This window comes from Myxocyprinus asiaticus, chromosome 29, assembly GCF_019703515.2.
Source record: "Myxocyprinus asiaticus isolate MX2 ecotype Aquarium Trade chromosome 29, UBuf_Myxa_2, whole genome shotgun sequence".
In the NCBI taxonomy this organism is placed as follows: domain Eukaryota; kingdom Metazoa; phylum Chordata; class Actinopteri; order Cypriniformes; family Catostomidae; genus Myxocyprinus; species Myxocyprinus asiaticus.
Genome location: NC_059372.1, coordinates 44,728,999 through 44,873,177, shown reverse-complemented (window position 1 = coordinate 44,873,177; position 144,179 = coordinate 44,728,999). Strand labels below are relative to the sequence as shown.

The window sequence follows — 144,179 nt, the reverse complement described above, 5'->3', positions numbered from 1 at the left end:
TGGTCTCCCTTCGAAGTGCGCTGTGAAGGCATAATTTAAGCCGTTTGAAACGCAGAACATGTCTTCTCGATGAAACAACCCGTCGTGCACAATAAATGATGAAAAAACACATAAACTGTTATGTGACTGACTGTTCAGACTGAGACGCATTAAGAAAAATCTGATTTTTATCGGATTCCAAACCACCTATGAATGTAATAGAGAGTAATATATACAGATGTGCTCAAGGAATCAAAAGTCACAAGCCAGTACATTTTCAGTTATTGCAAAACTCTTATTAAGAACCAGTGCCATGAACTTTGGCAAATCTGACAACTATTTATTTTCATAAGCACCTATTTTAGCCTATTTACATCCTGCTATCTTCTAAACTCCATCTAATATTCTCCTTAATAACTTTGTCTGATTACAACATCATTTCACTCCCTTTTGCCGCATCCCGCTGGACATTTCACTGGGAAACTGCAGCCAAACGTGTTATTATGGACGTAATTTTGGTTTGCAAAAATGTCTTGTACATTTTATGAGATCAGGCTGCTTAAAACACCCAACGTATCAATAATGGACCTTCAGAGTAGCACCAACGGGGCTGTGACTTACAGTCTATATAACCTTAAATGTCGTGTTTCCAGTGTGAGTACGCTGTGCGCATTTTGGCTACCGCTTCACTCCGGAGCTGTTTGTTTGTCTTTAGTTTTGTTCCGTCTTGTTGTATTTGCCTAATTGTACATTTTTCCCTTTCGTTTCACACACACCCATAAATGGACATTTTTGGATTTAATAACCAAAGGACTTTCACCAGTTTTCGTGGTTCCCGCTGGTGTGTGGGGGTGGGCTGCGCTGCTTCACTGGCCTGGTATGGTGGCTTACACAGCCAACCTGATTTCACCGGCCTGCCTACCTAGCGGCATTTGCAGCGCGGTTGTTGTGGATGGTGCAGAGGGATTTTGCGGCGTGGTACCTGTCGTAATCGTGTGTTCCTGTTCGGCATTTGGTGTCCTGGAGTTTGTACTCGTCTTGGCTCTGTGGTGTGAGAGATACTGGTTGGCGCGGGTTGCTTGGTGCCACCCACTCCACGAGGGACAACTCTGATCATGTCATTTTCCCCCCTCTGCTCATTTTTTTGAACTGTTGGATCAGACTTTTGCACATCCACATTTTCACTTTGGACAATACATTTTACTCCTGGATTGTAGTGTTGTGCTTTTGTGGACTGTATTGTTTTAGTGATTTGTGTTTGTGTGGACTATTGTTTTTGTGTTTGTTTTGATGTATTTATGTTTATTGTTGCATGGAAAGCACTTTAAGCTCGGGAAAAGCTCTATATAAATGAAATGTATTATTATTATTATTATTATTATTGTTGTTGTCTCTTCAATGGGTTGTACAGTTGTTTAAAGTGTTCTGGATCGTTCTGCTGATCAAACATTGAAAACAAAAACCATCTTTCTAAGAAATTTCTGTAGATGATAATCACCACAAAACATGAGTTGTGGAAAATTAGATGTGATCTAGGAGCTTTATTCAGTCTATCCCTCTCAGCCTCGATTGCATTCACGTCAAAAATCAAACATGGTGCTGTGGCACTTTTACACACTTCTGACTATGCAGGTCATACAGTGTAAGTGTGAATGTATGTCCATGTGGTCTCGTGCTCCTGCTCCATCAGTCTGTTTGAATGTGGGATTAAAGGAAGAGTAGCTCTAGGCACTTCATCTCTGTGCACAGCCACTGTACCATGCAATCGTCACTCACAGAGCATGCACTCTTGCTGCCGCTCCGGCTCGCAGTTATAATGCTGCACTGGACCTAAAATGAGAGCGCAGCCACATTATTACCTACAGCCTGAAGCACCTCCACCCGGGGGCACAACTCTTCCAGTCCAGCGCATTACAGTCTACCCACCCCCCCACCCATTAGCCATCTTCAGGCCCAGATGGAATCTGCAGACATTGGTTGTATTTTCTGCAATGGTTTTGAGAGAAAATCTGTAGAATTCACTAAAATTAACTAAAATGTGTTAAATACATACCCAAATTAGCCAAAAAAAAGGGTTAGGGGATGCTGAACTGTTGTGAATGACAGAGGTTGCAATTTGGCGGAAATCTTATTATATTTGTTATACTGTCCTTATACTGTCACTTTGGAAAAATTGTCTGCTAAATGAATACATGTAAATGGAAACAAGCCATCAGAAGCCAGAATATATGTATAACTTTTCATATTTCTAAAAGAATCATGTGGTTAATAATAGACTTATCACATCCATTAATACCTAACAAAATAACTCTAAATGTGCTTTTGTTGAAATTAAATACTTTCACTGTTTCTAAAGTTGTATTTATCAAATGTTTAAGATCTTTTCTGGGAAAATGCTGAATTTATCTTTGTCCATTAACTTATGTTCAAGCCTGTTATCCAATAATGATCTGATCATAATTTTCTTTTGGTTCAAACCGTTCAAACAAATAAGTTCCTCTTATGGTCTTTTATGTTTACATTTATATTGGCTCCCAAAATTAGCATGTAAGAGGGTAGAATGGTTGTTGTGCAAAATATGCTTTGAAAGAGAAATGCCAGAAGTTATTTATTTTTTAGATACAATATGATTTTTGACAAGGCACACCAAAACTGTGAGATAAAACACAAATTCATGCAGTTATCAATTTAAATTATAAGTACAATTCAAAACTTACAAGGTTGAAATAATGTATTACTTTAGGGTTAGGGATGATTAAAACTATTGCTTCTTTACAATATTTTAGGATTGAAGGTCATAGTTATGTATCAGCCATTGAAAAGCCCATATTTGTAGACCACAAATATGCACAAACTGCACCATTTCCTGAGAATGACCCTAAATCAAAAATTAAATATTTCAAAATATATATAATAAAGCATTATCATGTAACTCAAATGAAAAGTTCTTGAATGTTCATTAGAGTAAATCAGAGTGTTTTATGTCATTGTCAGGAATGTGTGTGTGTGTGTGTGTGTGTGTGGGCAGTTTTAAGTGGTTTACTAGGACATATTTTTAGGTTACAAACTGGTCATTACAAGAGTATTATGCTATGTATGTGGTTTATGAGGACATTTCTAGTGTCCCCATAATTTAAATTGGTTAAAAAAAATACTTAATGTTTTATTGAAAATGTAAAAATGCAGAAAGTTTTTTGTGAGGGTTAGGTTTAGGGGTAGGGTTAGGGGATAGAATCTATAGATTGTACAGTATAAAAATCCTTATGTCTATGGAGAGTCCTCATAATGATAGCTGCACCAACATGTGTGTGTGTGTGTGTGTGTGTGTGTGTGTGTGTGTGTGAGAGAGAGAGAGAGAGAGAGAGAGAGAGAGAGAGAGAGAGCTTTTCGTTGCATCATCACTCGATTCCTTTATGTCAGCACTGCATGTATGGCTCATGATAAAAAAAAAATATTTTTGTATAAATGTGGGTTTTGTGTCTCATTCTCCAGGACTGTCACTCACTCGACGTTGTGTCGATGTAGTGACACTAGGGGTCCCTATACGAAATGGCACAACTAGCTGAACTGTGTTACGTGGACTGGCGGTGCGAGATGGGAAAAACATTGCGTGCCTCGTAGCCAGCGCACCTGGCCGTCACGTAACCTCCCCCAATGCTCCTATGAGCATCGTACGGTCCCCCGCACCTCGGGGACAAGTCGACTGCCCAAAATGGGGACAGGCCGCCCCAACCTGGCCTCTTCTCTTCATTTTCTCCCCCAAAAATAATGGAAATCGTTCAGCTGGGGGCCATAAATGTCCGCGTTGGGGGGGTGTTCATTCCCAAGAGGAAGACACCACGGAAACCACATCCTGCCCGAAGGGGAGGCAATTGTGTGGAAATACGTCACATGATCTTACCGAGTCTTGTGGCAGTGTCGCATCTGGAGAAGTCCCCATGGTAGGTCCTACCCAGAGGGGATGGAGCTCTACAAACACAGTGACCGGTGGCAGAGGGAAACTCTGCCCAAGGAAGACGAGGGTTTACCAACAGGGAAACCATCTCATAGAAGATACATCACACAGGGTTACAAACAGGCAACCAGTGCATGTGGAGCACCTACCCCAGTACAGGGCCTAATAGCACACGTATTGGGCCAGCATCGAGATTCTCAGCGAACTCGCCTGGCACAGGGCCAAGGAGGAAGGACATCCAGGGTCCACGACCTCGTGAACACGGCTGGGAGGTAACAAGCACACGTCTCCCCCTCCAGGAGGGGAAAGGTGCTATACACTAGTGGTACACCCAGCCAGTTGTCCCGCCAACTTACCTGTTTGTACCTGACAACACACGGGATGAACTGGCTCAACCCGGAGATTGAGGAACCTCACGAATGTATTGGGTGTTGCCCAGCCCACTGCTCTACCAATGTCTGCCAAAGAGGCACGATTGGTCGGGGCCCAGGAGGCCGCTTCACTCCTGGTGGAGTGTGCCCAAAGCCCCAAGGGGGGTGGCACATCCTGGGCGTGGTATGCCAAAGCGATGGCGTCAATGACTCAGTGGGCGATCCTCTGTTTGGAGGCAGCGCCCCCATTCCACCATCCTCTGAAGTAGACAAAGAGCTGCTCAGAGCCTCTAAAGCTCTGCGTGCAATCCAAGTAGATGCGCAAAACACGCACCAGACACAGCAAGAAAAAGGCTGGGTCTGCCTCCTCCTGGGGCAGCTTCGCTTGCAGGTTCACCACCTGATCCCTAAACGGGGTTGTGGGAACCTTGGGCATATAGCTCGGTTGGGGCCTCAGGACCATATGAGAGTATTCCAGACCGAACTCCAGGCACATGTCGCTGATAGAGAACGCCTGCAGGTCCCCTACCCTCTTGATGGATGTGAGCTCAGTCAGGAGGGCAGTCTTCAAGAGACTGCCTTTAGCTCAACTGACTCCAGGGCTCAAACGGGGCTCCCCGCAGGACCACGGAGAGATCCCATGAGGGAATGAGGTGCGGTCTGGGAGGATTCAACCTCCTCGCGCCTCTAAGGAACCTGATGATCAGGTCATACTTCCCTAAATACTTACCGTCAACTGCATTGTGGTGTGCCGCCATAGCGGCCACGTACACCCTCAAGATGGGGGTACAGCCGCCCCACCAGCCTTTCCTGCAGGAAGGAAAGCACTGACCCGACTGCGCATCTCTGGGGATCTTCGCGTCGGGAACAACACCACTTAGCGAACAGATGCCACTGCAAGGCATACAGGTGCCTCGTAGAGGGAGCCCTAGCCTGAGTGATCGTGTCTTCCGCCGTGGGTGGTAGGCCACTTAGGTTTTCCGCGTCCCGTCCAAGGGCCAGACATGAACATTCCAGAGGTCTGGTCGCAGGTGCCAGATGGTGCCCCGTCCCTGAGAGAGAACTCTCCTCAGGGGAATTCGCCAGGGAGGAGCTGTTGCGAGGAGTGTGAGGTCCGAGGCCCAAATCTGGGTGGGCTAGTAGGGTGCGACTAGGATGACCTGCTCCTCGTCCTCCCTGACCTTGCACAGGGTCTGTACAAGTAGGCTCACTGGGGGAAACGCATACTAGTGCAACCCCCGTGGCCAGCTGTGTGCCAGCGCATCTGTGCTGAGGGAAGCCTCAGTCAGGACGTACCAGAGCAGGCAGTGGGAGGATTCACGGGAAGCGAACAGGCTTACCTTCAACTCCAAACCAGCTGGACCACCTGGGGGTGGAGTCTCCACTCTCCCCTGAGTGTGACCTGTCGACGCGCTGTCGAGGTCACGTGGGATGTGAGTGGTTCACAACGACTTGAATTGCTGCTGACTCCAGAGGAGGAGGCGGCAGGCGAGTTGCAACATGCGACGCGAGCGCAAGCCACCTTGGCGGTTACTGTACGTTACCATTGCCATGTTGTCCATCTGGCCAATGCAGTTGTGGCCCTGTCCCAGAGCCCGCGGCTGCGTGCCCATTGCACACGCACCCCAGCCACACTCGGATGCGTCTGTCGTAACCACGACGCACCTGGGGTACTTGCACTAAGGGGACTCCTGCCCGCAGGAATGCAAGGCCCGTCCAAGGGCTGAACAGGTAGCGGCAGATCGGCGTAATGACCAATGACCATGCCCACCTCGTTACTTGAGTCTGACGCCAGTGCTGAAGCCGTCTCATAAGCATCGACCCGAGCAGCGTGACTGCCGTCTAGGACCCCATATGCCCTAGGAGCCTCTGAAAATGCTTCAGTGGGACCGCCGTGCTCCGCCTGAACAACTTCAGGCAGTTCAGTACTGACTGCGTGTGCTCACTCATGAGGCATGCCATCACAGAGACTGAGTCTAACTCCAACCCGAGAAAAGAGATGCTCTTTCCCCAGAGACCTGAAGCCCCAACCGGCTGAGGCGCCTGAGCACCAGGTCCCTATGCATACACAACAAGTCTCGAGAGTGAGCTAGAGCCAGCCAGTCGTCGAGACAGTTGAGGATGCAGACGCCCACTTCCCTTAGCGGGGCAAGGGCTACCTCTGTGACTTCCGTGAAGAAACGAGGCAACAGGGACCGACCGAAGGGGAGAACTTTGTACTGGTGCGCCCGGCCCTCGAAGGTGAACCGAAGAAGGGGCCTGTGCCGAGGAGAAACCAAGACACGTTGAAGTATGCGTCCTTCAGGTCTACAGCCGCGAACCAATCCTGATGCCGGACGCTGATTTAAATCATCAGATTGTTATTAGTCTTAAATTGCCCCATCTCAACTTTTTGGGAGTGTGTTGCTATCATCTGATTTTTTTTCTTTTTATTTCTCCCCTTTTCTCCCCAATTTGGAATGCCCAATTTCCATTGCGCAGTCCTCATGGTGGAGTAGTGACTCGCCTCAATCCGGGTGGCGGAGGACGAATCTCAGTTGCCTCCACGTCTGAGAACGTCAATCTCCACATCTTATCACATGGCTTGTTGAGCGCGTTACCGAGGAGACATAGCGTGTGTGGACGCTACACGCTATTTTCCACGGCATCCACGCACAACTCACCATGCGCCCCACCGAGAGCGAGAACCGCACATTATAGGGACCACGAGGAGGTTACCCATGTGACTCTACCCTCCCTAGCAACCGGGCCAATTGGTTGCTTAGTAGACCTGGCTGGATTCACTCAGCATGCCCTGGCTTCGAACTCGCCACTCCAGGGGTGGTAGTTAGCATCTTTACTCGCTGAGCAACTCAGGTCCCCAACACAATCATCTGATTTGAAATTACTGAAAAGAAAAAAGAAATCACAAGGTAAAACATCATATAATGTAGTTGTAGTGTTTTCAATTTAGCAAAGGGTGAATATAATTTACAAATCACTCCTTTTTGTTTTATTAGCATTTTTCATACTGTCCCAACTTTTTTGGAATTGGGGTTGTATCATAACTGTATAACACTATATGTCAAATCTTCTTAAGTTATACAATAGGTTTGTATGAGGAACAGACCCAAACTTCAGTTATATTATCATAATCTTGTCCATATTTCTCAAATGTCAAATGTCTTAAACACTGGGTGTCAAGATATGTTGCTTTAGTTTTGACGTCAATGATGCTAAACACTATTATTTCTTGTTTCTCGAAACCAAATGCAGTGCAGCAAGTATGAATACACTGTAAGCAAATATTTATTTCAGATAAAAATAAATTGAGATTTCAGAGCTATGGTGTAGGGGGAAATTATCAGTGAAAAAGACTGACATTTCAGTCTATTGTATAAAAAAAACTATTGTATAGCTTCAAAAGACTTCAAATATAATGTGTCTTTTATGATACTTTTATGGTGTTTGTTGTCCTTTTTGGAGCTTAACAGCCTCTGGTCACTTTTGTTGTATGGAAAAGAGCAGCATGAACATTCTTAAAAATACCCGTTCCAGGGGGCCTGGGTAGCTCAGTGGTAAAGACGCTGGCTACCACCCCTGGAGTTCACTAGTTTGCTAGTTCGAATCCCAGGGTGTGCTGAGTGACTCCAGGTCTCCTAAACAACCAAATTGGCCCGGTTGCTAGGGAGGGTAGAGTCACATGGGTAACCTCCTCATGGTTGCTATAATGTGGTTCGTTCTCAGTGTGGCGCGTGGTGAGTTGAGTGTGGATGCCGCGGTGGATGGCGTGAAGCCTCCACACATGCTATATCTCCGTGGCAATGCGCTCAACAAGCCATGTGATAAGATGCGCGATTTGATGGTCTCAGACGTGGAGGCAGCTGGGATTCGTCCTCCGCCACCCAGATGGAGGCGAATCACTACGCAACCACAAGGACTGAAAAGCGCATTGGGAATTGGAAGATAGAAAGTCATATGGGTTTGGAACGGCATGAAGGTAAGTAAAAGATGACAGAATTATTTTAATGTCTGGGTGAACTATTCCTTTTATAATGGCAGCACTTCTCACAGTTGGTCATGTCTTCTGGTCATGCTTCATGCATCTCTTTGTTGTGCATGCTTCATGCACATATGATCATGACTGTCCAATAGAATTTCATCTCCGCATTAAAAGATGGTTCTTCAAGTGAACAGCAATGCATCCCATTACCCCAATCATCAATGCAAAATAGCTGGTATTTGATGGGATTATGGCTTTCTGATATCTATGTTCTCAATTATCTGTGCATCATATCCCTTACACTGCAACAATATCACTTTTCAAGCGGCAATATTTAACTTTACAAGAGTACTCGGTTCTCACCGATCATGTTAGGTGATCATGTGTTCCGCCAGTGTGGCAGCCTAGTCATGCAGGTAACTGAGCCCTGAGCATTCTCCCATTGGGAAGTCAGGTTCCAATATTCATGCTCGTCATTATGCACAAGTACTACAATGGATGGGGTCTGATTACATCCATTAAGATGATGCTTCTCGCGTTCTGTTGGTGGTCCTATCGCATGTTAAATCTCGGAGTGTATCATCTGTTGCTGTGTGCCTCTGACACCTAGTGGAAGTCATTACTCATACATTCCTATTTCTTTAACACGACAATGCATTTGCTGCTCTAATACAAGAAATAATCAAATCAAAACAAAGAGATACTAATTCCAGTATACAGTTATGTTACATGTTCTGTTTTATTAGAGTAATTCTGGCATCTTACAGTATAGAGATTTGCAATATTATGGATTACTGTAAACTTTTAATTATTTTTATTAGTGATAGGACTTGAAGCTTCCTAACAATGGGTCATACAGTTTCCACATACAGTTAAATTTTCGGCATCTGCTGTTCAAAACATAAACTCTCATTAATGCTCTACTACTTTAGGTTAAAAACATTACTTTTAATTTTAAATTACCAGTGCAATTTGTTCATTTTGCTCTGTTCACTGTATATATGTCGGGCAGAAACATTTAGTAGCAGGTAAGTGTTTGCATTAATTTATTGGGATAAAACCTGTGCTGGATTAATGCTTTTTTAAAAGCAGATACCAAATACAGTATTCAGTCAATTGAAGGTTCACACCTCATGGATTATCAAATCAAATCAAATCACTTTTATTATCACACAACCATATACACAAGTGCAATAGTGGGTGAAAGTCTTGGGTGCAGTTCTGAGCAACATAGCAGTCATGACAGTGATGAGACATACACCAATTTACAATAAACATCAGATTTACACATCACAATTTACATATCTAATATACACATAATTACAACACAATATACAAATAATAATATACAATGTACAGTATACAATACACACAATATAGAATACACATTATACAATAAAAATAGTATATATAGTATATATAAAATATAAAGTAGTTGTATTGTACTGTATTGACATTAAGGCTGTCGGTTGATAGTCAGTTGCCAGTGTGTTGTTAAGAGAGAATATAATTTATGACAGTCCAGTGTGAGATAATAAGATTAATAAAGTGCAGTGCTGATGTATATTGATCGTGAGAGATCAAGAGTTCAAAAGTCTGATTGCTTGGGGGAAGAAGCTGTCATGAAGTCGGCTGGTGCGGGTCCTGATGCTGCGATACCACCTACCTGATAGTAGCAGTGAGAGCAGCCCATGGCTTGGGTGGCTGGAGTCTCTGATGATCCTCTGAGCTTTTTTCACACACCGCCTGGTATATACTGTATGTCCTGGAGGGAGGGAAGCTCACCTCCAATGATGTGTCTGGCAGTTCTCACCACCCTTTGCAGGGCTTTGCAGTTGTGGGTGGTGCTATTGCCGTACCAGGCAGTGATGCAGCCAGTCAGGATTCTCTCTACAGTGCTGGTGTAGAACTGTGTGAGGATGTGGCGGTTCATTCCAAACTTCCTCAGCCGTCTCAGGAAGAAGAGGTGCTGATGAGCCTTCTTCACCACGGCCTCAGTGTGGACAGACCATGTGAGTTCCTCAATGATCTGGACACCGAGTAACTTGAAGCTGCTGACTCTCTCCACCGGTGCTCCATTGATGGTGATGGGACTGTGTTCTCTGTCTTTTCTCCTGAAGTCCACCACAAGCTCCTTTGTCTTGCTGACGTTGAGGGAGAGGTTGTACTCCTGACACCAGCATGTCAGAGTGTGCACCTCCTCTCTGTAGGCTGTTTCATCATTGTCAGTGATCAGAGCTACCACCGTCGTATCATCAGCAAACTTAATGATGGCACTGGAGCTGTGTGTTGCCACACAGTCATGTGTGTAAAGGGAATACAGGAGTGGGCTGAGAACACAGCCCTGCGGGGCTCCAGTGTTGAGGGTCAGTGATGAGGAGATGTTGCTGCCCATTCTAACCACCTGGCGTCTGCTTGACAGGAAGTCCAGGATCCAGCTGCACAGCGAGCTGTTTAAGCTCAGAGCCCAGAGTTTCACATAAACCTTGGAGGGCACTATGGTGCTGAATTCTGAGCTATAGTCTACAAACAGCATTCTCACATAAGTGTTCCTTTTTTCCAGGTGGGAGAGAGCAGTGTGTATTGTAGATGCAATGGCATCATCAGTGGAGCGGTTGCTGCGGTAAGCAAACTGCAGTGGGTCCAGTGAGGGAGGCAGCACAGAGCAGATGTTATCTCTGATTAGTCTCTCAAAACATTTGCTGATGATGGGGGTCAGAGCAACAGGACGCCAGTCATTTAAGTGAAGTGATTTTGGATTGCTTTGGTACAGGCACAATGGTGGACGTTTTAAAGCATGTGGGGACCACAGACAAGGAGAGGGAAAGGTTGAAAATGTCAGTAAAAACACCAGCCAGTTGGTTCGTGCATGCGCTGATGACACGGCCCGGAATGCCGTCTGGACCCGCGGCTTTATGTATATTCACCCGTCGGAAGGATCAGGTTACATCCGCTACAGAGACAGAGAGTGAACTAACCTTTGTAGCTTCAGCCACGAGAGCTCTCTCCGTGAGGGTGGTGCTATTTCCCTCGAAACGAGCATAAAAATATTTAGCTCATCTGGGAGAGAGGCAGCAGTGTTCACAGCGGAGTTTTTATTCCCTTTGAAGTCTGTGATGATATTAATTCCCTGCCACATGCTTCTAGAGTTGGCGGTGTTAAACTGTCCTTCAATCTTGTCCCTTTACTGGTGTTTGGCTGCTCTGATAGTTTTGCGGAGGGCATAACTGGCTTGTTTATGCTCCTCTGCATTCCCGGAATTAAAAGCGGAGGTCCGCGCATCAAGTGCCGTGCGAACATCGCTATTTATCCATGGCTTCTGGTTGGGGTAGATCAGTATTGTTTTGGTCGGAACAACATCCTCTACGCAATTTCTGATGAAACACGTTACGCTATCAGCGTAAATCTTGATGTCGTCATCAGAGGCGGACCGGAACATCTCCCAGTCTGCGTGATCATAACAGTCTTGTAGTGTGGAATCTGATTGGTCCGACCAGCACTGGATCGTTCTGAGGGTGGGTGCTTCCTGTTTCAGTTTCTGCCTGTAAGCGGGCAGAAGCAGAATGGAAGATTGGTCCGATCTGCCAAATGGTGGGTGGGGGAGGGATTTGTAGCCATCCCGGAAGGGAGAGTAGCAATGGTCCAAAACCCGGTCCCCTCATGTGTTGAAACTGATGTGTTGGTGGTATTTTGGTGCAATTGATTTAAAATCGGCTTTGTTAAAGTCCCCGGTCACAATGAACGCGGCCTCAGGATGCACGGTTTCCTGCTCACTTATACTCCCATACAGTTCCTTGAGTGCCCGGTCTGTGTCACCTTGTGGTAGGATGTACACAGCTGTGATAATGACTGCTGTGAATTCCCTCGGTAGCCAGAATGGTCGACACAGAAGCATGAGAAATTTATATTCATATGTGTTGTTTATTTTATGCAGGCTTCAACAGAAGTCTCGGTGTCTAACATCACATCATTATTTTAATTTACATATTTGCCTTTTGCTCTGCATCTTATGGCATTTGCCAGGATCTGACGGTTCGAGCAAGTATCAGGGCTTACATCAAATTATCTAAATATCTCTACATTCGTATTAATTCCAATCATCCAGAGTCTTTCCTGATAGAAATGGAAGCATATGCGGTAGTTCTAGCAGGAAGACTCATGATCTTTATGCTTTCATTCAATCAGGCATCACATCCAATCACAATCCAGCCTCTGCTTTATAAGCTCACACAGCTGCCATCATCGCTCGTAATCCCTCATTGTTTTAACCCCCCACCAACCCATCACCACCAGTTTAGGTCCCGTCCTGCCATAGAGGTTAGCTCCTCTCCCCTGCCATCTTCGCCTTCTGGCAGGATCTGATGGTTCAAGCAAGTATCTGAGCTCTGAAACGTAGGACGTGCATGGCTTATACCAAATTATCTAAATATCTCTACATTCGTATTAATTCTAGTCATCCCGAGTCTTTCCTGATAGAAACACGGGACTTTGTGTGGAAAAACAAGCCAAAATAAGCGATTACATTTTTTCACACGTGGGGGAATTATTAGCATAGAAATCATAACAAGCATAGTGTACAGTAGTTTATATAAAATAACGTCTTTTCAATGAATGTATTCTTAATAATAAATATATCCCCAAAATATTTTAAATATACATCTGGCCATCTAAAATCAATTAATAGCCTTAATGTTTCTCCCATGCACGCACAATGTGCGTTTGGACATATCGTCACCTTATGCGGGCCAAATCATTTTTTTTTAAACCTTGGTGTATATACAGAGAACACATGCACAGACCATGTTCTTCTGGTGCTAATAAAGTCCTGAATCAATTTTAGACTGATTTAATGACTGACTCTGTGGTAAAACAGAAGGGGCACACACTCATTACTCTTGACTTTTAGCTGTAATAAGACATATGGAAGCGAACGTTATCACAAAGTAAGGCCAAAATAAAAAATAAACTTTATGGATAATTACCTTTTAATAACAGATTTGTTTCTCAGTCAAAAGCATCAAATCTGAATTAAGGCATAATGTCTAAAAATTATTCAGTTAAGACTTGAAAATAACTGAGAAATGTACTTTTAACCTCTAATATTTTTCCTTGTATCTGGATTAACCGTGCATGTATACAGGTGCATCTCAATAAATTAGAATGTCGTGGAAAAGTTCATTTATTTCAGTAATTCAACTCAAATTGTGAAACTCATGTATTAAATAAATTCAATGCACACAGACTGAAGTAGTTTAAGTCTTTGGTTCTTTTAATTGTGATGATTTTGGCTCACATTTAACAAAAACCCACCAATTCACTGTCTCAAAAAATTAGAATACATCATAAGAGCAATAAAAAAAAACATTTTTAGTGAATTGTTGGCCTTCTGGAAAGTGTTCATTTACTGTATATGTACTCAATACTTGGTAGGGGCTCCTTTTGATTTAATTACTGCCTCAATTCAGCATGGCATGGAGGTGATCAGTTTGTGGCACTGCTGAGGTGGTATGGAAGCCCAGGTTTCTTTGACAGTGGCCTTCAGCTCATCTGCATTTTTTGGTCTCTTGTTTCTCATTTTCCTCTTGACAATACCCAGACAGGTCTGGTGAGTTTGCTGGCCAGTCAAGCACACCAACACCATGGTCATTTAACCAACTTTTGGTGCTTTTGGCAGTGTGGGCAAGTGCCAAATCCTGCTGGAAAATGAAATCAGCATCTTTAAAAAGCTGGTCAGCAGAAGGAAGCATGAAGTGCTCCAAAATTTCTTGGTAAACGGGTGCAGTGACTTTAGTTTTTCAAAAAACACAATGGACCAACACCAGCAGATGACATTGCACCCCAAATCATCACAGACTGTGGAAACTTAACACTGGACTTCAAGCAACTTGGGCTATGAGCTTCTCCACCCTTCCTCCAGACTCTAGGACCTTGGTTTCCAAATGAAATACAAAACTTGCTCTCATCTGAAAAGAGGACTTTGGACCACTGGGCAACAGTCCAGTTCTTCTTCTCCTTAGCCCAGGTAAGACGCCTCTGACGTTGTCTGTGGTTCAGGAGTGGCTTAACAAGAGGAATACGACAACTGTAGCCAAATTCCTTGACACGTCTGTGTGTGGTGGCTCTTGATGCCTTGACCCCAGCCTCAGTCCATTCCTTGTGAAGTTCACCCAAATTCTTGAATCGATTTTGCTTGACAATCCTCATAATGCTGCGGTTCTCTCGGTTGGTTGTGCATCTTTTTCTTCCACACTTTTTTCCTTCCACTCATCTTTCTGTTAACATGCTTGGATACAGCACTCTGTGAACAGCCAGCTTCTTTGGCAATGAATGTTTGTGGCTTACCCTCCTTGTGAAGGGTGTCAATGATTGTCTTCTGGACAACTGTCAGATCAGCAGTCTTCCCCATGATTGTGTAGCCTAGTGAACCAAACTGAGAGACCATTTTGAAGGCTCAGGAAACCTTTGCAGGTGTTTTGAGTTGATTAGCTGATTGGCATGTCACCATATTCTAATTTTTTGAGATAGTGAATTGGTGGGTTTTTGTTAAATGTGAGCCAAAATCATCACAATTAAAAGAACCAAAGACTTAAACTACTTCAGTCTGTGTGCATTGAATTTATTTAATACACGGGTTTCACAATTTGAGTTGAATTACTGAAATAAATGAACTTTTCCATGACATTCTAATTTATTGAGATGCACCTGTATGTATAGTTGTTAAAAAGTTCTTTAACATGTCACAGAAGGCTACAGCTACAGAACAAAGTGCAATTAGGAAAATAAATGTGTGATACAGCAATTTCCTTCAGGATCAAATCACACTCTTCTGTTCTACTAAAAAGAAAGAAGCCACATTTTTTTCGGTTAACAGGAAGTGGAAGTGGTGTAATTCCAACAGTGGCGATTTCTCAGGGCCAGCAAAGCCTTCTAAATAAATATTTTTTCATCCTTTCTTTCTCATCGACCTTTTTGCCTATGTATTTTCAATCGCTTTCCACTCCTAATTAATCTACAAACGAATAGCAAAAAACAAAAAATGTATCCAATCAGAATTTATTCCTCGATGCTTACAAGCAAAGAGTGACAACTGTTTCACAAATCACATGCCCGAAGCCATGCTCCTTGTGAGTCTGAGCTCCACCCCGTCAGGCCTTCAGAATTTCCACAGAATCCCTCAACAGTGCAAAAGAATGGCATCTAAAGTCAGATTCATCAGCCAATCAGATTGATTTATTTGTTCTTGGTGGATGTGGTCTTTAAGATATGTCCCAGTCCAGGCTTTCTAGCTGGGCTTGAGTGACGCAATCATGCTTTAAAGGAATAGTTCACCCAAAAATGAAAATTTGTTGATAATTTACTCACCCTCAGGCCATCCAAGATGTATCTGAGTTTCTTTCTTCATCAAAACAGAATTTAAGATTTTTAGGATTTTATTTCAAGCCTCCTCCTTTTAAACAATGCAAGTGAATGTACTCCATTTTTTGATGGTCCAAAATGCATATTTAAGGTGCATCAAAATAGTCCACATGACTCCAGTCAACAAATAAAGTTCTTCTGAACCCAAACGATTGATTATTTTGAGAAACAAAACAATACTTATATACTTTTTAACTACAAATGTTTGCTTCTGTACATCTCTGTGACGTGCGCTCATGAGAGGTATGACGTAAGCTCATTGGTAAGGTCACGCGTCACGTGGAGGAGGAGTCAGGAAGCGTGTCATTGTTTACAATAGAAACTTGTACAGACCAAACGCTGTTCACAAACTAAAACAATTTCAAAACAATATAAAATAAAAAATTATTTCCAAATAATAATAAAAAAAACATTACTGCAGTAAATAACCATCCTTTATGTCGGAGCAATGCCATTGCGTTATCTACTTGTGCTTTTTCTTTAGCAGAAATATATAGGCTATATGACTGTCAGGAATTCAAGCCACACAAGTTGTAGTTAGTGAAACCAAGTGCGAGAGCGTTTACTGAGATTCACAGGATTTACAAAGTGAAATCAATGGTACAGGTGATATCACACAGAAGAGAAGCTTCACAAACTGAAGCGAGGGAATTGAGTGCAGGTGCGGTGAATTAGAAATCGGGTGATGAGGAGCGGAGTGCTGAGGGAGGAGCAGAGTCCGAGGGAGGAGTGACAATGACAAAGTATTCACACATACCTGAGTTCGCTGGAAAAACAGCACGGGCACAGCTGATGAATTCAGATATCGACCCTTTGTTTCTTTCGATGGTCTGAAATCCTCAGGGGTAAAATGTTCAATGCACACCCTCCAATATTTGAGAGAATGTAGGTGTGTACTGATATCCAGGTTCAGCGTGATAAGCCAGAGCTTCAATCGCTCATGATCATGTATAGGCAGTCCATGAAAAGTTAATATTTTTCCCGGCGTGCATTTTCTTTGGGGTTTCTAAAGGTTGAAGCATCCAGGATACACACGGCAAATTACCATTTTGAACAATACACTTATACAAATACAAATCTACAGCAAAGACAATTAAACTTTTGTACAGCGCTCCTCTTGTAAACAATGACACGCTTCCTGCCTCCACCTCAACGTGATGCATGACCTTACCAACGAGCTTACGTCATCCCTCTCATGAGCGCGCATCACAGAGATGTACGGAAGCGAACATTTGTAGTTAAAAATTATATAAGTATTGTTTTTTTTTTCTTCTAAAAATAATCAATCGTTTGGGTTCAGAAGAACTTTATTTGTCGACTGGAGTCATGTGAATTATTTTGATGTACCCTAAATATGCATTTTGGACCGACAAAAAAACATTCACTTGCATTGTTTAAAGGAGGAGGCCTGAAATGAAATCCTAAAAATCTTAAATTCTGTTTTGATGACGAAAGAAACTCAGATGCATCTTGGATTGCCTGAGGGTGGGTAAATTATCAGCAAATTTTCATTTCTGGGTGAACTATTCCTTTAAGTGATGTACGTAATTTGAAAACAAAGAGCGCAAGATGCTGACGAGTCGGCTGTCATCACTGCTGTTATTGCCATTGAGAAAGAGATACTTATGGATTTAAAAACCTGAGATGTTCTGCATGATCATACGACTGATTAATTAAACAGGAAAGGAGAGCTGATTTTCACTTCAAGCAACTTGGTAAGTGCTTTTTGTATTGTTATAGCAACATCAGGATTTTTCCACGTGTAAATTAGGCTGCTTGAGCATTCAGTGTCGGATCAAGTTTTGAAAAGTATCCGTGTACCCTGACGAAACAAAATGTATTGCAAGCAACATTTAAATCGCAATTATTAGATAGATTTTTCTTCGTATTAGACCTCCTTGGTTCTGGCTTTCGTGTGTGGACATGTTTTTAAAATGTCAGTTGGTATTATTAGTTGACTGCCACGTAATGTATGATAGGCATATGGTGTCTTATTCATTGTGAAACTGTGTTTTCTTACTGGCATGAATCACACTGAAGACCTAGACTTAAAATGCACTGGCCGCCACTGAATTCCAAAAATGTACTGTGATAAACCCTTTGGTCTTTGGTTTCATTAAATGAAAATTAACCAGTTACCAGCATTTAAAAATAAAGTTTTCACTCTGGAACAAGTGAAATGGACTTTGTTCCTGTTTTCGATTACATTCTGCAAAATTCATTTTTCGATATTCGAGTTTTAAACCAACCAATCATATACGCTGCCCTGTCTAATTCCAGAAATTGATATTTTCTTTCTTTTGTGGTACACAAAAGTTATTTTCCTATTAAAACCATGGTTAGGTTTAGGTTTGGGGTTTGGGTTAGGGGCTAAAAAAATTGTAAGAATGCTAATTTAAAACCCAAATGTTTCTCTTTTTTCTGTGGTGCACAAAAGTTAATTTTCTATTAAAATCTTGTTTACATTTATGGTTTGGGTAAGGGGGTAGACTTTACTGTAATGTTTAGGTTTAATTTAGGGGTTAAACATAGGAAAAATCGTAATAACATTGTTCATTGGTTCATTTATTTTTCTCTATGAAAGTAAAAGTTGTATGTTTTTGTGTGAGGCAATTTTGCCATCTTGTATTATTTTCATGACTTGTCATGAGATGGTGCTGGATGTTTTTATGGTGTTTGTGTCCTTTTTGGAACTTGACAGCCCCTGATCACCATCCACTTTCATTGTGTGGAGGAAAGCAGCCTGGACATTCTGCTAAACTTCTCCTTTTGTGTCACTGATTTGGAAGGAAAGTAAATGATGACAGACTTTTGTTGAATGGTTGGTTTTGTGTGTGTGTGTGTGAACGATTCCTTTACTTTCCAGACCCTCCAATAATCCTCAAACATAAGTTTCATGTCTAAAAATAGCTGCCAGCATGCTGCAGAAGTCTGTGTTTGTAGCTTGCTAGCCTGCTTAGCATCGCTTATTCTTGCTTATTCAAGTTCATCATTTTATCCTTTGCCATTTTACTGCGTGCTTTGGGTTTTTTCACTTTTCTACTGTTTCAACTGTGTGTATTTTACTGCGCGCACCCGTTTCTCTCGTTTTTCTTTTCTTTTTTCTGCTTGTCTACATCTCGCATCTCGACTGCATGCATTTGTTTTCTCCACTGTGTTTTACATGGATTATTGCATCAGTCTCAAACATCTGCTGAATAGGAACCACATCGAACCATATCGATCTCAAACCCTCGCCGCTCAAGAACAACCATAACAACAATAACAAACAATTGCGGTAAGTCATGGCATCTGCTGATTTTATTGCTTCCTGCATGCATGCCACATGTTTACTATAGCTTCTTCTGTCAGTAGTGAGGGGTTCACATGTGATAAATGTAAGGAATTAGTCAGAATGATGGAGAAGGTTAATGAGTTAGAGACACGTGTCTGAATGCTAGTAGAGCCCCCACATCAGAGCATTAGGATGACGTCTCGTCAGCATACTCGCTCAGCAAAGCGACACCACTCTCCTGTTCCTGTTATGGTTTCCAATCGATTCTCCCCACTCAGTGATGCACCCACTGAGAATCATGTTGAAAGAGTCCTGGTTATTAGAGATTCTATTTTAAGGAACATGGAAATAAAGTCTCCAGCTACTATTTTTAAATGCATTTTGGAGGCTCGGGCATCTGACATCAGATCAAATTTACAAGTGCTGGCTAATGCTAAACATATATTTTCTAAAATTGTTATTCATGTCGGTACTAACGATGTCCGGCTTCGCCAGTCAGAGATCACTAAAGATAATGTTAAAGAGGTGTATGAAGGGAGTTACGTGACGCCATGCATGGTTCGGATGTGTGAATGGAGAGCTCTGCGCACTTTGCTAGTTTTGATACTTTCTGTGTCATAAACCGGTGAGATTCGATACAACCTGATCCATAACTGTTCTAGGAAGACAATATATCAAAGAATTCAAAATCCTCAGGCTCTGGAGACATTAAAAAACACTTACATAATCAAGCTGACACCCCTCCGGAGGCCTCGAGCCAGGGAGTCGATTTGGCCAGAGAGGTGAAAGAAATTCGGCAAGAATTGCTGAACGTATCGGCATTGCTGATGAAGGTCATCGCTGACTTGGAGGATCTTGTTGCAATACATAGAGCGATCACGGCCATGGAGATGAAATTCACTGAGGTGGTTACAAGAGTGGGGGATGACGAGAGACGGATTAATTATCTGGAGTCATCAGGGAGGGAATTAGCTGTTAATCCGCTATTGACCAAGGTGGATTTGGAGCACGTCTGGGAGAAGCTGGAGAATATTGAGAATCGTAACCGGCGGAATACCGTCCGAATTGTTGGAATTCCTGAGGGAGCAGAGGGTCAGAATATGGTGGAATTCATGGACGGGCTCTTTCCGAATCTGCTTGACATAACAGGCCATAAGCTGGAAATCGAGCGAGCTCACAGGGTCCTGGCTTGGCGATCTGCTGAGGGAGACAGGTACCAAAAAATTCTGGCCAAATTTCTGAGATCATCCGATAAAGATCTCGTGTTACACGAGGCGAGGTGTAAAGGAAACCTTTCTTGAAAGAACCACAGCATTTTCTTTTTCCCAGACTTTGCGAATTCGACAAGAGAAAAACATGATCGATTCAAGGAATGCAAGAAACTCTTACATCAACGGAAGGTCGCTTTTGCACTGATGTTCCCGGCCAAATTGAGATACTAAGGATGGCCGTAAAGTATTTACATGTCCCCAGCAAGCAATGTCCCTCATGAAGTCAATGACTGAGTACGTTATTTTGTGGTTCTCATGTTTTTATTATTATTATTATTTTTTTTGTGCTGGTTCCACTAGAGGCTGGAGTTTGTTTTGTGGAGGAACATACCTTCGGGACAGTTATGTGGATGAATCTACACGTTCTTTGTGTTTATCCCGCCTACTGGCTGGAGTTTGTTTTATAGTTTATCTTCTGTTGTTTAATTCTGTCTTACAAAATTTGTATAGAAACACCGGACTTGAGCAATCTGACAGCAAAGTTGTCGCGGGGGCTCTCGTACGCGTACATGGACTGTTTGAGGATAGATGCCGGTTGGTGATGTCGTGCGTGGGGTTAATGCGCACGTTTTTCTTTTTATGTTTGTTTGGTTCGGGGTTTGATTGTTGCAATAATGTGGAATGTGGTCTTTATAATTTTATTTTTGACACACAATCTATTTTTTCTAATATGTCAAAATGTCAGATGTTAGTATGAGTGGATTATCTCTCCATGTGGAATGTGAATGGGTTTGAGCACCCCATAAAAAGAAGTTATTTCTCTTCTTAAACATAAGAAATATGATATAGTGTTTCTTCAAGAAACGCATCTTTCCCAGCAGGAAGCTGAAAAATTTGGGAAGATATGGGGTGGACATGTTTTCTTTAGTGCTGGCTCAAGTAAGAGCAGGGGAGTCATTACACTGATAAGTAAGCATCTACAATTCAAATGTCTCAAATAGATTAAAGATAAATTAGGAAGAGTCATTATTGTTTTAGCAGAAATTCATATTTTTGGCTAATATTTATACACCTAACACTGATGATCAGGGCTTTTTTATAGATCTTGAAGGGATGTTGCAAGCCGCTGGCACCCCTCATGATAAAATATTGGGAGGAGACTTTAATCTATTGATGGACTCAGTCCTTGATCATAGTGAAGCAAACGTGTGTAAGCCCCCTAGAGCAACACTGACGCTTCACAGGATGTATAAAAATCTTAGTCTTACAGATATTTGGAGACTTTTGAACCCATCTGGTTATGGACTATACATTTTATTCATCAGTCCATAAGATTTATTCTAGAATAGATTTTTTTTTAAATATATATCTAAGTCTCTCATTTCATCTGTTGTTGATTGATCAATTGGAAACTTATTAGTCTCAGATCACGCCCTGGTGAGTTTAGAGGTGTTGCCACATACGGAGAAAAATAAATCATATAGTTTTGCAAAATCCTGAATTCCAACAAATGTTAAAGGCTGAAATCAGTGTTTATATGGAGACCAACTGGTCCTCAGTAACCTCTGTGGGCGTGGCTTGGGAGGCACTTAAGGTGGTTCTTAGGGGTCGGATCATACAGTATACCTCATTCATCAAAAAATCCAAAGCACGAGAACTTATGGAGTTGGAAGGGAATATTAAAAGTGCCGATGCAGAGCTGAAACGCTGAATGTCGTCTGATGGCCTCAGAGAATTGACTTGATTGAAATACAGATATAACACTATTTTGTCACGGAAGGTGGAGTTTTGGCTATTCAGGGCAAGACAGTCATACTTTGAATCGGGGGACAAGCTTTTGACTAGATATATAAAGCAGAGAGAATCTTTTTCTACCATTCCCTCAGTGAAATCTGCTGGTGGTGAAATTTTTACCTTGGCCATTGAGATATTAATAATGCTTTTAAAGAATTCTATCTTGATCTCTATAGCTCCATGTCTTCGTCTACTGTTGAAGACATTAGAAATTTTGTGGAACCATAATAACTCCCTAAACTGACAGCTGAGCAAAACAATTCTCTTGATTTTGAGTTAATCTTGGAGGAGCTTGGAGAGGTAATTAAAGCCTTGCCTACAAGCAAGGCTCTGGGGCCAGATGGCTTTGCCACTGAATTATTTAGATCTTATGCTACAGAACTGGCTCCACTTATGTTAGAAGTTTATATGGAATCATTAAAGAATGGAAAGCTTCCGCCAATCATGACACAAGCCTGGATCAGTCTGATTCTTAAAAAGGACAAAGATCCAAGCGAGTGTAAGAGTTACCGTCAAATTTTCCTGATCCAGTTAGATGTAAAAACTTTGGTCAAAAATTTGGCTAACCGATTAAGTAAAGTTATGACTTTGTGACAGTGTATTTTTATTGTATATAGTCTTCTTATTTTGTGTATATTGTATATTATTATTATTATTATTATTGTATACAGTCTTATTTTGTGTATACTGTATATTGTATATTATTAGGTCTATATTGTGTTGTGTAACAGATGTGTAAACTGTGTTATGTGTAAATCATATGTTTATTGTAATTGTCATACTGCTATGTTGCTTGGAACCACACCCAAGACTGTTGCACTCGTGTATATGGTTGAGTGACAACAAAGGGATTTTGATATATACATATTTTTTATATATCAGGTGGGGTTTATTCGGGGCCGTAGCTCTTCTGTTAACATTAGGCATATCATAAATATTATGTGGTCAGTGGCGAATGATCAGACTCCGGTCGCTGCCATCTCATTTAATGCCGAAAAGGCATTTGATATGGTAGAATGGGATTATCTTTTTAAGATTTTGGAAATAAGACACCCGGTAGCGGTGGTACAAACAAATGGATTAATTTCAGATTATTTTACTCTGGATAGGGGCACCCGGCAGGGTTGCCCTCTTTCCCCATTATTGTTCTGTCTTGCCCTGGTACCATTAGCAGCTGCGATAAGAAAGGAAGATGATTTTCCAGGGGTGGTGGCGGGAGGTATGGCGCATAAGCTTTTGCTTTATGCAGATGATATTTTATTATTTGTCTCCGAACACACAAGATCTATGCCTTGCCTCCACAGAATTATTCATTCCTTTTCTTAGTTCTCAGGATACAGAGACATTTGGTCTAAATCCGAAGCTTTGGCTCTGACAGCATACTGCCCAGTAACTGCTTTTCAACTGGGCGCCTTTCAGTGGCCCAAACAGGGCATTGAGTATTTGGGCATTTTATTCTGATGTTTTACAGACATTTTCAACCTTTCCCTCTCCTTGTCTGTGGTCCCCACATGCTTTAAAACATCCACCATTGTGCCTGTACCAAAGTAATCCAAAATAACTTGTTGACCCTCAACACTAGAGCCCTCCAGGGCTGTGTTCTCAGCCTACTCCTGTATTCCCTGTACACACATAACTGTGTGGCAACACACAGCTCCAATGCCATCAAGTTTGCTGATGATACGACGGTGGTAGGTCTGATCACTGACAATGATGAAACAGCCTACAGAGGTGAAACGCTGGTTTCAGGAGCACAACCTCTCTCTCAATGTCAGTAAGACCAAGAAGCTTGTGGTGGACTTCAGGAGAAAAGACAGAGAACACAGCCCCATCACCATCAATGGAGCACCGGTGGAGAGAGTCAGCAGCTTCAAGTTCCTCGGTGTCCACATCACAGAGGAACTCACATGGTCCGTCCACACTGAGGCTGCGGTGAAGAAGGCTCACCAGTAGCCTCTTCTTCCTGAGATGGCTGAGGAAGTTTCGAATGAACCACCACATCCTCACACGGTTCTACACCAGCACTGAAGAGAGCATCCTGACTGGCTGCATCACTGCCTGGTACGGCAACAGCACCGCCCTCAATAGCAAAGCCCTGCAAAGGGTGGTGCGAACTGCCAGACACATCATCGGAGGTGAGCTTCCCTCCCTCCAGGACATGTATACCAGGCGGTGTGTGAAAAAAGCTCAGAGGATCATCAGAGACTCCAGCCACCCAAGCCATGGGCTGCTCTCACTGCTACCATCAGGCAGGCGGTATCGCAGCATCAGCAACCGCACCAGCCGACTTCATGACAGCTTTTTCCCCCAAGCAATCAGACTTTTGAACTCTTGATCTCTCACGATCAATATACATCAGCACTGCACTTTATTAATCTTATTATCTCACACTGGACTGTCATAAATTATATTCTCTCTTGACAACACACTGGCAACTGACTATCAGCCGACAGCCTGAATGTCAATACAGCACAATACATCCTACTGTATATTTTATATATACTATTTTTATTGTGTGTGTATTCTATATTGTGTATATTGTATACTGTACATTGTATATTATTATTTGTAAATTGTGTTGTGTAAATCTGATGTTTATTGTAAATTGGTACAATCACTGTCATGACTGCTATGTTGCGCGGAACTGCACCCAAGACTTTCACCCACTGTTGCACTTGTGTATATGGTTGAGTGACAATAAAGTGATTTGAATTTGATTTGATTATTCCCAGCAAATTTGTGCGATTTAGTTAGAGTTAATATTGACCCCTTAATAAAAAGGTTTTTGAGTGATGTGGGCAGGTGGGCTTCATTACATTTATCTATGATTGGGAAGGTTAATGTTATTAAAATGATTAAAATGATAAAATTCCAAAATTCAACTACCTGCTACAGTCTCTCCCTGTAGATGCCCCCCTCTCTTATTTCAATCAATTTTATAGCATAGCAGAGTCCTTCATTTGGAATGGTAAGAATCCCAGATTACATTTCAATAAGTTACATAGGCTGACTGACAAAGGTGGGCTAGGCCTACCCAAGATTTTGTTTTATTATTATGCATTCAGTCTCAGACATTTGGCTCACTGGTCGCTTCCACCTGAGAGAGCCCCTCCCTGGTTTTGTATTGAACAGGAAGTTCTTGCCCCTATTTTGCCATTGCAAAGCCTTTCTATTAAACTAACCGGAGAAGTTAAGTTACACCCCATTATCTCGCATTTGCACGCGGTATGGACAAAAGTGTCCAGAGGGTTTAATTCGGACATTTATTTAAATGTTGCCTCGAGCATATGGCTGAACCCAAAATTATGTATTAATAAGTCCCCTTTCTGCTGGTCAGAGTGGATTGTGAGGGAGGTTAATACGCTCGGTGACCTATATGAGAGTGGAGTGTTGAGATCCTTTGAAAATATGGTTCAACATTTTAGGATTCCCAGATCTCAGTTCTTTAGGTATTTATAGCTATCCGGTAACGTTCGGGTGGAGGGGTTCAATGAATATAATTGAGTCCATATTTTATATTGTGTTTATTTGTATTATGAATGGAATCAATAAAAATTGTTAATAACAAAGAGGTGTATGAACTTGCAAAAACTATGTCAGACACTGTAATATGCTCTGGCCACCTCCCTGCTCATTGTGGTGATGAGGTTTATGGTAGATTTGTGTCACTGAATGGCTGGATGTCTGAGTGGTGTCCGGAGAATAACATCGGATTTATAGACAGTTGGAAGAGTTTTTGGGGAAGACCTGACCTGCTAAAGAAATACGGACTCCATCCCCCCAGGGAAGCTGCCGCTCTCCTCTCTAGTAATTTGTCTCATAGTCTTAATAGTGATGGTATTTGACTAACTGGGGCCCAGGACAGGAAGCAGACAAACTGGTTAATCCGAACGTCTGCTAGCTGTCTTGAGACGTCACACAGGTCACATAAACTACAACACATAGAGACTGTATCACCTAGATATCATATAGAGACTGTGTCTGTTACCTAAACTACCTCACTAAATCATTTAGAAAAATTTGATTAAGGTCAAACTTGAAAAAAAACGAGAAAAAAATTAAGATTAACATCATATAAAGATAGGGCTACTAAACATTAGATCTCTTTCTAACAAAGCACTAATTGTAAAGGAAATTATTACAGATCATAGTTTGGATACGCTCTGTTTGACTGAAACCTGGCTTAAACCGGATGAATATATTAGTTTAAATGAATCTACTCCCACAGGTTATTGTTATAAAAATGAGCCTCGTCTGAAGTTTTTGGTGTTACTCAGAGGACAGGATATAAGTTTAAGTCTTTTGAACTAATAATGCTTAATGTGACACCATCAGATATAAATCAAAAATCTCTGTCGTCATTTGCCCTTGCTACAGTATGTAGATCACCTGGGCCGTACTCTGGCTTCCTTGGTGAATTTGCAAATTTTCTATCAGATCTAATGTAGATGTAGTTTATGTAGATGGGGCATTAATTGTTGGTGACTTCAACATTCACATAGATAATGAAAATGACACATTGGGATTAGCATTTATCGATATTCTCAACTCTCTTGGAGTCAGACAAAATGTGACATTCGAGTCGATGTTGATACTATAGAAATTCTACCGCAGAGCGATGACATCTCAGACCATTACCTCGTCTCTTCTTTGCTGCGATCAGCTAATGTCACTCAATCTACACCATGCTATCGTTCAGGTAGAACTATTCTTTCGACCACTAAAGATAGCTTCACTAATAAACTTCCAGAATTGCCTCACATACTCAGTAAGCCAAAAGTCTAGAAGAACTTGATGTAATAACATAAAATTGAAATACAGTCTTCTCTAGCACTCTTGATAGTGTCGCCCCCTTCGATTAAAGAAAATTAAAGAAAAAAGCCCTGCACCATGGTACAATGATCATGCTCTCAAGAGAACAGCTCAGAAAATGAAGCACAAGTGGAAGGCTACAAAATTAGAGGTATTTCGCGGTGCATGGAAGGATAGTATCTGTAGCTACAGACAGGCACTTAAAACTGCCAGGTCAGCATATTTTAGCAAACTCATAGAAAATAACCACAACAATCCTAGGTGTTTATTCAGAACTGTGGCTAAATTGGTTAGGAATAGCATCGACTGAACCAGATATTCCGTCGCAGCACAATAATAATGACTTAATGAATTTCTTTACTGATAAAATTGAAATAATCAGAAATAAAATTGGAACTATGCAATCAACTGTCACAGCACCTCAGAAAACAATGTCTCATAAATTTCATCACAAGCAACTTCAAACCTTCGCTGTCAGAGTTCATGAAGAGCTAACAAAACTTATCAAAAAATCAAAAGCCACATTATGTATGTTAGATCCAATACCAGCTAAGCTCTTAAAAAAGGTATTCCCTATAATCTCAGAACCTCTTCTTAATATTATTAACTCCTCGCTATCCTTAGGACATGTTCCAAGAAACTTTAAAATGGCAGTTATCAAACCGCTTATTTTTTGTAGAACAGCATTCTTCCACCTCAGAAATATTGCTAAGTTACAACACATGCTCTCTGTTGCTGATGCTGAAAAACTAATTCATGTGTTCATGACCTCAAGACTAGATTATTGTAATGATTACTGGGAAGATGTCCAGCAAGTTCAAGAAATAAACTTCAATTTGTTCAAATTGCAGCTGCCAGAGTGCTGACTACAACCAAGAAATAAGATCATATTCCAATTTTATTGTCACTACATTAGCTACCTATTAAATTTCACATTTATTTTAAAATTCTGTCAACTGCTTACAAAGCTTTGAATGGTCTAGCACCGCAGTACTTAAGTGACCTTCTGACATGCTATATTCCATCATGTTCATTATGATCACAAAATTCTGGCTTGTTAATAATTCCATGAATATCAAAATCCACAAAAGGAGGTAGTTCCTTTTCATATTTGGCTCCTAAACTATGGAATATTCTCCCTAACACTGTTCGGGATGCAGACACACTCACTCAGTTTAAGTCTAGACTAAAGACTCATCTATTTAGCCAGGCATACACCTAATTTATCCATCAACTCACATTTAGGCTGCTTTAGTTAGGTCTGCTGGAACCAGAAACATCTATCATGATCTATAAATCTGCATAAAATTGAATGGCATCTACGCTAATATTATTCTATTTGTTTCCATGTCTCAAACTCAGGATTGAGGTTACCAGAGCTGTCCAGATCCAGCTCCGTTCCTGCTTGGTGTAGGACTCCACTGCTATGTGTTGCTGAGTGATGATGACAAACTACAGCCGGTGCTAGCCAGACATCACTTCAGTCTTTTGACTTCAGAGGATGAACTGATGCCAACTCCAACTGTAAGACATCGGATACTTCATATGCCACTGCCTGAACCTTGGATTTAGGATGGACCCCACCGAACCTCACCGAAATAACCTGCCGGTTGAAATGCGATGCACCTTATTGATCTCTGCCTGCATCACCTTTGTCTATTCATGGACTACACCCTTATAATGGAATACAAAGACTATCATTTAATTGCCAACAAAAGCCTTCATCAGCCAACTAACAAAGGACAATGCATCTATGTGAATTTCTGCATTTAATCCAGGATGGACTTCAAAGACATTAGTCATTAATCTTAAAGTTAAAAAATATATATTTTCCTTTTTTTTTAAACACTGGACCTTAACGCTTCCTTAATTTACACATTTTAAACCTTGACTTGCACTGCAAACAAATAACTAATATTGGCATTATATTAATGTTGTTTAAACAGAGGGGAACTGGCCCCCACAGTGAGTCTGGTTTCTCCCAAGGTTATTTTTCTCCATTAATCAACAACTTATGGAGTTTTGTGTTCCTTGCCACAGTCGCCTTCAGCTTGCTCACAGGGGTTCTAAATACAATTATTATTTAATTATTTAATTTTTATACACAGTTTACTATCATATTTAATCAAATTACACAATGATAACTCTAAGATTTTATAAATATTACAGTTTCATTTGTTTTTTTTTTTTTTATGCATGATTTCCTGTAAAGCTGCTTTAAAACGATGTGTGTTGTGAAAAGAGCTATACAAATAAAAATGACTTGACTTGATTTTACTTTCACAGGCCGTTTTGACATAAGCTCGATGGCTTGAGCTCTGTTTGTGTCTAAGATGCCAGAGGAGAAACGCAGCCCAGGCAGCGATGCACCTCCGGCAGCTGCGAGCGCAATGATTAGTGCATTGACTGAAACGGCTGATAGACATCTGGCAGAATTCCAGCCCTATAATGCAGAAGAATCCCTAATTAAGCATCATGTGATGTTGGAAAGTGCTGCTGGCCCCTTTGTGGGCACAGATTCTTCTCATCAGCCTAATTCAAATGCGAGGCACGCTCGTGGCGATTTTATGAAAAGATCCAGGGTGACAGCAACATGCACAGAGATAGAGAGAGAAAGACATAGAGAGAGAGACAGAGATTTTTTTCTTCAGATTTAGGATGTCTGCTTCCCTTGTGCTTTTACGCCACAAATCACAGTGCTGTCATAATGCATGCATGCCATTTTAGAACCAATCAGGATGATTTATTTGCAATCTGCATTTGTCATCAGTAGTAACAACATTTTGTTGCATTACACTGCAATCTTGAACCAAGAACACACACATAACAATGCTGTTTCCTTTGTGCACACTCCAGAGATAACGACACTGTTGTATAACATGCACACTGCATCTCTGACTGTCTTGATTAACTGTCTTATGCACTAAAGAGGAAGATGTTTGTTTTTTTTGTAAATAATTTTTTGGAGATGGGGTGGGTGGGGGTAGTGTGCTGGATTATAGCTGACATCATCAGCACATGTAAATTTGCCTTATGTAAAAAAAAAAAAAAAAAAAAAGGGAAAATCTGTCCCCTGAATACAGGGCTTAGCTCACAAACTTGTCTAACGGCTTGAGCGCATTCTTTCTGCAGGACTGCACGGTCTGCGTGATGCATCAGCCAGCCGCCTTTGAAGCAGATAAACCCTTTAAAAGCATGAGGAGCATTTTCATACAATTTAGCCAGAGGCAGGTGGTGAAATTAAAGGGTGTCGATGTGTTAGCTATTGTGAGCCTTTTGTCCAAACCTATATATCTTAAAAAAATAGAGATAGAGAGTCAAATTTGAGCCTGAAAGTTAAGTTAATTACATTTTTCTTTAACTGGAACACAATTACCCCCCATTCTGGCTTTTTGTGTTTTATGACTCAAACAATTCAGCCTTTAAATATGCTACACACACACTGAAGGATTTCTTATGCAATTTCTACTCACACCTTCTGTTGCTGTTTAAAATCACATGGTCAAAACTACGGTACAGAACACAAATGACTCATTATTTTACGTCCTTCACTGTAGTCAACAGACACACTGCATCAGATGTTAGCGGACAGTTGCTGACAGCATTTGCTGCATGTCTGTTTCAGTAACGGTTGTGTGGCACAAGTCAGTTTCCATAGTGATTGGGGTGAATGCAGGAGATTAGCAGCACAGTGTAGTGAAGAGACATCACAGTACAATGTGACGTGTTTATGTTACTAGTGCTGTGTTCAGCGTGCTCTCTGCATGACATGCTTGGCTGTGGATCTTGACAACAGAAGTTTATATTGCAATTGACATACATTTTACGATGTTACATCCCTTACTGTATATTATCAAACTAACCATGTTATTGCTATTAGCTATTATTTGTGTGCATAAATATCTACAGCCGGACTTCGTTGAAAAGTATTTTTCAATTTTGAAGAATAAATGATCATGCAATTTTGGTTCTGATTTTAACATTCAGACCTTTTTGTAACACGTCCGTGTTATTTCGAGGCAGAAACAATAACACGCATTGAAAACGTTATATATGCTAATGGAGGGAGACAAAATAACTTGAACATATCAATGGGAGCAAACCCCAGCAGAAACACTAATATGAGCTGGAAGGCTGAGACCATTTTGCTGTTGCCTAGCAACACCTGAACAAAATTTTAAAACGAGTTAGATGCCCTATACTGGTTTGAGGGATGTATATTTCCTATGCATTGCACCTAAAACAGGCTCCAGTGCACAAACAGGATCTCTTTTTTACTTTGATTCCTCTTTACTCCAAACTGACTACATATTCTTAATTTGTTCGATATATGAAAAGGCAGGTCAGAGACACTGAACACAAGTGTTCTCATATTGTAGTCACTAGAAAGATAGATTACTCTCAGGGCAGATGGGATTTGCATATTGCATTAGAACAATATCAAGGCAAAGTCATTATGGGGTAGAGACACATTCTCATGATTTCAAAGTAAATGCAGAATTCAGTCTGAAGTCATTTTGAACAATTCTACAACATGTAGTGCTACCTAGAGTTGAAGTCAGAAGTTTACATACAACTCAGCCAAATACATTTAAACTCAGTTTTTCATAATTCCTGACATTTAATCATAGAAAACACTGGTCATTGGTCTTAGGTCAGTTAGGATCACTACTTTATTTTAAGAATGCGAAATGTCAGAAAAATAGTAAAGAGAATGTTATATTTCAGCTTTTATTTCTTTCATCACATTCCCAGTGGGTAAGAAGTTTACACTTTGTTGTATTTGGTAGCATTGCCTTTAAATTGTTTAACTTGAGTCAAATGTTTTGGGTAGTCTTCCACAAGCTTCTCACAATAAGTTGCTGGAATTTTGGTCCATTCCTCCAGACAGAACTGGTGTAACTGAGTCAGGTTTGTAGGCCTCCTTGTTCTCACATCCTTTTTCAGTTTTGCCCACAAATTTTCTATCAGATTGAGGTCAGGGCTTTGTGATGGCCACACCAATACCTTGACTTTGTTGTCCTTAAGCCATTTTGCAACAACTTTGGAGGTATGCTTGGGGTCATTGTCCATTTGGAAGACCCATTTGTGATCGAGCTTTAACTTTCTGGCTGATGTCTTGAGATGTTGCTTCAATATATCCACATAATTTTCCTTCCTCATGATGTCCATCTATTTTGTGAAGTGCACCAGTCCCTCCTGCAGCAAAGCACCTCCAAAACATGATGCTGCCACCCCCATGCTTCACGGTTGGGATGGTGTTCTTTGGCTTGCAAGCATCACCCTTTTTCCTCCAAACATAACGATGGTCATTATGGCCATTTTGTTTCATCCGACCAGAGGACATTTCTCCAAAAAGTACGATCTTTGTCCCCATGTGCACTTGCAAACTGTAGTTAGGCTTTTTTTATGGCGTTTTGGAGCAGTGCTTCTTCCTTGCTGAGCAGCCTTTCAGGTTATGTTGATATAGGACTCGTTTTACTGTAGATATAGATACTTGTCTTCCTGTTTCCTCCAGCATCTTTACAAGGTCTTTTGCTGTTGCTCTGGGATTGATTTGCACTTTTCGCACCAAACTACGTTAATCTCTAGGAGACAGAATGCGTCTCCTTCCTGAGCAGTATGATGGCTGTGTGGTCCCGTGGTGTTTATACTTGCGTACTATTGTTTGTACAGATGAACGTGGTACCTTCAGGCATTTAGAAATTGCTCCTAAGGATAAACCAGAATTGTGGAGGTCCAAAAAAAAATTTCTGAGGTCTTGGCTGATTTCTTTTGATTTTCCCATGATGTCAAGCAAAGAGGCACTGAGTTTGAAGGTAAGCCTTAAAATACATCCACAGGTACACCTCCAATTCAGTACACCTCCTATCAGAAGCTAATTGGCTAATTGTCTAAAGGCTTGACATGATTTTCGGGAATTTTCCAAGCTGCTTAAAGGCATAGTTAACTTTGTGTGTGTAAACTTCTGACCCACTGGAATTGTGATATAGTCAATTAAAAGTGAAACAATCTGTCTGTAAACAACTGTTGGAAAAATTGCTCATGTCATGCACAAAGAAGATGTCCTAAATGACTTGCCAAAACTATAGTTTGCTAATATTAAATCTATGGAGTGGTTAAAAAATTTTTTTCATGACTTAAATCTAAGTGTATGTAAACTTCTGACTTCAACTGTATGTGGATGAGTCTGAAAAACAATCTAGGTACAGCTGCTTATTCTAAAACACTCTAACATTTTTGTGCATAGATCAGCAAAAGTAAAGGTATGGAACATATCCTAAGTGTCCAGAACAAAATGGGCACTAGTTCATGTTATTTTAGGTTTATATATAAGTTATTATACATGTTATTATTGTTAGCCAGACAATAATAACTAAATTTTTAGCTGTTAAATCATTCATCTCCACACTTCATAGAAGTTTCAGTTCAGTTCTTTGATAACTTTCATTTCACTATGATTTAAAAAAGATGAAACATTAAATAGATAAAATAATATTACTTTCAGACAATACAAATAAAACATATAGTTGGATTTAGAATCTGCATATTAAGAATATTGATTTGCACTGTAAAAATGCTTTGAAAGCTAACCTAAAATGGTTTATGTGGTAACATCTAAATTAACATGCTTTATTAAAGTAAAATATTATTATTTGATGTGACTGAAACAACCTGAATTTAGTTAACCTGGAAATAACCAATAAATATTATTTTAAGGCTCAGAACAGGTAGAAATAGCTTAATCCTTAACCCACACCAAGTTTGATGTTGTGTTAGCTATGAAATGTGTATTTTAATTTTAAAAAATTATTGTTTAATTGCTGTAAACAAACATTGCAATTCTGCTACACTGGGTCTCTGAGGGTTAAGATCTGCACAATTTTCACTTTTACAGTGAACTCTAAAGCACAAAACAACAGAATGGTATTACTATTAAAATGTTGACTTTGTATAGTTCATGGATTTTAATTATTTTGAACATCTTTTTATGGACTGTGCAATGTTTATAATCTCATACATCTCTCTAAATAAATCTTTTTCAGGCATAGCATGGGTGTCACCAGCAATCCAAAAGCACTCATGTCCACAGCAGGTGCATAAATATATCATGTTTTCACAGTCCATAACCAAAGAGATATGCAGCCAGACGGAGTGAAAATGCTAAATTTCATATAGTATCATTAGTAGGTTAGTTCAACCCTCATTGGTTCACCATCTGCTGCCAATTGAGTTCTCCACTTTGAGCCAAGCTTTGAGAGAGGAGGTGAAACCTATACTTCTATGACCCACATCCATGAACGGGCACTTTTCATTAACCATTGTTTACTGACATTTACAATTCTGTACTTTAACATTTGAGAAGAAATCAGGGTACAAAACATCTCTGAGCTCCATAACATTGACAGGCAGAAGGTTTGATTGTTTTTAAGATCTTAAGTAGTGAAAATTTGCAGTTTTTATTGTTGCTATTTCTAGCTGTTCTGACCCTTCACATGACGTTTGGTGGTGTAATCTAATGTAGTCAAGTTTAATTAGTCATATTAAATAATAATTTGAATATAATTGAGATGTTACTAAATTTTTTGGCTACGTGACAAAACAAATTTTACAGTGTATGTATTGAAAATGATTTACTCACCACACATATTTCAGAATAGGATGGAGATCCTTGACTTCAAACAGATGGCCAAAACTATGGAGAAAATGGAAAATAATGCAATCCAATCACGGTTCTCTTAACAGATATTGTCCAATGCCACTTTATTTGACTTGAGGCATCCTATATTCCTGTGAAGTGTCAACAGTTTCAATTGAGAAATGATGTTTGTGTGTCCACACCTGAGGGGGGAGGACGCAGTGTCAATAGGCTCACCTGTTCCACTGCTCATCTGCCATATTTAAGGCGATGATAAATTATGGTTCATAGTGGGCAGGGTTTGTGAAATGGAAATCTTTAGAGTGGGCAGTGGATACATGAGTTCATTTGAAAATCATGACAGCCACAGATAAATGGATAAGAGTGAGTCATACTCAATGAAACATGATTTGTATGTCAAGATTCCAAGGATTCCGATAGAATAAACAAAGAAATAGCTCACGGATGTACTCCGTATGTTGTAACATTGGAATGACAAAGAATTGTGCTCGATTTTTATTTTATTTATTTATTTTTGTAAAAGACTTAAGTGCTCTTTTGAGAGCAGGAAATGGTTTATTTCTGTCTGAATGATGTTAAAACATACACATAAAGGTAAAGGCTTGTGTTCCTGACCCGAAGCAGCGCGCACTTGTGTGTGTGTGTGTGTGGTGGTGGCGGTGGGGGGTGTTGACTTTCACATGACATTGGCGCTCTGGAGATGTTGAGTCGCTGCTGATCTCAGACTGTCGCTGTTCGGTGGATCCAGCACCACTCGCCCGTGGACAGCTCCCTCAGGACCGCTTTACATGGACACAACACTCATTTATGTGCCAAGTCATATTGGAAGTTTACTACTCGGAGAGGAATCTACGGATACCTCACTGCACGAAACACGGACACATTTCCTTTAGGAGAGAATTCAAATTCACTGTAAGTAACTATGAAAATGATTTTCAGTGATCAGTATGAAAAGGTTTGTTCGACCATGTGGTCTCTTGTGGGAGACAAAGAAAAGAGAGAGTAGCATGCTGAATGTGTCCTCACATTAACAGTGTCAATGCACTCAATTTTCATTCATTGGAATTTTTTTATTCCGTTAGAAAATTCACAAAGATTGCACTGGAGCTGAAAAATCCGCTCAACGTATACATATTCAGATATCTATATATCAAATTGCAAATAACATGTATTTATTTTAAAATGCAATTGGCAAAATGCAGAAAATAACCTATAAATATATTTGCAAAAAAAAATAAATAAAAAAAAGCAATTTATTGCAATTATGATGAGAATAAAAAAAAAAAAAAATGAAGAAAAAAAGTCACGAAATGCGTTTTGCTTATTAAAGAAACCCAACTAAAAGTTGATGTGGCTACATGGACAACGTAAATAAAATGCCACAAAATGAACGCTGTATTTTGTCTGGGGGATTTATTTGCTTGCATTTGAGGTGCCATCTCACTAATAAATATATCACACAAAGAAAAAACACAATTGAGAGGCTGACTGGTCGATCGTTCGAGAAAAAAATCAAAAAATATTTATATGACAGCCATGACAGACAATTCCGTTTCAGTTAGAAACACGGCAACGCTCCATGTAATTCAACAAGCGGGGTTTTCGGTAGGGAAAAAGTACATTTCGTTTCGGTGTTTCAGGTTAACTGACGCGCTATCTCGGGTTCGAGCGGGTGTTTGTGTGGAGCTGTGCTGCTGTCTGCGCGGACTGGTGCTGAAATCATGGCGACAAACAACACCAAAAGCACCGATGGACAAGTTGTGACGGAACTCAACGAGATCTCAACTAACGACAAACCCAAAGCAGAAGACGACAAAACCGAGAAGAAGAAGAAAGACATTCCAGCTAGAGAAACTTGGGGCGGGAAGTTTGATTTTCTGCTGTCATGTGTGGGCTACGCCATCGGACTGGGCAATGTGTGGAGATTTCCGTATCTGTGCGGGAAAAACGGCGGCGGTAAGAGCGACTTGACCTTCACGAAGTGTCTGAGATGTGTGTGTTGCATGTGAATGTGTGCTTTATGTTGTTGCGCAGAGCTCTCCATTTCGTGATTTTCATGTATTTCTATGATTTCAGGGGCTTTCTTGATCCCTTATTTTTTGACGCTCTTTTTTGCGGGAGTTCCTCTGTTTTTTCTTGAATGCGCTCTTGGACAGTACACATCCATTGGCGGCCTTGGGGTTTGGAAACTGGCTCCTATGTTCAAAGGTACATTATGATCTCCTATTCTTGCCATATTTTTATCTGCCCCATTTCTTCATGCTGAAAATTTTGCCTGTTTCTAGAAGTGCGCAATGTTGGTGATGTCTGACAACTCCAGTAAACGCAAGCTAGATGAGATTTAGATTCACCCATGGGTAGTTAGTTGTTGTTTTCTTTGTATATACTGTATGTGGATACTGATAGTTGTTGTTATTGTATCACTATGTGTTCCAAATTGACTGTACACATGTGCCAAACCAATTGATGTAATAAAAGCGCCTATAATAAGCCGGCTCTGAGCCACCTCACCCACTAGTATCAGACGCAGGTTAATTAATTGAAACACAATATGTTGCAACTGCAGGTGTTGGTCTTGCTGCTGCTGTTCTATCATTCTGGCTGAACATTTACTACATTGTTATCATTGCCTGGGCCCTGTACTACCTGTACAACTCCTTTACCACTGTAAGCATTTCTTGTCATACTGTATTTGTTTGCATGTGATTTTTACGAACATTTGAACAACATGTGTCATGTCAATGGTCAAAAATATTCGAGGATATTAATTAAATATAGAAAATGTAAAGCATTGTTCTACTCTTTCTAGGAACTGCCATGGAAATCATGTAACAATCCATGGAATACAGAAAGATGCTATACAAACTACAGCATAATAGACACCACCAATCTCACTAGTGCTGTCATGGAATTTTGGGAGTAAGATTGTGGGAAAAGTGTTTGTGCATGACCTTCCATGACCTTTGTGCATGAAGATACATAAGAAATATGTTCATCAACTGTCTTTTTGTGAAGTGTAATTGTGTCGCATGATGTGTTCATACAGACGCAATGTGCATCAAATGACCGATGGCTTAGAAAAACCTGGTGAGATTCGCGTTCCACTTGCAATAACACTGGCCATTGCTTGGGTCCTCGTCTACTTTTGTATCTGGAAAGGTGTGAGCTGGACTGGAAAGGTAAGACGTCTTTGTTGGTCTTTAAGGCTGAGTCCATAATGATTTCATTACATTAAATGTAAAGCAGAGATGGCTTTTGAATTTGTGGATTGAACCTGAAATGCACCATGAGTTTGTTTCCAATACACAGTGGGACGATATTTTATGAAGAAATCAATGTTTTTTAGGTCGTGTACTTCTCGGCCACCTACCCATACTTTATGTTGTTCATTCTGTTCATTCGTGGAGTGACACTGCCCGGGGCAAAGGAAGGAATCTTGTTCTACATCACTCCTGATTTCGAGAAGCTGAAAGAATCTGAGGTGATTAATCACTGGTTTAATCATTCAAACAGGATTCAACACACCAAAACAAGCTGCTAAATGGTGTCATTTCTCATCTCAGGTTTGGCTGGATGCAGCAACGCAGATCTTCTTCTCATATGGTTTGGGTCTGGGCTCTCTTATTGCTCTAGGCAGCTACAACCCTTTCCATAACAATGTGTACAGGTACAACCAGAACATACCAGATCAATATTCCATCACTTAGTTCTGCATAACTTGACCATGTTCCAGTGCTATAGGCCCCTGAACTTTGATTTTAACGTCAATTGATTCTCCTTTGTTGCTGAGATTATTTTTGTTTGAACGTGTAGGCAAACCTGCAGTGGAACTACGATTGTGATTTTCATGCCCATTATCAGGCTTGATATTTTAGCATATGAATAAAAAGAAGAAGCATGTTCTCAGAAGTACCATTTAATGAAACATTCGACTATGTATTTGGCTAGAGATCTCTTAAATAATCCATCCTCTCCTTAAATGCCACATTCATATGGAGCAAATCAGGTCAGTTTGTAGAATGATTGGGACAGTCATATAGTACATTTGATAACAGAATGTTTTTTTCTGTCCTGCAGGGACTCTATCATTGTATGCTGTATAAATTCCTTCACTAGTATGTTTGCTGGATTTGTGATATTCTCTATTGTGGGCTTCATGGCACATGTGACAAAGAGACCAATCGCTGATGTAGCTGCATCAGGTAATTAATTCACATTACATAACCATAACATTGCAATCATCTGTTGACATCCAACTCCCTAATGCTTCATTTGAATTTGAAGCAGTGGTATATAGAAATCTATTTACTGTAGTAAAATAAGTCTTTCACTTAGCCGAAATGATCTTTTCGTGATTTAATGGTGTGCTGTGTATTGCAGGTCCTGGTTTGGCATTCTTAGCTTATCCAGAGGCTGTGACGCAGTTACCCGTCTCACCACTGTGGGCTATTCTCTTCTTCTCCATGCTGCTGATGCTGGGAATCGACAGCCAGGTGAGAAATCACATATTTAAGATCTGACCCAGAAACAGGAGCGAGCAGGATCGAGTAGGTACTTTAGATGTGCTTGCATTGGTGGCCACTAGTGGAAACACAAGGAATATTAAACAACTCAATTAGCCTTGTGTCCAGTCACATCCTTTGATGTTGCTTTTTAATTGCTACATATATTGCGGATTTTTGCTTTTGTTTAGAGGAGTCTGATTAAACTGTCTAGACCAGTGGCTAGACCACAGGTCCCAACCCTGTTCCTGGAGGCCCCCCAGCACTGCACATTTTGTATATCTCCCTTTTCTGACACACCCAATTCAGGTCTTGGAGTCTCCACTAATGAACGGATGAGTTGAATCAGGTGTGTTTGATTAGAGAGATATCCAAAAAGTGTACTGTAGTGTTGGGGGGCCTCCAGGAACAGGGCTGGGAACCACTGGTCTAGACTGAACTGAGGTGGAACTGACTACCATTTCTGTTACATCGACCTGCTTAAAAGGCAATTTAGTAAAATTGTTATAATTTTTGTAATTATTTGATGATCAATGACTTGAGTTGTTCCCTTATTTGTTTTTATTTGTTTGTTTTTGGAAATTGTGACCACAATTGAATTTGCTATATATATATATATGCACAAAGTTGTGCACCGTAAACAGCCAACAGTTAAGCTAGTGCACAATATATTTTGATGGATATATGCTGGACTTTGTTTTATTAAAACTATTACAGTTTTTATGACTTTAAGTGTTATAATTACAATTTTATTCAAATTGGCCTAAATTAATGCAGTTATCACTGTAACGCAACACCTGAAATAAAATTTGACCCTGTTTAATTTTCCAATACACATTCCTACTCTTAATGTGCGTTATTCACCAGTGCACTTTATGTAAGGGATAATGTACCGTCAGCCGGTTGTTATCAGAAAATAAACCCCGACAGGGTGATCACTTAAAGGGGTTTATTTTGCGATAACAACTGGCTGACTGTACATTATCCCGCTTATTAAATGGTTACTACCTAAATAAATAAATACATGGATATAAAACATTGATTTGCATTGAAATTGTGTAATTTGAGTTTACCTGTCTCTACAGGTAAGCTAATAATATAATTTCAATTCAAGTCAATATTTCATGTCCATTTATTATTTGGCGAGTAGTTTTGTAATAAGCTGGATAACGAGCAGTAAGATGGTCATTGCACAGTGATCCGAGAAGTATGAAAGATCACTCGCAATACCTGGTTGACTTACTGTGTCCCTGATGTGAAGTTGTTATTCAGGAATATCAGATTGCTAGATGGCGCCATTGACCAATAAATATCTCATATTTCAGAGACCTGTGTAATAATCTAAAGTATAAAACATACTGTATCTTTATAATCTTTTATCAGAATTGAATAACATACTCCACCTCTGCATCAACTTAAACCCTTACCAATCCCTCCAAGTTATCAAAAGTACACCATCAGAAATCATATTAAACTAGACAAAAATCTAAGAAAAAATAAAATAAAAAAATAACAGCACTGTGTAGAAACATTGGCAAACTAATTTTGTGAATAGAATTGTAGCTGCATTTTCATCATGCCCCCATTAGTTCAGTTTCAGCAGAAAAAATCTTCAACCTTGATCATGTCCATTAGGATCTATTCTTTAACACTTGTAAATTTGCCATGTAAAGACGGCGTCACAATAGCAGTGTTGACACTGGTTTGCAGTTCTGTACAGTGGAGGGCTTCATCACTGCTCTGGTGGATGAGTTCCCACGGATGCTCAGGAAGAGGAGAGAGATTTTCATCGCATGTGTTTGTGTTGTGTCCTACGCCATCGGTCTATCCAATATCACACAGGTAAAGCAGTCTTCAAATACACACTGTGTGAAGAATGTATAAAGCTGAGGAGATTTTGGGTGAAAGATTGTAATATTAATATGATTGTAGATTGCAGAGTTTTACATAACATAACGATTGTGTGTTTCTTGTGTTAGGGCGGCCTCTACGTGTTCAAACTCTTTGATTATTACTCGGCCAGCGGAATGTGTCTGCTCTTTCTGGTTTTCTTTGAGTGTATCTCAATCTCCTGGTGCTACGGTAAATCCATTAAGTCTTGTTACACAATCTGCATTGTTTTTCACATGTTTTCAATGGATTATGCATTGTGCCAGTTCTTTTCACCACTCTAGCAATGGAAAAAATGTTTTGGTTGTCAGTCATCCTGCAATGGATTAAGAATGCTCTCAAAAAGTACAAAATAGCATTCACAAATTCATAACATAATTCACATTCACAAAATAAAATGTATATTTTCATAAAATTTGATTCACAAATGTGTAACTTAATTCATGTTCACAAAATATGATTCATAAATGCAAAACATGATTAATAAAAACACAGGTTGTTTTACGAATTCATTGTTGAATATGCAAATTCATTGTGTAATGAATTTGTAAATCGTCTTTTGTGAATATATTCTTTTTAAGACTCCATATCAGGCTGGAAAGTTTGAATTGATGTCCTTTGGAGACACATATTTGAAGACAAAAATTGTATAGAATTGTAATATTGTGATGATAAGGGTCTTTGAGACTTAAAGTAGAATAGAAGGTCTCCACTGTTTGCCTTGTGTTTGCATTGTGTCATTGTGAGAACAGTCTGATCACCTTCCTGCTGTGGTTTTGTCTTGCCTCATAGCTTCAGTCCCGGCTGTTTCTTAAAATAATACTTCACACAAAATGGAAAATTCTCTCATCATTTACTCCCAGATGTGTATAACTTTCTTTCTTTTTCTTTCTTTCTTTCTTTCTTTCTTTCTTCTACACAAACAAAGATTTTTAGAAGAATATTTCAGCTCTGTTGGTCCATTTTGAACTTTGAAAGTCCACAAAGCACATAAAGCCAGCATTAAAGTAATCCATATGACTCCAATGTCTTCTGAAGAAATATGATAGGTGTGAGTGAGAAACAGCTTAATATTTAAGTCCTTTTTTGCTATAAATCTCCACTTTGCCCAGCCCTTCTATGTGCGCTCACAAGAGGACAGAGTTCTTTGTTCTTAGTTTTTTTGGCGATTCGCAATCTTCGTGCATATTGCCGCATACTAGCAGGGAGATGAAAAAGAAAAAAGGGAGGAATATAGGAAAGGAGAGAATAAATTCTCATGAACGCACATAGGAGGGCTCATGAAAGTGGAGATTTATGGTAAAAAGGGACTTTAATATTAATCTGTTTCTCATCCACACCTATCATATCGCTTCTAAAGACATGGATAAACTACCGGAGTAATTTGGATTAATTTTATGCTGCCTTTATCTGCTTTTTTGGAGCTTCAAATTCTGGCCACCATTCACTTACACTGTGTGCACCTGCAGAGCTAAAAAAAAAAAAACAATTCTTCATTTGTGTATAGCAGAAGAAAGAAAGTCATACACATCTGGGATGGCATGAGGGTGAGTAAATGAGAATTGAAATTTTTGGGTGAATTATCCCTGTAAGCTCATGTGTCCTCTTGATGGTTCTGTCATCTGGGACCGCTACATCACCACTGCCTTGTTTTTGCTCTTTGACTGTGAGATTTGTAGTATGTTAGTTGGCCAGTCATTGCTTGTCTGTCTGATTCGGGAAATCCCACAGGATCTTAGGCTGCGTCAAAATATGCATACTTCCATACTATATCGTATTCCAAAAACAGTATGGCGATGGAGTAGTGTGTCTGATTAAATCATTTTTGCAGTTGTTGTTATTACATCATATGTTTGAGTCACAGGACAATGCCCACGTTCCCGGATGAAGTATGTCCAGGAATGTATTCATACTACTCACCTGCATATCTAGAAAATTACATTTTTTACTGGCCGAGAAGTACGTTGTAGTCCACCAATGTAGGTTCAATTGGAGTTTTCAGCCAGTGTTTATCTCAAATGTTTCTGTATATTATTCTTGGTGATTTGGTTGTGCATTTAGTGTACTATATGTAGGGAGATGACCATGACCAAAAATCAGAAATATGCATGTGTTTGCTAAAATAAACAGAACAGTATATGTAATAAACGATCAATAAAAAAATTCAATCAAGATGCATGATACAATAATATTTAACAAAAACTAAAATTATAGTCTATGACATTACATAGCTCTTTGGTACAGGGGTGCCATTTTACTGACTGAGACAGAGGATCAGGTTGCAGAGGAAAAGATGTATATTAGAAACTGGATGCGTTTTATTTTGCTACCTTGACCTGTACTTTATGACGCTATTATCATTCATCCCTCTGGGTCGGGTCTGTATTGGTTTTATTTGGACATCTGGTCACCCTAAGTGTATGATATTCCTGCCTGCATCTTGCATATTTGCAGGTGCTGGATAGCCTCATGGGCTTTCTTGTAAAGCCTGTACCTTGGTTATTGTTAAAGTTGTAGAGCCTGCACTATACAAATGGAAAGATACTTTAGACACAACTTAGGATTCCTGAGATTGCCACACTGGTGGATCCCTTCAGAAATCCTTAAGTCATCCATTCATTCATATTGGGCAGTTCTCTGAGAAATTTACAAGATGGAACCCATTCGGTTCTAGAAGATTTCTAATTTTTTTTCCAGATTAATCAGTTTTTTCTGACCTAATAATGTGACCCACATGAATTCTCAATAAGATGTGCATTCTGTGCATTCTCTTTAAGCACTTTTCACCCAAAAGAGTGTCATTCAGCCTTTAATGTTGAGAATGCGTGAGATGTGGGTTACTGATTTCGCCATCAGCGCTTTATTCAAGTAAGTGAAGTTTATTTTAATTAATCCAGAGAAGTAAAAGCTTATAAACTGTTGGAAATAAAACGAGTTTGAACCGTTGCCACAGTTGCTGACAGGTTAAATATTGCTAATGTTAAGCTGCAATTCAAGCGTTACAAATGTGATATTTGTAGTAAAAACATACAATTTTACTTCACATATAAAGAACTCAGTGCCAGTATATCGAACCATTTGTATGTATAATCATAAACCCCTGCAGACAGAGTCCAGACAATAGAAAATGTTAGACATGTTTTTCCCCCATTTAAATGGGTAAATAAACATGCATTTTATTTATCTACACACACTTTTGGGCCTGTTTTTATTTCAAATCCAGGGCTGATTTCTCTTCCCAGTCCGCCCCTGGTTGGCACTCCTAAGAACATGTAATATTACATTTTTATTAATTGTCATTTTCATATTAATGTGGAAATACCAGCTTGACAGTTGTAAAAAAGGCACTTACAGTACATTTAGGGGGAAAACCACACAAAACGCTTTGAAACCTGCAGACTTTGACCTCTAAGACATTGGTATATCCATCAGGCAGCATTACGGAATCAACTAAGGTTAATATTGCGATATGGCGATTGAGCTAGCAGCGCTTGGGTGGGTGTTCAGGTTGCTCGCTGTGCCACAGTCTTTGCTCTGTATATTTTCCTGCTTTTTTGTCCTTTGCCGATCACATGCCTGCATAAGGGAAATGTTTTGTGACACTTTATACTGTATATTGAAGTTCCTTGAGTAAGGCATTTGATCCACTTTCAAAGGGGCTCCTAGAGGTTCTCCAAAGGGTTTCACCAGTTTGCAATCTTAGTAACCTCATATGGAGCCTCTGTTCATCTTTACATAGTGTGTATTAATCTGGTTATAAGTGCTGGTGCTTGTGCTACCTTGTGCACTCTGTCATCATTTACAGCCAATGGTAGGATTTCACAATGTTGACAACCTTTGGTTGTAGTTCTACAGTACATGGAAAGGGCTTGTCTTCCGTTATATTTGCTGGTCATTTTGTCACTGATCCATTTTCCTAACCTGTTGCTGTCTGAGATATTGTCTTAAAAACTCATCATGGGGAGTCAGGTGTCTAGTATATTCATGGATGTTGTTTGTTTCATACAAAATGGTGGCCTTCAAGTTTTTGAATAGGCATACTGCCTCAGGACACAGGATTTGAGGTCTTATTATGGTAGGGCAGATGTTTCTTATTTCTTCATAATTGTTTCTGTGTACCCATGGGGTCTCTAATTGCTCATAACTGTCCAGGATGTGGATTATGTGGATTATTAGTTCTTTAACCTTTTCTATCATGAATATGTTTTCTCTCTTCACAACCATCCTACCACCCCACACCTCCATATACTCTTTAAAATAAAGGTCCTCAGTGGTTCATTGTAGCACATTAGGTTATTTCCCTGAACTGTTTTTAAAATGGTTTTCTAAAGCACTAGAGCGTAAATTGTTTTTTTTTTTTTTATTTATTTATTTTTTTTTTTTGTGGAACTTAAAAATGCTTTTCTGTGACATCAGGCTATAAAAACCTTTAATGAACCTTTTTATTTTTAAGAATGTTAATTTCCATTTTTCCCTCTAGATTCTCACTACTGCTGCACATAGATAGATAAATCCTATTAATCATAGGAACAGGATTTCATCAAATGTCATACAATTTCAGGTGTGAACAAGTTCTATGATAACATCCAGGAAATGATTGGGTACAAGCCATGTCTATGGTGGAAATTGTGCTGGGTTTTCTTCACCCCTCTGGTTGTTGCTGTAAGTAACCTCCTTTTTGTCTTGTTCAGAATTAAATGAGGTGTACAAGGCAATAACAGATTGAATGACTAGGGCATGCATATACTATTCTTAATCATGGCGTTTTTTTTTTTTTTTTTTTTTTTTTTTTGAGTGTGTGTGTGCATCATTGTCTGTGACCCCTGAACTCTATTGTTTTTTAAATATTACATCTCACAAATGAAATACCTGTCAGCTAGCGATGCTAACTGAGCAACTTGACAATCTAAGAGCTAAGCTAGGGAGAAAAAACTTAAGGTTGGTAAAATTACAGCCACTATCTCTTTTTGCGCTTTTATGGGTCATTCTATAACCCATTCTATGGGTTTTTATGGGTCATTCTATGAAATGGGTGCCTGTTCCATTGTGAAAAGTGATTTGGACCCAATTTATATAAGGTGTCTTTAACTGCTATGTACATATAGTACATAAAAATGGAATTAATTATAAAATGTGGAATTTCACGGAATTTGACATATTTGGGATAAAATCAATGTACAGTATAAATGCACAATGAATCAAATTAAAATCGTGATATGTCCTAGTGTGATAATTAAACCACAAAAGGCTGAGATTTAATTAAACAAATATACAGTCTGCACGAGCTGCATGGTTCAACAGTAAGTGACTGTGAGGAGCCGCTGCTTATACACTAACCGCATCATTAACATCATGCGCACTCTGTGTAATTACAAAGAGCAGATCACTTTATTCAATGTGAAGCGTGCAGCACATGCAGACTATGTATTTATAATTATTATTTTATACTTAAATCGTAGCCCTAAGCAAATTAGCACATAAAGCAAACTGCTTTTCCGGAGTCATGTCTAGAAGGGATCCCTCTCTTACGTCAAGTTCTCACACATGTGCATTCTGTTATGATGCTTTTGCCTGTGCTTTTCCTGCTCGCGTCTCAGCATATGTGATGGAGAGAATCAAAAACTTCAATAATATCAACAATGTAACATTATTATTATTATGGAGTGACTATTTGCACTAGGTGTAAAAAGCACCTGCCACACAGTGCGGCTGTTTGCACTCAAATAGTCTGGTGGAAGAAAAAATTAAAGACAAACTGCACTCTCAAATATTGCTGCAATGGCTTAGTGTGTAAAGATGGTATGGATGTGCTTTTTTTTCCATGCGGATGGCCAGGATTCAAATTTGCCATTTGACCCAGTTTTCCCCATGCTGTTTCTGTCTCCACTCCTAATATTTTTCTTTAATACTACTTACAATAATAAATAAAATTAATGTAAATGTTGGTTTGGTCAGAGAGCTGAGAGAAAGGTTTGATCTGGGTAAAATTAACCATGGTTAGTAATATTGTAGTAACCATGTTTCTTGGTAGAAGCCATAGTTACATGGTACATTTTTGTAAGGGTGTAGGGTGTCTGTGGGACTCTAAATAAACACAATAAACACACTGCAGTAATGCCCTGTATTTCGTATTAAATTAGGGGTGCAAATAGTACCTGCCACTATTTGCACTTAGTGCAAATAGCCTCTGCCCTATTATAATTATTTGTATTATTATCAAAAAATCCTGTTGTCTTCTTGAAATCTCATATAGCATCCCATGTTTCTAGGACACAGTAATATTTTGACAGAAGTTCATGTTAGGGCACATATTACTTTAAATCTTACTGAGGTGTGGATGCAATCATTGTTTTATTAAAATATAAAGTTGCATAAGGGCGGATTAGGACCCGGAGCCTATAAAATAAGATCTGTATTAGTTACCACTAGACCACCCACTCCAACTCTTGTTAACAGAACTAATTGATATACTTTTCCACTGACCAACAATATCTCATGATTGACATTTGCAGACATAGAGCTAAAGTTATAACATTTAATTTGTAAAATCTTTATTTTAGAGCTTGAACTGGTCATCAAGAATGACTATTTGTCAAAACAGGCAATTTAAAATCATCTTTTACAAGCACTCCAAATTGCTGTGTGACTTCCAGTCAACACCGTGTAAGAATCTCGTGAGATTGACATGAGAGGTATCTCTTCCAGAGGTGAGAAGTGAAGTTATCAAAAACATCCGGTTTTCTGCCAAAAGGCCAAAATAAAAGCTCCATTTAATGCGTGAAATTGAAAAAATGCGACAGAAATATATTACTTTTGTATGGTAAAATATAGTATGTAGTAGTAGTAATGATAATAATAACATATAAATAATAATTACATTATATTTAAGCAATATCTCACAAGCGAGAGTTTCATCACTGCTTTCATTAATACTGTGATGCTCTACTGTGCAGCACTGTATTTGACAAAAAAATTCAATAATTCAGTGCTGGTTTTTGGATTGTGCTGTGAGGATCAGTAAAGTAGCACTATAAAATAATGCAATGGTATGTTGAAAAGTAATTGTTCTATTCTCATTTGCTAAACATTCTATGAATTAATTTGATTAGATTTTTTATAATAAAATGTAAAAAAAACAAACAAAAAAATAAATAAATAAATAAATAAATAAAAAAACGGAATTCAAAGAAAATAAAATGGAAAAATTGGAATTTGGAAAAAAATAAAACTGAATTTGGAAAAAAATAAAACGGATTTCATAGGACTCTTTTGTTGTTATATTTAACTGCATGTAATTGCATCTGTAATCAAAACAGCAAATAAAATGAAAATAAAATAAAGTTACTGTTTTTGTTGTTGATGTTTTTAGAAAAATGCCTGTTCATAACAACACATCCTAAAAATTGGCAACAGCTATTCATTGTTAAAGTCATTATTTACTCAAAACATAATGAGGGACACAAAAGATATCTGCTTTGTAGAATGACCCTTATCCTTAATCTTAATTAAAAAAAAAAACCTACTCATTATGATACAATGGTTTATTTCTTTGTACTTTAGGAACATGTATACCAGATAAATAGTGTACCAAAAGTAAATAAAAATATGGATTACAGTTTGCCTTAATACTTAGTAGGTTTATTGTTCTTCCCATACACTCATGTTACCAAGTATCCCGTTCCTGCCTTGTATTTAAACCTGATAAAAGTTTAATTGATGTTTTCAAAGTCTGGAGTTCTTCAATATAAAGTTTCACAACAACTTACAAAGGAATTATAACAAAAAGTGTGATTATGTGAAAAAAGCAGTATTTTTAAACAAAGCCTCCCTGCAGGGTGTGTTCCTCTTCAGTGCAGTGCAAATGGTTCCTCTTAAAATGAACAACTACGTGTTCCCTACATGGGGTCAGGGGGTGGGCTGGCTCATGGCCCTGTCCTCTATGGTCCTCATTCCCGGCTATATGGTCTACATGTTCCTCACCCTGAAGGGCACTTATAAGGAGGTAACTGTTTTCAGTTTCATTCAGTAGTGCTCAAATTTAATCAGCAGACATCACTATAGTTAGTACTGTTAGTATTGTTAGTTTTCACATCACAGTTTCTCTTGTGCACTGTTGTTTTAGCTTTAAGTTTCAAAGATAAGAGTAGCCTACAGTTTAATAACTTATTATTAGATTACTATGACTATGTTTACATGCTCAAGAATATTCTGATATTAGTCGTGCAGTAACCTGATTGCAATAACCACATATAAGGAATACGGAATATACCTGTATTAATCAGATTTTGGCTGTAATTATTCATTTATCTGCGCAAAGGTAATTCTGGATGACATTTGATGCAGACAGTTGTGAAAAGTCAAGCTATTGAAGAAACACATTTTCAGAGTAAGGAGGAGACTTGACCTACATTTTTGCAATTCATTGAATTTGTTGTTTAGGGAATAGTAGGAAAAGAACGTACATGGCTTCTTTTTTCTGAATATGCTGCTCACTATGCTACACACAGTGCAACAAATTAAACAGAACGCAGATGTCTAAAGAAGCGTTTATAGAAAGTGTACGGTTTTGTTTATTTGACAGTGTCTAATAAATGGTGCGAGTAAAAAAAAATCTGCGCGAGACGATGAAAAAATTGTGAGATGTGGTGCAACGGTCAAAGCATTCGTCCAGCGCATGTTTACGTAGAAAAACAATTGTTAAACAGCGCAAACGCATGCAAAGCACGTTTAAACAGCCCATAACTCACCCTATACTTGAAAAACGGACCCAAACCTGTCAGGTTCTGGTCGGGTTGCAGACCACTATTACAAATGTAAAATAACTGAATAGTTATTTTGATATTCGAATACAGGCGTGTTGAACAGTTAATCGAATAATGACTATCTGTGCACATGTTTAATATAAGTATACCTGTGCTCACTGGTGCTGCTTGTGTCGGCTCATTTCAGCGCATCAGGATAATGCTGCAGCCTCCTGCAGTGAGACGTGCTCAGGAGAATGGGCCAGAGCAACAGCAGCTGCAGTCGCAGCCACAACAACCAGAGCAATCACCGCAGCTACAGCAATCACCCCAACAACCACAGCCACCAGACCAAGCACCACAGCAACTGCAACAGCCGCAGCAGCAGCAATCACCACAGCAACCACAACAAATGCAGCAACCACAACAACCGCTGCAACTGCAGACGCCATCTCAGCCACAGGCACAGGCTGATTATTCTTCTCCACCTTACCCTGGCAGTGATGCCAACGTGTAAAAGCAGTGTAGGTGAACCCCAGCAGAGAGCAATCAAAGATTAACAACACAGAGGACTTCCATGTTTATACAGTAATAGAATCATCTACCTCCAGGGGTCATACATAATCAACATAAAAAATAAAAAAAAGTAAAAAATAAATAAATTAATTAAAAAAAAACCACAAACACACAAAAAAAATGCTGCATTTGGAAAACTTACACCTAAATCTGTAAGTATCCCAAATGCAGAGCAAAGAGTGTCCATGTTTAAAATTACTTATATACTATGTATTATGTGAATCTGTCTCTACTAAGGTTATACTGTGAGTTAGATTTAAGGACAGTGCACTGCTTCTCAATGCATAAGCTATATCTGTGAGATGTGATAGACTGTTTCCATGTTGCACTGGGGACTAAAGCTCAGAGGGCACACAAGCATCAAAGAGAAAAAGGGCGAGATTACGTTACATTCTGGGTCATTTGGAAGAACCAAGATGTATCAAGCAAGCCCTGTGCCTGAAGCACAACAAATTTTCATCGCCCTTGGGTGACCCACTATGTGTTGTTTTATATTTTTGTTGAAAGAGACTGTTCCTATTTTTTTTTTTTCTGAGAGAAAAAAAGAGAAACAATTTGTCTGTGACTGAAATATTTTTAGAATTATTTTTAGAGTTCTTTGTACTTTAATGTTGTGACCAAGGACCAAAATCATAGACTAAAGCAAAAACGAATCTATGCCAGGCAGAGTGTAGTTTGTAAAGCACAGGGTACAAAAATACAAGAAAATAGGAAAAAGCAAAACACAGGGTGAACCTTTTTGCTGTCAAGTACAGACTTTTGATGAGTACTGTCAATTCAGAGTCCTGTTTACATGCCCCCTCAGGAATATAAAAAAATAATCAAATCTCTGGTATGTATCTGACCCAGAATGCATATCATTAAGCCTGTGATACACTGATCAATGGAGCTACAATGTTCAGCTGTATTTGCATGACCATCAGTTAATTCATGTGCCAAAATGTTGAATCAGTGCAGTGCTTAGAAGAAGAAAAAAAAAAAAAAAAACAATAGCTATAACTAGCCACTTAATAGTTTACACTACTAGATTGTGCCATACTTTCTTGGAAAAGTATACAAAACATTCTCTTGATAATTTTTTTATCAAGTTAGTAACACATACAATACAAAAAATATTTAGGGTTTTTGCCCCCCCCCCCCCCCCCCACACAAGACAAAGTACACACAGACTGCTTTGGTTGGGCAATGGTGTGGCGACAGTTTGCGTCAAAGGCAGCTACATGTGAAAAAGCATTTGGTCGTCTTAAACATGTTTACTAAAGGGAGATAAGTACCTACATAAAATGTGAAATTGCTATGCCCTGTGAATTTTGTACAAAATTACTTTACTGCAGTTTTATCTGGAACTTTATTGTAAAATTGTATTGTGTAAAACATGTAATCGTGAATGTCAGTATTCCATTATTAAGTTCTTGTCTAAATGTCAAAATATTTGAAAAACAATTGCTGTTTTCTGCAATAATATTTTGTTCTCTAATACCGAAGCACATATCTTATGGAAATAATGAGAAGTGAGTGATGATGATGATGATGATGATGATTATAAAAAGGATTAGAATTTATGTCTCGTAAGAAAAAAATATTGTTTTGTATATTTTTAACTGTTACACTGCCTAAAACAAATTATACATAAGACATGTATTTAAATGGTGTTATATCAAAAAAGCACGATTGTTATGTAAAATGTATGAATAAACATAGAAATATTCGTAGTCTACAATGTGTGCGTTGAATTTCAGTGTTCACTACAGAAGCCGTTTATTATAAATCTGTGTTACAAAGACAAGCTAATTATTCTTCAAACAGTATCCCTCTTAAATGTCCAGTGCAAATAAAGACATCAAAGAATGCACTATAACAACAAATAAGCCGTAATTAACTGGGCTGAAATAATAAACATGTTTAAGATGCGCAGATCCTAATGAATGGGCAAAGCAATGAGACAGGTCATACTCCTGCTCTTTCTGTTGTATTATTCATATTCTGCAGTTGCTCATCATACTGCAGACAGCCCCTTGAGTAATAATCAAAGAAAAGACAGGATATAAAAATACATATGTAGGTTGTCAGAAACTGGCATAGAGTGTACAAAACAGGCAACTTAAAAGGAGACAATTACAAAGAAATTAATTTTATAAAAGTAAGCACTGTGTAGTAGGTACTGTTTGCATTTTAATATCTAAGTCAATAAGATTTATGTAATGTTAATAACATATTTGTTCTGTTGAATCTATTTACAAATGTGATTCGGAAACTGTTGTTCTCATTATGTCTGACTCATTACAAAGGATTGTTGCCTTCATGTGCAATCAGAATTATTGAAATACGAGTTTCCCACTCATAATTACGACTGGGAAACGTCCTGGTTACTTGCGTAACCTCCGTTCCCTGATGGAGGGAACGAGACGTTGTGTCGATGTAGTGACACTAGGGTTTACTCTTGGGAGCCCGAGACACCTCTGGTCTTTGATAAAAGGCCAATGAAAATTGGCGAGTGGTATTTGCATACCCCGGACATACGGGTATAAAAGGGACATACTCATTCAGGTTTTGTGCTGAGGAGCCGAGACAAGGTCCCGGCCATTTCTGCGGGTAGTTCAGTGTTGTGGCAGGAGGGACACAACGTCTCTTTCCCTCCATCAGGGAACGGAGGTTACGCAAGTAACCAGGATGTTCTCTATCTGTCACACACTCAACATTGTGTCGATGTAGTGACACTATGGGTCCCTATACGAAATGCCGCAACTGGCTGAACTGTGTTACGTGAACTGGCGGTGTGTGACGGTAGACCACTGTGTGCCTCGTAGCCAGTGCACCAGGCCAACATGTAACCTCCCCCAATGCTGTTATGAGTGTCGAACGGCCCTTTGGGGACAAGTCGACTGCCCAAAAGATAGAGACAGGCTAGCCCAGTCATGGCCTCTTATCCTCTTTTTTTTTCCTCTCCCCCCCAAAAGAAGGAATTAACCGACTGGGGCCACCAGGTCTAGTCGGGGAGTGTCACTCCCAAGGGGAAGACACTGAGGAGGGGGGGGGGGTGGTATTTTGAGTGGAAATAAGTCACATTGGTCTTGCCGAGCTTTGTCGGAAGTATGTCATGTGGAGAAGTCCCATGGTAGGTCCTACCCTACGGGGGAGGAGTTTCTATGAGCATGGTGACTGGGGCAGAGGGGCCTCTGCCTAAGGAAGACGCAGTTTACCAACAGGGAAATGAATTAGCGGAAGATATTCGTTGCATGGGGTTACCTATGGGGAGCCACCACATAAGGAGCACCTACCCCAGTACAGAGCTTAGTTAGCACGTGTACTGAGCTGGCAGCGAGTTTCTCCGCAAACTCTTCTGCCACAGGGCTCGGAGGAAATCATCCAGGGAACACAGTTTGTGAACACTACTGGGAGTCAACAGTGCATGTCTTCAGCTCAGGGGAGGTGAAAGGCGCTATGCTCAAGTGATACACCCGGCCAGCTGTCCCGGACTTACCTGCTTGTGCGTGCCACTACACGGGATGAAACCAGTTCCACCCAGAGATTGTAGAACCTCGCAAAGGTGTTGGGTGTTGCCCAGCCCGCTGCTCTGCAAATGTCTGTTAGAGAGGCACCACTGGTCAATGCCCAGGAGGCTGCTACACCCCTGGTAGAATGGGCTCGTAGCCCTGCTGGGGGAGGCATGTCCTGGGCGTGATATGCCATTGTTATGGCGTCAATGAGCCAGTGGGCGATCCTCTGCTTGGAGACAGCGCTTCCTTTCCGCTGTCCACCAAAGCAGACAAAGAGCTTCTCAGAGACACTAAAGCTCTGCATGCGATCCAAATAGATGCGCAAAGCGCGCACCGGACACAGCAACGTCAGGGCTGGGTCTGCCTCCTCCTGAGGCAGCGATTGCAGGTTCACCACCTGGTCCCTTAAAGGGGTCATGGGAACCTTGGGCACATAGCCCGGCCGGGGTCTCAGGATCACGTGAGAGTAGCCCAGACCAAACTCCAGGCACATTTCGCTGATAGAGAACGCTTGCAGGTCTCCTACCCTCTTGATGGAAGTGAGCGCAGTCAGGAGGGCAGTCTTCAAAGAGATTGCCTTAAGCCTAGCTGACTGCAAGTGCTCAAAGGGGGCTCTCTGTAGACCCTGAAGAACTACAGGGAGGTCCCATGAGGGAATGAGTAAGGACTTACCATCCACTGTGTCGTGGTGTGCCGCTATAGCGGCTACATACACCTTCAAGGTGGAGGGGGACAGCTGCCTTTCCAACCTCTCGTGCAGGAAGGAAAGCACCAATCCGACTGAGCATCTCTGGGGGTCTTCACATCGGGAAGAACACCACTTAGTGAACAGACACCACTTAAAGGCATACAGGTGCCTTGTAGAGGGGGCCCTAGCCTGAGTGATCGTGTCTACCACCATGGGTGGTAGGCCGCTAAAGTCTTCCGCATCCCATCCAGGGGCCAGACATGGAGATTCCAAAGGTCTGGTCACAGGTGCCAGATGGTGCCCCGTCCCTGAGAAAGAAGGTCCTTCCACAGGGGAATTCGCCAGAGGGGGGGCTGTCACGAGGAGCGTGAGGTCCGAGAACCATGTCTGGGTGGGCCAGTAGGGTGCTACCAGGACGACCTGCTCCTTGTCCTCCCTGACCTTGCACAGGGTCTGTGCAGGTAGGCTCACTGGGGGAAATGCATATTTGCGAAGTCCAGGGGGCCAGCTGGGTGCCAGCGAGTCTATACCGAGAGGTACCTCGGTCAGGGCATACCAGAGTGGGCAGTGGGAAGATTCTTGGGAGGCGAACAGGTCTACCTGTGCCTGCCCGAATCGACTCCAAATCAGCTGGACCACCTGAGGGTGGAGTCTACACTCTCCCCTGAGGGTAACCTGCCATGACAGCGTGTCTGCTGCAGTGTTGAGGTCGCCCGGGATGTGAGTGGCTCGCAGTGACTTGAGGTGCTGCTGACTCCAGAGGAGGAGACGGCGGGCAAGTTGTGACATACAACGGGAGCATAGACCGTGTTGATGGTTGACATATGCTACCGTTGCCGTGTTGTCTGTCTGAACTAACACATGCTTGCCCTGGATCAACAGCCGAAACCTCCGCAGGGCGAGCAGAATTGCCAGCAACTCGAGGCAGTTGATGTGCCAACACAGCCGAGGGCCTGTCCATGAGCTGGCGGTTGCGTGCCCGTTGCATACAGTGCCCCAGCCCGTTTTGAAGGCATCTGTCGTAACCACGACGCGCCTGGAGACCTACTCTAGGGGAATGCCTGCCCATAGAAACGTGAGGTTGGTCCTAGGGCTGAAGAGGCGGTGACAGATCGGCGTGATGGCCAAGTGATGTGTCTCGTGGCACCGTGCCCATCTTGGGACTCGAGTCTGAAGCCAGCGCTGAAGTGGTCTCATATGCATCAACCTGAGCGGAGTGGCCACCGCTGAGGATGCCATATGCCCCAGGAGCCTCTGAAACAGTTTCAGTGGAACCACTGTCTTCTGTCTGAACGCCTTCAAACAGGTCAGCACCGACTGTGCACGCTAGTTCGTGAGGTGCACCGTCAACGAGACTGAGTCCAACTCCAAGCCGAGAAAAGAGATGCTCTGAACCGAGAGGAGCTTGCTCTTTTCCCAGTTGACCCGGATGCCTGCCAAACTGAATTGCGTAGCCGAGTCGGACGGTCCGGATCAGCCATTGTGACGGATTGGAAAGAGCAAGCCATGCATCCAAGCTCCGGGCAAGGGGGACCAAGGGGACAATCTCGTCAGATGTACCGGCGGGTGGGGCCTTGCAGCGGGGCAGAGCCTGAGGTGCCACGCCGTGTTGTGGCCGTGCTGAGTTCAGGGACATCGAAGCACTTACCTGGCTCCTTATGACCACCCCCGGAACAGCCTGGGACAGGGGAGGAAGAGGCCTGTCCCGTGGAGTCACGAGGACAGTTCACATCGGGGGCAGATTTGTGCCACAGCTGGGCGCGCAGGGGTGGGGAGACCGCCACTGGGGCGCCAAACCTGCCAAAATGGAATGGTAGACGGTGGTCGTGATGATGGCCGTGCACACTGGGTATGTGACCCAGGGAACAAGGAAACCGCTCTTTTGCTGAACTCTTGGGTACTGTAGCCACTTGGGCATGTGGTGAAATTAAATGAAAAGGCAACAAAAGATTCTCCTCCCGGCCCTCCACCGGGGGATGGCGTGGTCTGTTTACCAGCTCCAAAGCAGTGGGTTTTGTCGTCCCTGGGTCGCCCGTCTCAGGGGCTCTTCGAAGCCTTCGTGGGTTCTTGGCGGCCGGCTGTGAGACGGGCGGTGTCTGCTTCCTGCGGTAGGCTCCACGCCGGGGCCGGGCCGAAGGGGCGGGCTGCAGCAAGGTGGACATCGCCCGCCCGAGAGACCTTGCCGTGACCTTCGTTGCCCGGAGAGCGAGGTCGGTCTCCAAGCGCAGCTCCTGCATCAATCTTGGGGCAGAACTACCCTCGTGCAGTTCCTTTAGCGCCTTGGCTTGGTGGACTTGCAGGACAGCCATGGTGTGCAGGGCGGAGGCAGCTTGTCCAGCGGCACTGTAGGCTTTGGCCGTCAGAAACCTACAGGCCTTGGACGGGAGCTTTGGGCACCCGCGCCAGGTGGCGGCGCTCTGCGGGCATAGGTGCACCGCGAGCACCTTATCCACTGGGGGAATCGCCGAATAGCCCCTGGCCGCCCCACCATCGAGGGTAGTAAGGGCGGGGGAGCTGAAAGATCGGGACCGGGCAGTAAAAGGTGCCTCCCATGACCTTGTCAGCTCCTCGTGCACTTCCGGGAAGAAAGGAACTGGAGTGGGGCGAGCCCAGGAACCAATCATCGAGCTGCGAGGGTTCAGGGGAGAGCGGAGGGTTCCACTCTAGCCCGACGCTCGCAGTATGTCCATCATTTCCGCATCAGCCTGTGACTGGGCGACCGTACCTGAGGGGGGGAGCCCAGCTGAGGCTTCTGCATCTGACTGGACAAGCCCGCTCTCCGATGCTGCACTCGAGAGCTCCTCAGCTTCGCGGGCTCCGAACAAGAGGTTGAACTCGCCGTGAGATGAGCCAGCGGACTCATCCAGAAGCCCGATCGGGGCAGACGAGTGTGCTGGGGAATGGGAGGTCCGTGGGGTGTTAACCAGCGGATGTGGTCCCACTGTGGTCCCCAAATCGCCCCCAGTGCTAGCCGCGCTGGCCTCATACCCGTAGGTAGAAGGACGGCAACGTTACCATGGTCATGTTCTCGCAACGAGTACATGATCCATCCATGAACGCTGTCTCCGCGTGGGTCATGCTCAGACACGAAAGACCGCAATCGTGACCATCAGAAGTTGAGAGATAATGACCGCAACCAGGAATAACACACAAATGGAAAGGCATCTTTAAAAAGACGCGTCTTTAAAAAGACGTTCCGTGTGTGCCGCTCTTTTAGAGAAATATACTCTTTTAGAGAATATACTCTCTTATTTCTGCCGAAGTGCCCAGGGGCGTTCTCTGCAGTGCACCAGTGCAGAGGAGGAAGAAGCCGCTGAAATACGCCGTCAGATCCAGCAGAGTTGAATGAACAGTCAGCTCAGTAAATATTGACCGTTCGGCTCCGAAGAGAAAATCTGAATGAGTGGTTGCATACCAGCTCCTTTTATACCCGTATGTCCGGGGGAGTGGTATGCAAATACCACTCGCCAATTTTCATTGGCCTTTTATCAAAGACCAGAGGTATCTCGGGCTCCCAAGAGTGACCCCTAGTGTCACTACATCAACACAATGTAGAGTGAGTGACAGATAGGGAACTCTGAGATAATTTTGATACCAGAGTTTCCGAGTTGGGAAGAGACGTACACTTTCAACATGGCGGATGAGAGTACGGTTTCTGTAGTGAATGACAGCAAGTTGTATTAATTTTTCTAAATTAAGCTATTTGTTAGCGCTTGCCATTTCCATCATATACATTTCTGTATATCAGCAACCATTTGATGCATGTTGTAAATTTTCCAGCGTGAAAATAGCTTGTATTTGACCAAAATTCCATTATCGTCAGCAAGCTGACTGAGTTTGATATATTATGGTGTCAAAATAAAAGTTTCTCAAGAAATATGCATGAACGAACCTGCCGTCGTCAATGTTTCCTGTTGTTTCCAAAAACAAAGCACTTGAACGTGACTAACTCTAATTACCACTTCAGAAGTGGGAAGTAGGATAATTCCGACAGCACATGAAGGCAGCATTAATTGAGAAAACAGAAGATTGGTGGTAAAAAAATAAATAAATAAATAAATAAAAGTTACAAGAATTATGTAAGTTTGTTTGATTTATGTGGTTGTTAAAAGGTGATATCCACATTTGTGTATCAATCATCTGTTTGAGGTTCATGTCCAAAACTGTAATTGATGTGAAATGTGGCCAAGCTTAGTCACACAGTATATGAACCAGCCAAAAGATCAGAATTTGGGTATAGCAGAAGGGTATAGTAGGGTAGTAATTAAATAATATAATTTAATTGAAACCAGCGATAAATAGTATTGTTTAACTACCCATTTTTATTTATATTTTCTTCACAACAAGTGGCTGTTATTGACAAATCAATGCTGTTACCTCTGAACTGTTTTCACTTTTGTCAGACAATTGTAATGTAATGCTGTTTGAATAAGATAACCTGCGTATCTGTCTTTATCTACTATGCATAGCTATTATTCGTTTGAACACTTTTATTTTTCAAATGATGAAATGGACACCAGAGAATAATTTATTGTGAGAATGCTGCTTAAGACACGAAAGTGGTATTAACGTTTACATGCGCTGTATTAGCAGCTCACTTGGAAACTTAATGGGGGGTGAAACTAGTCTTTGAGACATGATCCTCATCCAATCTCATATGATGAGGCAGATAAATTTCCTCCACTGCCACCTCTTGTTACCTACTTGCCACCAGTTGACACATCTCAACCATGCCAAAGAGACATTCCAAGCTGAGAATACAAATCGCTTGCTGAGAAAATCTTTTTAAAGCCAAGTGGTCTTCAAATCAAGCAGCAATTATGCAATGTAGTACAGCCTGCATATTAGTAAGCAAAACATGAAGAGTCAGAGGTCAACAGAAATGAAATTTTTAAAACCGGCCTTTGGTAACAGACATATCAGCGTTAAAGTACAATATCACATTGAAGTAGAGGTCAGAAAGGAAAAAAGTTTTCTATAAACAGAGTACGTAAGTCCGAGGCAAGTGAGAAATACATTAATCGTGATTCTGAGTTACCGTACTTGAGATTCAATTCCTTTATAACATTCAATATGTTGGAAGAAATGGGTATCCAGGCTTCAACAGTTTAAGGTTGGGCATGGTTCAGTCGTGCTGTAGTGCATTTAAGATTCACTATTCAGATCCATGATGATTTCATACACATGTTTGGGGTGAACCAATTCTGTATAATTGGTTTTTGCAGATGTGAAACCAATAAAAATATTTTACTTGAAATAACTTAATTTGAAGATCAGAATCATCATTGAGAAGGCAAAGCCCTGGATTAGGAATATACACTACTTGAAGAAGTAGGTCAGACAAAACAGAGTTCACATTAGCCCAAATATGTGAAACAACTGGACATATGAAGGAGAAAGATGATAAATTAATTTGCTATATATTCTAGATACTGATGGTCAGAAATGTGATGGTGTAATCCATTTAAAAATGGGGTGAGAAGAAAGAGAAGACGTCCAGGGATCTTAGTTAAAGATTAGTGCGCTGCCTTTAGGCGCGCAGATGGCCTATATAAGGGGGTGCTCAGTCACCATTTCTTCAGAATTTTCTGACTGAGGGACAAGAGTGAGTCACTCATATTATGAAACTCTGAAGTAGTAGTGCGGTCAGCTTTGGCGATGTCTCATTCCCTTTATCTCAGTGAACAAAGGTTACACGTGAAACTGGAGACATTCCCTATCGATTCAGTTCACTCAACATTGCCGTAAGCACTATGGGGAACGGTATCCCATCACGCTGCACTATGTGACATTACACTCCCAGAGTTATAACACTAAATAGAGATGTTCATAAGGAGTCACAGGCCACAGGCTGATGACTTATACACTACCATTCAAAAGTTTAGGGTCACTTACTCATTCTTTATTTTTTTTATTTTATTTTATTTTTTCACATTTTAGAATAATAGTTAAGTCATCACAACTATGGAATAATAGAAATGGAAATATGGGAATTATGTTGTGAATAAAAAATCCTAAAATAAATCAAAACTATGTTATATTTTAGCATCTTCAAAGTGGCCACACTTTGCCTAGATTTTGCAGAAATGTACTCTTGGCATTTTCTCAACCAACTTCTTGAGGTATCACCCTAGGATGCTTTTTAAACAGTATTAAAGGAGTTCTCATCTATATGCTGGGCACTTAGTGGCTGCTTTTCTTAATTATTCGGTCCAAGTCATCCATTTCAAAAAAAAAATTTTTTTTAATAAAATTTTAGTTTTGTAATTAAATAAATTAATATGTTGGCACAATTATAATTTTGTCTACAAAACTAATTTCAAACATTTAAGCATACGCCTTCAGATCAAAAGGTTGTTAAGATCGTGAGAAACATTTCAGGCAAGTGACCCCAAACTTTTGAACGGTAGTGTAAGTCATATTAAAAATGTATATGAATAGTCCCACTTGGTGGATGCCAGATGGAAACTAATGTAGTTTGGGATGTATATGAACAATATAGATATACACAGTATGGATTATTAACCCTCTCACGACAAGGTTGGGAAAGTAGATTTTATTTCTTATGGGAGTGCTTATGACATTAAAAAAGCAGTTCAACAGCATATAATTAGGTGGCTGTGTTGATTATAGTCAGTAGCCCACCCGTAATAAGGGCTTGAGCTCACCCGCTTGAGAGTAAGAAGCGCTCTATAGAAAGAGGCCATGCCTCTGGTTGAATGCGCTTTGACACCAATAGTGCAATTCGTGCCCTGTGATTCGTAAGAGAGGGCGATCACATCAATGATCCAGCAAAAGTGCCTTTGTTTAGAGATGGGCATTCCTTTCGTGCATCCTCCATAACAAATAAAGAGCTGATCCGACAGCCTAAACTGATGGGTGCGCTCAACATATGTATGCAATGCCCTCACCAGGAACAACATATGTACAGATTGCTCTTCATCTGAATTAATGGTGGGGGAAAGAAGGCTTGTAAACAAACCACCTGAGCCCTGAAGGGCATTGATAAAACCTTAGGCACGTACCCTTTTCTAGGTTTAATGGTGGCTTTTGACAGATCTGGACCAAACTCAAGGCATGAGCTGTCAGTCAACAGTGCCAGCATGTCACACACCCATTTAAATGAGGCCAAATCCAATAGGAGTGCGGTCTTTAAGGATAGCACCAACAGCTCAACAGATTTCAGTGGCTTGAACAGGGAGTTTTTGAGTGCCTTCAGCACCAGATACAAGTCCCAAGTCAAGCACCATAGCAGGGTGAGGGGGTTTCAAATACCTCGCTCCCCTAAGGAACTTTATGACTAGATTATGCTTTTCTATCGAAGAGCCAGCCTCCAGGGCGTGGTATGCTGAGATAGTCACTACATAAACCTTGAGCATTGACCAGCATCCAGCCGCTCTTAAAGAAATGTCCAAATCTAAGCTATGGGGCATTTCACTGGGTTTTTACCATGTGAAGAGCACCAATTTGCAAACACACACCATTTAACTGCATAGAGGTGTCTCGTGGACATTGCTCTAGCCTGTAAAATGGCATTCATCATGACTAAGCCAATTGTGTTCCGTTCAGGGGCCACACATGTAGGTTCCACAGCTCTGGCTGGGGATGCCAAATCGTGCCCTGTGCCTGAGAGAGAAGGTACCCCAGCGGTATTTCTCACAGATGGCCGTCTAGTATTTCTATTATCTCCGGAAACCAGGACTGATTGGGCCATTTCGGCACAATTAACAGAACTGTTTCCATGTCCTCTCGGACTTTGCTGATAACAGAATGGAGGCACACCGAGGGAAATGCATATTTGTGTTTTTTGAGTTAGTGTGTCCACACCCAGAGGGGCTTGGGACATGGAGTACCAGAGGGGACAGTGGGCATTCTCCGCAGTGGCGAATAGGTCGACTTCTGCTTTGCCGAATTTTTCCCAAATCCTCATCACTGTTTAAGGAATGATATCTCCATTCCCCTGGTGCTACACCCTGACATGACAACAGATCTTCTCTGAAATTCAGATGGCCAGGGACATGTGTCTCATGCAATGAGAGGAGATGATGCCCGCTCCATTGGAGGAGGCGTTGTGTCATGGTCATTAATTGTGGCGATCGGAATCCGCCCTGGCGATTTATGTACACCACTACTATTGTGTTGTCCAAACGAATCAGAACAATGTGGTTCACAATGTCGAAATTAAAAGCTCTCAAAGCTAGAAAGATAGCAGGTAGTTCTATGCCAAAAGTCGGGCATCCATCGCACACCACACCCCAACCTGTGTTGGATGAATCTGTGGTCACCACTTTTCTTCTGAAAATTTGACCCAGCATAACACTCTATTGGTATTGGTAGAAGGTGTGGAATATTTTTATCAAGTTGAATATAAACTAATCAAGTATAATCAATGTAAATATAGCCATTTTATTCTACAATTATTTCTGATGGTCAAGCATGTGTCTTACTGTGTGTGTCTGTGTAGAGGCCTGTGTAGGAATAGAATGTGCTTACATATGATAAACTGAGTTTCCTGTTTTGACACCAGAGATAATATATGGTGTAGCCCCTCCACAAATGTTTTCTGTCTACTCCTTAGAGAAACAGACTGGAGTCACAAAACAAAATGATAGATAATAGTGACATGTGACATGTGCGGAATGTATTAGCCACTCCTTGGTAGATCATATATATTTAAGTGGGTGCAAACTCAGATTCTCGAGTTGCGCTGGGAGCAACTCTGCTTTTTTATCTCTGATAATAAAGTAGATCTTCTGGCATCAAAACCCCAAGACTTCAAGAGTGATGCTTCACAGAGGTGGCAGAAGCCACAACAAATTGGTGACCAACGTAGGGCTGGAAGGAGCAGAAGTGTGGAAGACCACGGCGGGCTTACTAGACAGGCAAATAGGTGGCCACTTAAAAGTAAGCATTTTTGCTTATAATTCATTTGTGGTGCTTGCCAGAGTTTGACCGTGGTGGTAAGGACACTCAAAAAGCTTCTCCAAATTTAAAGAGCAAAAAGACGAAAAGGGTTTTGATTCCAGAAGAAATAATTGCATGCAATGATTTGTTTTTACTGTTAAGAGGGCCTAGATGAATAACAGTAAATGAAAGCAGATCAACTTTAAAAAAGCCGGGTAGGCAAAAAACCTGCAGGGCACTGCTTTTCACTGTGTTGAGGAAGTGTATCAGTGAGAAGCAGAACTAACAGGGAGTGTGGATTAGGAAAAGTGTATGTGTAAAAGTCCTGCGGATATCGTTCTGTTGTGTTGAGGAAGTGAATCACAGAGGTCTGACAGGTAGGCAAAAATCCTACTAATACGCTTTTCATCGTGTCGAGGAAATAAATCGGCGAGAAGGGCTGTTTGGTAGGTCACCTAAGAGAGGTGGTAGAATAGTTTAGTTTTAGAATTTGATAGTGTTTTTTGAGAGCTCTGTGTTTATAAAGGCCTTGTGTTTGTAAAAAGTGTGAAAGTTTCTGTGTCTGTGAGAGTGTTTGTGTCTGTATTTGAAAGTGTGACTGAAGTACGATTGCGTATGGAAGTGTATGACTGAGTACAAATGTGAGCCCAGTAGAGGGATTGGAATGTATGATGCGTCCTTAAAATAAAAGGAACACAGAGTGTATGTTATATGAATCCTATAAATAAGGGGACAAGTGTGAATTTGAATGTAATATGAGCCCTAAAAATAAAAAATAAATTAAAGGGATATGATGAATGGAGTAAATGTTGTCTAATAAAGAAGGTTTGTCTTTTTTATGTTGAATGGATGTTGGGAATAAAAGCCTGTCTCTTGTGAAAATTTGGAAAGGAATTTCCTTTGTTAACACAGAGAAAACTAAAAACGTTCCGAGATATTGGCTTTGTAGGTTGTTTGGCCATTCTTCAAATTGTAGAATTTGTAATCCAGATAGAGAGACCTGGCCTTTGCTGTGTAACTAATGAGGAGTATATATGCAATTTACAGCAAAGAAAATCTATTTAGGCCTATTTTCAACCTTCCATCAATATATGAGGCAGAAGAGATCTAATGATTAGAGGCAAAGAGGACACTTAAAAATTATTCTGGTTGTATAGTAGAGTTAAAACCAATGATAAAAATCTATATATGGAAGGGTAAATATAATACAGTATAAACTGACAATAGGAAAAAGAATAAAAACGGTGAGACAACACAGCTGTAAAACAAAATGTGCATGAAAGCAAAAAGTTAACTCTTAGCTGGCACAATTTTGTCTTGGGCTGTTCTTTCCATACCATGAAGGAAGTCTGATGTAAGATTAACTAAACTGAGAAAGAGCAGCTGTTGTTGGACGTGTGCCAGCTCATAAATCCTAAACTAGACTGTAGAATATAAATTTATTTGACTTCATACAGATAACTTATACATTCAAGTGGTATAACTGTGCTTAGAGTTAAAGTTCATATCACAGTGACAAGTAAGTATATTGAAATTATAAAGAACTATAAAGTGATTGAATTCCATTTGGAAAATCACATTATCTGGACAAACAATAAAGCTTCGAGTCCAGTGAATTGCATTAAACTAAAGTCAACTAAGTAATTGGATTTTAAACAAAGGTTGTACTGAAGATAAGTTTTGTTATAGCACATAAGGTATAATTATGGCAAACACTCTAGTGGAAATACTAAAATCTAGAAATCCATTGTGTAAATAATTGATTGATAAAATCTCAAAGAAATGAGAAAGCAAAATAAATAAATAATAAAGGGACTTGTATGAACATTGTGTATTAAAAAAGTGAAGGTGAAAGAAATTAGAAAAATTGTTTCAAGATATTGGCATTGTACATTATTGTAGTAGGAAATAAATTAAAATAGTAAGATATACATTTATTCTCTAAATTTAATGATTAATCTAAATGAATGGTGATAAAATAATTTTTCATTCTTTGTATGACAAGTAAAAATAACAGTGAAAGAAATAAAGATTCAGCTAACCTAAGAAAAAGCAGCTGTTATTGTGATTTGGCACTATTTGGATGCAGAGTGATCCTAAAAGTAAATTGACAACATATAGGAAATTTGTACATGTATGTGGCATAATAATTATTAAAGTGCATGTTATAGAAAAGATTAGGGAAATTGGTTTATAAATAAATGAAAATAATTTCATTTCATTTGGAAGATCATATTATTTGAACAAATAAAAACTGTTACAAAAATTAATACATTGATAAATTTTTCCTAAAGATAGGGTTTGTTTTATTATAAGAAAAATCAAGGCAGCCACACCTGTGGACAAATTAAGGATTAAAATATCTACTGTGTAGAGAACTTATAAATAAGTTCTCAAGCAAATGGCAAAAGAGAACAAAAATATGATGACAAAATGGCCAAAGGAAGGGACATGATGTAGCGTTGTGCGAGGAAATGGAAACGTTGATAAAAAATTATAAAACTAAAGATAAGAGTAAAAAAAGTAAAAAGAGAGAAACAAAAAGGAAAGAGAGAAAAGTGCTAGCACTAAAAGGAAAAATATAAGACAGGCAAGAAAAATACTGAAGGATGCAGAAAAAGAGATAAGAAAAAAGGAGAGGTCCTTTTCAAATCACCTCCATATGTGCCCTCAGAAGGTCAGTTCCCAATACTCAAGGAAACTGTAGAAGTTTTAGGAGAAATGCAGATGGAGGGTCATGTGAAGTTAGAAAAGAAAAACAAACAAGGCTGGGGGTGAGACTGAAGAATAGATAGGATAGAACAAATCTGAGAAACAGAAAAAATTAATACGAGACACATAAATTGGTGAGAAATAGAAGTAGACTGTTGGACAGTAGGGAGAGAGAAAGTGAAGAGGAGTCATCATTTGATGGAGGAAGGTGGGCACAGGGAAAGATGAATTAAAAAGATGAAGAAGGGTAAAACTGACTAATAAGAAAATTATATTTTGTAACTTGAGTATGAAAAGTAAATCTTAAATGTGAAAACTTCACATTCATGTGTCTGTTTTACGTTCTGTCTGGTCCAGTTTATGAGAGAATAAATTTTTTCACAATATTAATTAAACTCTATAAAGTCTTGGTATCTAAATGTAAGAACCCATGATTGTTTGTTTTGTTTTTGATTTTCTATGTGTTTAAATATGTCTGGAGAACAAATTTACATGTGAGTTGCAACTTTATTAGTGTAAACTTGATCAACTAACAAAAATAAGATAGGTAAAGTTTATTATTTTTGTTAGGGACTGTCTGATGGAGAGATTGAGTGAGACACTGCTCTGTAAGCAGAGTGGGTGGGAAGGGTTACACCCCACGCTCTGTAAGGATGGCGCACAAATGATAGTCTGCAGACGTTGAATGTGAGAGCTCGTCTCTTTTGGTGTCTCCACTCAGACAGGGGCACCCCGAATTTAGAAAAGATAGGTAGCAGATTGTTTTAGTTAAGATTAGATATTTTTTCTTTTATTTTCTTGTTTTATATACACAGCGTAGGCATTGGTTGATCATGGGTACGCTGAGAGCTGCCTTTGAGACTAGAATTAAAGGAAAGAAAATTAAGAATGATTTGGATCATTTCATGTTCTCTGCTTTTTCATTTTACTGAAGTTGTGCTCTTAATACCTGTTTTCTGATCTTTATGTGTGGCAACCTTGCCAATATTGTGATGCTTTTTCTTAGGTTTGTTCTGTGACCAATCATGCCAGATAAATTTTTTTTTACAGTTTTGCTCAGATGCTCCGATATCTAACAAAATAGAAGTTTTCTTCTTTTGGAAGTACATAAAATGGAAAATGTTATTCATGCTAGAAGTTCTGATTTGAAGACTTAAGAAATATCGTGGACCTATTTGATTGTGAAAATTATTGAAAATGTTAAAGAAAAATTGGTCATTGGTAGCAGGTGAAACCCATGGAGAAACAGTAAGTTTAAACTGAACATCATAACTTCATATTCATGTGTCTATTCTGTGTGTGTGTCTTTGATACTAACTATGTTTTACCCTTTCTTTTTTCATCATTGTATGTTGTTTCACTAACATTCTGGAACCAGTCTCTCACCATTGCAGATGGCTAAGCCAGATGATTTATTGAAACTGCTAATAAAAAGGAGGAAGTCCAGAGAAAAAATACGATTTTATACGATTGGTCCTCCTGCTCTCATGACTGCTGGTAATCATTACTGATTTGACATTTCAAATGTGGATTAAAATTTCTCTGGATAAGTTGATTTCAGTCTTATATGACTAACCAGATTGCCATAAATAGGTTCAATACCCATGTCTAAATTGTTCTGAGGGTCTAAATTTAAATCCAGCATCTAACCGCTGATTTATTAATGTGAAGGTTAAATATTACAAACTTAATGGCAAAGTTAGAGTTACATATTGGATTGGTTACTCCCCAACATTTTCCAGAGAGTACCCTCACTTTAAAGAAAAAGGTTAGTGGGTGCTACAAAGAGTTGATTGAGTGTCTTTTTCTAGTAAACTATTTCTATTTTGAGATTAATCCATGAAAGTATCACTTTAGAGGCATACAGTTTCTGCACTGTGAATTTTGGTTTTGCTATTTAACTGAATCATTTGTCAAGAAATGCTGAGAAGTATAAAAGAATAATAACTATTTATAAATTATTGTTAAATGATGCTGTAACAGTAGAATATAAAAAATTAGAGACGTGTCATGTGTATTTTGTTGATTCATGTCTTTTATTTTGAAATGTTTAGTTCCTGTTTCCCTTGTCATGTGATTTCTGTTTTCCCTCCATGTTCATGTGTCATATTTTCATTGGTTTATTGTTTAATTATCTTGTTATCAGTTCTGTTTGTTCATTGGTTTATGTTCCCCCATGTCCATGTATTTAAGCCTCATGTTTTCCATTGTGTTGGGGTCAAGTATTGAATGTGAGTGTAGATGTTTATGTCAGGCCATGTTTATGTCAGGCCATGTTTATGTCAGGCCATGTTTATGTCAGGCCAAGTTTATATCAAGTTCATGTTCATGTTTATGTTTAGTTCACGTGTATAGTTAGGGCATTCACTTTTGTAAATAAACTGCACTTGGGTTCTTCATCTTCACGTCATCTTCGTCATTGCCATCATTGTCAGCACCCAGCACACGTTACAGAATACTTGACCGAACCATGAACCCAGCAGTTCGGCTTCTGCGCCTACGTCAGGGGAATCGTCCCCTGGAGGACTATGTGGAGGACTTTTGCGATCTAGCCATCCAGGTGGACTTTAATGAGGTTGCACTCAAGGACTGTTTCCGGTTTGGACTGAGTGAGCCAATCTCCATTCTGATGCCAGGCGGTAAGAGTACCCTTACCCTCGCTCAGTATATCGATCTCGCCCTGCAGATCATTGGTTCCACGTTCACTGTGGGGGAGGCGGATGCCGAGCCAGAGGTCCACGACATGGCCGCCGCCGAGCCAGAGGTCCACGACATGGCCGCCGCCGAGCCAGAGGTCCACGACATGGCCGCCGCCGAGCCAGAGGTCCACGACATGGACGCCGCCGAGCCAGAGTGCCACATCACAGCAAGGCCTCAGCCTGCTCCATGCCACGTCACAGCAAGGCCTCAGCCTGCTCCATGCCACGTCACAGCAAGGCCTCAGCCTGCTCCATGCCACGTCACAGCAAGGCCTCAGCCTGCTCCATGCCACGTCACAGCAAGGCCTCAGCCTGCTCCATGCCACGTCACAGCAAGGCCTCAGCCTGCTCCATGCCACGTCACAGCAAGGCCTCAGCCTGCTCCATGCCACGTCACAGCAAGGCCTCAGCCTGCTCCATGCCACGTCACAGCAAGGCCTCAGCCTGCTCCATGCCACGTCACAGCAAGGCCTCAGCCTGCTCCATGCCACGTCACAGCAAGGCCTCAGCCTGCTCCATGCCACGTCACCGCAAGGCCTCAGCCTGCTCCATGCCACGTCACCGCAAGGCCTCAGCCTGCTCCATGCCACGTCACCGCAAGGCCTCAGCCTGCTCCATGCCACGTCACCGCAAGGCCTCAGCCTGCTCCATGCCACGTCACCGCAAGGCCTCAGCCTGCTCCATGCCACGTCACCGCAAGGCCTCAGCCTGCTCCATGCCACGTCACCGCAAGGCCTCAGCCTGCTCCATGCCACGTCACCGCAAGGCCTCAGCCTGCTCCATGCCACGTCACCGCAAGGCCTCAGCCTGCTCCATGCCACGTCACAGCCACACCTGAGCAGTTGGACCTGGAGATGGTTCCCACCCTTATACCCACCCTTCGTTCTCCTGAGCAGACAAGGGGAACTTTCAGCCCTCCGACCCCGCCTGGACCCTCCGAGCCCTGGACTTCGCCTTGGCCTGTCAGTCCCTCGACATTGCCTCAGCTCTGCGTTCCTTCGGCTCCGCTGCGGTCCTTCAGCCTGTCGGCTTTGCCGGGGTCCCACGTCCCTCTGGCTCCTCCTTGGTCTGTTGGTCACCTGGCTCCGCTTTGGCTCTCCGATCCTCTGGCTGTGCCTCGTCCCTCCGATCTGTCAGCTCCACCAGGGACCTCCTTCCCTATGGCTCCACCTTCAAAACACAGAAGATTTGTCTGAATTTCCATTGTGCCTCTTTACTACTTTATTTTGTTTAAAACATTTTAATTACTTTTCTGTTAGTTTAAAAAGGTGATGTGTGTTGCTTTATTAGAATGAAAGTTCCTTGTCCTGAGAGAGTAAGAAAAGGAAGAAAGTAATCATAAGAGAGTTAATTGACTTAAAAAGAAAAAAAGAGGGGATTATATTGGTAATAAAGGACAGATTGTTGCATCAACTACGTTTCTCAATTTTCTTATTACAGATGCGAAGTGATTATTAAACAACGGGGATATTAGGGATATTGGTCTACATTTTCGCAAGCGAAGGTTGATGAGGTTTTTGTCCACATGTGAAGTCTGTGCTCAAAAGAATGTCAGGAAAAATAATAACACCAATAGTTCATATACCAGTGCCAGAAGGACCATTCAAGCATTTGGTTATGTATTATGTGGAAATGGTAAATAAAGTACATGGAAAGCATTATATGCTTGTGGTAATATGCAGAATTAGCAGATGGCTGGAAGCAGTACCATCAGCAGATCAGGGGGTCAGGAACACTAATACAATTAAGAGAGGTAATACCTAGATTCAGAATACTGAAAGGTTCTTCACTTTTTGATGTATGTTGTTTGAATAGATGAAAGAAAGTAGGGGATAAGAGAAGCAGATTGAAAGTTCTGAAAGAAGTTTTCTTGAAGATGGTTTAAGATGGGAAAGTTTGAAAGCAGTTAATATAATGAATTATTATAATTATCACAATTTTCACTGCTGAAGAGTAACTTAAATTAGTATGAGATTCTAAAATGAAAAAGAAGGAATAGCTGTAATGAGATTAGAAACAACGTGAGGGAGTGGAATATCTGAATTCCTCCCCCGCCCTACTATCTCTCTCACACTCCAGTTTAAGTTTGATAAGTGTCTGCTTGAGACAGAAACACAAAAGCAGATGTTGAATTGTGTGCTAAAGGCACATCTCTAAATTGTTTTATTTTCTTTTGATTTTCTTTTTATATGGAAAATGATGTGATTTGACAATAATGTTATATACAGTGATATGAAGGAGAGGTTCAAACAGCTTTCCTCATCATGATTAAAGATTTTATATATTCAGAGGGCAATTTGAAGTTGTGTTTATACAAAAGAGAAGAGATTCAGTTGAACATTCATCTGAAAGAATAAATGTAGGTTCAAAAACTATCTAGACTATTATTGAATTAAGGTGATGTTTTTAAATTAAACTTCCTAGAAGCTTGTCCCCACCACGATACATAGTTTTTTTGTGAAAGGAGCAGAAATACAACCTGAATGGAAATTCATGATCTGTAAATGAGTTCAATTGTAGCATTTAACTTTTAATAGATTGTTGAATTTTGAATAATGTTTTGTGAATTTAACCATGTTATGAACTGTCTCCATATTTAAGCAGTTGTTGATGGTTCCATTGGCTGTGACGGTTCTCAGGTGATACTCCCTGAAACAAAAGAAAATATCTGTTTAATGATACCAAATTGTTAAGGATTGGCTAATAGGACTGAGCGGTATCAGACCAGTGGCAAGAGGTGATGACCCAATGATGGGTAAGACTCTCCAATGGCAAGAAGGGTGGGCAACCTAAGGCAGGGCATCACCACCCTGGATGCCTGCCCAAGAAGGGGTGAGATGGGTTTAAGGAAGTGGATGGATGCTATTAGGTCGGAAGTATCAAAAGGGAGGTCTAGAAGAAACCTGCCCAAAAATTGTGAGTTCCATTCAACCCGGGTGCATTTTAATAACCGCTTTTTTAAAACATTTTATCACAGTGTTAAATACCAAGCATTCTGACACTGTGCCAACAGGGGATCATACCCTGTGTAGAAGATTAATTATAGATTTTGGGGGTAAAGTTTTGAGAACCATTGCAGACAAAGCAGTGTCTAACTTATTAAAGAAGTTCTAAACAAACCTGGGAATGTTTGTATGATGAAGAATTAAGAATGAAAAATTATTTATTACTTTTACTTATGCTTTTATTGAACTCATGTACATTTTAAAATTAATGAAGAATGGAAAAAGAAAACATGGTGGTGACTAAAGATTAACATTGCTTGTCTTGTTTGTTTATAAATTTAAGTAGAATTGTTTAAAAAATGGGGTGCATGATTGGCTAAAATTGGTATAATGATTAGAATAACAATCCTTGTGGGAGGAATAATATTCTGTTGTGTGTTACCATTGGTTAAATTTATTCTTGATCCAAGCAACAGTGAAGCAGATGACATTGATCAATGTGAATGGTCCAATGCAATGACAACTACCCTGGATGGAAAGAAAGACCAAATTGGGAGGAAATTGATTCCTCCAATGAATATATGTGAGGAGATGAATGATGAGCCATGCCCCGGAATGAAAGTGCTAGCCTAACCTCTCCCCGGAGGTGACCCTCTACGATGCGCAAAGTATCTGGGTTGAAGATATCTACACTACAAAAGAGAACTCTTAATATGATGATGAATATTTTGTTTTATGCTTGATATACTCTACATAACTGTGACAACCACAGGCAAGGCTGAACCAATTGCACGCTCATGCTTATAACATGTTTATATGTTTCATTTATTGAATGACGGTATAAAGAGACATAATCTTTTACTCTGTTCTTAATCAAACTTGAATGGAGATGTTTGGTTCTGAAATCTCCACCGGAGTGCAGTTGCATAATCTGGTCATTGGTAGTGAAGCTGTGTGATTTAACTTAGTCACTAGATAGCATAACTGAGGCGACTGAATTATGAAACTGCACTCTGCGTAAAGACAGTGAAGGTGGGACTTAGGTAAGCCCCAAAGGGGGGATAATGTGGAATATATTTATCAAGTTGAAAATTAATCAAGTATAATCAATGTAAATATAGCCATTTTATTCTACAATTATTTCTGATGGTCAAGCATGTGTCTTACTGTGTGTGTCTGTGTAGAGGCCTGTGTAGGAATAGAATGTGCTTACATATGATAAACTGAGTTTCCTGTTTTGACACCAGAGATAATATATGGTGTAGCCCCTCCACAAATGTTTTCTGTCTACTCCTTAGAGAAACAGACTGGAGTCACAAAACAAAATGATAGATAATAGTGACATGTGACATGTGAGGAATGTATTAGCCACTCCTTGGTAGATCATATGTATTTAAGTGGGTGCAAACTCAGATTCTCAAGTTGCGCTGGAAGCAACTCTGCTTTTTTATCTCTGATAATAAAGTCTATCTTCTGGCATCAAAACCCCAAGACTTCAAGGGTGATGCTTCACAGAGGTGGCAGAAGCCACAGCAAAGGCCGGCACTGTCCATGGAGAAGTCTCATGTATAACACACCTAATGGTATGATGGCGGATGCTACTGCCATAAAACCCAGCATTCTCTGAAATGACTTCAGTGGCAATGTTTTCCCCAGTTTAAACTGAGACAGACACCGAAGAGTTGAGACGAACCCCTAAAAAGGAGATTTACTGGCTGGGGAAAATGTGCTTTTTGCCAGTTAATATTCAGACCCAGATTTTTCAGATGGCTAAGCAGCAAGTCTCTGTGCAATAGTGCCTCTGATTGGGCTAGTAATAGCCAATCCTCAAGGTAATTCAAAATGCATACCGTTCATTTTCAATGGGGCGAGTGCTGCATCGATACACTTCGTGAACATGCGGGGAGTCAGAGACAGACTGAAAGGAAGGACTTTGAATTGATACACAGTCCCCTCGAATGCCTCAAAAACCACCTGTGATGCAGTGCAATTGGAACATGAAAGTACGCGTCCTTCAGATCTATTGATGCAAACCTGTCCTAAGGACAGATGTGCGATAAGATCTGTTTCTGAGTTATCATTTTGAATGGGCGCTTTGCGAGCACGTGATTCAAGCATCTCAGATCTAGAATGGGCCGAAGCCCACCGTCTTTCTTCGGAACGAGAAAATAATGGCTGTAAACCCCGCTGTGTGTGTTGCAGTCTGGGACAGTCTCTACTGTGTTTTTTGCTAGGAGACTTTAAATCTCTGTGTGCAGCACTAGCGCATATTGGCATATTGATTTTTTCACTGTAGGAAATAGAGCACCGCTCACCATAGGGAAGCGGTTGAGCATAGTGTGTGGGATGTATGATACGTGAAGAGGAAATGGCCCTTTTTCTGAGATTGTGTCAGCGTCCCATGTTTGTACAACAGGTGCTTTTTTCTGTTTTGTGAGAACAACCTCTGTTTGAATAATACACACAGAAGCAACATTTTGAACAATGTCCTGTTCCAGATGAACAGTAATGGGGAAAATGGGAGAAACACTGTGCACCTCGAATCGAGCCTTCTTCGGCTCTGGGCCATGAATAACGGCGAGCTCTGGGCTCCTCTTCACGGGGCTGGGCATGTAAGGAACATTTCTGCTGCCTGGCCGGGGTTTTTCCGTCTGTGCATTTTTCGTGCTGAGGCGACGGGTGCTTAAGCTTGGGCCACAGTTTGCGTGGCTTCACAGATGGCTCAACAGTAGCTTTTGGCTGTGCTGGGGCAGTGAGAGATAGATTCTTTGCCGGGTGCTGACCGTAATTAGATCGGGAGCGTGCCTGGAAAGGGAAAGTGCTACTTCTCTCTGGCAGAATGTGTTTCATTGCTTGAGACTGCTTTTGCGTTGCGATGAAGCACTCTAAAAATGCTTCCACAACGTTGCCAAAGAGACTGTCGGGCAACACCAGTGTGTCAAAGAGGGCGGCTTTCTCTGCGTTACGCATCTCCGTGAGAGTTAGCCAAATATGCCGGTCCAGAACCACCAGGCTGCTCATCGCCGATGGCCTTGCTCATTCATTTGTTTTAGGAGCTTAGCTTAAAAAACCTGGAGCACTGACATTCTGTGGAGTGCTGAACTAGCTTGGCCTGCTGCTGTATAAGCTCTTCCAGCCAGTGTGGACATCGACATTGCTTGGAGGGGTGGGCAGGGTGGGATTTCCATCCCATGGCAGTATTATGGCAGAGGTCAGCTGCGACTGCCTGTTCCACTGGTGGATACTTTGAGTAGCCTTTTTCCTCAGCATGGTCCACTTAGTGAGGACGGCAGCATCTCCGACCTGAGTGCGCGAAAAGTAGGGCACATGCCAGGTCTTTGTGAGCTCCACGTGGACCTCAGGGAAGAATGGTGTGCTCCTCCGGACCGCGGTCTTTTGATGGTGGCCGGTGTGCAAAAACTATTCATCCAGGTGAGACTTTCCTGGCTCTTCTGGAGGGAACCACTCAAGATCGAGCTCTTCAACTACTCTTTCGAGAACACGAAGAGGCGAGGTCCAGGCAGTGAACACAGCTCTCGCACTCCTCAGATGGCAGAATGTGCCATTCACATAGGAAACACTTGCGGAATGACATCTTTAAAAAGATGTGTATCACACATCTTTTGTGTATCAAAAAAGATGTACATCACACACACAGATGTGTATCAACTCTTTAGTTAATTATTGTATATATATAAAAAGGATACAGTAACTCCAGCCTGAGCACTCTGGGAAGCAGGTAGGAGTTTTGCTGAAGCGCCGTGTTGATCAACGACGAGTGTCTGAAGCGAAGAACCCGTTCACCGGGGGTGTCTTCGATGGCGATGTGGAGAACTCTTCACTGGAGCACACAGGGGAGCGGAAAGCCTCTCGGTGCAGGCACTGAGCACATGCGACGAGTCGTCCTGTTCGCGTCTTGCTGAGAAGTTCCGTCCGCTGTAAGTATATATCGACGGTGAAGCATTCGTATGAAGTTCGTAGTCTTAAAGAAAGAAAATTCTGTAGAAAGGGTGACTGAGTTCCCGCTTTTATAGGCCAACTGTGCGCCTAAAGGGGCAGGGCTCAGACACCATTACCAATCAGAAGATTGGTGTGATTAAATAAGGGTTTCAACAAGGTCATCTAGAAGGACCTCCCAATAGTGCTTACGGCAATGTCGAGTGAACTGAATAGATAGGGAACCTAGTTTTTATGTTTTGAAGTGAGCAAAGACCTGGCCAGCTTAATCCTCGGGCATCTACTGAAGGGATGGTTTTACCCCTGTCTCTTCTGCCTGTTGATCAGTTGAAGACTTTTACTAGCAAATGTTTTAATGCTTGCTCATTTAGCCCAGCTCCCAGTGAACAAATATACATTTTGAGTTGTAATTAATTTATCATTGATCAAAGTAAGTAATAGTTTCATTGTGTTTAAGTTTTAGGTCACTAATTACAACATGTTTTTACTGATACATATGCACTCTTAGCATTCGTAACTTCATTCTAACTTTGCGCTGTTGCGTTTGGATACATTGTTCTATTGTCATGATTGTTCCAGATGGGCCTGTGTTCTAGTGAGGCCTGACTCAACCTTAGCCCTCTGTTTTGTTCTGTATAAAGATGTCATTGCAGGGATTGTTTGAAGTTTTAAGAGTCCCCCCCACCCCCAATAAAATATTAACAGGGATTGCACGCCACAAATTCTAACATAATTTACTCACCTTCATTGCAAACTCCATATGACTTTTGTGAAATTCTATGTTTTCTAAATTCATACGCTAGATTTGTGTGTGGACCAGACCGAAGTTGTAAATGTTGTCAGCCACTGAATGTGTCTAATGAGACACAAAGTTATATTCCTGCAGGGGGCGCTCGACAGCTCATAAAACCAAATCTTCCGTTCATCTGCATTTAAATCATAAGAATGTTTTATTTCTCATTGGAGACATTTTTACGCTGGATAGTTATTTTGAATAAAACTTGATAATTTCAAGGATTCAAGCCTGTGCATGTAAATCCGCTTCAGTAGTATCTATAAAAGTATTTATAAAATCCTCTTCCAGTAAGAATAACTGACTGTGATTGGTCCATCCTATTCAGCGAAGAGAAAAGGAACTTGTACCATGTGACAGCACTATTTACGCACTGTTTTGCCTATAAAATCGTACAGCATTTTGTATCTCATTGGATAAATTTTTACACTGATACATTTGACAACTGATAATTGCAAAGATTAATACCTGTGAATGTAAATCTGCCTCAGTTGTATCTATAAAATCATTAATAAATCCCCATCCATAAATAAATGACCCATCCTTTCCAGCGCTGATTAATTCTAATGAAAAACTTTAATAATCATTAAATTAAAAATGGACCTTAGACAATTTACAAATACCATTGCGTGGTGCCCCCCTGGACGTAGTGGCCCTGGCCCAATTGCCCATATGGTTAATCTGGCCCTGTCCAAAGGTATCTAAAAGCAGAAGAGCCTCTTGATTCATGACTCAACGATGATCCTTATCTGCTGACCAACTTGACTTTGTGTTTTAGAAATATAATCTTTGAATGATTGCATTCATGTAGTTGAACAGAACACAATGTTTGGATGTTTCTAGAATGATCTGTACTGTTCACTTATCAGAACTCCGTACTTGTAAGAGATGTTGTATATGCCTATAATTACTGTTGTTTAAGTAGTCTAAGTTAGTTTGAGGTTAGATCCTCAACTCATTTTCTGTTTCTTTCTTGTGCCTTTTGAAATGTAGAGAACTATGTCTTCAGTAAACTCTCTCTCAACTTTGACTCCTGGTCTTCATTGAACATACTGGTCTTTGGGTACTCAACTTTGGAAAGACGTGAGGCTGGAAAGCAGGATCCATTTAGCCTTGAAGGCCGCACTCTTTTTATTTGATTTATTAAGATATATTTTAAAAACTTTATTATTTTAATGAGGTGAGGAGACTGTGCTATGCACTATTTAATACATCACGGACACATGTAATTAACACAAGTAAAATAAAACATTATACTTTGTATAGATACAGTCAAATTCTTGTAAAAGTGTGGTTCTTTAAAAATAAAAACTGTGATATACTATTATTATACACACTTTTAAAAGTAGGCCATATACTGCTGTGGAATGCACCACTCTAAAAAATGACAATGTATAATTAAAATGTACATTTTGTCAACATTTTCTGCCATATATAGAAAGATGATGATCTGTTCTGTTGTCACTGTCAAAGATTGTCACAACACACTGGCCACCTTAAGAACACACACACACACACACACACACACACGTTGGTATTGGTGGTTTACGAGAACTCTCCATAGACATAATGATTTTGACTGAACAAATTTACTATTCCTTCTATCCCCCAACTGTAATCTTACCCCTAAACCTAAGCATCACTGAAACCTTGTGGAATTTTTACATAAAATTAAAAAACAAAACATTGTTTGGTATGTTGTTTAAGCCATTTGAATTACGGGGACACTATGTATGTCTTCATAAACCACCTATATAGCATAGTACCCTCGTAACGACTTGTGTATAACCTAGAAAAATGTCCTCGTAAACTACCAAAACCAACTCATTTAAAATTATGCATTTGGGAGAAGATGTCTCAACTCTGTTATTGCAGGGTTGCCCTCGTATCCTGTTATTACTGTTTGCGATGTGTATATATCTCTGTTGAGTTCATTTGTCACCCGACACTTGGTTGATTCACTATGGCAGTGACGAGCAGGTGTGGAAGAGAGACTCAGCGTGTGCATGTTTAAAGTGACTGAGAGCGCGCACAAACTGTTATCAATCATGTTATATAAAGTGGCTTATAATCAGATTTATGTTCACGGATTTGTAGTTTAATTCATTATTTTTATCCATTTGCCATTTCTTTTCCTCTGTAACGGTTCAGCAGTTTTTCAATACTGAGAATTACCGTAAATGCTCTAGAATATTGACACCCCAAAATTCATACACATTCAATAATTTTATGTTATGACAACATCACGCAGGCCACAAACAGAGGCGGAATTAGTGATTTGGGGGCCCTAAGCAACCCCAGATATGGGGCCTCACCTCACCACATACTCTTGCCCTTTTACTTTGATATTACTGGAAATGTTCTGACTTACTCAGGATTCCTTTTCATTAAGCCCATACTGTTGATTGGTGGAGCTGCTGCTATAGTTTCCAGGCTATGAAATGAAATGTAATCAGTTTGAAGGCCACTTTAATGAAGGCACCAGCACCACACATGAAATAAAATAGATAAGACACATCAAAAACACACACACAAAAAAAAGATATGTCCCTGCAAAAAAAACAAAAAAAACTTCACTCAACATTCCCTGATATGAACTGTTAACAGTGTCAATACAATGATATAAAACATTTAATCTACTACAAAATATACTAAGTAAATTTGTGTAAACTCATCAACATCTCCCTCTCCCTTTCTTTCTCAACTCTAATTCTGGCCTGTATAAAGGAGGTCTTCAGTAAAATTTGACCCTGTGTGCTTTTGCCTCAGGAAACCTTGTTATCAGAGATTCTATGTCCTGACTTTATGTTCAATGGAGAGAACAGCAAGTGCAGATAGCCTCTCCTGGGACATGGATGTTCTTAGAAAGATTTTAATCGGCTTCAGGGAAGAAAAAACTTCTCTCACCTGAAGCAACTGTCACAGGGAGAGTGAGAAGCAGTCCTAGGGCTATGCTTAAATTAGGATACATGTCAAGGACATTCTCTTTATATATGTGATCAAGCATCTCTCATGTGGTGATGAGGCATGTGTGGGGAAAGCACTGACTGCAGCCTTTACTTCCAGCTTTAGATCTTCAGCATCAATGTCATGCATTCTTTGCTCCAGTCTTTGGCAACACTCATCCAGTTTCCCTTCCTGCTCTGTGTTTCTTATCATGTCATGGGAGTAGAGAAATCCATACAGCTCAAAGAAGCTTTCCATGTGAGAGAAACTCTCCTCTATTGTGAACAGAGCTGTGTCTATAAGGGGCAGGTAAAACTCCCTTTTGAAATGCTTCTCTGGAGTTGACTTAGCTTTCTCTCTTCCTTCATACTGAAACTGTCTCGCTGCTCTTCTCTGACGCACCACTGGCCAGCTCATCTCCACCTCAAGCTTTTCTGCTATCTCCCTGGCATCTGTTTTAGCATCAGTTAGGTCTTGATCCTGATAATCCTGTAGGAATTCTCTCACTCACCTTGTTTCCCTTCTTAGTGTCTCAATTGAGACTGTAGGGCTCTGCAGAATCTTGCTCACTCTGTTGATATGGTACAACACACTGTACCATACAATGGTGCTTATAATGAAAGGCCATGTCTGCATCTCTTGGCGGATGCTTCCAGCTGTTGAAACAACATCTGCATCCTGTTTCTATGTAGCATATTCTACCATTTCAGGAAGCTGGTAATGCATTGCTTTAACACTGTCAACCCTACATTCCCATCTTGTTGTTGATAGTGCTTTCACTGTGAGGTCTTTCACATTTTCCCTGAGAATGTCCCACTGGTGTACTGAGGAGCTAAAGAGGGTGTAGAGTCGCTGTAGTAGCCCAAAAAAGCTTATTGGTGTCACAGAAGACGTCGCTGCATCACCTACAACAAGGTTGAGAGGAAGATTTCCACAAGGAACACAAAATGCCTTGTTGTTAATTTCAAGCACTCTCTTTTGAACACCAGCAGAACCGAAGTGAAGATTTTTATAAGCACATTTCAGCTCTTTTTGTCCATACAATGCAAGTATACAGGTGCTATCAGTCTGCTGGCTATTTGATGGTCCAAAAGTCATATTTAAGCAGCATAAAAGTAATCCACATGACTCCAGATGATCAATTAATGTCTTCTGAAGCAAATCGATAGGTTGGTGTAAGAAAAAAAATTGATAATTAAAATGTTTTTGATTTCGTTTTAAAATCATTGCTTCCGGTTGCTGTTTGAAGCGACCTAACTCTCGCGTGACATTCATTGATCTGTTGTAAACAAAGTGTGCGCTTCTGACTTCTCGCGTGAACACGCCATTGCGCTTACGTAACTGATGACTGCTGGCAGGAAGCGATTTTTTAAAGTTAATTAAGTTTTAATTATCGATTTTGTTTTTTACACAAACCTTTCGATTTGCTTCAGAAGACATTAATTGATTGACTGGAGTCATGTGGATTACTTTTATGCTGCCAAAATATGCCTTTTGGACTTTCAAATAGCCAGCAGACTGATGGCACCTGTATACTTCCATTGTATGGACAAAAAGAGCTGAAATGTGCTCGTAAAAATCTTCACATCAGTTCTGCTGAAGAAGGAAAGTCATACACATCTGGGATGGCCTAAAGGTAAGTAAATCATGAGAGGATTTTCATTTTTGGGTGAACTAACCCTTTAAGATCGTTCCATTTTTGAAGGTGATTCTTGATTTTATCTAGAAAAGTAACAAAGTTGTTTCTACTGATTTTATCAATACTTTTATGAATGTTGATACCTACTTAAGTGAATGAGTTTTTAACTGGAATAAATGAAGGGATAGTAGAATTAACAGCAATATTGTTGAGAGGCATTAGAACTGACTTGGTCCAATTTATCTTATAACCAGAGCCACCCCTTTGTTTTTTCAAACCTGATTGAACTCATCAGCTCATTAGTGGAGACTCCAAGACCTGAGTTGGGTGTGTCAGAAAAGGGAGATATACAATGTGCAGTGTTGGGGGGACTCCAGGAACAGGGTTGGGAACCACTGGACTAGGTAATTAGAGGAAAAAGAAGGAAAGGGGAAAAGAAAGTAACAAAAAACAGAAACTATATATAAAACCATTCACAGACCGCAAAGAAGTACAACTGTGGGTCTGCAAAAACTGAAACATTTACCAATCCATGACCAATCCACGACAACGCTGGCCTATAGCCTCAGATGAACCCACACAACCAATTATAATCAGAAACATTCTTAGTCCTCCTAACTGTATATCAAGCTATCCAGTTGCCTACATCAGCTCACCACAGTATAAAACCTGCCCCGTAAACAATAAGTAACAGTACCAACTAACTGAGAAAAATAAAAAAATAAATCCAATAAATAAATAAATACATGGAGTTTTATAAACAAGGTTCGGGAGGAGCAAGGTCATTTAATCTGACCAATCACATTGCTAGAGCAAGCATATATAAATAGCCGCTTACCTCTACATGGCATCGAGTCTTCCGGCATTCAGCCCCGCCCATTGCCCATGAACAGACCCACACAAGTGACTCGGACCATCGGATGCAACTTTGCTGCAAAGCATTTGCCTTCACTAGATCAGCTCTTCCATCCAAACAATCTCATCATTCAACAGATGCTGCCACAGCAGCTCATTTGTTTTCGCAGTACTGACTGCTACCACGTTAAGTGTTACATTTTTACTTTTTTTTCTATGCTCCATTCACCGAAGCAGTTTATAGCATAAAGTTGCTTCCACAAACCGGCTGCTTTGGCACTGTATTGTGAAACAGCTCTCTACGACTGCTCATATGTTCTCATCTAAACTTTTCACCCAGAGTGGTCCATCACGTGAGCTGCCTTCGCGAACAGGTGCTGCCCCGGCTCATGCCTCTCGAATTCTATCCCAGCTCCATTTGAACACAAGGGGAACAAAGTTGAACTTTGATTCTTCATTATTCCAATGCTCCCCAGAGTTTCAATCAGGTTCTCCCGCACAGCTGATTCCCGTCATCCTCATTACCTCGCTGCACAGCCAGTTTAGGGCGCGATCCATTCAGCGATTCTGTTTGTCTACTTCTAACATGTATATCATGATCATTCTCCCTTCAAAGTGCCCTTCGGAGTGGGATTTATCCCATTCGCAACACAGGGGCAAACATGCAACAGCGAATTCCTTTCAATCGACCGATACTCTAATTACAACTTCTTTTCAAACCAATGTATACATTTTAACGTGAGCTTGCTGCCACACAGCACTTGCTCTGATATTACACAGCACACTACAGTTTTACACAGCCTCTGTCTGAGCAGACACAAGCCGAATTTGAATTCCGCGTCCCAACTCTTTCATTATCATTCCGCAGACTCACCTCGCCTCCTCTCCACATTCGAGCTTGCTTCGCCGTGCAGCCTCGAAAACATGAAGCAAGTGCGGCTTCAAGCTTCCACTCAGCTCTACACTATAACATGTCTTTCCCTCCTTCCGTCAGGACAAACGCTTCAAGCAGGTAAATCAATCTATCACTTTATTTTACAGACAGTCTTCTCTACTTTTGCCCAAATCTTTGGATTACAAACTTTTATTTACAAGCTTGACCATACAACTCAATTGCTACATGATTTTAAAAGTGTGCAACATCTGCCACAATTTTACGCTCCACCCAAGCTGGTTTTAACAGACGCCAAATGACTCAGTTTGGCACCTTGCTTTATACTCCAATTTTTCAGTTTCCGTAGAATTATTACAAGCCATCAATATTAACAAGTCGTTTTATTCACCACGCTAATGCAAACAGTGCTCTAATAGTATTCATTAAATCCAACTATCAGGCACAAACTCCCACGAATCATACGTCCTCTCCAAACAAGATGAGTCACTCCATGCCATTTATACAGAGTCATGAAATAACTCTCATTACATTGGAAAACAAATCTACAAAGCTCCAAATTATACGCTTAAGTTAATAAACATCAGATCATGGTATTCATCTGGACACTCAGTTCCAGGTGCCTTCTAATTTCATGACAAACCAACTTTAATTGAAGTTGTTCGTATGCTCATGCAAGCATATTTCCTGACATCGTTTCACATTTTCCTTACATTTAATCTGCAAATATTTATTTTCAGGCATCTGCAGATGCTATGTTTTCCACGTAACCATGTTTTCTATTAGCTCAACATATCCCAAAGCAGCACAAATGTGCTGCCCAGGTGCCGCAACTGTGGCGTCTTTTGGGCTGTACGACTAAACCTCCCACTACACCATAAAGAGTGCAACGCGGTTTCCAAGTGCCGCAACTGGTCATGTGCCACAACCGCAGCATGTCTTTCAGACCATGCGTCTTAGCCTCCATTACTCTGTAACCCATATTATGCCACTCATACTAAATGAACCATCATCCACCTAGCAACTAACAACAATCTGGCTGTTTCAGGTCTTCAGCTCACCATAAGCCTGCATCTTCGCACCAATAGATTTCATTCGAACATGGCCTACCATATGCCCTCACGTCGAATGCTGTGCTCAACGCCTTTGTACACCAGAGTGAGTTTTTGCTTATTTGCAGTGTAAACTTTTCACATGAAAGCAAGGGCTCTTCCTGTTTAACGCTGTGCTCGAGGATTCATCCAGTTCATCCTACCATTGTACGGCGTGCGGGTCACGCCTGCGGATCCAGCAGATCGCAGCTTCAGGCGAGCTCAGTAAATTCAGTATAAACATTCTCATACGGATCGTATGCTGTCCCATTGAACGGCATGCGATCCTGCACCTGAGGATTCAGCCCATTCATTTCACAAATGCCATGCAAGCACGTATCCTGACATTGCCTCACATACATTCCAGACGCCTTAGTTTTTTCCCATGCAACCTATTCTCTCTGCTAACATTCATCCCTCTACCCTTTCCTATCCATGGGCCACTACAGCGGATTCCCACGTGAGGCCTACTCCGGATCCATTCCCTGCCAGAGGCTGCCTCCACAAGTGAACTTCGTCCCAAATCCCTCCTCAGATAACCATAATTAAAGCAGAAAACATTCCCTTTCTCGTTTTCCTTCAGAGATCCAGAGCCTTGGCCTTAGAAGCAAACCCGACACCAACCCCATTTCCTCCCCATTCAGAACTGAAATTCCTAGAAATCACCCTCCCAGACTTCTTCTCCACGCCCCCCAGGACTTCATTCTTCAAGCCATTTTCCCCCGAACCCTACAAACATATTGGACAGCTCGGAAATGCTTCAAACATTTCCACCTAAATTACAATTTGCCATTTCTAGATTTTCTCTCCTCTCCATATCCTCCTTCACCTCATATCCCAACAAACCTAAAAACTACTTACTATCGACCTGTTGCCTAAACACTCTTCATCAGGGCCACATTTCTCTAAACACCTCAAATAAAACACTTCTTCTTTGACTTCCACCGTTGCTCCGAACTCACCACCATGACAAAATTCGACCCAAGAACCCATCCCACTATTTCAGACCTCCACATCCTAGACAACGACACAGTCAGATCCGTCCTGCTCAATTCCGGCATCTCAGATAAACTATACTCAAGCTATCCTTTCACATCAGCGCCACAACCATAGCAGCCCACAAAGGCCTGCCCGAACATCAAACATGATTACGGGGTCACCGGCCATCCAACGCATATCTTGGCATCATCTGCACCAACTGTCTTCATATCAGGAAGGCCCATCAAGCCCTGATTAACTAGTCACAAGTTCTCATTCAGGGTCAGGGGGATGTTTGCTTCATCCTCGAATTTCCAACTGGCCAGCCCAACTGTTCAGATGCAGCAGTGGTCCACCCTGGCCAGCCCGGAAGCCCACAATGCAGGACGGGCATGTCTAAAGCACTCATGGGCTCTCCCGTTCAAACCGTTGTGGGGGTTCTCCCGCTTGAATGCTGTGTGAGCTAACTCACGTTTACTTGTATCATGGGCTCCCCCTTTCGAAGCGCAGTGAGGACTCCCCCGTTTGAATGCCGTGAGGGCCCCTCATTGCCAGGAGGAGAGGCTGAGGTTGTTCTGAGCACCAAGGATCCACTCCTATACTTGGGGTGACCTGCCCTAGAGGCTAGGATTCACACCTCCACTCGGGTGGGCCTGGTTCCCCCAACACAATCCACAAGGGCTCTCCCATTCAAACCACAGCGGAGTGAGCAATTCATGTTTATTTGTATCATGGGCTCTCCCGTTCGAAGTTTGGAGGACTCTCCCAGTCAAATGCAGCGAGAGCCCCCATTCAATCGCAGGTTGGCTAGCCTGCTCAAGTGGAGCAGTGCTCCATCCCTCGGGGTTCGCCCGCTCACTGCACGGGCCCATCAGTTGAACTCACCAAGCCTGGAGGGAGACATAATGTTTGTTCTGGGCAGCTAGGATTCTCGCCTCTGTCTGGGGCAACCTGGCCCTAAAGCGTGGGTGGCCCCCGCGTTCGGGTGTTATGATCCCTCCAGCACTTTTCAGCTCTCGCTGAGCTCATTTCTATGCGGCTGCAACTGTCACTGTTTCTTCAGTGCTTCTGCCTAATTTCCATTCTCCACCTCTACCTATTCTATACCTCTAAGTTTCCTATCCCCTGAGTGGACCCTAGTGTGAGGCTGCCTCCACTAGCAACCCCCGCTCATTCTATCAAACTTTGGCACCTCTGCCCACCTCTCACAGGGCTCAGCAAGCGCCTCCCCCTTCCTCAAACTTTTTTGGGGGGTAAAAGAGGTAGCATAAATACTTAGTCTTGTCTCAAATGCAAGAGGTATCATAAATACTTTGTCTCGTCTCAAATACAAGACTTTATAGACAACAGCTCACTGTCCCATTTTCTGGCATCTTTTGGGGGGTATTTGTGCTCAGGTCGAGCCTCAAGCCCTACACCCAGGACAGCAAGCCACAAACGTCTACACTATCCTCTAAGCAGGATTACATTAACTTGCAAACTACTGAAATACAGTATATTGTTCAGCTGAACGGAGATGCCTGTTTAGGAGAATAAGTGTCTGTAACAGTTAGTCCTCTTGATCATGATCTTTAGAAAAAGGAAAGAAGTTAACATGCCTTCATATCCTCTGTATAACTGTCCTCCATCGCCCATCAAGCTGCTCCATGCTTCCTACCACTAAATTCCCTCTGATGGGATGGAGATGCTGAGTCATCAGACGCTTTCATGCCACTGCTTTGAACAACTGCAGCATAGGTTTACTTCCCTGGCAACAAATTTATAAATTCTACCGCTCTTTAAGGTGAGTCGAACTCCATCCTCTCACCTTTGTACTGCAACTTGACTGGAACCCTTTTTCCGGCAGCCCTGCGAGCCACACATTGTTCCTTCGGCTCCTATCCTCTATGTCTGTTATCTTATCTGTGTCATCTTATCCTCTCATACTGCTGCGTGTACACAGTCTACACGGTCCTGTGTACGTTTTGTTGTTGTTGTAGCTAACCTTTCATATTCTGAACTCAGCTCCTTGACAGACTCATTAGCTTTTTGTGTCTATACAGTTTGTAGCCACAGTAAAGCTAGCATCAAAATAGGATTAGCAGCTTCTTTAACTGCTGCGGCTATGATTGTATCCAGAGCATGATGTTGTTTTTCAAAGAGCTAGCTTGATACCATTAGCAATGGCGGAGTCATGTTCCTCTCTGGAGATGGTGAAATCTCTGAACTTTTTTCTTGATTAGAGATTGTTCAATATCCCTTTTTCGAGTATCATTGACTTTTGAGATACTCATGGTGGAATAGATGTGTAACGTTTCGAAATTTTTTACAGGATTATTAAAACATTTTACTATGCGAGTAGAGCCAAAAACTATGTGTGTATTGCTGCCAAAAGGTCACATGATTCCACCATTAGGATGATTCTTTAGAGTGATAGAAACAATTCAGATCACAGAATTCAGATGATTCGGATGGTTTGTATACACTAAAAATAAATCAATTCAAAACAAATTAATTATAAACAATGGTTGCAAACAAATCAACAGTAAATCAAATAATATACAATTGCATAAAAGTAAATTAACCAATACTTATCGATCAGCAATAATATTAACTGGCAAATGTATAATCCAAATAAACCACATGACAAATATACTTACAGTATCAAAATGGTAAGGAATTCAAAGGATTAATGCTGCCTTTATTTGCTATCGGAATTATCCTACTTCCCACTTCTGAAGCGGTAATTACGAGTATGTTGTGTTTAAGTACTTTGTTGTCAGAAAGAACAGGAAACATGGATGATACCAAGTTCATTCATACATATTTCTTGAGGAACTTTTATTTTGACACCATAATACATATTACTGGAATTTTGGTTAAATACAAGATATTTTCACTATGTAAAAATTTACAACATGCATCAAATGGTTGCTGATATACATTAATGAATATGACCAAAACGGCAAGTGCTCACAATCAGCTATATTTAGAAAAAGTAATAAAACCTGTCATTCACTACAGAAATCGTTCTCTCTTCTGCTGTGTTGAAAGTTTATGTCTCCTCCTAACTTCAGAAACTCAGGTATCAAAATTACCTTGGAGTTTTCCAGTCGTAATTATGACTGGGGTCGTTCCTGTCTAAAAATATGTTAGATTATGCAACAATCATAATGATCACGAACAAATATATCTAAAATGACAACGCAATGAAGAGACTGTGAAACCAATATGATTAATGTTTAAACTGAAAATGTGATTTCAAGCTCAGATTGAATTATTTCTCCTTTCATTAAGCAAGCCTCAGAAATCCAAACTTGTCAAGAGTAACATTAAACTTATAAACTGTTTCATTCATCCACTTTACATAAGACCTGAAATGTCTGTGTTAATTTTCAGCTGAAGAAAAGGCTTTTTTACTTTGTGACTGCGGGACGTAGGATGTTGATTTGACAGATTCAGTAATGGATTTTGGGACTGAAATTTAAGGGTTAGTTAGAAGGCAAGAGGAGGATTGATGTTTGATACAGATAAAGCTGCTATTCCCATAATCACATAATTTACTTAACATTTTATTAAAACTTCCTAGAATAGTTAGAATAACTTTCCCAGCTGAGGGTAACGTAAACAGCATTGTGGATGCTGTAACTTTTCATATGTGGGTATTGGATTGTCACTATTATCTTTAACTGCTTCATTTACCTGATTACTTTAACGTTCAGCAACATAAGGATTTTTAGCTGTCTTGACTTCACCACACTACATTTGCTTCAACCAAATCCAATAGTGGTACATCATTATTCTTGTTAACCATGAAAGGAGCATTTTATGTACAGGGACTATTTTAGAATACTGCTCGGAGGACTCATTAGGACCATTCTCAGATGTTTGCTTTAAGTTTGAACATCTTCTCTTGAAACAAAAGATTCTGACTGGATTGGGGATGTTTGGTTTTCGACTGGAAAGATAACAGGCATATCAGTTTAGACTGAAATTTCATATACTTTACCTTTGTGAACCTCTGCTTAGGATGACTCCAAATGAACAAAGGTGTACTCATCGTGAGAATCAGAATTTTCCTCCTGCGCAATCTTAGGAAGAATCTGAATCCTGCTCTGAATAAGAGCAGTTTGCAATCTTTTAGAAAACAGCAAAACCTTCTATGGAGAGCAGTGCTTATCACCGACTTAGAACTCTTTCAGCAGTGGGCCCTACTCCTGCTAGAGAAGAGAATCAAGACAGCTGGAGTGACCAAGCCAGACTCATGGTAGAATGTGCTCTTAAAGAAACGAGAAGGAGAACTGTAGAAAGTCTAAAGGCAAGACTGGGCTTGCAATTGATATCAATCCAGGTGAAATGAGAGGAATGACACGATACTCTAATGAGCATAAATATACATAGCACACAGATATTTTTTGTAAAAGACAGTTTTCTGTTATTTTAAAGTGTTTATTTATTTATTTATTTATTTTTATTTTTTACCTTTACTTTTTAGTATTGAATGAATTATAAATATATTTATAGTAAAATCTTCTCCAGCTTCATTTGCCATCACCAAGCTTATAACAGTACATTCTTTTATTGCTTTTCCAGGGAAGGATACATACAGTGCTTTCTTAGAATTTAGCCAAAGGTATCGTAGGAGAACCGCAATATATATCTGTATATATAAGATATACAGTATATCTAATTGTGCATGCTCTCAGTCCGGGTGGCTCATTTTGTTATCTATCTGAGGAGGAGAAGGCTACAGCAGTGATGCTCCCCTTCATCTCCCAAGAACATGACAAAATCCTTATGTTAGGTTAGGAGCCAAGGGAGGAAGGTAAGACATTTACAGTCTTACCTTCCTCCCTTAATAATCTGGACAATTCTCTATAAAATTCTTAGGAATATTATTCTCATATCACCCATGCATCACCTAGACTCATGGTGCCATGTTAGGAGGAATTTTAGCTACATCTTCTCTTTCACTGCATTCACATAAAACCATGAAGCTGTTTTATCTGGCTTGAAAAATTTCCTTTTACTGACACTCTGCCAAGAGCTTTAATCAGCAGCATGGTTTCTTTAATGAGTGCTAGACCAGCTTCTTCTGGCACTCCTCTGGTTATCTGGACTGCATGGGCAGGATCAAATCCATCCCCTCTGCACCAGTTAAGATGCGTCTCACTAACAGACTCAAAACAACTTGTTTTGGCCAAGGGTGTCACACATGCAGACTGTTTTGCTGAGATCTCGCTCTCTTAAGTCTGAGGTATGACACACTTGCTGATACAAAATGGTGGAGGGTTAACACACGTCAACTCACCGCAACTCTCTCTCTCTCCGATTCCCTGTCTGCCCACCAAAATAACAACAGGAGTAGCGCTGAGCATAAACAATTGTAAAAAAAAGTTATTTAGGAAGCATTTCATGGAGAAACCTTACCTTATGAAAGTGTGTGTTTGCGTATTTATCCTCTCAAGGCTTTATGTATGTCCATATGCAGCTTTCAGTGAGTAAAGAAATTACGTTAAAAAAAAATAGACTGTTGTGCATCCGCTTTCTGATTTCATTAGATATTATTGTAAGGAAAAATCCAGGAAAAAATGATTTGGATTCATCACTATGGATTACAATAAGCATTTGCCATGATATGCCACTGAGTGCAACTGCAGATGACAAAGTTGAGATCAGGTTGATGTCAGTTCTTCAGTAAAAGAAGAAGCTGGGACCATTAACTCAGCTGAGAGTGCAGACAGTCAAGTGATTAACTACCTCCCACTGAGAGATGCTAATGTGTACTTCATCTTCCTTCACCTGGCCAGTGATTATGCAAATGAGGCTTACACCTGAAAATCGGTGGGAAACTCGGCTAGTGTGGCCCCAGCTTTAAGCAGCTAAGCAACCATTGTGCCCATCTGTCTATCTATCTATCTATCTATCTATCTGTCTATCTATCTATCTATCTATCTATCTATCTATCATCAGTAAGTCACATTCTGATCTATAGATTTGTACACCTTCCAAGAAGATGGATATCCATCAGTAAGGTAGTTTAAAGGTTTCACTGTTTTCGAGTAGTTCTTGATGAAACAGCACTAATACATTTGAAGTTCCTTCAATTTTGAGGTCTATGTCATGTCTTGAATGCACAAACCTTCTCAGGATCAGTCTCAACTCTACCTTTAGATACAATGTGCCCTAAGTATAGCATACGGGCTTGAAAGAATTCACATTTGTCAAGGGAAAATTGAAGCAGTTTCTCTACTCCATAGATTTCGAGAAATTATAAGATGTCTAAAAGCACTAGCACCTCCTATAGGTTTGTATCACCCATACATGTCTCCAGCAACCTTTGAAAATTACTAGGAGCATCCGTAATGCCCTGAGGCATCCAATTAAATTCCCAAAACCCAAGGGGACAGACAAAGATTGTTTTTGGCTTGTCACTCTCCTCAATTTTGATTTGATAGTACCCTGACATCAAATCCATAATTGAAAACCATTTTGAATTGGTGCTGTAAATGATTTCTCAAGATTAATGTATTGTAGTATTGGCAGTTTGGCTTGACTGCATGGAGGGAACATGGGCACACTTTGAGCGATATGGACTGTCAACAAGGGAAGTTATTTCAGTGACCTGAACAACGAAAACTAAAGACTTTAGGGGAGACTTTACTTATGTTTACTTAACACAGATATGATACCAACTGGCCATTAGCACCTCTTACGATTTGAGATTGGCTTGATAGGTTGCTCTGACTGGTGTTCTTATGTAGGGCTGGGTATTGATATAGATTTCCTGATTCGATTCCGATTCAGAAGCTCTCAATTCAATTAGATATGATTTGATATCGATTCATTTGGGTATATTTCTGTAAAGAGTGTCTGTTGATGAGCGCATGTTAACAAGACAAGACTCGAATGGCTTTTTCTTATCTGTGCCATGCATGATTAGAATAAAATTTTTATTTTTTGTTGTTTTTGATCAACAACTGACTAAAGAGAACAGAAAGGGTATTAAAAGAGACATTATTCAATGACAAATGGGTCGCATGGATCTTATATTTGGAAATGTATTACATGGAATAACTTTTACTCTCAACACACAGTGAAAGGATCTTGCTGCTGAATTCTCCACTATTATACTACACAATTACTGGTGAGAAAAATGTAAGCATTTACAAGCCAGTTGGCAAATCTATACATTTTAGTCACATAGCACAAAATTTGTTGCAAATGCGAGTGATTTCCTCTTATTATAGTGGAAGGTTGCGCACATAGAAAAAGATTGAGTGTCAAAGTCATCAGTACCATACTCTAAAATAGTTTAAAGCTGTGCTTTGGCTTTTGGAAGGCCAAGGTGCTGTTTCATATAAACAGATTTGGTAGCCTGCTTGTTTTCTTTAGTTCATATGAGAAGCAAAATCTCTGATAATGGAGGTGGTTTCTTTTTTCTGCTCTTGTTGAAAATTTAAACCGCAGTTAGTGGTCCCAATCAGCGACAACAATACCACCTCCCCTTAAGATTGTGTGGAAAGTGATTTGTAGTCATTGCAATTAGCAAAACTTTTTCAGACTTTCTGCACATCAGAAAATGTGGGATCATTTAGACAGAATATTATTGCACCAGGTGTCGAAGTCCACTTCCACATGTGATAAAAGCACTTTTCCAGAGATACACCTCAACTTTGGGATGCTATTATGCTGAAATATCAGTGCTCTTTACAATATGTTCAGCCACTACTTTTGTTGATAAGGTGGTAATGAGATTAATGTTTTCATACTTTGAGATGAAGCATCATTTGGTAGCTGAAAGTGAGAGGGAAGACTGTCAACAACTTGTGTCTTTTAGCCTCAAGAGAAGTGACTATCCACCACATCTCATGTTGCTGTGGACTGTGCTAGAAGTTAAGATAGGGAACTTGTTCATCTGTAGCCTCAACTGGGTATTGGCCCTTAGTAGAATCCTTAATTCTTTTTAGCTCGTCTAACAGCAGCATTTCTGCACTGACCTCTGCCTGCATCATCTTGGTCAAAGGATGGACTACACTTTCTTAAAATGGAATACATAGTCAATAAATTAATTGGCAACTAGAGTTGGGGTACTTGAGTTCATATTGTAAACACGAGTCCAATTTTAATGAATGCATTTTCACTTTGACTTAACTCGGACTCGGGCCTTTCGGACTTGGGATTTTTTCAAAGTCCGGCTGAGAGTCCATGGCATTTGTGATGCAATGAAAAACAAACCAAATATAACATAACAGGGTGACCATACATTCTCTTTCCCCAGACATGTCCTCTTTTTCAGACCTGAAAAAAGCATCTGGGTTAGTACTATCATAAATTCTGTGTATTTAATACTGCGCATCAGTTTTCATGCGTATATGTCCTTACGTGTGATTATTCTAGCTGAGCGCAGCAGCGCGCACTCTTTCAAAGTACTTTTTTAACTCTCTCGCCCGCGCGCCCATGCTGTATGTGTGTACGGGAAAGACATCGCCATTCGCCAGACGTGCTCTGCCACTATCATCCAGAAATATCAATAAAGTAAGTACACTTTAAAAAGTACGTTCCCCAACTCTGCAACTTATTAAATAGAACACATTTTATCAGACTCACACTTACTATGCTAGTTCATTTCTAACTGAAAATGTTGACTATATCGAGGCAAAATCAAATTAACTGCGTATCAGGGACATTTAAACTAATATGATGGATGAAATTGACCATTATGGAAATTGTCCGTCACATATTTGTAGCGCAACCTCTGTGTGTTACCTGTAAAGCTGGCACTTGCATTTCAATGGCAAACAAGTCAGAAAATATGTTGAAGATCACAAGTGAGGGGAGAAGTCTCTATTCACCTATTATCCATACTAAATATAATGTGAAAAGAAATGTCAGCTCAAGGTGAGTTTCTCAAAAATTTGATCTTGACTTTAGGGAAGTAGGCTACACCTGGACACAGCAGGACGACTGAAAAGTGTGAAGTGTAGTATATAAATATTTTTTTAATGATATCTGATCTTTTCTGTTTTTATTTTATGCTGTTCTATTTAATTTTATGGCCATTATTAAATGTTTATTTATTACCATTTATTAAATGTATTAAACACATTAAATATATTTAATTAATTACATTAAATGTATTTCACCCATAATTTAAACTAAATTAAATGGACAAATTGAAAATGAAGTAGAAATAAAAACTAAAATTCGAAATAATAATAACTGGTTGTAATGACTAACACAGCTTTCACTTTCTTTAGTCTATGCTTGAATGGAGGGGAAAAATCAACAAATAATCGAAATGTCAACAGAATGCAATTAGAAGTGTGTTGAAGGACAGTTTTGTCTTCATACACCTAAAGCATATGCTTTCATTCTGAAATCACATTTAAATTTGTTCAGCAAGATACTAATCATTTGTTTTTTGCATTTATATTTTTTTCTTTAGTTGTGAAGGTCAAAATAAGCTTAAAATATTGATGTTTATGGTTACAATTTTAGTTCAGATTCTTGAACAGATTCATTCGGACACAACTCAGACTCCACCTGTTTTGGACTTGGTCTTGAGTCTGACTCGGCCCCTTTTGGACTCGGACTCGACTCGATTGTTTAAAGACTCAGACTCGATTAAGGTGGACTCGAACCCAACACTATTGCCAACTAAAGCCTTCATCAGCCAAATAACAAAAGACAATGTATCTGTGTGTACTTCCACAGTTAATTCAGGATGGACTTCATAGACTTTGTCATTAATCTTACAGTTCATATAAAATCTATATACACTCACTGAGCACTTTATTAGGAACACATGTACACCTACATATTCATGCGATGATCTAATCAGCTAATCGTGTCAGCAGTGCAATGCATAAAATCATGCAGATACAGGTCAGGAGCTTCAGTTAATGTTCACATCAAACATCAGAATGGGGTGGGGGGGACCATCTAGTGAGTGGCACTTCTGCGGACGGAAACACCTTGTTGATGAGAGAGGTCAACGGAGAATGGCTAGACTGGTTCGAGCTGACAGAAAGGCTACGGTAACTCAGATAACCCCTCTGTACAATTGTAGTGAGCAGAATAGCATCTCAGAATGCATAACACATCGAACCTTGAGGCGGATGGGATACAACAGCCGAAGACCACGTTGGGCACTTTATTAGGACCATTGTGTTCCTAATAAATTTCTCTGAATGTATATATAATTTCTGTGAGTGTATACTGTATATATATATAGTATGTAGTATATATATATATATATATATGTATATATGTGTGTGTGTGTGTGTGTGTGTGTGTGTGTAACTTTTAAAAAAAAAGTCATAATTTTCAGCAAACTGCACAGTGATGGCTCTAAGACATACTTTTTTGTTACAGCATAATTTTCTGTAAAGCTGCTTTGAAATGATGTGTGTTGTGAAAAATGCAATACAAATAAAAATTACTTGACATTTCTGGCAGCATGGACCAGAGGCATTCCAGTGCATCAGCTATCAATTCCAAGACTTTCTACAGCCCACACTCATCCAGGAGGACTTAATTCTTATCACCTCATATCAAAACTAATCATTCAGAACTATGATGGCCTACTCTGCAATCCAGGCCCTGAAAGTGTATTGATTAGCTGATAAGAAGGTTATGGAGAAGCTGTCCACAAACAACAATGTGGTTATACTGAGTGACATTTCTCAACTGCTGCTTATGAAAACACATCAAAGTCCTAGCTGATCAATTCTGGATCCCTTTCATTAGGAACAATTGGCCAGCTTGTTAGTATGTATGTATGGCAAATCACTATGTAACACTGGTCACATATAGTTTTGCATAACCAAACTTTTAACTAAAGTATATGCTGTTTAGGGAAAAGTTTATCTGAAAGTTGTGCTATGAAAAAGATACCACAATACTACCTTGTGCACCCAACAGGTGCCCCCCCTGACTTCCCACAGTTGCATAGTGCCAGCCAGCTCCTGCCATTTTGTATGCAGTTTGCATCAGATGGTCTGTGAATAGACTGTGGGCTAGTGATGGGTCGTTCATGAACGATTCGTTCATTTTGAATTAATCTTTTATGTGACTCAGAAGAACGAGTAGCCTCAGAGAGTGATTTGTTCATTTTGTGTTGGTCACCAATGTGCATTGTGTAACCTCCGTTCGTTTGTTACATGAAAACCACATAGGCGCTGTACAGGAAACAGAAATTATAAGTACACTTCTCGAGTCTTCTGGTCTGAGTCATTCGTTCTTTTGTCACTTGAAAGCCGTATACACTATGCATTGCACACACAGGAAACAGAAATGATTAGTTCAACACTCGAGTCTTCTGGTCCGAGTCGTTTGTTCTTTGTCACGTGAAAGCCGTATATGCTATGCATTGCTCACACAGGAAACAGAAATGACTAGGGCTGTGTTTCGTTTGGAAGGCTGCATGCTAGGTAGGACGCGTCCTTTGAAGGCTGCAGTATACCGATCGTACTCCTTTAAACAAGTCTCATTTAAACGAGACGGCCTTCGTAGGACAAATGTAAACTGAACGTAACATGGTTGCTATGACAGCACGGCACTCTTTAACAAGCGGGAGCACTTGGAGTGAGAAGGGAACAAAGTCCCTTTGGAAGGGAATGCATGAGGTAAATTTTAGCAGAGTTATAAAGATGTAAAGAGAAAAGAAAATAGATTTTACAGGTCTACTTTTAGTCTAATACTTTATTTTAATTATATATTAATATAATTATACATATTATATACTCTGCACCCATCTACTGAGGTACTTCAACTTGGGAATTAACATTACTTGCGTTTGAACATCATATTTACGGGCAAATTGGCGTTATTTTTTTTAGACATTTCCGTGTGAAAAGAATTGTGGGTTGTGAGTGCCCACGAAGGATACACCTCATGCATCCTCCGAATTCCCGTGAAAGGAGGTCGCATTCGAAGGCTGCATTCGAAGTGTCCTACTTGCTTTTATAAAAAGAGACGATGACGTATGCGGCTGACAAATGCGTCCTCTGGAGGACGCAGCCTTCCAAACAAGACACAGCCTACTTCACTTCTTGAGTATTTTGGTCCGAGTCGTTCGTTCTTTTGTCACGTGACAGCCGTATACGTTGCTCACACAGGAAACAGAAATGACTAGTTCACCTCTCGAGTCTTCTGGTCTGAGTCGTTTGTTCTGTCACGTGACAGCCGTATAAACTATGCACATACGGCTGTCACGTGACAAAAGAACGAATGACTTGGACAAGAAGATTCCAGAGGTGAACTAATAATTTCTGTTTCTCATAATTTGTCCTTGGCTGCATTATAATTTTTTCCTTATTGGGACTATAATCAAAGTTTGCGTAAGTAGATGTGTTGGGGTGGATTTGGCATTTTAATTTAATTCTGCTTAAATGAATGAAATGACTTGAATAAAGATTTGTTCATTTTGCTGAACGAGACTCAAGTCAGTAAAATGATCCGATCTTCCCATCACTACTGTGGGCGAGGCTAAATCACATACAGTATGTGATTTGTCACTGCAATACCATTAACTGTTCATCAACACAAGCTGAATTCTGACAATACAATATTTTTGTCTGATTCTAGGCTGATTCTATGTTTCTTTTTTACTTCAGCTTAAAAAAAAAATGTGTATGCAATTAAATTGCACAGCAAGTAATCATGTCAAATTCCACATCATGGCTTTGAAAGGGGGAGAAATGCCTTGAGTTTTTTCCATTGCATAATGTCAAGGAATCTGCCAGGAGCAAAGGTATTTGAAATTGAAAATAGAGGACATGACTCAGTATTTAGCATTTTCTTGGTTTGATGGAGACCCTATTTTTAAAGTAGGGGAGTGCCCGCAGTGAGACCAGAGGAGAGGGCACCGCAAGAGCAAACTACTGATCCATGACGCTTTACAGTGGAGGAACAGCAGCTCATCCTGGCCAGCAAGAATTCATCCTCACAATCCATGAACTCAGTGTAAAGAGAATCATTCTTAAAATGTGTATTTGTTTAATTTCCTTCAAATAAATGGATCACTAAAATTATTTCTGCTCACAATATTGTAAATAGTATTGTTTGACATTGTTTATTATTTTCAGATGATTACTGTTGTTGTTATCAGTTATAATGGAACTATAGTGTTTTACTACCGGTAGTAGCTTTGTTCATCCCTGTATACAGTTCTGCTTGTTTCTAGCCAAAACCATTAAATAAAATGCATTATCTGTTTGTTTGTTTTTTTAAACTTAAGTAAAAGCACTGCTACTATAGAAATAATTCACTTGAGTACAAGTAGAAGTGCTAAGAAATATTATGATTAAATAAGAGGAATTAAGTAGTTTGCTGAAAAACTACTCAAGTAATTACAAGTTCCCTATCTGTCACTCACTCGACGTTGGTGTCAATGTAGTGACACTAGGGGTAACTCTTGGGAGCCCGAGACACCTCTGGTCTTTGATAAAAGGCCAATGAAAATTGGCGAGTGGTATTTGCATGCCACTCCCCCCAACATACGGGTATAAAAGGAGCTGGTATGCAACCACTCATTCAGATTTTCTCTTCGGAGCCGAATGGTCATGCTCACTGAGCTGAATACTACTGTTCATTCACCTCTGCTGGATCTGATGGCGCATTTCAGCGGCTTCTCCCTCCTCTGCACTGGTGCACTGCAGAGAATGCCCCTGGGCGCTTCGGCAGAAAAACTAGAGAGTATATTTTCTGAAAGAGCATTTTTCCCCTCTAAAAGAGTATATATTTCTCTAAAAGAGCGCACACACGGAACGTCTTTTTAAAGATGCGTCTTTTTAAAGATGCTTTTCCGATTGTGTGTTATTCCTGGTTGTGCTCATTATCTCTCGCCTTCTAACGGTCACGATCACTGTCTTTCGTGTCTGGGCACTGCTCACGCGGAGACAGCGTTCGTGGATGGTCATGTTCACATTGCGAGAATATGTCCATGGCAACGTTGCGGTCGCGGCTCGCCTTCATAAGAAAGCGAGCCACCCCAGAGGCTCCCGCCTCGGTCCTTTTACCCACAGGTTTGAGGCCAGCGCGGCTAGTACTGGGGGCGATTTGGGAACCCCAGTGGGACTGCCTCCGCCGGGTATCCCCCGGACCTCCCATTCCCCAGCACGCTCGTCTGCCCCGATCGGGCTTCCGGGTGAGTCCGCTGGCTCGTCTCACGGCGAGTTCGACCTCTTATTCGGAGCCCGCAAAAGTGATGAGCTCTCAAGCGCAGCATCGGAGAGTGGGCTCGTCCAGTCGGAAGCCTCAGATGGGCTCCTCCCTTCGGGGTCGATCGCCCAGTCACAGGCTGACGCAGAGATGACGACATACTTTCCCGGGCAGCCGCGAGCGTCGGTTAGAGTGGATTTCACCGCTCTTCCCTGAACCCTCTCAGCTCGGTGATTGGTTCCTGGGCTTGCGGCGCCACTCAAAGCCACGCCCCGCCCCGCCCCGTTCCTTTCTTCCCAGAAGTGCATGAAGAGCTGACAAGGTCGTGGGATGCACTTTTTACTGCCCGGTCCCGATCTTTTCAGCTTCCCCGCTCTCACTACCCTCGATGGTGGGGCGGCCAAGGGTTATTCGGCAATCCCCCAGTGGATAAAGGCGCTCGCAGTGCACCTATGCCCGCAGAGCACCGCTACCTGGCGCGGGTGCCCAAAGCCCCCGTCCAAGGCCTGTAGGTTTACGTCGTCTCTGATGGCCAAGGCCTACGGTGCCACTGGACAAGCCGCCTCCGCCCAGCAGACGCCACCCGTCTCGCGGCTGCCCAGAACCCGTGAAAGGCTTCAAAGCGCTCTGGAGCTGGTAAGCAGATCTTTATCTTTTTGTTACCTTTTGCATTTAATTGCGCTGCATGCCCAAGTGGCTGCAGTACTCAAGAGCTCAGCAAGAGTGGTTTCCTTGTTCCCTGGGTCACGTATCCGGTGTGTACGGCTGGCATCATGACCACCATCCACCACTCCATTTGGCAGGTTGGTGCTCCAGCAGTGGTCTCCCGCCCTGAGCGCCCAGCTGTGGCACAAATCCACCCCCGATGTGACAGTCTCCACGGGTCACGAGGACAGGCCTCTTCCCCCTGTCCCAGGCTGTTCCGGGGGTGGTCACAAGGAGCCAGGTAAGTGCTTTGATGTCCTCGGACTCAGCACGGCCACGATGTGGTGTGGCACCTCGAGCTCCGCCCCTCCCCGAGGCCCCACCTGCCGGTACATCCGATGACGTTGTCCCTTTGGTCCCCCTTGCGCGGAACTTGGACGCATGGCTTGCGCCTTCCAGTCCGTCACGAGGGCTGGTCCGGACCGTCCGACTCGGCTGCACAATTCACTTCGCCGGGCATCCGCCCAGGTTCAGCGGTGTCCACTTCACCTTGGTGAAAGACGAAAACGCTGCTACCTTGCGTGGAGATCGCTACCCTCCTACGGAAAGACGCGATAGAACCTGTCCCTCCAGCCGAGATGAAGAAAGGGTTTTACAGCCCCTACTTCATTGTACCGAAAAAAGGCGGTGGGTTGCGGCCAATCTTGGACCTGCGAGTACTGAACCGGGCTTTACACAGACTCCTGTTCAAGATGCTGACGCAAAGACGCATTCTAGCGAGCGTCCGGCATCAAGATTGGTTCGCGGCGGTAGACCCGAAGGATGCGTACTTTCACGTCTTGATCCTTCCTCAACACAGACCCTTCCTGCGGTTCGCGTTCGAGGGTCAAGCGTATCAGTACAAGTCCTCCCTTTCGGCCTGTCCCTGTCTCCTCGCATCTTTACGAAGATCGCAGAGGCTGCCCTTGCCCCGTTAAGGGAGGTCGGCATTCGTATTCTCAACTATCTCGACAACTGGCTAATCTTAGCTCACTCTCGAGACGTGTTATGCGCACACAGGGACCTGGTGCTCTCACACCTCAGCCGACTAGGGCTTCGGGTCAGCTGGGAAAAGAGCAAGCTCCTCCCGGTTCAGAGCATCTCTTTTCTCGGTTTGGAGTTGGACTCAGTCTCCTTGACAGCGCACCTTACGAACGAGCGCGCCCAGTCGGTGCTGGCCTGTTTGAAGGCGTTCAAACAGAAAACAGCGGTTCCACTGAAACATTTTCAGAGGCTCCTGGGGCATATGGCATCCTCGGCGGTGGCCACCCCGTTCAGGTTGATGCATATGAGGCCACTTCAGCACTGGCTCCAGACTCGAGTCCCGAGATGGGCATGGCACCACGGGACACACCGCGTGGCCATTACGTCGGTCTGTCACCGTCTTTTCAGCCCTTGGACCGACCTCTCGTTTCTACGAGCTCTGGTCTCCAGGCGCGTCGTGGTCACGACAGACGCCTCCAAAACGGGCTGGGGTGCTGTTGGCAACGGGCACACAGCCGCCGGCCTCTGGACGGGTCCGCGGCTGCGTTGGCACATCAACTGCCTCGAGTTACTGGCAATTCTGCTCGCCCTGCGGAGGTTCCGGCCGTTGATCCAGGCCAAGCACGTGCTAGTTCAGACAGACAGCATGGCAGCGGTGGCATATGTCAACCGCCAAGGCGGTCTGCGCTCCTGCTGTATGTCACAACTCGCCCGCCGTCTCCTCCAAAGGAGTCAGCAGCACCTCAAGTCGCTGCAAGCCACTCACATCTCGGGCAACCTCAACAGTTCGGCGGACGTGCCGTCACAACAGGTTACCCTCAAGGGAGAGTGGAGACTCCACCTTCAGGTGGTCCAGCTGATTTGGAGTCAATTCGACAGGCACAGGTGCACCTGTTCACCTCCCAAGAATCCTCCCCACTGCCCGCTCTGGTACGCCTTGACCGAGGCCTTCCTCGGTATAGACGCGCTGGCACACAGCTGGTCCCCTGGCATTCGCAAATATGCGTTTTTCCCCCAGTGAGCCTGCTTGCACAGACCCAGTGCAAGGTCAGGGAGGACGAGGAGAAGGTCGTCCTGGTAAGCACCCTATTGGCCCGCCCAGATGTGGTGCTCGGACCTCACGCTCCTCGCGACAGCTCCCCCCGGGCAAATTCCCCTGAGGAAGGACCTTCTTTCTCAGGGAAGGGGCACCATCCGGCACCCACGCCCAGACCTCTGGAATCTCCATGTCTGGCCCCTGGACGGGACGCGGAAGACCTAAGCTGTCTCCCACCTGCGATGGTAGACACGTTCACTCAGGCTAGGGCTCCCTCTACGAGGTGCCTGTATGCCTTTAAGTGGCGTCTGTTCGCTAAGTGGTGTTCTTCTCGTCGGGAAGACCCCCAGAGATGCGCAGTCAGATCAGTGCTTTCCTTCCTGCAAGAGAGGTTGGAAGGGAGGCTGTCCCCTTCCACCTTGAAGGTGTACGTTGCTGCCATAGCAGCACACCACGACGCAGTCGATGGTAAGTCCTTAGGGAAGCATGATCTGATCATCAGGTTCCTAAGAGGCACCAGGAGGCTGAATCCCTCCAGGCCGCGCCTCATTCCCTCATCGGTCCTCTGTAGTTTTTCAGGGTCTACAGAGAGCCCCCTTTGAGCTTTGCAGTCAGCCGAGCATAAGGCACTCTCCTTGAAGACTGCCCTCCTGACTGCGCTCACTTCCATCAAGAGGGTAGGTGACCTGCAAGCGTTCTCTGTCAGTGAAACGTGCCTGGAGTTCGGTCCGGGCTATTCTCATGTGATGCTGAGACCCCGACCGGGCTATGTGCCCAAGGTTCCCACCACTCCTTTTAGGGACCAGGTGGTGAACCTGCAAGCGCTACCCCAGGAGTAGGCAGACCCAGCCCTGTCGTTGCTGTGTCCGGTGCGCGCTTTACGCATCTATTTGGATCGCACGCAGAACTTTAGAGTCTCTGAGCAGCTCTTTGTCTGCTTTGGTGCACAGCGGAAAGGAAGCGCTGTCTCCAAGCAGAGGATCACCCACTGGCTCATTGACGCCATAACTATGGCATATCTCACCCAAAACATGCCGCCCCGGTAGGGCTATGAGCCCATTCTACCCGTGGTGTAGCGGCTTCTTGGGCCCTGGCCAGAGGTGCCTCTCTAACAGACATTTGCAGAGCAGCGGGCTGGGCAACACCCAACACCATTGCAAGGTCCTACAACCTCCGGGTGGAACCGGTTTCGTCCCAGGTAGTGGCACGCAACACAAGCGGATAAGCCCGGGATAGCCGGCCGGGTGTATTGCTTGCACATAGCGCCTTGCACCTCCTTTTGAGCTGAAGACGTGCACTGTTAATTCCCAGTAGTGTTCACAAAAGTTGTTTCCTGGTTGACTTCCTCCGAGCCCTGTGGCAGTCGAGTGTTCGGAGAGACTCGCTGCCGGCCCAGTACACGCGCTAACTAAGAGCCCGGTTCTGGGGTAGGTGCTCCGCATGTGACGGTTCCCTGTAAGGCTAACCCCATGCGATCTATATCTTCCGCTAATTCGTTTCCCTGCTGGCAAACTGCATCTTCCTTGGGCAGAGCCCCTCTGCCCCAGTCTCCATGTTGTAGTAACTCCTCCCCCATTGGGCAGGATCTACCTTGAAGACCATGTGATGTATTCTTCCACTTAAATATCCCCCCCTCTCTTGGGGCGAGGTGTGGTCTCCGCGGTGTCCTCCCCTAGACCTGGCGGCCCAGTCGGATAATCCCCCTTCTCTTTTAGGGAGTGGAAAAAGAGAAGGGGAAAGAGGCCATGACTGGGTTAAGCCTGTCTCTATCTCTGGGTAGTCGACTTGTCCCCAAAAAGGGCCGTTCGACACTCATAACTGTGTTGGGGGAGGTTACGTGTCGACCTGGTGTGCTGGCTATGAGGCACATAGCAAGTCTGCCCACCACACACCGCCAGTTCACGTAACACAGTTCAGCCTTGTGGCGTTTTGTATAGGGACCCCTAGTGTCACTACATCGACACCAACGTCGAGTGAGTGACAGATAGGGAACGTCATGGTTACTGGTGTAACCTCCATTCCCTGATGGAGGGAACAAGACGTTGGTCCCTCCTGCCACAACGCTGAACTACCCGCTGAAATGGCCGGACCTTATATCGGCTCCTCAGCGTAAAACCTGAATGAGTGGTTGCATACCAGCTCCTTTTATACCCGTATGTTCGGGGGAGTGGCATGCAAATACCACTTGCCAATTTTCATTGGCCTTTTATCAAAGACCAGAGGTGTCTCGGGCTCCCAAGAGTGACCCCTAGTGTCACTACATCGACACCAACGTCTCGTTCCCTCCATCAGGGAACGAGGTTACACCAGTAACCATGACGTTACTTTATGAAAATTATATTATATATATATATATATATATAGTACATACACTTACATTTTTAGAACACAAAGACATTTTTGTTCTTGAAAGAAACTTACGCTTCCTTTTACCAAGGATGCATTAAACTGATCAAAAACACTGCCAAAATCATTAATTGCAAATTATTATTATGGTTTAAAATAATTATTTTAAGTGGTAGTTATTCCATTTTTTTCTTTACCATTCACCCTTGATGGAAAACATATACTGTGTCACCTATTCCTTTCAAAAGCATTCTAAAGTGCTAATTTGGTACTCAAGAAAATTTTCTTGTTATTAGAACAATTGAAAAAGCTTTCGCTACCATGCGGAAATCATAATACAGTGGGGTTTTTTTTCCCCATTTGCTTAGGTATTGAGTTCTTACAAGTTGCATTACTCTTGCATGTCAAATTTTGGTTTTAAAAATAGGCAAAAAGAAACACTCCTGAAATTCTATTTTCTCCTAAAGTCTATTGTTTTAGAGAGATGAAGTCTATTCCGTGCATTACTTTTTTGAAAAAAGAATCTCTAACCAGGACAGAGAGGGAAGTGGACGAAACAACAAAACAACAAAAAGTCATGTAAATCACAGTCTCTAGTTTGAGAAACAGTCTCCTCACAGGTCCTAAAGTAGCAGCTTCTAAATGCCAAAGACCTGCATTGCTGCAAGAGGATTCTTGGACAAACAGAACATTTTAAGAATACAACATTTATTTAAATAGGAAATAGCCATTTGTAACATTCTAAATGTCTCTAAATCGTCTCTAAACTACATAATGTGCATTGTGACTGAAACACATTCCTATTTTTGGTTTATTCTCATTCACGTATGTCAGGTATTTTGGCTATTAAGTTACAATACTGTACAAAACTAATATATGCAATATCATAGAGGAGGAAATGTATCCTCTATGATATTGAGTAATTATCCAGATATGGAATGAGATTAGATTATTAAGAAAACTGTTATCAACTCCTACATGCCAACTGAATAAAATAAGGCAAAAATAAACATTTCACACAGTGTTTAGTGAGAGATATGATTGATTCAATATGTATCTGTATATGTATTATTGTATTACAGTTGTAATAATAAAGTCTTTATTAACATTATGGATATTTAACATATTGAGATATTATTATTAAGTAAATTGTAGCATTTGGTTTGTGATTTCTCATACCTTCTTTATATAACATCCATCCCTTGCCGCAGAACAGGGCAGGGAAGTACAGTAGAGCACCATGAGAGAGAGTGTTACCTAGTAGGACAGTTTATTTTGAACAAGAGGGGTGAACGGTTACGGAATTTAACGCGGGAGTACAATACTGATCTGATGCGGATTGATAGAAGCGGACCCTTATGTGCAGGCGATGGTACCGGGAACCAGACGGCAAGAAAAAAATTATGTTCAGTGAAAAGTCAAAAGAAGATTGCAATTTATGTAATTGTATCTATATCAGATATTACTAATAAAACACGGGAACTCGTTGCGTGGGCATTTTTTGCCTCCATATTTTGAATTTTCATATTTTTAATTTCGGTGGCATTGTGTTAATGTTTGACAGTTATAACATTGCCTACTTTAAAAAAAAGTGAAGTTTGGGGGCCTGGGTAGCTCAGAAAGTAAAGATGCTGACTACCACCCCTGGAATTCGCGAGTTCGAATCCCAGGGTGTGCTGAGTGACTCCAGCCAGGTCTCCTAAGCAACCAAATTGGCCCGGTTGCTAGGGAGGGTAGAGTCGCATGGGGTAACCTCCTCATGGTTGCTATAATGTGGTTTGCTCTCGGTAGGATGCGTGGTGAGTTGTGCGTGGATCCCACAGTGGATGGTGTGAAGCCGACACACGCTCTATGTCTCTGCGTTAACTCGCTCAACAAGCCACGTGAGAAGATGCGTGGGTTGATGGTATACATCTCAACAATGTAATTTTCAAGCTATTTTTATATACAGTGGGTCCAAAATAGATTCGAAATTGGGCTTCAGTGGATATCTGACCTTTTGTAAAAGTTTACGTGGTCCAGCCACGGCCCGTGTATTTTAAGTCTAGGCCTTTAGTGCAATTCATACCATTAAGAAAACACAGTTTCACAATGATTATGTAATGACACACCAACACGGGAGCCGAGATGAACCCAGATGCAGGAGTTTATTGCACAGAACACAGAAGAGACAGGTAAGTAGCATGAGGTGAGTATTCAGGTAAGGTATATAGTCTTTTGAACACAGTCTTTGGCAATACAGAGAACTAAGGCAGGAGGCACAGATCCACTGATCGCTAATTCCAGACCAATACTTGCCAAAACTGGAAACATAAACTTCTGACAGGGTCTAAGGTGTGTAACTTCCATAAACTGAGGAGCAGGTCAGTATATCAAGGTATTAAGTACATTCAGAGTTCTCAAAGTCACGTGTCTAGCACATTCAGGGCAGATCCTTGAATAACAGGCAAGTTTCACACAGGTAAGTAGATGTACGGCAAACTCAGGATTCTCATAAGTCACTTATCTTGCATATCCAGAGCAGATCGGTGATAAACAGGTGAGATAAACACAGGTAAGTAGGTATATTGTAAACTCAGAATTCTCAAAGTCGCTTATCTTGCACATCCAGAGCAGATCGCTGATAAACAGGAGTGATACACACAGATAAGCAGGTATGCTTTTGTTTCATCAGGGTACACAGTTACTTTTCAAAACTTGATCCGACACTGAATGCTCAAGCAGCCTAATTTACACTTGGAAAACTCCTGATGTTGCTATAACAATGCAAAAAGTGCTTACCAATTTACTTGGTGAAAATCAGTCCTCCTTTCGTGTTTAATTAATCAATCACACGATCATGCAGAACACCTCAGGTTTTTAAATTCATAAGGATCTCTTTCTCAATGGCAATACCAGCAATGATGACAGCCGACTTGTCAGCATGATCTCATGCTCCGCTTTCAAATTACATACATCACTTAAAGCGTGATTGCATCACTCAAGGCCAGCTAGAAGGCCTGGACTGGGACATATCCTAAAGACCACACCCACAAGAACAAATAAATCAATCTGATTGGCAGATAAATCTGAAAATCTGACTTTAGATGAATGAATGAACGTTACATTTATATATCGCTTTTCTGACAGTACACTCAAAGCGCTTTACACAGTGAACAGGGGACTATCCTCAACCACCACCAGTGTGCAGCATCCACCTGGATGATGCGACAGCAGCCATAGTGCACCAGTACATTCACCACACACCAGCTATTGGTGGAGAGGAGAGAGTGGAGTGATAGAGCCAATTAATGGATGGGGATTATTAGGAGGCCATGGTTGATAAGGGCCAATGGTAAAAACACATAGGCAATAGATGCCTATTCACTTACACTGTTGGGGGATTCTGTGGAAATTCTGAAGGCCTGAGGGGGTGGAGCTCATGGTGCATTCCATTTGTACTCGGAATTCAGAAATTCCGAGTTCCCAGTAGAAACTTTTAACTGGAATGCCCCCTCAAGTCGGAGTTCCAACTCGGAAACTCGGAGGAACCACAACAACCCAGCTTCAGAATCCAAAATGGCTGCTCAGCGCATTAATATTAAGTGAAACAGTAGTAATATATTGTTTATTAGCACTTCTGTTTGTCTGTGCCTCAATAAACTGTGCACACAGTACTATCCAACCTCTGTCTGCGGACATGATACTGTCATAAAATACCGCTTTTTTATGTGTTTTTATCGACTGCTATTGCTAACAATGGCTACTTCCTCCATCCCGTTTGTATTCTGAAAGAGCAAGCACAACATAGGTTTGCCTGGACGCGTCCATCTAGGTTTTCTGACTTGTGTACTGGAACGCGGTCAACTCGGGTGTGATGTCATTCCCAGCTCCGACATTTGACTTCCGAGGTAAATGGAACGCACCATCAGACTCACGCACTGCTTCGGCTAAGGATAATGTGATTTGTGAAACAGTTGTCACACTTTGCTTGTAAGCATCGAAGAATAAATTCCGATTGGATAAATTTTTTGTTTTTTTCTATTCGTTTGTAGATTAATTAGGAGTGGAAAGCGATTGAAAATACATAGGCAAAAAGGTTAATGAGAATGAAAAGATTAAAAAATATTTATTTATTAGGCATGTTCCGCAAGCAGAGAAGGCTTTGCTGGCCCTGAAAAATCACCACTGACATGGTCAATAATGCAAATTTGACCTATAGTGTCGAGTACTAAATATTTCTTATTTATTTTACGTCATAATATTACTTTGTTTTAGATTGTCTGAAATGATAAAGCTTTCTGTTTATATTCAGATGTAAGTTAAATTTTGAACCTGTTTGTGGGAAAATGATTTCTGCTATAGTGCTACTCAGTTTAATTTGCTTTATATTATTATTATACTATAGTTTTGAAATGGTAAATATAGAATAGTAATATAATACATTTATAATAATATGCTAAGTTTGCTTTATAATTTTTTTTATTGAAAAGGAATATTCTGGGTTCAATATAAATTAAGCTCAGTCGACAGCATTTGTAGCATAATGTTGATTACCACCAAAAATGTATTTTGACTCGTTCCTCCTTTACTTGACACAAATGTAATCACAATAAAATTAACAAATCTGTGTTAACAAATCAGCTTAACAAAGCTACCATCACTTAACCTGCTCCGCTGGTGTGCCCAGTGAGGTGCACTTACGTTTCCACTCCACTCCGTCAACAACTCATGGAAGCAGTCCACTCCTCCTTGGGAACAGGGCATCCAGGAATTCACCAGACCCTATTGCTCCTCTTAGGATCATTATTGGTGGCTCCGTATGTCCCGTGAGGTTCTATGGTTCATCCAATCCTGCCCAGACTGTGCCATCTCTAAATCCCCCCATCACCTTCCTTCAGGCAAACTGGTTCCACTACCCATTCCACATCAACACTGGTCACAAGTGGATTTTATCACCGATCACCCTTCCTCCGATGGCTTCACCTGTGTACTGGTTGCCGTAGATCGATTACCCAAGGCGTGTCGTCAAGTCCCTATGAAGGCCCTTTCCACTGCTCTAGAGACCGCGGAAGCCCTGTTCCACCACATCTTCTGGAACTTCGGTCTGCTAGAGAACATCCTTTCAGACCCCCAATTCACCTCAGTGAGCCTCTCGTCTGGTTATCACCCCCAGACCAATGGACGGACTGAATGCAAGATCCATGAGATAGGACGATTCCTCCGAACCTACTGCCACCACAACAAACACAGTTGGAACCGGTACCTCCCCTGGGCAGAGTACGCCCCAAAACTCCCTGCGCCAGCCTACCACCAGCCTAACTCACTCCCAATGTGTGCTTGGTTTCCAGCCTACACTGGACTCCCATTCCCATTCCACACTCTGCTCTCTATCCCCTGATTATTAATTGCCCGTACCTGTTCCCAATCCATGGCTCATCACTCTCCACTATAAATATTCACTTCGTCATTGTCAAGTCTCTGCAAGGAAACCTAGACTCACTAGCTCTCCCTGTTCTAAACGTGAAGCTGAACTCAGAAGCAGAACTCTCCGCTAACCTTCATCCAAGTCCTTCTAAAGCTCCTTCGTCTCCCAGAGACTTCCTGTGCTCACTCTTCATCAACCTTCCTGCAATCTCCAACTCCGTTGTCTACAAGCTAAGTTTGCCTCCTTACTAAACTGACTGCTCTCTGATCTGTGTGTTCAATAAAACTCCCACATCTGGGTTAACCAGCCATCTGTGTCTGTGTGCTATGTTACAGTAATGCTGTAATCCCGGTAATTTAGCAGTCCGCTGCAAAAAAAAAAAAACTTCACAGCTCAAATAATGCATGATTTTTAACAGAAGAATTCATTTAAGTGCTTTTAAAAAATTGTCAGCTTCACATTTCTGCCTTTAAACCCTCCAAAAGTTGGCCCCATTCACTTCCATTGGAAGTGCCTCACTAGAACACAGATTTTTGCCCTTTTTTTAAATAAAAGGAGGGATGAGGTGAAATAAGTTTTTGTGGTAATCAACATTATGCTACAAATGTTGCTGATTGTGCTTAACTGGTATTGAACCCAGAATATTCCTTTAAAGGGCAAAAATTACACATACTATTAAAGAATATTAATATTAAAGAAACTAGTATTAAGAAAAATATATCCATCTTACAATATCTTGCTTTTGATTTTGAAACTCATTGTCATTCTTTGTTTGAACAATATATGTACCAAATCATGAATATAGAAGGTTTAAGTGGATTGTACACCTGTTGTGGAAGTTTGCTGATGTATGCATAGTGATGTCTGCCAGACCGGACCATCAACTCCTGGAATGAGGGGTGGGGGGTTTGAGCATGTGTTTCTGTGACCCAGCAGATACAGCAGAAATTTGTCTTTGGGCCATCATGCTACTGAGACACCAAGTGTTCATAATTCATCCAGCACTTGTCTGTCAGCATAGTGAAATCTAAAGAACATCACATAGTCTCCTGTGCCACTGATCGATCAATCTATCTACGTATCTATCTATACTGTAAGTGTGCTGACAGTGCTGCCATACATTTGGTTCATAATACACTCAAAACTTTCAGTCTCTGTTAAGAGTTATATTAAGTTCAGTTCAGTCCAATGCTATGCATTTTCATAACACTGAACTATTCTTCACTATACTAACCATCTACACTTTGACACTGAAAAACCCCACCCACATCTTTCACATCATGTGTAAAATATCTGCCTTCTAATGACTGAACAAGTGTATTTATATTGGTTAGTGGACTGTTAGCAGTGACCTTTCAAGTGCCAAAACTTGCCTCTCATGATGTCAGAGCTCATAACGTCTCCACGTTACACCACAGGCTAATGCAGTAATGCAGATAGTGTGCAGACTGAACCCTACATACTAAGCATTGCATCAGACAGATATATGGGGCACAAATCTGCACAATAAATGTGCAGTGTCAAGAACTGAAGTAAATGTATTTTCAGAAGCACCGCAGGCTCCTGTAACGATGTTGGCTGCGGTAATGATGAAGATGAGAACCCAAGTGCAGTTTATTTACAAAAGTGAATCCAAAACCCTAACTATAAACGTGATTTAACAAAAACATGAACTTGACAGACTAGACTTGACTACAGCATACCAAACACATACCATCACATTCAATACTTGACAACCAGACAATGCAAACATGAGGACTTAAATACAAGACATGGGAGAACATAAACCAATGAACAAACAGAACTCATAACAAGCTAATTAAACAATAACCCAATGAAAACATGACACAAGAACATGGAGGGAAAACAGAAATCACGTGACAAGGGAAACAGGAACACATGACATGAACCAGGAACTAGAATTTCAAAATAAAAGACATGAATCAACACAATACACATGACAGCTCCCAAATCACACTAAATATATTTGGGGGGAAATGTTGCCATCTGTTCATGTACAAAAAAAAAAAAAAAAAGATAAATGCCTATTTTTTGTAACAAAACATTTTATACAAATTATTTTAAGACAACTGCTACATGTACCTCAAAGTTCATTAAAAGAAAGAATTTAAGTAATTGTGTGATTTTACATACAAATCATTAGGAAGAGTTGTGTCAGATGTCATGTGTCATGCATCGACATAAACACTCGCAACATTCAGAGACCTCAAAAGATACAGGCACACACACTCACTCACACACACACTACAGATGATGTGCACACATAAGCAGGGAGTTGGGGAAAACTCAACACTGCAGGCGCAGTGAATCAGGCCTGTGATGTGGTGTGATGTGTTCTCTTCCTTTCTGTCAGTGTGTTTTACATCCATACTCACTGATGGGGGGGGGATTACAGAGCTCAGCCTACCCAGCCTCTCCACCTATGCTGACTGTATTGTTTGACCTGCTGTAGTGATACAACAAGTGCAACATGTTTGAGTATTTGTACTGGTTTTTCTGATATTGTTTATCAAGATTTTGAACTTGTTTGAGGACATATGCATGCGTAACTAGCCATCAGAAATGTAATTAGATTAAAGGATTGTTCACCCAAAACTGATAGTTCTTAGAATTTACTCACCCTCTTGCCATCTTTAACCTGTATGACTTTCTGTCTTCTGCAGAACACAAACAAAGAGATTTTGATGGAGATGTGAGGTGTTTTTGCCCATACAATGTAGGTCAGTGGGGTCCATACGACTCGAGTGATTTAATCCATGCTTTCTGAAGTGATATGATCGATTTGTGTGAGACACAGACCAAAATCTTTTTCACAAAATCTCTCATCCTGCTTGCCCGTCTCACTTGCGGACTTGACTGTGTTTTGGGATACTTGAAACATACTTTGCTGCTCTCCCATTGTTTATTGTTTTGTAATGTATATTCGTTCTATGTTTCACTGTTTAATGTTTTATGTTTAATTTCTGTACAGTGTCCTTGAGTTTTGGAAAGGCACTATACAAAATAAACGTATTTTTAATATTAATTATATTGGTCTACTGATCTACAAATCATGGCTAGTCATTGTCAGGACATTGTTTGATGTTTTACTGTTTATTCAGAGATTGGACATGAATTTTGTTACCACCTGTTGGTGGAATCTCCAAACTGCAAATGCAGGAACTGAGTTTAGATGAGCCGAGAATAGACATCTTATCAGGAAAATAGAAAATTGTGCTTCGCACCACTTCATTAACATACAATACACCCACAGTAAAGCACGTACACCCACAGCCCAAACACTCCCACCCACGCCCACTTGTGCTGGTATGAGCTTAGAATTAACGCTCAGAGTTGGGGAGTAACGGAATACATGTAACAGGATTACGTATTTAAAATACAAAATATAAGTAACTGTATTCCACTACAGTTACAATTTAAATCATTGGTAATTAGAATACAGTTACATTCAAAAAGTATTTTGATTACTGAAGAGATTACTTTGCATTTTATTGTCATTTGTTTCATTTAATATTTAGTCCTTTCAGATGGAAAACATTTATACATATAAATGATGTGATCCAAAGTGCATTTGAACAGTGGTGAAACACTTTCTTATGATGTGTTACATTCATACGAGCAGACAGAGAAGTAAGTTTGAAGTAAGTTTGGAGCAGAAGAAATAGAAATAATCCTTGTGTAAATTATCAGCTTTACGCTAATCTAAAATGCTATTTCTAGCCATTTTACATGCACGTTACCAAGTACGTTCATATTTTTTTAACAAGAAAATTCACGTTGGATCAGAATTTCTTTTTTTCTAGTAAGACCTTTGATATTAGGGCACAAATCGTATTCTTGATAATAATTTTTGTATTGTTTTCCTGTAAAAATATATAAAAATCTTTAAAACAAGATCAGTTTGATTAATCTTGTTTTAGAAACAACACTGCATAAGATATTTCGGTTTTTCAGAGAATGTATTTTTAATGTGTATTTTGTCTTACTGTACTGGCAGAGTTTTTATAGTCAAAACAAGTGAAAAAATCTGCCAGTGCTGAAGAAGTAATTTAGAATACATTTCTGACCTTGAGTAATCTAACGGAATATGTTACAAATTACATTTTACAGCATGTATTCTGTAATCTGTAGTGGAATACATTTCAAAAGTAACCCTCCCAACCCTGTTAACGCTCTTATGAAAACAGAGCCCTAGGTCCCTGTCACCCTTAAATCTAACACATAAAATTAGAAATTATATTTTGCATAAAGAAAATTAAGGACATTTTAACCACATCAAGTTTTTTTTTTTTTTTTTTTTTTTTTTTTGCACCCAAAAACAATCATTGTATTGCAGCATTTACAATAATGACTAAAATACAATAATAATAATAATAATAATAATTATAAATATATAAAACTGACTATATTATAGTAATCTAATAAGAATCACTGTTGTTATTAATGAAAGTAAAAAAAAAACAAACTCAAAAGTAAAATATCTGGAAGAATGCATTATGGTAATGAGAATTTGGGGGGAAATTGTGCACAATGCAAAAACATTTTATGGTCCTAAAAATGTATTTTAGGGTGAAATACTGTATGATCCAAACATATTTTACTTAGATTCATCCAGATTATGACTAGATGTGTAATTTCAAAGACAGCAGAAAATTTATGCTTGGTAATATCAGTTAATTTCTAGAATAAATATGAAAATGCTCATGACGTCATTGTGGTCTCTGAGTTTATGTCTGTTCTTGTGTTTTTGCCTGTCTGACAGAGAAATGTTCACACACAGACTAGAGCAGCAGTGCTGGTAGTACTAAACACAGTGTTATCTCTCTCACACACACACACACACACACACACACACACACACACACGGTTGAAGTGTGAGTGGTCAGAGTCACTCCCCATTACAGACAAGTGGTCTGTGCATATGCTGCGTGCGTGGCTGCACCCCAAACAGAAAGTGTCAAGTGTGATAAGAGTTGGTGTATGTTCATCTGCTATGAAATGCTGCCCGGTCCAATTGCCCTCACAGCCACCCGTGGCCCTCACTGATCTCTGCAATGTTTCACCTAAATGCCTCCCTCTGAAACTACCTCTCAGGTTCTTTATGTACCAGCAGCAATTGTAAAAATAAAGCTCTTAGTTTATGTGGTGCATCAATACTTTCAAGAAGTACTGTATCATTTAAAATGACACTATTAAGGAATATATGAATGATAACAGTTCAAAAATAAGTGTAATTTAATATTTGAAAAAATGCTGCATAAACAACAAAACCTCACCCATAAGAAAGAAAAATCCTAAATAAGACTGCACCTTTCCCCACTTCTAATTAACAGGTTTAGCTATTCCTGTAATTCCAGTGAAAATAAATCTTAATGGTACACCATACTGTCACATTCTAGAGAGTTCTTTGCTTCCTTATGAGTGGCAACAGTTTGCGGAGGCCCTTTTCTGTTCCAGCGTGACAATGCCCCTGTCCACAAATCAAAATCAATATAGAAATGGTTTCTGGTGTGGAAGAACTTGACTGGCCTTCACAAAGCCCTGACCTGTCCCCATTGAACACCTTTGGGCTGTACTAAAATGACAACTGTGACCATCACTCAAAATCAGTGCCTGAGCTCACTGGTGCTCTTGTGTCTGAATGAGAGCAAATCCTTGCAACCATGTTTAACATCTAGTGGAAAACAGAATCAAAGGAGTGGAACCTGTTATAACAGCAAACGGAAGAATTCATGCCCATGCTTTTGAAATTAAATGTCCAAATACCTTTGGTCATGTAGGGTAATTATGTTCATTTTATTTTATAGATTAATATAGTTAGTTTTAAATTTCAGTTAGTTGTAGAGGTTTTCAAGGGTTTTAACATTTTGACTTGGATGCAGAGGTGGAAAGTAACAAATTACAAGTACTTTCATTAGAGTACTTGAATAAATTCTTCACTGTAATGGTACTTTTTTAAGTATAAATAAATCATAGTAATTTTACCCTTACAATTGAAGCAGTCGGTTGGTGTTGGCAGTATGGTTCTATTCTGGGCAAACTCTCTGCACATCCATGCATTAAAAGATCAGGGAGTGCAACATATAAACCCCCTCAGGAGTAACACAACAGATCCAGCAAACTTTTACAGCATTGTTACAATTTTTAAAACATGCTGACAGTACAACATAGCATAAAAGATTAAATGGACACTTAATAGAACTTAAAATTCTGTATATCAAGTTAATAAATCTAGAGCAAGGCGCAATAACACATTGAAGAAAAGATTCCAGCTGGCAATCAATTGTAGTCTTAGAGCACAGAACAACAAGACAGATGTAGATAAAAAAACTAAAAGGAAAAGCTGCCATACAAGAGATGGAGCTGGGGATGGAGGAAAGTGTTAAGTGCAGCTTGCATCCATGCAAGGAAAAGGCAGCTAAAGCAATGAATAAATGGACTTAAATAAAACCGCTCTGATAAACCTTTGAATTGTATTGGTAGACATCATGATCAGCTGAGCGTGACCTGCCTGAACTGACGCTACACTTGATTTCATCCAGGACCACTTCCGTCAAATGAATAATTCACTTGATTACTTGAATGAATACTTTATTCACTTATAGACAACTGAAGCAATCTGTTGATTTTGGTGGTATGGTTCTGTTCTGGGCAAACTCTTGCATGGACAGAGAAGGGAGTGCAGCAAATAACACCCCCCCCCAAAAAAAAACTATATGCCAAACATCCCCCAACCAACAGGTGATGCTAACCGCTGACTTAACTAAATCCGGACAGCTGAGTCGAATTCAAGATCTAAGTGATGTAATAGATTCATAGTAAGGAATGCAGAAAATACTACCCTGCTGGGGGAAGCTTGCATCATGGTAGTAACAAGTGGAGCATAAATTAGGCTTAAAACAACAAGCATTTTGCTATGCTCAATGGTTAAATGAGCTCTGATCGGGGAAGCATACACCCAAGTACTTGCAAGTTAGACTTAGAAACAAGTTTGTTACTAAATAAATTCTGTGAGATGAGCTCCGTTCAGGGAAGCATGCACCCAGGTAGCTGCTGCCGAGCATAGCTGAGCTTAAGAAACAAGCGTGTTGCTATCAGAAGTTTTTAGATAAGATATGATCGAGGAACCTTGCTACAAAGTAAAAGCAAAAGCATGAGCTAGCTTAGAGCAACAAGCATGTTGCCATGCTCTGATTTTTAAACCATGACTTGTAATATACATAAATATCTAATATTGGTGTTTACTATATTACATGCTGTTTAGCCATAGGGGAGTTGGCCCCCACAGTGAGCCTGGGTTCCCCCAAGGTTATTTTTCTCCATTAACCAACATTTTATGGAGTTTTGTGTTCCTTGCCACAATCGCCTTTAATCTGCTCACTGGGGGTCTAAATTCACATATTATTTACTTATTTAGTTATTTATTTTAAGGCACAATTTACAATCATGTTTTTTATCAAACCGCACAATTATGACTGTAAGACAATACGGATACTGCAGCTTCTTTTTCTGTTAAAGCGTAATTTTCTGCAAAGTTGCTGTCAGGTGTATTCTGTTGATTCATGTCTTTTATTTTGAAATTCTAGTTCCTGGTTCATGTCATGTGTTCCTGTTTCCCTCGTCATGTGATTTCTGTTTTCCCTCCATGTTCATGTGTCATGTTTTCTTTGGTTTATTGTTTAATTATCTTGTTATCAGTTCTGTTTGTTCATTGGTTTATGTTCTCCCATGTCTTGTATTTAAGCCCTCATGTTTGCATTGTCTATTTGTGGAGTATTGTATGTGATGGTATGTGTTTGTCAAGTCAAGTCAAGTCAAGTCAAGTCAAGTCAAGTCAAGTCAAGTCAAGTCAAGTCAAGTCAAGTCAAGTCAAGTCAAGTCAAGTCCATGTTTTGTAGTCAGGGTTATTGGAGTTCACGTTCTGTAAATAAACTGCACTTGGGTTCTTCATCTTCACGTCCTCGTCATCATTGTCAGCAGTTCCAGCATACGTTACAGAATACTCCATCTCCCATGGACCCAGCGGTTTTGCTTCTGCGCTTACGTCAGGGGAATTGTCCTCTGGAGGACTATGTTGAGGACTTCTGCTGTCTAGCCAGCCAGGTAGACTTCAATGAGGTTGCCCTCAAGGGTTGTTTTAGATTTGGACTAAATGAGTCCATTTCTTTTTTGATGCCTGGCGATCGCAGTTCCCTCAGCCTGGCTCAATATATCGACCTCGCCCTTCGATTCATCGGTTCCCCGTTCACTGTGGGGGAGGCGGATCCCGAGCCAGAGTTCCACGACATGGCCGCCGCCGAGCCAGAGTTCCACGACATGGCCGCCGCCGAGCCAGAGTGCCCCGTCGCAGGGACGCCTCAGCCTGCTCCATGCCCCGTCGCAGGGACGCCTCAGCCTGCTCCATGCCATGTCACAGCCACACCTGAGCAGTGGGACCTGGAGATGGTTCCCACCCTTATACCCACCTTTAGTTCTCCTGAGCAGGCAAGGTGAACTTTCGGCCCTCCGATCCCGCCTGGACCCTCTGAGCCCTGGACTTTGCTTTAGCCTGTCGGTCCCTCGACATTGCCTCAGCTCGGCGTTCCCTCGGCTCCACTACGGTCCTTCAGCCTGTCGGCTGTGCCGGGGTCCCTCGTCCCTCTGGCTCCTCCTTGGTCTGTTGGTCACCTGGCTCCGCTTTGGCTCTACGATCCCTCAGCTCCGCCTTGCTCCTTCGAGCCTCTAGCGCCGCCTTGGTCCTCCCTGCCATCGGCTCCACACTGGCCCTTCGTGTCTTCGGCTACTCTCCGGGCACCACGTTCCATGGCTCCGCCCATCGAGCCTCTCATGGCTCCACCTTCCATGGCTCCACCCCTCGAGCCTCTCATGGCTTCACCTCCCACGGACCCATGCCCCTCGCCCTTTCTCGCCACGCAACGCCTCAAGACACCCCCCCCACTCCCTACAGAACTTTGAATTATGTCATGTATTATGTGTCTTGTTTATGTGTTGGGGTGTCAGGAGCCACCCCTTAGTGGGGGGGGGGGGTTGTATGTCAGGTGTATTCTGTTGATTCATGTCTTATTTTGAAATTCTAGTTCCTGTTTCCCTAGTCATGTGATTTCTGTTTTCCCTCCATGTTCATGTGTCATGTTTTCATTGGTTTATTGTTTAATTATCTTGTTATCAGTTCTGTTTGTTCATTGGTTTATGTTCTCCCATGTCTTGTATTTAAGCTCTCATGTTTGCATTGTCTATTTGTGGAGTATTGTATGTGATGGTATGTCACATACTGTGTTTGTCAAGTCTAGTCCATGTTCATGTTTTGTAGTCAGGGTTATTGGAGTTCACGTTCTGTAAATAAACTGCACTTGGGTTCTTCATCTTCACGTCCTCGTCATTGTCAGCAGTTCCAGCATAAGTTACAGCTGCCTTGAAATGATATGTGTTGTGAAAAACACTATACAAATAAAAATGACTGGACTTGACTTAATTTTCCTAAACAGATTGTAATTTTTACACAAATTTCTCTGATCCAAGATTCATGTTGTCAAAACAACTAAATTAAAGTCATACTCTCAAATACACATGTCAGGTTGTCAAATCCTCTCATATCTGCTGTGTTAGTAATGCACACAGCAAGGAAAATGCAATTTGCTAAATTGTTCAGACAACTATCATGACTTGGTACCTATAAAAGGGGTCAAATATGAAAATTCAGAGCAAACAATGAGGAAGAAGAAGAAAAAGAGGAAGAACAAGACGAAGAAGAGGTGCAAACTGAGAAGAGTTAGAGTGGGTAAAGGAAGAGGAAACAGGAGGAAAAATTTATGAGAAAAGGAGAAGATTTCTCAACTATTTCAGGGATGAGCATTGAAAGAGTTGAGAAAAGACCAAATGGAGATGGTGTAATGATGGTGAGCAGAGAGAAAGAGGACAGCAGGGGAAGAGTAAAGAAGATACAGTATAGCCTAAAATGAACTGAGAGTCCTTCTAATTGATCATGTTATGAATCACACTCTCTCTAAAACACACAAAGTGTTCGACCTAATGTGAGCAGATCTACAGTGACTTCAATCTCAACAAAAAAGAAGAGGGAGTGTGGTAGCACTCCGTCTAATTTTTCTGTTACTTTGCACTACCATTGTCACATCCTCCAGATCTGTTCACACGAGATCCCCTTCACCTGAGTATTAACCCCTTCCCGGACTACATTTCCCAGAATCCCTTTCCTCACGCCATTAACTCTCACAAATTATTTCCATTCCCTCATCAACTCCCAGTGTATATAGTCTCCACTCAACTTCACTTCACTATGAAGTCTTGCATTTCTGAGCATTTATCTTCCTCCATTGCCAGCCTGTTTTGACCTTAGCCTGTTCCCTGGATTTACCCCTTTTGTCGACCATTTTGGATTTATTGCATTGTGTGGATTTCTTACCGTCCTGGTTACTTGCGTAACCTCCATTCCCTGATGGAGGGAACGAGACGTTGTGTCAATGTAGTGACACTAGGGGTCACTCTTGGGAGCACGAGACACCTAAGGTTTGAATTACTCTTCCCATTATCCATGAGTTTCTGGGGAAGAACTGTCCATAACTAACACTACATCAGCTTGAAGTTCCTTTTGAATCTTGACCACTTTCTGCGTTCTTGTAAAATGGGCAGATATTCATGAGTCCATCTTGTCCAGAACAAATCAGCAAGATATTGGACTTGTTTCCAAAGTTTCCTTGCATAATGATCCTCTTTAATGAAGATACCTGGAAGCTGGTTTGCGTCTTTAACAACCGTAAGTGGTTAGGCATCAGGGGCTCAAGCTTATTTAAATCATCAGATATGCTGGTGATTGGTCTGTTGTTGATAATACTTACCACCTCACACATGATTGTATGAATACTGTCATAATTGATGGTTTGTTCCTTGAAGAGAGCACTGAGGATCCTTCTTACAGTACGGATTTGATGCTCCCAACCTCTACCTTGATGGGAGGCAGCTGGACTGACCAAGTCAAGACAAGTCATATTTATTTGTATAGCTCTTTTCACAACACACATCATTTAAAAGCAGCTTTACAGAAAATCATGCTGTGGCATGGGGGCGTGGTCATGTGTCGGTCTGCGGGAGAGGGAGGGCGGTAAGGCTCATCACCTGGGTCGTAATTATCTCTTACACCTGTCTCTCATTATAGTGATGGTGGAGGGAGACCTGAAAAGGCTCGCCAGAGCATCAGAGAGAGGAGAGAGTGTCCTACAAGCACAAAGAGCCACGAGTGCTTTCCTTTGTTTATTACTTATTTTGTTCTGACAGTTACCGCCGATTGTGTGTGTAAAGCTCAAAATTAAAAGACTGACCTTGAACCTGCTTCATTGTCTCCTGACTCCTCCATTGCCCATGAACCAAGATCTTTTACACATGCATTAACAGAAAATGAAACTCTAATATCTATAAAGTCTTAGTCATCATTGTGTAGTTTGATTAAATATGATTGTAAATTGTGTATAAAAATAAGTAAATAATAATTGTATTTAGAACCCCAGTGAGCAAGCCGAAGGTGACTGTGGCAAGGAATACAAATCTCAATAAGATGTTGGTTAATGGAGAAAAATAACTTTGGGAGAAACCAGGCTCACTGTCAGGGCTAGTTCCCCTCTGGCTAAACAGCATGAATATAATGTCAATATTAGTTATTTGTGTCGTGGAAGTCATGGTTTAAAATTAGTAAACTAAGTAAGTGTTAAGGGCTAGTGTTTAAACAAAGATTTTGTATGAACTGTAAGATTAATGACTATTGTCTTTGAATTCCATCCTGGATTAACTGCAGAAGTTCACATAAATGCATTGTCCTTTGTTAGTTGGCCGATGAAGGCTTTTGTTGGCAATTGACTGAAAGTCTATGTATTCCATTTTAAGAGTGTAGTCCATCATTAGACCAACATGATGCAGGCAGAGATCAGTGAGGTGCATCGCAGTTCAACCATTAAGTCATTTCGGTGAGGTCTATCCTAAGTCCAAGGTTCAGGCAGTGACAAGTATCCCATGTCATAAGGTTGGAGTTGGCATCACTTCATCCCCTGAAGTCCATCGTAATAGACTGAAGTGATGTCTGGCTGTCACTGGCTGCATTTAGTCGTCATAACTCAGAGACACATAGCAAAGGAGTCTGACACCAAGCAGGAACAGAGCTGGATGAATCCCGAGGTTGAGACAGGGAAACAAATAGAAATATAGCTGCAAGCAGTGATACCGTGGTCAAGCCAATTATCAGCACCATGAGCAGCAAAAGAAGCTTTGTGACATGTTTTTGGTTAGTAAACTTTCAATCATAAAAAAACCCATTTATTTTAAAAATAACTAAAAATAGCTACTTCTTAGAATTTTTGTCCAGTATGTGGCGCTGTTCTGAAACTTCTCAGGTAGTATCTGGGCATGATGGTTGTCATGCAGGAAAGCGTTCAAGAGTTATAAGCCAAAATAGCAATTTTTCTATCTCCTGACCAGTAGGGGGCAGTGTGCTGAAACACTAAACTAACTTATGACTAAATTCAAAATGGCCGACGTCCAAAATGGCCAACATAGGACATTTTTCGTATCATTGGACTCATCCCCACTGGATGATTTTACGACAAACTGTTCAGAAGTTATAAGCAAAAATATGCTTTTTTTCATATCTCGTGACCACTACATGGCACTGTTCCGAAACTGAGCAGGCACCCTCAAGTCATGGTGCCTATTAAAAATAATAAGTTTGGTATGAATACGCTAAAACGTTATGGTGAAATACCCTCATGTCCATTTTGGCATGCTCTTCGTCGAATTCGTTGAAGCGCCATTCGAAAACAGTATGGTTTATCAAAATTCTGTGAAATTTTTTGTCGTGAGTGCCTCTAGATGATGCAGGCCAATTTTCGTGCAAATCGGACAAACAGCCTAGGACGAGTTTGAAAAAGTAGGTTTTTCGGAAAATTCAAAATGGCCGACATAGGAATTTTTCATGAAAATTCGAAATGAAAGTTCATGAAACAAATCGTCTTGAGCAAAGGAATCAGAGGAAAAAAGAATGTCATTTCTAGGACTCACGGTTCAAAAGTTATTAACATAAACATGAGTGCAAATTTGGGCAGTTGGTGGCGCTATAGGGTTTGAGGTAGAGACACCAAATTTGCTATGGTAACACATCAGACTATCCTATATCTGTGTTCCAAATTGTATAATTTTCCCTCAAGCGGTTCTATGTGCTACCATAGACTCAAGAGCAGAAGAAGAAGAAGAAATATAGCTGCAAGCAGCGATACCGGGGTCAAGCCAATTATCGGCACCATGAGCAGCAAAAGAAGCTTTGTGACAAGTTTTTGGTTAGAGTCCGTGAACAGCGTATGAGTTAGAAAAAGTAAACTTTCAATCATAAAAAAAAACATTTATTTTAAAAAATAACTAAAAATAGCTACTTCTAAGAATTTTGTCTAGTATGTGGCACTGTTCTTAAACTGCTGAGGTACTATTTGGGCATGATGGTTATCATTCAGCAAAGCATTCAAGAGTTATAAGCCAAAATAGCCATTTTTCTATCTCCTGACCAGTAGGGGGCCGTGCGCCAAAACACTGCAGGTAACTTCAGGGCCTAATGATGATAACACGTACCAAGTTTCGTCCCAATCCCTCAAAGCGTTGCAGAGATACGGCCTCAAGTTCAATTTTGAGCGTTCTTTGTCGAATTTGTTGAAGTGCCATTCGAAAACGGTATGGTTAATCAAAATTCTGTGAATAACCTTTTGTCATGAGTGCCTCTAGATGATGCAGGCCAATTTTCGTGCAAATCAAACAAACAGTCTAGGAGGAGTTCGAAAAAGTATGTTTTCAAAATATTTAAAAATGGTGGACAGGAAGTTTGCTCGATCATGACATTATTGTTATCATTGTTCTCGACATGAACCACGGAATCTACCAAGACCAGTCTCATGACAGTAGGCAAAAGGAGTCAATAGCTATTAGCATTTTAAATATAACATTATAATTTTTGACCACAAGGTGGCGCTGTCCCAAAACATTTTGAGTCCCTTCAGAGCATGGTGCCAAAGACACATACCAAGTTTCGTAACGATACGTCAAGTCTTTCATAAAAATTTTATGACTAAATTCAAAATGGCCGACGTCCAAAATGACCAACATAGGAATTTTTAATATCGTTGGACTTGCTATACCCCACTGAATCTAATGAGACCAATTTGATGATTTTATGACAAACTGTTCAGAAGTTATAAGCAAAAATGTGCATATCGCGTGACCACTAGGTGACACTGTTCTGAAACTGAGCAGACACCCTTGAGTTATGATGCCTATAATAAATACTAAGTTTGGTATGAATACACTAAAGTGTTATGGAGAAATACCCTCACATCCGTTTTGGCGTGCTTTTTGTCCAATTCGTTGAAGCACCATTAGAAAACGGTATGGTTTATCAAAATTCTGTGAATATCTTTTTTTCGGGAGTGCCTCTAGATGATGCAGGCCAATTTCCGTGCAAATTGGACAAACGGCCTACTACGAGTTCGAAAAAATAGGTTTTTCAGAAAATTCAAAATGGCCGACATAGGAATTTTTCATATCGTTGGACTCGCTTTACCCCACTGAATCTAATGAGACCAATTTGATGATTTTATGACAAACTTAGGGGCCAATCCTGAAAAATTCCTAACAGCCCTGGTGTCAGAAGATGGGATATTTCTAGACAGGTAGGACAAAATGATATACAATTTTAAGAACTCCTGTCTGCTGAAATATTACACATACAGTTTGGTAGAGAATTTGATGTTCACGCCTACAGTCGGGAGTCCTCTTTTTGTAAGGGTTGACGGTAGCCTTATTTTGAAAGATAAATAAGGAGGTTTTACACCTCACATTCACGACTGTGGTCGGGAGTCCTCTTTTTAAGGGTTGACAATTGCCTTATTTTGAAAGATAAATAAGAAGGAGAATCTTAATCTCAAGTTCACGACAAGTCGGGTTTTCCTTATTTTGAAAGACAAATAAGAAGGAGATTCTTAATCTCAAATTCATGACTATAGTCGGGTTTTCCCTATTTTGAAAGATAAATAGGAAGGAGAGCTCAATCTCAAGGTCAAATTTCTCTGGTTGGTCTGCCGTCCTGTTCTCCATCCGGATTGCATTTTTACTAACTTGCTTCATTCCTCTTGACTAACTATTACATACCTGAATACTCATACTGTGGTGACATTGTGGGACAGGAGATAAGCCGTCCTTTACTGGAGGAAACACCAAAACAATGGATGTTTCATAATAATCAAGGTTTTAATACTGAGACGTATATCAGCAATTTGGCTGGGTGGTCAGAGGGGAAAAAAAACACAATTAGACCCGTACCCTAGAGACAGCTCATTTGAAGATCGATATATGAGTGAGTCCAAATCGATGGTAAAAGGCGGGTGGGGAGATACACAATGGGATTCCTGACTAAACCTAAACCAACCCCAGTAATGACACAAGGTAAGAATGATAGAAATTAATGTTACTGTGGTAAGCCAGGACACTTTAAGCACGAATGTCGGAAAAGACAATATGATCTAAATCACTGACAGGACGACTGTGGAAATTGTAATGACAACCTAAATGACTAAAATGCTCTGCGTAATCGACCTCGGAGCGCTCTGCGCCTGCTTACTTATAGAGTACTGAGCCCTTGTTATATTTTCTACCTTCTGTTTTGCGTTTTGACAATTCTACCTTGCCCATTATTGAGTTGTATGTTGATCGTAAACCCTATATGTTCTTGGTAGACACTGGCGCTTCTAAAATTTCCCTGGTGGGGCATTGTTACAAAGGCTCGATTACAGGATGCACCATGAACTCTGTGGGAATTTAATGGTGTCCCTGTGAAATGTCAAATGACTCCAAAATTGCCTGTTACCTCCCCAGATGACTCAACTCTGTTTAAAATGCATGATTTTGTCATTTTACCTGACTCATCATTCTGCTTATTGGGGCGTGATCTGATGCACAAAATTGGTGCCAAGATATGTTCTCTGCTGTAGTGCACGCTACTTTGAAAGACACCAAGCTGCCACCACAGACCTGTCTGCTGCAATATGCTGACGACATCCTGGTTTCAAAGTGTCAAAAGACAAGCTGCATTGGGTGAAACCGAGAGTTGACTATCTGGGTCGTGAGCTACAGAAAGGAACTGTTCGTCTCTCCACAGATAGAGTCAAAACAATAACCACCTTTCAGCGTCTGACAACAAAGACTCAAATGCAAAGTTTTCTGGGCTTAGTTAATTATTGTCGAGCCTGGGTCCCGAACTGCTCATTGTATGACAAGATATTGAGAGAGGCCACACTCTCAGGGGCCAAAGAGCCCATAAAATGGACTGCTGAAATGGACATGGCTTTCAAGCACTTGCGTAACAGTCAAAGTGCCCCATCAGCTCTAGGTCTGCCAAACTATGGTGAACCTTTCCATCTGTACATGCATGATGCTGGAGGCACAGCAGCAGTGATCCTCGCCCAGTCCCATGATGGAACATATAGACCGGTGACGTACTGTCAAAGATATTATATGCAGTCGCCAAAGGCCTCCCTGCGTGTCTGCGGGCAGTTGCTGCTGCGGCATTGATGGTATAATACGCAGAACGCATTGTTCTCACACCCTATGAACTTTGTCATTGCATAAGTTGTTAACCAATGACCAGTTTTCTGATGATTCACATGATTGTTTGGATTGTCTGCATGCATCAACCTCTCGCAGGCCAGACGTTTTCTCATCCGCCCAAGAAGAGGGGGTATATAGATGGTCATGTTCAAAACGGAATGATGCTGTATACTGGTGTGGTTATGCCGTAACTGAACTTCCAAATCGTATTATCGAAGCATATTCACTTCCATACAAATCCGCACAAGCAGCTGAGTTTGCATTGATTAGAGCATGCCAATTGGCCAAAGAAAAATCAATCAGTATATACACAGACTCAAAATACGCATAGGGGTGGTGCACGATTTTGCCGTGATGTGGGAAGAAAGAGATTTTAAGACAGCCGAGGGCAAACCGATATCCCATCATAACCTAGTAGCAGAGCTCCTGAGAGCAGCACAGTTGCCTGCTAAACTGGCTGTAATAAAAGTCGCAGGACACATGACAGCAGAGTCTGAGGAGGCAAGAGAAAACAGATTGGCTGATGAGGTTGCGAAATGGGCAGCGAAGAAAGTTGCAGTAAGCCCTGATCTAAATCAAGCTGATGAAACTGTTTTGATGATGCAATCTACTTTAGTCAGAGATATTGACATCAAATTGTTGCAGGCTAATCCATCTGAATCTGATTTCCAACACTGGGCCTCTAATGAAGTAAAACCAGATCAAAATAATTTGTTATGAGACAAACAAGGGCACCTAGCTTTACCAAAAACAGCTGCACTAATACTTTGCTGACATTATCATGTTATTTCTCATGTTTCAAAATAAAAGGTAATTCAGTCGATTAATCAAACTTATTGCATAAACGGGGTAGTAATTTAATCCTGGATTCATGTTTATTGTGTGCACAGAATAAAAGACATAAGCTTATAAAACACGACTTGTTACCACATCCAGAATTACCATTCCAACATCTGCAAATTGATTTTACCCACATGCCCCTGTGTCGAAACAATAAACTATTATTAGTCATTGTGGACCGCTTCTCCAAGTGGATGGAAGCCTTCTTGTGTGCTAGGAAAAATGCTAAGACCATGGTTAAAATTTTAGCTAAAGAAATAATACCGAGGTTCGGTATCCCGTCGGTCATTGAAAGTGATAATGGCACAAAGTTTGCTTCAAAAGTAACACAGCTCTTAGCAAAAGAACTAAACATAAACTGCCATTTTAACATACCTTATCATCCACAGGTGTGGTGGGGAGAACTAACCGCACTCTGAAATAATGCCTACACAAGGCCTGTACTGAAACAGGAAGAACATGGGTTGATGTATTGCCGGCTGTGTTGACTGAGCTCAGAATGTCACCATACTCTACCTAAGCTTTCTCAATTTAAAATACTAATGGGTAGGCCTTTCCCGACCCCATGGGTTTCTTTCCATAGGTGATACTGAGGTGGTGATTGCAGAATATGTGGATTCCCTCATTAAGACATTAAGTGACATAAATGGTAATGTCTCTCTATCTCCCTCTGCCTGCAGATAGCCCTACTCACCCATTTGTCTACAGGTCCTGATCAGGTGTCTAAATTTGGGGGAGCCAAAGTATCTGGGCCCAGCTATTGTCCTGGCGGTGACCAGAACCGGAGTGCTAATGGATCTTCAACCACAGTGGATACACGCAAGCCGTGTGAAACCTGCACCTGAGGAGAGCCCGACTATTTCGAAAGCAAACGGTGAAAGTACTGGAGAAGCTGAACACGCAGCGCCAGTGCCTAACTGGGAACTTGAGAATTAGGAGGGCCAGAGGAGGTACGAAAACTACATAATATTGATATGCTTCATTATGTACACTTACACACTGTTGAAGTCAACTGAGATTCTGAGTGATCCTTCCAGGATCAAAGCGGGCATTGCGAGAAAATTTGACCTTTTCAGTTGATCTATAATTAAGCAAGCTGACATTTAACGGCTAGTACTCAGTTCCTATTTTCATAGTGTGTGTGTGTCAGTAACGAAAATCATGTGGAAAGGGTTCCCTGTTTTACTCCTCCGAGTGTCTGATGTCAAAAGTTGAATACCACTCAGTTCTAGAATATTTTTGTTTCAATTACGTAATTAATGCAGAATCTGTGTGTATGTCTTTTTCAAATAAGGTTATAAACAAAAATGTACTTTTTTAATATCTCGTGAACACTAGATGGCACTGTTCCGAAACTCAGCAGGCACCCTCGTGTCATGGTGCCTATGACAAATAGTAAGTTTGGTATGAATACGCTAAAGTCCATTTTGGCATGCTTCTCATCCAATTCGTTGAAGCGCCATTCTAAAACGGTATGGTTTATCAAAACTCTGTGAATACATTTTTGTCATGAGTGCCTCTAGATGATGCAGGCAAATTTGTGCAAATCGAACAGACGGCCTAGGACGAGTTCGAAAAAGTATGTTTTTCAGAAAATTCTAAATGGCGGAAAAATTTTCATGATGGAAAATTACATCATAGGCTGCAGTTGAATCATCTTGAGCCAAGGAATCGGAGGAAAAAACAAATTTTGTTTCTAGGACTCACGCTTCAAAAGTTATTAACATAAATGTGAGTGCAAATTTGGGCAGTTGGTGGCGCTAGAGGGTTTAAGGTAGAGGCGCCAAATTTGCTGTGGTAACAGAGCAGACTGTCCTCTATCTGTGTTCCAAATTTCATAACTTTCCCTCAAGCGGGCTGCCATAGTCTCAATAGCGGAAGAAGAAGAAGAAGAAAACTAATGAAAACAATAGGGGTTTTTGACCCCTAATAAGAAAACTAATGAAAACAATAGGGGTCTTTTGCCCCTTCGGGGCTTGACCCCTAATATTAATAAGAAGAACATTAATGAAAACAATAGGAGTCTTCACCCCTTTGGGGCTTGAACCTTAATAATAATAAATATAGCTGCAAGCAGCGATACCGGGGTCAAGCCAATTATCGGCACCATGAGCAGTAAAAGAAGCTTTGTGACATATTTTTGGTTAGAGTCTGATGAACAGTGTATGAGGAGTTAGAAAAAGTAAACTTTCAATCATAAAAAAAAATCATTTATTTAAAAAAATAGCTAGTTCTTAGAATTATTGTCCAGTATGTGGCGCTGTTCTTAAACTGCTCAGGTAGTATCTGGGCATGATGATTACCATGCAGGAAAGCGTTCAAGAGTTATAAGCCAAAATAGCCATCTCCTGACCAGTAGGGGGCAGTGGGCCTATACGCTGCAGGTAACCTCAGGGCCTAATGGTGTTTACACGTACCAAGTTTCATCCCAATCCCTCAAAGCATTGTGGAGATACAGCCTCAAGTTCAATTTACGCGTTCTTCGTCGAATTCGTTGAAGTGCCATTCGAAAACGGTATGGTTTATAAAAATTCTGTGAAAAACTTTTTGTCATGAGTGCCTCTAGATGATACAGGCTCGCGGCAAAGCGGACGCTCCGCTCAAGTACCGCTCACGCTCACTGGTAAAAAAGCATCAAATCCCGCTCCGACATTAAATTTATCTGTAGTATACCAGGTTCCAAGAACGTACACAGGGGGTAGCTTCAGTGGCCCAAGCAACTGCCCCTTTGCCCACATGGGCTGAGGAGCCCCTCTGGGTGAAATATAGACTATAGGCTGACATTTATTAAATTATCAAATGATTAGTAATGTACACATCTGAAATTATGTGATTGTATTGTTGTGTTTTAGCATATAAAATCTCGTTGTTTATTTTGGACTGGTTTACAACTGCTGTTAGATAATCGGGTCTACCAGACCTTCCTTATCATTTGTAATCAGTCAAATATTTCTCTGTTAGCACATATGTCATCAACATCTTCAAATAATACCTTAAAAAAAATCTGTTCTAAATTACCATTATTTACTTTCAAACACGCCTCTACGAGTGATAAAACATATGTGCGTTGGCACGGAAACTCGCATACACGCAAATTTGCGCTTTTCCGTTTAAATTGGACCCGAGTGATACAACCGACCCAGAAAACCACAATCTTTTCAACTTTAAAGTTTATTCGAGTCGTTTAAATAATGAAAACATGGACAGGTACCAGGAAAAATATTGCAGGTAAAAGTGAAATTCATAATTGTTTATCAGTTGTCTCCACGGAATGATTATAGATTTGATACATTAATACGTTTCTGATTTAATACTGTCAGACTTTGGGTCTGTAAATTAAAATGAGTTATTTCTCATCCTAATTTTGTGTTCAGTTTTAAAAGGTGTATTAACTTATTCAGAAAAGAGCAGTGAATGTTTTTCTCTTTTTCAGTGTTGTTGCTTTATTAATATTCCCTACAATTTTATATGTACGAATCATACGCAGTCTAAAGGACTGTGGTTATTTATATAATAATTATTATAATATTAAATACCATGTGCCCCCTTTGTTTTTCCTTGATATTTTTAAAGCATTATAAAGTGAATGTGGACTTTGAAGTCAAGCGATCATGTGTTGTACATGCACTCTTTATATGTACAGCAGGGTTTAACCATGGATTTAACAAATACATTTTTTTTGTCCTGCATAAAGTGAGATTTTGTTCAATATATATATATATATATATATATATATATATATATATATATATATATATATATATATATATATATATATATTAGATTAAATGTTTCCATGTTTCATGTTTAATGATCCTAAAACAAATAAAGATTATTTAATTCACAAATTACACTGCCTTCATTTAAGAAAAGTTTTTTTTTTCTAATGTACAATCATTTATAGGTTTTTTCTCTGTGCATGAATGCAGCAAGCGATGTCAAAGATGTTATCTGCAACCACTAATCTAGAATATTTTTTTTTTTATGTTTCACTTATCGTTAAGGTGGATTTGGCTTTGGGAAACTGACCAGCAGTTATGAGCACTTTATGCCGAAGCAGAAATCGAAAGCAACAGTTGGTCGATTAAGTGAGATAATTCCGCTATGAAATTCTCTATGTGAGAGCGGAAATCTTTACCATTCAAATGCTCAATTGTACAATAGAGGCATGAAAGCAGAATGCTACACCTGCAAATTAGGACACACTGATCTGCAAGATCATACATGTTTATTGGTTTTGATGCAGGGATTTTTTGTGTGTTCGCTGGGATTCAAGGGAAAGTGCTTTGCCAATATACACTATTATTAAGCTTACATATTCATTTGAGGGTGCTCAAACATTCTCAACCCCGCAGAACCGGGCCTGCATCTAGCTGGCAGCTGCACTGACATGATTGCAAAACAACAAGATATCTTACTTATCTATTAATTTATTATCGAATAGGAATGTAGTCTACTAGCTCACCTTTTGCTGCGCTACCATGTTCACGTAGCACATCCTCGTGCTCTCTGGCAATGTGACACGTACGACTCCAAAAGGAATATTTGCTCATTCTCGCAGTCTCTCCACAGTCCACACTCCCTTTTGATTTCCTAGTTCTTATCTTTGATTTATACTTTGCATTTATTTAGGCTATAAGTTTTGCAACTTCACTAAAATAATGTTAGGTGAAACAAGGTGAAATTATCACCGCTCCGCTCAACGCTCTGCGCCGCTCACAAGCTCTGATCCCGAACAGTGTTAGGGAGACTATTCCATAGTTTGGGAGCCAAATAGGAAAATGATCTACCTCCTTTTGTGTATTTTCATATTCTAGGAACTATTAACAGGCCAGAATTTTGCAATCATAATTAATGTGATGGAATATAGCATGGTAAAAGGTCACTTAAGTACTGCGGTGCTAGAACATTTAAAGCTTTGTACGTAGTTAACAAAATTTTAAAATTAATACGAAATTTAACAGGTAGCCAATGATAAAATGGGGCAAAAATGATCATATTTCTTGGTTCTAGTCAGCACTTTGGCTGCTGCATTTTGAACCAATTGCAGTTTATTTATTGAACTTGCAGGACATCCTCCCAGTAATGCATTACAATAATCTAGTCTTGAGGTCATGAACGCATTAATTAGTTTTTCGGTATCAGCAACAGAGAGCATGTGTCGTAAATTAGCAATATTTCTAAGTGGAAGTTCTGTTCTACAAATATTGGTATCAAATATAACACCTAAGTTCTTCGCAGTATGAGGTGATGCAGTACATCATAACAGTACATCCATCGAGAGTCAAATTATATTTTAGAGGTTTATTTTTAGAGGGATTTGGTCCAATAATTGGTACCTCTGTTTGTCAGAACTGAGTAGAAGGAAATTTCTTGCCATCCAATCTTTGATTTCATTGATGTACTCTGCTAATTTGAAGAATTGTGAAATTTCATTGGGTTTCGAAGAAATATAAAGTTGGGTATCGTCAGCATAACAGTGGAAACTTATTCCACGATTCCTGATGCTCTCAGTCAATCCAAAATGTTACTGAACCTCAAACCTGAATGTTTAACAAAGGAAAAGTGAGTTTTGTATTTCTCAGGGGAATATATAAGTGTGCACAATTATTAGGCAACTATTACTGTGCACAATTATTAGGCAACTAAATTACAAAAAGAATTTCTCCCAACTCAATTGTTTATTCTCAAATTTTAGAGTAAGCGCAACAAATAAGTAACACAAAAGGACAATTAAATAAAATTTTTGGCCTTTCAAAAATATTCAGTGACCAATATAGCCACCCTTCTTTTCAATAACTGCCATAAGCCTTCCATCCATGGAGTCTGTCAGTTTCTTGATCTGTTCATGACCAACGTTCGCTGAAGCAGCAACCACAGCCTCCCAAATGCTGTTCAAAGAGGTGTATTGTCTTCCCTCACTGTAAATCTCATGTTTGAGAAGGGCCCACAAGTTCTCAATAGGATTTAAGTCAGGTGAGGAAAGGGGCCAAGTCATTATTAGGGCATCTTTGAGGCCCTTACTGGCTAGCCAAGCAGTGGAGTACTTGGATGCATGTGATGGAGCATTGTCCTGCATAAAGATCATGGCCTACTTGAATGCTGAGGACTTCTTCCTGTAACACTGCTTGAAGAAAGTACTTTCCAGAAACTGGCAGTAGGTTTGGGAGTTGAGTTTCAGTCCATCTTCAACTCGAGAAGGTCCAACTACATTATCCTTAATGATAGCAGCCCATACCAGTACCCCTCCTCCACCTTGCTGGTGCCTGACTCAAAGTGGTGCCCTGTGCCCATTAGTGATCCATCAAGAGTCACTATCATTTCATCTGTCCATAAAACCATTGAAAAATCTGTCTTCAGGTATTTCTTTGCCCAATCTTGACGCTTCAACTTGTGAATCTTATTCAGTAGTGTCTCTGAGCACTTGACACCTTGTACTTCTGGACACTCCAGGTAGGTTGCAGTTCTGGAATATGGTGGCACTGGAGGATAATGGGTTCCTGGTAGCTTCACATTTAATTCTTCTCAAGTCTTTTGCAGTTAATTTGCGCCTTTTCTTCTCCATGCATTTTTTGCGCACCAGTTGACTATTTGCAACAAAATGTTTGATTGTCCGGTGGTCACGTGTCAATAGTTTAGCTATTTCAAGAGTGTTGCATCCATCTGAAAGGCATTTTACAATTTTTTACTTTTCAGTGTCAGTTAAATCTCTTTTTTGGCCCATTTTACCTGAGGAAATGAAGCTACCTAATAATTATGCACACCTTGATATAAAGTGTTAGTCACTTTCGCCACACCCTCCCTCATTACACAAATATATATCACCTGAAAATGATTGAATTCAATAAGCATTCAAGTTTATATGGTTTGGAGTTGGAAAATTTGCATGGAAATAATGATAAGACCAGAATACTCACTTGCCTAATAATTGTGCACACAGTGTATAAGGAGAAAAGCAGATGCCCTAAAACTGATCCCTGTGGCACTCCATACTGAACTTTTGTTTGATTTGACAATTCCTTATTTACACGGACAAAGTGGTAGCAGTCTGATAAATAGGACTTGAACCATGCTAATGCAAGTCCACAAATGCCAACAAAATTGTCAAGCCTATTCAAGAGAATGTCGTGATCTATCGTGTCGAAAGCAGCACTAAGATCTAAAAGCACTAGAAGAGAAATGCAGCTGCGATCAAATGATAAGAGCAAGTCATTTGCAACTCTGATAAGTGCAGTCTCTGTACTGTGATGGGGCCTAAATCCTGACTGAAATTGTTCTAATTCTCTGTAGAAATGAACATAGTTAGGAGGACACTACCATTTCAAGTATTTTCGACATAAACGAGAGATTTGAAATCAGTCTATAATTAGCCAGTTCTCCAGGATCAAGCTGTGGCTTCTTAATAAGCGGTTTGATAACTGCCATTTTAAAGTTTCTTGGGACATGTCCTAAGGATAGCGAGGAGTTAATAATATTAAGAAGAGGTTCTGAGATTACAGGGAATATCTCTTATAAGAGCTTTGTTAGTATTGGATCTAACATACATGTTGGCTTTTGATGTTTCAATAAGTTTTGTAAGCTCTTCATGACCTATGACAGCGAAGGATTGAAGTTGCTTGTGAGGAAAATTATGAGACATTGTTTTCTGTGGTACTGTGACAGACAATTGCATAATTCCAACTTTATTTCTGATTATTTAAATTTTTTCAGTAAAGAAAATCATGAAGTCATTACTATTTTGCTTTAACGGATTATCTGGTTCAGTCGAGGCTTTATTCCTGACCAATTTAGCCACAGTACTAAATAAACACCTAGGACTGTTGTGGTTATTTTTTATGAGTTTGCTAAAATATGCTGATTTGGCAGCTTTTAGTGCCTGTCTGTAGCTACAGACACTATCCTTCCATGCACCACAAAATACCTCTAATTTTGTGTTCTTCCACTTGCGCTCCATTTTCTGAGCTGCTCTCTTGAGAGCATGAGTGTGATCATTGTACCATGGTGCAGGGATTTTTTTATTTTTATTTTCTTTAATCAAAGGGGGGCGACAATAGCAAGAGTGCTAGAGAAGACTGCATTTATATTTTCTGATATTACTTTAAGTTCTTCTAGACTTTTTAGCTTACTGAATATATGAGATAAATCTGGAAGATTATTGGTGAAGCTATCTTTAGTGGTCGAAAGAAGAGTTCTACCTGAATGATAGCATGGTGTAGACTGAGTAACATTTGCTGATCACAGCATACAAGAGACGAGGTAATGATCTGAGATGTCATCGCTCTGTGGCAGAATTTCTATTGTATCAATATCAACTCCATATGACAGAATTAAATCTAGCATATGATTATGGTGATGAGTTGGTCCTGTCACATATTGTCTGACTCCAAGAGAGTTGAGAATATCGATAAATGCTAATCTCAATGTGTAATTTTAATTTATGTGAATGTTGAAGTCACCAACAATTAAAGCTCTATCCACAGTAACTACTAGATCTGACAGAAAATCTGAAAATTCACCAAGGAAATCAGAATACAACAAAGATTTTTTAATTGTATCTAACGGTGTCACATTAAGCATTATTAGTTCAAAAAACTTAAACTTATGTCCTATGAGTAACACCAAAAACATCACTGTAAATAGTAGCAACACCTCCTCCTCGACCCTTCAGGCGAGGCTGATGTTTATAACAATAACCTGGGGAGTAGACTCATTTAAACTAATATATTCATCTGGTTTAAGCCAGGTTTCAGTCAAACAGAGCATATCCAAACTATGATCTGTAATAATTTAATTTACAATTAGTGCTTTGGTTGAAAAAGATCTAATGTTTAGTAGCCCTACCTTTATATTATGTTTTACCTTAATCAAATTTTTTCTAAATGATTTAGTGAGGGGTTTGTGTTTGGTAGTTCGGAGAACAGACACAGTCTCTATATGATATCTAGGTGATACATTCTCTATGTAGTTTATGTGTCCTGTGTGACGTCTCAAGGCAGCTAGCAGATGTTCAGATTAGCCAGTTTGTCTCCTTTCTGACCTGGCCCCAGTTAGTCAAATACTATCACTATTAAGACTATGAGCCAAATTACTAGAAAGGAGAGCAGCACCTTCCCTGGAGGGATGCTCTTTAGCAGGTTAAGTCTACCCCAAAAACTCTTCCAATTGTCTATGAATCCTATGCTATTCTCCGGACACCACTCAGACATCCAGCCATTCAGTGACACTAATCTACTTTAAACCTCATCACCACGACGAGCAGGGATGGGGCCAGAGCATATTACAGTATCTGACATCATTTTTGCAAGTTCACACACCTCTTTATCATTATCTCTAGTGATCTCCGTCATTAATGCCGACATGAATAACAATCTTAGAAAATCTACGTATGCATTAGCCAGCACTTGTAAATTTGATCTGATGTCAGTTGCTCTGGTGCTGGAAATGCATTTAACAATAGTGGCTGGAGTCTTTATTTCCACATTCTTTACAATAGAATCTCCTATAACAAGGGCTCTTTCAACATGATTCTCAGTGGGTACATCACTGAGTGGGGTGAATCGATTGGAAACCCTAACAGGAACAGGAGAGTGGTGTCGCTTTGCTGAGTGAGAATGCCACCGAGATGTCACCCAAATGCCCTGCTGCAGGGGCTCTACAGCCGGAACCAAAATGTGTGTGTTGCTCACTGTTCTACCTGCATCCGAAACAGTATCTACCGGCTTCTGCAGGGGGCAACCAATAATCCTCTCAGCAGTCCGAATTTTCCTTTGTAGTCTTCTGATGTCTGATTAACCAAACCAGACAGTTATTAAAGTGCAGAGACAGACTCAATGACCGCTGAGTAGAACTGTATCAGCAGCGCCTGTGACAGGTTGAACTTCCTCAGCTGGCGAAGGAAGTACAACCTCTGCCGGGCCTTTTTCACAATGGAGTCGATGTGTGTCTCCCACTTCAGGTCCTGTGAAATGGTAGTGCCCAGGAACTTGAATGACTCCACTGCTGCCACAGTGCTGTTTAGAATGGTGAGGGGGGTCAATGTTGGGGTGTTCCTCCTAAAGTCCACAATCATCTCCACCGTTTTGAGCACGTTCAGCTCAAGGTTGTTTTGACTGCACCAGACAGCCACTTCTTCAACCTCCCTTCTGTACGCAGACTCATTGTCATCTCGGATGAGGCCGATGACAGTGGTGTCGTCTGCAAATTTCAGGAGCTTGACAGAGGGGTCCTTGGCGATGCAGTCATTGGTGTAGAGGGAGAAGAGTAGTGGGGAGAGCACACATCCTTGGGGGGCACCAGTGCTGATTGTACAGGTGCTAGAAGTGAGTTTCCCCTGTCTCACAAGCTGTTGCCTGTCCGTCAGAAAACTGGTAATCCACTGACAGATAGACATGGGAACAGAGAGTTGGTGTAATTTATTCTGGAGTATAGCTGGGATGATGGTGTTGAAAGCCGAACTGAAGTCCACAAAAAGGATCCTCGCATATGTCCTTGGTCTGGCCAGATGTTGCAGGATATGATGCTATCCCATGTTGACTGCATCATCCACAGACCAGTTTGCTCGATAAGCAAATTGAAGGGGATCCAGAAAGGGTCTAGTGATGTACTTCAGGTGGGCCAACACCAGTCTCTCAAATTATTTCATGACGTCAGGGCAACAGGTCTGTAGTCATTAAGTCCTGTGATTTTTGGTTTCTTTGGGACAGGAATAATGATTGAGCGTTTGAAGCAGCATGGGACTTCACACTGCTCCAGTGATCTATTGAAGATCTGTGTGAAGATGGGGACCAGCTGGTTAGCACAGGATCGAAGACACGCTGGTGAGACGCCATCTGGGCCTTAAGCTTTCCTCGTCTTTTGTTTCCGAAAGACCCGGCTCACATCATCTTCACAGATCTTAAGTGCAGGTTGAGTAGCAGGAGGGGGGAGGAGGGGGGTTGCAGGAGGCGTTTGTGTGAAGTGAAGTGAAGTGAAGGTCAGAGTGGGTGTGGGGTGTGAGACTGGGCCTTTCAAATCTGCAGTAGAACACATTCAGGTCGTCAGCCAGTTGTTGGTCCACCACAGGGTTGGGGGTAGGAGTCCTGTAATTCGTAAGTTGTTTCATGCCACTCCACACTGATGCAGGGTCGTTAGCTGAAAACTTGTTTTTCAGCATTCTCAGAGTATCTTCTTTTAGCCACTCTGATTTCCTTGTTCAGTGTGTTCCAGGCCTGATTGTACAAGACTTTATCCCCACCCCTGTAAGCATCCTCTTTGGCCTGACGAAGCTGCCTGAGCTCTGCTGTAAACCACGGTTTGTCATTGTTGAACTTTAAATAAGTCCTAGTAGGAATGCACATATCCTCACAGAAACTGATATATGATGTAACAGTATCTGTGAGCTCGTCCAGGTCTGTGGCTGCAGCCTCAAAAACACTCCAATCCATGCAATCAAAGCTGGCTTGTAGTTCCTGCTCTGCTTCATTGGTCCATCTCTATACAGTCCTTACTACTGGCTTGGTTGATTTTAATTTGTGCCTGTAGGTTGGAAGAAGATGAACCAGACAGTGATCAGAGAGTCCCAAAGCTGCTCTAGGGACAGAGCAATATGCATCCTTTATTGTTGTGTAACAGTAATCCAGTATGTTCCTGTCTCTGGTGGGGCATGTAATGTGCTGTTTTTATTTGGGCAGTTCACGTGAGAGATTTGCTTTGTTAAAATCCCCAAGAATAATAATAACTGAGTCCGGGTATTGTTGTTCTGTGTCTGTGATTTGATCAGTCAGCTTTTGCAGCATTGTGTTCACACACACGTTTGGCGCGATATACACACTCACCAGAATAAACGAGGAAAACTCCTGCGGCGAGTAGAACGGTTTACAGTTAATAAAGAGTGCTTCCAAATTAGGACAGCACATCCTCTTTAACGTTGTTACATCTGTACACCAACTTTCATTGATATAAAAGCATGTTCCACTGCCTCTCGTTTTCCCCATTAACTCCACGATGCGATCCGCTGTGAACAGCTGAAAGCCCAGCAGATGTAACACGCTGTCTGGTATGGCTTCACTCAGCCAGGTTTCTGTGAAGCACAAGGCAGCAGAGTTTGAAAAGTCCTTGTTTGTACGGGTGAGGAGATGTAGTTCATTTGTTTTGTTAGGAAGAGAGCGGAGATTCACTAGATGAATGCTCGGCAGCGCTGTTCGAAATCCACGCCGAAGGAGCTTGACCAGCGCGCCTGCTCGTCTACTTCACCTGCATCTCATAGCGCGTTTAAACAACACAGCTGCGCCTCCAACTAAAATGTCCAGCAAAACGTCTGAATATTTAAAAACCAGGAAAAGGTTGTCTAGTATATGCTGCCGAATGTTCAGCAGCTCGTCCCTGGTAAAACTGACTGGAAAAATATTACTAAACACAGGACAAACAAACAAAAACAACAAAAGAACTGAAGAGCTACACACCGAGGCTGCCATCTGTGGTGCCATCTTAAAAGCCTAGTATTTAGTATTAATAACATGTAGTTATGGACACAATGTCCAATTGTCCAATTCTTTGGTGAATGTCACATAGAATAAGAACAGAAACTCTGGCGTGCTTGGAGAGAATTAGGGGATGTTTGGATTCCTCTGGCATGGCAGCTCTGTTAAGTTTCCACCCACTCTCAATATCCCATCTTGAAGTACAGGGTCAAGCTTACACAGTTGATTACTTCCTTTGATAGGAATGTTCTTTTTCAGAGCCTTTTTTCTTCTGAGAATCGTTGTTTCTGACTGTACTGAATATGTATGTGTGTATGTATGTATGTGTGTGTCTGTACGTATGTGTATAACTAGTTTTATTTTTTATTTTTTATTATTATCTATGTCTTGCTGCTGTTTTTGTATTGTTTTTGTATTGTTGTACACTGGAAGCTCCTGTCACCAAGACAAATTCCTTGTATTTGTAAACATACTTGGCAATAAAGCTGATTCTGATTCTGATAAGCTGGTTTTCTACTTGATCTAGGTCTTCCAGGCTCAATGATTTCTTTTTCATGGTAATGTATTCCTTCATTTGCTGCTGTAGAAGTGTTGTTTGTTTCTCTGGGTCCTTTTCTGATTGTTTAACAGACACAAGAAACTGTCTTCTTGTTTTACTTAGTTGCAGAAGTGATTCTTTAAGTCTTAACTTCCATGCCACTGCCTTTTTTAGATGATACCAGCTTGAGTAGTATTCAATCAACTTGTTCACTATGTCTTTGGTTTCAGTGGTCTTGTTGACTTTGATGTCATGTTTGACTTCAGGGTCCTGCTGCAGACATTGACTTATTTTATCTAGTCTTTGTGGCCATTCACTTTCTGGCTTCAACAAGAAGTCAGGTCCTTTTATCCATGTCTCTTCTTGCACAAACTTCTTTGCCTTAAGTCCTCTAGAGGCTTGGTCTTCAGGGTTCTTTGATGTCTTGACAAACCTCCATTGTGATGGACTAGTAGTATCTTGTATTAATGAGATCCTGTTTGCCACAAAGGTTTTGAAGTGTGCACTCTCGTTTTCATTGTACCTGAGCACTGTAGTGCTGTCAGTCCAGAAAATAGAATGCTTTAGAGTGATTTGAAGCTCTTGTCTTAGTATCTTGTATACTTTGATGGCTACAACCGCTGCAGTCAATTCAAGCCTAGGCATTGTGACTTGTTTAAATGGGTTCTCTCTTGACTTTCCGATCAACAAGGAACAATGCTTTTTGTCTTGTTCATTTGTCAGTACCAGGTAGATTGCTGTGCCATATGCGCTCTCACTGGAATCAGAGAAATTATGCAGTTGTGCTGCTGTAGTGTTTCCAAAATCCTCAGACTTTACGCACCTCTTTAAGCTGAAATCAGAAAGGTAAGTCAGATCATTTAGCCATCTGAGCCACTGATCAGCACATTTGGCATCAATTTCTTCATCCCATCCATATCCTTCTTTACACAAATCTCTTAGTAGAAGCTTGGCTGGTAGAATGAATGGAACAAGAAAGCCAAGGGGGTTGTAATTTGAATTCACAAATGAAAGACCTTCTCTTCTAGATGATGGCTTATCTTGCAGTTTAAATCTGTATGTGAAGGTATTGGTTTCTTTCCATGAATAGAGCATTCTGATCCAAATCAAGATCCTTCACTTCACTTCACTGGCCCTGTGCTCTTCTGGGATGGATGATAGGACCTTCCTACTATTGCTCACCCACTTTGTTAGACAGAAACCTCCATAAGCACACAAAGCTTGAAGATCTTTCACTAAGTAAACAGTGTCATTTTCTGAGGTTACAGATTTTAGGCAGTCATCCACATAAAAATTGTCTAGAACTTTTTTAACTGCTTCTTGTGATGCTGTTTCTTTTCTGTCCTCAGATGTTCTTCTCAGTGCATAGGAGGCACAACTTGGGGAGAAATTTTCTCCAAACAAGTGCACTGTCATTCTAAATTCCTCTATAGGTGCACTCTAGCTGCCATCTGGCCAGAACAGAAAGTGGAGCAGGTATGCATCTTCTTCAGGAACCTTTGCCTGATAAAACATTGAATCTACGTCCGCCATCATGGCTATTGGTTGTTTTCGAAACCTGGTAAGCACACCAACAAGCGTGTTCGTGAGGTCTGGTCCTTGAAGCAATTGTTCAGTTAAAGACATGCATTGAAATTAAGCTTTACACTGCTCAAATCTTTTTTTTCTTTGGGTGGTACACCCCATGGTGAGGAATGTACCACATCCTGTTGTCACTGCAATCATGCTGCTCTGTATGAACTTTAACTGCGTAGCCTTTCTCTAATATGTTCTTCATGAAGCTATTGTAGTCAAGAAAACTCAGGTTCTTCTTAACGTTTTTCATAAGGCTAGCAGCACAATGTTCAGCAACACATTAATTGTTCAGCATCTTAACTGCTTCATTTCTCAATGGAAATCTTATACAGTAATGTCTGTTCTGTGACATTTCCTCTTTTTCTTCATAGTGGTGTTCTGAAAAATCTGTGTTATACTGTTGAACCAATAATTGCTCTATTTCCACCACTGACAGATGGTTAACTGTGTAATGAAGCATTTTTTACTTTTCTGCAGCTTTGTTTTCTTTCTCAATTGGTCCACTCACCACCCATCAGCACCACCAGTGCAGTTTTGATAGCATAAGGTCCATTCTTGCTGACTGATCATGATGTGCCATGACTCCATCGCTTTTGAACTGTTGGCTCCAATGAGAAGACCCACATTGGCTTCAATGTGAGGTAAGTGTACTTCACTTAGGTATGACCATTTTCTAATGTCTTCAGATTTAGGAATGTTCTCACTTTGAACAGGAATATTGCTGTGTATGAAGACTTTAGGTAGCTGAATGTACTTTGTGTCTTCCATCCCACACATTTCCAAGTCTGAGGGAATAAAACTTTTAACTAGCTTTTGCTCCCCAGGCTTATCCTGACACATGGTGCTCAGCAGAATCTGAGCTGGCTTCCTTTCAGGTTCAATCTCTTTCACAGTTCTTCAGTACAAAACATAACTGTACTTCCTACATCCAAGAAAGCATACTTTTCTACATGTCTGTCACTTTTTTAAGACTTGACTTTTCTGGGCACTACTGACAGCATACAGTCAGTTCCTCCAGACCCTGAGCAATCACTTGATTGGTGATTGAGGGAAACTTGGGCACATAAGATCTTTTTGTCTTGTGTTTCAACGACTTTTTTATTTGACAAGATGGAACAATCTCTGCTGTTTTGCTTAATGTGTAGAATATCTGGGTGTGTTTGAGAACATTTTTTACATTTCATTCTCTTCTTGCATGTCTTGCTAAGATGGCCATGTGTTAAGCATCCAAAACATAAGCCTTTTGACTTAAAAAACTCTTATGTGGCTGCTCTTTTATCTTGTTGCATGACTCAAGAGCATGACTCTCTGAACAAAATAGACATGGTTTCTCAAAGGCATTGACTATTTTGGACAGACTGACCTGTTTTCTTGATGAATCTTGAGGCTTTCTTCCTTGAATGGCTAGATTAGTTGCAAAGCTGATTTCTTTTATTCCTTTTTCACAGGATATTTCTCTATCTGCTTTCTTTCCTGCTACAGAAGTACGGCTGTCTTGTATGTCTCCAAAGAGAAGGTCCATGGCAACTTTTGCCTGGTGATTGATGATGTCAACCAGATCAGTATTTCTCCTTATCATTCCTTAATTTCATAAGCTTCTGATCACCACCTTTTTTAAATCTTGTACGGTATCTTTGAAATTATGACTCTCATATTAGTAGGATTGTCCATTTCCTCCATGAACTCCACATCCTCCATTGTGATACGGCAGCCAATCAGATACATAGTAAATGCACTCAATGCTTTTCCGTCATCAGTCTTGATCTGAGTCCACTTTAAAGATTTGTCAACATAAGCACTGGCTATGATTAGCTCATCTCCATAATGCATTTGAGGCAGTCATTTTGCTTCTTTGAATCCTCTGCTAGGTGGCATATGTTCACAGCTTCTGACAAGCTCTTGTGGTTCTCCAGCAGTAGTATAACTTGTCTTTTTCATTGTCTGTTTTCTGTTCAATGGTATGCTCAAAGGACCTGATGAAGGATCTGTAGGTAAGTGGATCACCTTTAAACACTTGAACATCCTTATGGGGAAGCTAAACTTGTCTTTGCTGCTTCACAAGCAATTCAGTCAAGACATTTTGTTTCTGCATAACTTGAAGCATGCTGTCACTCAAATCAGCTTGACTACTGTCAGTGCGGCCTGTAACTCTTGATGAGTTAAACTGAGGTGCTGTAAGCGGCAATGATTTTGAGATGGTTTTGCTTTTCACATCAGGTGGATGAGAATATAGATATCTTCTCTGTTCTGCTTTTAGCTTTGGTTCTTTTTAGCTGCTTTTGCCATCCTGTGACTTCTCATACTGTCTAAGCACCTTTGTTTTAGCACTGCTTTCTGCAAGTGCTATTTTGATTTCAAGTTCCTCAGTTTTTGCACTAATCTGTATCTTCTCTAATTCAAGCTGTTGTTTTTTTTTTTTCTTTAGAGATGCTGCCCGTGCAAGCAAAGCTGCACGTTTTGATTTTTCTCGCACACATACGGATGATACTGAGGAGGAAACTGATCCACATTCAATATCTGAATCACATTTTTGTTTAGACTTATTTTTGTTTGCAGATTCTTGTGAGGCACTGTCCTGAGGAGTAACATCATCTTCCATGTCCTCTTCATTTTGGCTTTATCACGTACAGTAGCCATCCATTTTTCAGTGTTCTCTGCAAAAAGTCTAACTAATCTGTTTTAAGCTGAAACCAATTTTGTTGATCTGCAGCCTTTTCATCTTAAGGCAAAAGATCTTGAACT

At 40.9% G+C, this 144,179-nt stretch overlaps 1 protein-coding gene and 1 long non-coding RNA gene across 3 annotated transcripts; both read left to right on the top strand.

Moving 5' to 3' along the window:
• Positions 1–34,812: 34,812 nt before the first annotated feature.
• slc6a1a (solute carrier family 6 member 1a) lies at positions 34,813–127,711 on the top strand. Of its 2 annotated transcripts, XM_051661252.1 has the most exons (15): positions 34,813–35,366; positions 36,095–36,410; positions 36,531–36,662; positions 37,021–37,121; positions 37,264–37,373; positions 37,501–37,633; positions 37,801–37,935; positions 38,018–38,121; positions 38,532–38,656; positions 38,835–38,947; positions 40,667–40,798; positions 40,936–41,038; positions 45,408–45,508; positions 48,681–48,848; positions 49,796–51,877. In XM_051661252.1, exons 2-15 carry the CDS (start codon positions 36,176–36,178, stop codon positions 50,102–50,104), a joined length of 2,001 nt encoding a protein of 666 aa, XP_051517212.1. In that variant the 5' UTR covers positions 34,813–35,366; positions 36,095–36,175; the 3' UTR covers positions 50,105–51,877. The 2 variants fall into 2 exon arrangements, with proteins under 2 accessions (XP_051517212.1, XP_051517214.1); XM_051661254.1 differs by lacking the exons at positions 45,408–45,508; positions 48,681–48,848; positions 49,796–51,877 and adding an exon at positions 127,575–127,711.
• On the top strand, positions 97,008–97,921 carry LOC127419679 (uncharacterized). The gene is made up of 3 exons (XR_007893706.1): positions 97,008–97,082; positions 97,359–97,495; positions 97,573–97,921. It is a non-coding gene; the product is annotated as an uncharacterized LOC127419679 (long non-coding RNA).
• Positions 127,712–144,179: the final 16,468 nt, after the last annotated feature.

Excerpts from the sequence above, each read along its gene's own strand:
- slc6a1a (XM_051661252.1), top strand. The coding sequence starts at position 36,176 with ATGGCGACAAACAACACCAAAAGCACCGATGGACAAGTTGTGACGGAA. Across the intron at positions 41,039-45,407 it reads CTCAATCTCCTGGTGCTACG|GTGTGAACAAGTTCTATGAT; the intron begins GTAAATCCATTA and ends ATACAATTTCAG. Across the intron at positions 48,849-49,795 it reads TGAAGGGCACTTATAAGGAG|CGCATCAGGATAATGCTGCA; the intron begins GTAACTGTTTTC and ends GGCTCATTTCAG.